General features: G+C 37.2%; 6 protein-coding genes and 1 pseudogene across 7 annotated transcripts; 4 read left to right on the top strand and 3 right to left on the bottom strand.

Moving 5' to 3' along the window:
• The first annotated feature begins 18,030 nt into the window (after nt 1-18,030).
• On the top strand, nt 18,031-81,607 carry LOC143594419 (delta(7)-sterol-C5(6)-desaturase-like; annotated as a pseudogene). The gene is made up of 4 exons (XR_013146331.1): nt 18,031-18,289; nt 21,152-21,453; nt 21,534-21,846; nt 81,134-81,607. The product of XR_013146331.1 is annotated as a delta(7)-sterol-C5(6)-desaturase-like (transcript).
• LOC143594416 (uncharacterized) lies at nt 65,012-65,615 on the bottom strand. Its single transcript, XM_077073737.1, has 4 exons — nt 65,514-65,615; nt 65,381-65,441; nt 65,142-65,298; nt 65,012-65,054 (listed from the first exon to the last, which is right to left on the bottom strand). The coding sequence occupies exons 1-4, from the start codon at nt 65,613-65,615 to the stop codon at nt 65,012-65,014; spliced, it is 363 nt and encodes a 120-aa protein (XP_076929852.1).
• Nucleotides 69,865-70,368, top strand: LOC143594415 (uncharacterized). The gene has a single exon (XM_077073736.1). It carries the CDS (start codon nt 69,865-69,867, stop codon nt 70,366-70,368), a length of 504 nt encoding a protein of 167 aa, XP_076929851.1.
• On the top strand, nt 79,418-81,206 carry LOC143594420 (delta(7)-sterol-C5(6)-desaturase-like). The gene is made up of 4 exons (XM_077073741.1): nt 79,418-79,642; nt 79,781; nt 80,420-80,725; nt 80,807-81,206. Exons 1-4 carry the CDS (start codon nt 79,418-79,420, stop codon nt 81,097-81,099), a joined length of 825 nt encoding a protein of 274 aa, XP_076929856.1. The 3' UTR covers nt 81,100-81,206.
• A 1,765-nt stretch (nt 81,608-83,372) lies between the features above and the next one.
• On the top strand, nt 83,373-86,649 carry LOC143594418 (chloroplastic group IIA intron splicing facilitator CRS1, chloroplastic-like). The gene is made up of 8 exons (XM_077073740.1): nt 83,373-84,118; nt 84,617-84,998; nt 85,064-85,194; nt 85,259-85,612; nt 85,699-85,855; nt 85,943-86,232; nt 86,322-86,381; nt 86,468-86,649. The coding sequence occupies exons 1-8, from the start codon at nt 83,399-83,401 to the stop codon at nt 86,495-86,497; spliced, it is 2,124 nt and encodes a 707-aa protein (XP_076929855.1). The 5' UTR covers nt 83,373-83,398; the 3' UTR covers nt 86,498-86,649.
• A 3,423-nt stretch (nt 86,650-90,072) lies between these two features.
• LOC143594413 (uncharacterized) lies at nt 90,073-90,537 on the bottom strand. Its single transcript, XM_077073735.1, has one exon. The coding sequence runs from the start codon at nt 90,535-90,537 to the stop codon at nt 90,073-90,075; it is 465 nt and encodes a 154-aa protein (XP_076929850.1).
• Nucleotides 90,538-95,367: 4,830 nt separating this feature from the next.
• LOC143594417 (putative glutamine amidotransferase GAT1_2.1) lies at nt 95,368-97,977 on the bottom strand. The gene is made up of 4 exons (XM_077073738.1): nt 97,887-97,977; nt 96,080-96,807; nt 95,787-95,993; nt 95,368-95,714 (listed from the first exon to the last, which is right to left on the bottom strand). Exons 1-4 carry the CDS (start codon nt 97,975-97,977, stop codon nt 95,463-95,465), a joined length of 1,278 nt encoding a protein of 425 aa, XP_076929853.1. The 3' UTR covers nt 95,368-95,462.
• Between the last annotated feature and the right edge of the window lie 3,760 nt (nt 97,978-101,737).

Below are 101,737 nucleotides of genomic sequence, written 5' to 3'. Positions count from 1 at the left end.
ATCCACCAGTCCAGGTTAATGATATGTAGCCCTCTGCCGACACCACCGAAATACACGTTGTTGAAGACATCACTGATTCAGATTCTGATTCATATGTGTCAACCGACAACGATGAAGATGTTCAAGTCGAACAAGAAGAGCCACCTCCTGCATAACCAAGTGTGGTGGAATCCGTCCCCACACCTCCCTCAGAAGAAGATAATCAGGGTCCTGCAGTAGAAGTAGATGCATCAAATGTGCAGGTTGATCCCAGTCCAAATGAAGCTTCTGATAACACCAACTCTACCTCTGTTCCAGCCGTCGTGGTGCCACTTTATGACAACCTATGGGAAGGTCCCATTGCTCCAGAACACTTGGTCAATCAAGAAGAAGGTGAAATTGATCCTCAACCAAGTGCTTCTGTCCCTGCGACCACCGTATTTCATCCCATAGAGAGCCTGACCATCCAGCTTGAGGCAACACCAGTCGAGCATGTCAAGCAAATTCCACAGTTACCGATCCATCGTCGACATCTGACTGAGAACATCATTGGAGATCCATCCGCTGGCATTCAAACACGCACCACCTCTGGTACAATTAACAGATGTCTTTTTGCCTGTTTTATTTCATAGATTGAGCCCAAGGACTAAAAGTTGCATTGAAAGAGAACTCTTGGGTGGAAGGGATGCAAGAAGAGTTGTTACAGTTTAAGAAGCTGAATGTTTGGAGGCTAGTGAAGAAACCAGATCATAAGAAGCCAATTGGAATGAAATGGGTGTTCTGAAATAAGAAAGATGACAAGGGGGTTATCATAAGAAACAAAGCCCGGCTTGTTGTGCAAGGCTTTTGGCAACGTGAAGGTTTTGATTACGATGAAGTCTATGCACCGGTAGCCAGATTAGAAACAATTTGTATCTTTCTGGCATACGCTTCGTACATGAACTTCAAAGTGTATCAAATGGACGTGAAGACTGCTTTCTTGTACAGGAAAGTAAAAGAAAAAATCTACGTCAGTCAACCTCCAGGTTTTGAAGATCCAAGTCATCCTGATTACGTTTACCGACTAGAAAAAGCACTTTATGGTCTTCACCAGGTACCTCGTGCATGGTACGCCACACCGGCCGATCATTTAGTAAAGAATGGATACAAGAGAGGAATCTTCGATCAAACTCTCTTCGTCAAGAAGGTCAAAGGTGATCTGATTCTTGTTCAAGTTTATGTTGATGACACTATCTTCGGGTCCACGAATGAGAATCTGTGCAAGGAGTTCTCTGAGGTTATGCAACAACGATTTGAAATGAGTTCCTTAGGGGAGGTGACTTTCTTCCTGGGCTTACAAGTTGAGCAAAAGAAGGACGGGACTTTAATACACCAAGAAAAGTACGTTCATGACATTGTTCAGAAATTTGGATTCAATGACTCAACAGCTTTCATGACACCAATCGCCACGCGACCTGTTCTCGCTCCTGATCCATCAGGAAAACCAGTCGATCAACACCTCTATAGGTCTATGATTGGTTCACTGATGTATCTCACTGCAAGCAGACCGGACATCATGTTCTCTGTTTGTCAATGTGCCAGATATCAGTCAGACCCGAGAGAATCCCACATGATGGCTGTCAAGCGTATTTTCAGATACTTGAAGGGGAGACCACGTTTGGGTCTTTGGTATCCAAAGGAATCTCCCTTGGAACTTCATGCTTACACCGAAAATGATATTGGGGGATGCAACTTCGACAGAAAATCAACATCAGGCGGATGTCAATTTCTGGAAGATCGGTTAATCTCATGGCAGTGCAAGAAACAAGTCACTGTGTCCACCTCCATAGCAGAAGCCGAGTACATTGCCACACCCAGCTGCTGCTCTCAAGTGATATGGATCCAGCATCAGCTGCTGGATTACGGTTTGAATTTCTTTAATACAACGATCAAATGTGATAATGAGGCGGCCGTTGCAATCGTTAAAAACCCGGTCCGGTACTCAAAGACTAAGCACATCGACATCTGAATACACTTTCTTCGTGATTGTTTTGATAGTAAGCTTGTGAACATAAAAAAGGTCCATACTGACTTTAACTTTGCAGATCTCTTTACCAAAGCTTTTTGTCGTGCCCGATTTTTGTTTCTCGTTGAGTCATTGGGCATGATTTCTTTTGAGTAAATTATAACTATGTTTTAAAATTGTAAATATTTTTCAAATATGTCACATTTTTAGAGGGAGAAAATGAGTTAACTTTAACTCACCAAAAAAATTTCAAATTTACTTTTAGTAAAACAAAAATCAAGTCACTTGACTTAACAAAAAGATTTTAATTTTTATATATAATATTAATTTCATCTTTACTCCTATTTAAGAAAATCTTAAGAAAACTCTAAAAGTGTTGTCCCGTTTAGAGGGAGCTCCTTCATAGAGGGAGTCGGTTATTTTAAAATTTTCAATTAAGAATTTGATCTAACCAATTGGAAAGTGATAGTACATTGGTATGTAATGATTCTAGCGCGTTAAAAGAGTAAAACAAAAGGCTACAAAGTCATTCATAGATGTGTAGGTAGGCTTGACAGACAAGTAGGTGTTGTGTGATATAAACTTAAACTATTGCCGTTGCTAGTGGCTATACGTTTAAGAAGCGGTTGCATGATTCGTGAAGTCATATCAATGAAGGATGAAATGTAACTACACATGTCATACCCAAGCCTCTCTTTATCTGATCACAGTTATCTTATGAAATAAGTGTCAGTTTTACTTTTCATTTGAGTCAAGAAAAGCCTCATAGAAAGGCAAGAAAAAGAAAAACAATAAAGTCAAGAAAAGAAAAAGAAAAACAATATGAAAAATCAAGAAAAAGACTCATTTAGGATTTTAATTCTGCTTTATTTCTTCATTTATTTTGATTCAAGCCTTGGACTTTCTTTGTTTGTAGTCATACAAGATCTGATTGTTAAGGCCCTGAATCTTCTGCTTTGTTTTAACTTTTCTAGATCGAGTCACGTGTGCAAAGCACAAAATGTCTTGTGTACAAAGCACAAAATGTCAAGTGTACAAAGTACAAAGTGTCAAGTATGTTAATAAGAGTATTGTGATCAACTAAGAAAGGTTTAAGTCAAGTTGAGGTGATATGTTAACACAAAGTAAGCCTGAGATATGATGGAATCAGTAACATGTCTAAATAAGTGGGGACCATATAAACTTTGTGCCTAATTGAACCTCAAATGTATTACGTTAACTCCAAAACACTTGTCAAGTTAAACAAATGGACAATATCTGCAGTCAAGAATGAATTTGGGTCACAATAATTTCAAAATGGAAGCGCAATTTAGGGCTTTGCAAATCAATATGATTCCATGTCGCGATCGTTCTTTGTAAATTAAATAAAGAAAATATCTATGTAAATTAATTCAATATTACTCTTAACTTTAAAATGTTTTAAAATTTTCTTTTATTTTAGTTGATTTTGTTTTTGTTTTCTAAAATATTAAGTACTTGTATAGTTTAATATTTTAAGTTTTGTTTTTAATTTTTAATTTATTTTATTTTATTTTTGTTATTATTTTTAACTTTACTTTTAAATTTAAATTTTATTTTTATTATTGTCTTCGTTTGTTTTGTTGCTTTGTTTTGTCAAAGAGATCGTCAGTGCGAACGTTAACAGTCACGGACTGATAAAAGAAAATTCCAATAAATAAACAAGTGCTTGGATTCGGTGGGTAAATGTTTTTCGGGTTTGAAAATGCAAATATTTTTAAAGATCGAGGACCGAGAGTGTATATTTAGGTGAATACTCGCGATGTTTTGACCTTATCGCGAGATAGGCTGACCCTATATATAAGGGAAAACCAAAAATATCTTTCACTATTCACCAAACACTTTTCATCCACTCTCTCTCTTCTCTCTCATCTTTCAACTCTTAAACCTTTTTCTTCTCTTCAAAGATCCGGCCTATCCTTATCAATTATACCATTGAATCCAGATCCAATACCCTCGGTATAGCTTCATAAACACCTCGTTTCCTCCGATTCATCTTTGTTTCTGGGTTCTTGTGGATCGAGACGCGAACTGTTTTGGACAAATAGACTGTCTGGACACTTGGACTGTTTTGGACTTAATCATTGTACATATTGGACTTAGTAACCTATAAATTGACTAAAATTAACTCATTAACTTATTAATTAAATTAAGTAATATGTAAATGCTTAAGGCTTATGTATATAACTTATTTTGTTTTGTTTTATTCAAGTGATGATTCTCATAATCTTATGGTCTAATTTCAGGGTCACAATCTGTTTTGTGCTCTCGGGTTACCAAAGGCTAAGGCAGATAAAGTGTTCACATCTATGTCAAGGGGCTCAAGCAATCACCCCTTACACATGCTATCACAGCCAACCCAACTATTTATTACAAGTGGGTTTTGGACTTCTGGGCTTTTGCCAAGATTGCTGATGATTCTCTGTCCTTTACCAAAAAGCTTGCTGGGAAGGAATTGACGACTACGGAAGAGGATATTAGAAGGGTGTTAAAGATTGTTGATGAGCCTGATTATACTTTTGAGAAGGGTGATAGGACGAAGTTGGAGGATTTTGTGAGAAGTATGGGATACGACATTGAATGGAGGAGTCTGGAGAAGAAACATCTCTCACCATATTGGAGATTTCTTTTCCACATCGTGACTCATTGCTTTGCGGATATTCGTGGAGGATACAATAGCATGAGGGTTGACTAGGTCCGTATCATGTTTGCACTGACAAACCAAGAAAAGTTCAACTATTCTCGAAGAATATTCTTGTGTATGCTGGGCAACATCAAGAGTGAAGCTACCTGGCTTATGTATTCGAGATTTGTTCAAATGCTCCTAGATGACTTGATTCCAAATGTTCCTAGGCCGGGGCCAAAGAAAGCCAAGGATAAGAAGTCAAATCCTGAGCCATATCATATCGGTGAGATCAAGTTGTCAGTCTTTGGTGTCTTCCTAAGTACCAAAGGGAAGGGACACCAGTATGTTGGACCAAGACCGGGTCCTACGTTTGGATTGTTTGAGGAAACTGAGGCTGCGGGTGACCTGTCTGTTGAGAGTGAAGAGGATGATGAGGTAGATGTTGAAGCTGAGCAAGAATCGACTGATGAGCCAGCTGAACAGCGAACAAAAGCTAAACATGATCAGAAGCGGAAGGCTAAGGAAGTTTCCGCAGATGAGGAGGAAAAGGAGGAGTAGCCGATCTTGAAGCGTATCAAGAGACTTGGAGACTCCCATAAGTCCTCCAAGCTCGTCGTCAAGATTTCCTCAAAAGGTAAACCCTTTTCCCCACCTGTAGTTACTAAGGAAACCTTAGCCCAAGTACTCAAAGACCTAGATGTAGCAAAAATCCAAGTTCCAACCTATAGGAAACCAAAATCCAAAAAGAAATCCAAAGTCATGAAAACCAAAACCTTACTCCACGACTCACCCGAATCCTCACCCGAACCCTCTCCAATAGACCAACATCGACCTTCCTGCCCCAAATACCACCCTCACCACCTCAAGACCAACCACGACCATCTACACCGACTGAACCCATTCAAACCGAATCGATAACCACACCACCTACACAACCTACCTCAATTTTCACATCCTCTATCTTCAGCTCACCAATCCAAAGAACCAGCTTATGGAGCCAAACCATTATAACTTCACCACCCCAATCCACAACACCACCTGCCAAACAACCAATACCACCCACCATTACAACTTCATCAATCCTTACCCAATCCATTTCCTTACCCCTGCAAACAGCTTCACCACCCACAGTGTCCATCACACCACCATCCACTGTTATTTCACCCAAACCCATTGCCCGAGGGAAGTCTTCAACACCTCCATAAATACGCCGATCCTATCCTCGATAGGATCGTCGCATTGGAGGAATCCAACGAAAAAAGGGCGGAACGAGAAATAATGCTCCTCAAGTTCATCAAAGATATGAAACAGAAGGCGATTGAGGATGAGAAAGAGAAGGCAGTTCTAAGAGAGAGGATAAGGGTATTCGAAGAGCAGAAGGAGGCAAGCGATGCACTTGCTGAAAATCAAAGATTGTTGACAAACACTTTCCATACCCGAATCCAGAATCTGCAAGTACTAATGAACCATGAAGCCTCTGAAAACGCAAATTTGAGAGCAGATCATTCAAGGCTTGCTGACAGAATGACCACACTAGAGAAAAACTTACCAAGTGCAAGCGCTCTTAGAACAAGTCTTAGCAAGAAGATTGAAGATGCGACGAGAAAGTGGGATGTTGAAAGTGAGGCTACAAACTCAAGAGTCACAAGTTTAGAGAATCAGCTAGTATCATCTGCCTCCCTCGATACACTCATTGCTGAGAATGCAACACTTAGAGCCGAGATGGAGGCAATTCAGGCAAAAGTTAAGGAGCATGAACGTCTCAATGAGCTTTAACTGAAAACAAATGAAGAGCTGGTGAGAAAGTATCAAGCGGCCTCAGACCTTATGGGTATTCATGAAGATGATTTTCATGGTCTGGAGGATCGACTTGATACAGTTTTAAGGAGTTGGAGAAGGTCTGGTGAGACTTCTCAGACTGGTGGATCACAGCCTACCGCAGGTCCATCTGTGGCAATGCGAGGAGTACAGGTTGTGGCGTCTGAAGGTGAGGTGACTGTTGGTCGGTTGGTACAACAAGGCAGCCAATTAAGTGGTATTGGTGATGAAGATGAAGGTGAAAAGGGAAATGACGGTGAGAATGAAGATGATGATGATGGTGAAGACGATGACGACGATAATGTGCATGACAGTTTTGATGACGACGATGATGATGATGGTGGTGGTGGAAATGGAGGAGACGGAGGGGACGGGGCAGCAGGAAGTGGAGGTGGAGTTAACACTGAATCACCTCCACCAACTCAACATGATTATGAAGACCCTGCTGCCCATGATTCAGCTGGCAAGGTCAGGGAACACGACACACAGATCAGTGACATGTACAAAGAGGTATTCCCTGAAGGTGATTTTGCAGGTATGCTGGAAGCATTCATTGACGCAGGAGAGGACTTGGAGCAGTACATTACAGCCAACACGGACAAGGCAGTAGAAGATGACTACATCAACTACTCGCCAAATCCCGATACTCCTCCAGCTCAATTTCAAGCTTCAGAGACTCCTGCCGCTGATCCCGTCTCCAATCCAACCGCCGACTTGGCACGGGAACCACCAAAGAAGAAAAGAAAGACACACATTGTGTCAAGTCGTTCGTGTGCCCGCGAGCTCAACTACCCTTACCATGACGATTCGCTGATCGTCTACGCGAAATATAATAAGGAGAACGATTGTTGGGCAATCAGACGATATAGCGGCGATCTGATTTATGTCAATCACCACGAGCTGAAGACGTTACCAGAGCTTGACATTAATTATATACGAAAAGCTCTAGGTCATGGTGTGGTTGGGAGTACGTTAGAAAGTTGGGTCCCAAATTATCTACATCGTCAATCAAAAGTGGACTACAAAGATTTCGAGCTGAATAAGGGTTGCAAATACAAGAACCCAAGGGAGATAGACACAGCCACCGGAGAGCCATGAACAATGTGGAGATACAGGGCACCAAAGGACTGTCATATCATCTACCATGGTGAGCCCTATATTCCTAACATCCTCCGAGACTTCATTGGTTGGGAATTCGATAACACGACAGGGGAGGCCGTCAAACGCTGCATAGATCTGACTGAGATCCGTATATTTGACGAGCACGAGCTAATGGGGCTGCATATAGAAGATGTCAAGAAGCTCTACAACTCACCCCTGGGAACCGTTGAGGACATCGGTCGTCAGAACACAGACCGGATAGTTGAAGCCTTCAACAAGTTTGTTAAAAGAGTTTTTGAACTTCCACTACCCGAGGACGGCTGGCTAGATTACGACACCGACGGTTTTCAATACTAAATACTAGAGGGAGATTGTTAGGCCTCATTTTGTTATATTAGTCTTTTGTATTGGTTTGTTATGTTTTGGGCTTTAGTAGTTCATTTTGTATGTAATAGGCCCAAGGGAAATAATGTATAGAAGCCCATTGGGCATGTGATGTGACATGTTTCTCATGCATGCTTCTCTATAAACAGAGAAGCATGCCATGAGAGAAGTGGTAGATTATCAATAGAAATCCTTATGCTAAAATACATACACTCTTATTCTCTCGTCTCTCTCTCTCACTCAACCCGAAAATAAACTCTCAAGATCCGAGACCACTTAGGTGACTTAGTGTGATTTCCGCTAGCACTAAGTTTGGTTGATCCAAAGATTGTTGTTAGATCCACCCACGTCCGGCTAGCACTAAGTTTGGTTGATCCAAAGATTGTTGGTAGATCCACCCATGTCGGGACCTACATTAGTGGGCTTGAACTCCCGAGATCGTAGCCACTGTTACCATCACCATATTTAGATATCTCGTTTAAACTTATCAATTGAAATCTATGCCAAACTCTGACTTGTAACAAAATTGAAACCGTAAATCCCAAGCTTATTATTTTTATACATTAAAACCCAAATATGTTACTTTCCCTAAACCACAAGTATCATATGTGTAACTAACCCATAATAATAATATTATATTTTTCTAATAAAAAATTTTTCTTTTTTGAACGACAAATTTCCTTTTATTTTCAATCGTTGCTGTCTGTGGGACTTAAATCCAAGACCCCTTCATATTAATCCAGATGTTTTATGATTCTACCTTTGCGAATGCTAATAAAAGATATTACTATAAAATATTGTCATTCCAAGCATTTCAAATTACTAATAAGTATAAAAGAAAAGTTGGGTGCCGCAAAGCTCCCTTTAGGTCACTTTGCGGCACCTTATTGGCCCGTGACATTTCTTTTTTGTTTTTCTTGTTTTGTTTTAGTTCTGGAACGTAAAGAAAGCCGACCGAGTGCCAATTTCGTTTTTTGTTTCTTTAGTTCGTGCACCAGAATGAATATGATAGAGACCGATCGAATTCAAGTAGACTCATAGGGTTTTGTTTTAGTTTCAATATCATAACGAGCGTAACGAACACTAACGGAATGCCAATTTTATTTTTATATATTTTTTTGTTTTAGTTACGGTACCGTAATAAACGTGATGAAAACCGACCAAATTCGTGTTGACTTACCACCTCAATTCCCAAGACCAACAATGCTTGGTTTTTTCATCACCTGGGTTTTACCAACCTGCCCTGGCGTAATACGCCGGGTAATACCACTAGTTTTATATAATTTAACTTTCTAAACCTAAATCTTCATATAATAGAAGGTTATTTACCTCTAGCATATAAACAAACATATTTAAGTTGTATTTTTATTAGATAAATATAACAAATATAGTTCTTATAGAAATTGTAACATCCCAAAAATTTCGGTTTAAATTTTAACAACTTAGTAAAGATGAGGGACCTAAAATTTCACCAAAATAGATAATGAAAAATATGAAATATGAAGTTGGAAGCATCCCATATTGAAGAAATAAGAAAGTGGATTTGTCCCGTATTGGTGTAGGAAGAAAAGTGAAGATAACCCACATGGGTATAAAAAGAAAAATGGAACTTGTCCCACAAGCTCTTTATAAGGAGACAAGTTCATATGGTAATATTTTTATGTGGCTAGACACACTCAGTGGTCTTAGTGAGGGTGCGAAGCACCGGATGCGCTCAGACACGGGCTTGGGCGATTGGCGCAATGTGGCGCTTTAATGGCGCACTTTGCAGTTCGCAAGCTTGAGAGCCGCCTTAGTATTTTTGGAAAGTTGAAGACTGAAAATGAAAATTTAAGTGTTGAAACCCATCGCTCTACGCGACAGACAAGACACAAGCCTATTGTAACATTCGTTAATATTTCAAACCCGAAAATTTGACCCGCTTAAATTTTCAGATCCTCTTTTAATTTCTGAACATAATCGTTAACCTTATTTTACATATTTTATACTTTAATCAAAGTCTAGGGTTTAAAATTTGAAATTTCTAAGCTTTCCGTGAAAACTTGTTCTTTGCGTAATCACATGATCAAATTTAATTAAGTTCTCGTTCATCATCTATATTATTATTATTATTATTATTATTATTATTATTATTATTATTATTATTACTGAATCATAAATTATTCATTTTAAGTTATTAACATTATTTTCATATGTGCAAATACTTGAATCTATATTCATTTCATTGTTTACATGTGTAATCGTTAATTTGACACGTTGAACCGAGTATGATTAGATAAATATTTAACATGTTACATAAATAATTATGACCATCTTAAATTAATTTTTATCCTAAGTATTTTGCTTGGCATCTTTTATTAATAGAAAAGTATCTTTCTAGCATATTCTAAACACAACTTTCTCTTCAAGACTTACCTCCTTAACTCCCTCTAATCACAACTATAAATACCCTTCAATTTCATCTTATTTCATTTGCTCATTCTTCTCTTCTTCTCTCCCTAAAACACGCTTCCAAGTAAGGTTTTAATTTATGTTCTTCATTTTCATCATATTTTCTTTGTTCTTTCTTATTTTTCTTTTTGTTTATAATGGTTCTAAAACCATCACATAATCATGTCAAGGATCCCACATTATCCGTACACCATGGTGTGTGTTTTGGAGGAGACAAAGAACTGAAGGTTGGAAGATGATCTTTAATTGTCACACCTTCACAAGTTCTTACATTCTTGAAATTTTTGTTTTGTTTAATTTGTTTAATTCATGAACCATTAGGATTTTAATGATACATGACCAAAAATATTTTATTTATCATATCACAATTAGTTCATAATTTTTTTCTTTATCAAAATCCTTTGCAAAGCATCAAGAACATTGTTATTCACAATGTTCCAAATTTGACAACTGAACTTTCCGACAAAGGTTAAGCAATAACTTGGTCATAACAAACTGGAACGATGCATAACCAAATCCTATCATTAACTTTATTGAGATAAGGTTCTAACAACTATTTATTTGTATTTTTGTTCTTCTGTATGGCTTCACCATCGTTATTTTAAAATCAGAGCGCAAATATGTACTCTTTTACAAGAATGCCTGTTTTAGCCAATCTCGGGTCCGAATCTGACCAAACTTTCTAATGAAAGTTGTTCCTAACACATTAATAAAGTTTACTAGAGTTTTTTTTTAAATTTTGGGAATTGCTTCATATTTTTTATAATTTATCTATTCTGTGACAATAAGTTGTCCAATTTTGTTTTCATTTTTCTTTTTCTTTTGCAAGTACAAGTTATAATATCATCATAACACTTTAATCCTTAGTTAATTATTCGTCAAACACAAACTAAAACTATCCTTATTGATGATCGGATATACATGTGTATATATGTGTTATTTTCATGTATTTTAATGATTTATATATAGCAAGCACAATTACTTTGAGTTCTTTTATGATCACAGGTGTTCGGAGCTTAAACGAGCTAATTCTGAGCCATCCAGATGAAGATTAAGCAAGCCTTGAGAAGACGAAAGCATAGGAAAACATATATGGATGGTTAAGAAGGATCCAGGAATGGCTTGGATGAGAAACCTGAAACCAAAGCAAGAACAGAACAAGACGGGTTACCAGGAAAGTATCTTTTAGTAAAACGGGCATATCTCAGCTTTATTATCACATCTATTTAAAACATAATTCAATTTATGTTTATGTGTGATTATTGCATGCTCTATGATTAACCTCTATGTGCTTAAGTGCTTATTTTATTTGTTTGGTATCTTATCCGCATCTATTCTCATCTAGTATGATCGTGCATCCAAGTACATTGATTTTGTATCAATAGGAACAGGTCCACATCTATTTAATTGTTTACATTTTCGCAAGAATTGTAATGCTCATCATTGACATATGTATTGTGATTTGTATCTATGTATATCTAAACTTAAACTTATGTATTCTCACCAACATTCGTGTTGACAAAAAAAATCTATTTTTATACATGTTACAGGTTCAAGTATTTGATGATATCAAGATCAAAGATAATTAGTTTGGCTTAAGGTATTTATTCAAAAACATAAACGTATGATGTAATTGATTAAGTTATTCTAGTTGTGTACTTGTTTTAATATTAATGAATTAAATAATTATTATCACTTTAATTAGTGTCTTTTGAGCTACTGTCCGGTCAATACTTTACACCCCGTCATGTTCCGCCACCATTGGTCAGGGTGTGACACCCATCACGATACGTGATGGAGCCTCACACAACACGATGTTTGGGCGGTGTCGCCCTACGCGACGACTAAGTTCCTTTGGCCATCGTGATACGCGATCACCTTGTTAAGTAACCGGAGACACGTGTCCCACCATGTGGCATGCGTGGTAGGCCACGTGCCAACACGTGGCAGTACGCGCAGATGCTGAGTCATCGCTGTACTCGAAGGCCACCTTAAAGGGCCATCACGATTCGCGATGAGTCTCATTATCAGCCTATAAAGGATGCTCACGGATCATTCCCATCTCACACCAAACACCTTCATTTACACGAACTTTACCTAGCTTTGCGTGCCTTAAGTTCTTAACCCCAAAGTTCCGACGGTTTAAGCTCCAGTTCGCGACATAGAGTAGAAGTGCGGCTCGTACAAGCTTAGGCATATAAACTCCAAATACCCGTGTAAGGTAGGAGTTCCAGTTATGTTATTGTTTTGTTATTTTATTATATGCTTAGACCCTAGTCCGAGGTTAGCCCAAAGCCTTGATCAAATAAGTTTTGCATATACAAAGGTAATAGTTAAAATATTGTTTATTCATGATTAAGAAACACAAGCTTTTACATACAAGGGGTATAGTCAAAATCATATTTCTTTAAGATTAAGAAACATAAGATTTTACATACAAAGGTTATAGTCAATTGACGTTTCTTCTTGAAGAAGAAACCTATCATAGATGTTTCTTCATGAAAAAGAAATATAACACATGATTGGTAAAAATACAGAAAGACTATAGGTCTAAATATTTTATTCAAACAAATGATCTATCAAGATTTAAAGCTATCAAGACTAGATTAAAGGTCTGTAGCCTGATCAAGAGACAATCTGGGTATTTATGTAAACTTATTTTATTGTAGGTTAAGAATCATTCATTCACAAAGGTTTTCAAATGAGATCACCACATCATTCAGGACAGACAATCACAGGTGATTGCATTAATCCTTTTGCAATTAGTCAATAAGATAAACGGGTTGTTTATCTTAAAAAGTTAGTCAAATGTTTATAAGAGATTACCTGATCTCTCATATATAAGATAGAAAATAAAAGCAACTCACATTGAGTACACAGACGTCCGGATCCAAACATAACTGAACAAGCAGCCATAACCAGTTCTCCAATGGGCATTAGTTCCTGGAGAACCTTTGAATTTTGTGTGCATGGCAAGTGGTACAAATCCCAAGAATAAAGACATTCCTGCTGAGTTTGTTCAAGAAAACTATCTTGTCAAATAAAGAATTGTTAAATGTTTTTAGAGTCAACGAGTCACCAGCATATCATTGACGTATTTTCACCCAACATTTCAGGAATCAAGTTAGTACATGTAGCAAGGAATTAGAGTCACTCATGGAGTTAGATGCTCGTTATATGAAGATGGATGATGTATAATAATTTATACATCTTTTTAGCACCAAAATATCTCCACTAAGCGTAATATCAGCAATTATATTAGTATAAATAGGCACTAATGTTTATAATTTCTATATATAGGTAAATATAGCCCTAAAGAATAAAACGAGCTGATATACGAAGAAAAACAAAGAAAAACAACGAAAAACTGTGAAAACAGACTCAACACGCCCCATGGTGGCATGGCCATGATATGAACATACGAAGAAAAGACAAAGATTAAGAAGACACAACATGGCCATGTTGATATCAACACACCCCATGTTAGATGTACAAAAAGAAAAGACAAAATAGAAGTTTTAGAAGCTCAACATGGCCATGGTGACACCCTAACACGCCCATGTTGATAGTACAAGAGAAAAGACAATTTGGACTCTTCTGGACTCACCACGACCATGTTCAGAGGTCAACACGGCTGTGTTCTCTCTCTAGTTGTACCATCTGACAATGAGCAATAAAGACAAAAAAAAAGTCAACACGGGCCCTGCCCATGTCAACACGACCGTGTTCAGACAAAATTCTCATGTTGTGCTTTCTGACAACACTATCAAACAAAACTAATCAACACGGTCGTGCCCAACTCAACACAGAAATGTTGAGTCCCCAGATAAACATATAAATTGAATGCACATCTTCCACATTCAATACACCTTGAATAACATTAAATCCACTCTACCCACCTCCTTTCACCACCATTAATAAGGGAATTATCCCATCCATCCAACATTTGAAGATCAAGGAGATTAAATTCTTGGAAGAAGTTATTAGCATCAAATATTAGTCATCCAAATGGGTTAGATTGCTCTAATTTGATCATGTGTGTATCTATTACTTTGATGTATAACATTATGCTTGCTATTTGCTAAACTTTCATAGTATCATGTTGGTTTATAATGAAACTTAATTGAAATTTAATAATATTATTTAAGCATGTGATCGGTTTATAAAAAGTAAAGGTTATGTTGTAATTATCACTTGATGAGGAATGTTAAAATACCCTTAACAGATGCCTCAAGTGCCAAGCTTTACGATAATTCGGGGAACTGCCATTCTTGTGAAGCCTTGGTTATAAACTTTAAAAGAGACACCAAGTACCGAGCTTCATGATAAGCCGGGGAACTACCATTTTTGTAAGGGCTTGGTTGAGAAAACAACATAAATCCTAATATGAACATGGACCAAATAAAGTCTTAGTAGTAATTGATCATCTTAAAATGGGAATGATTGACAATGTTGTGAAGACGGATTGTTGACATTCATCCACTAAAATCGGTTACTTACTTGTCAAGTGAGTGTATAACATAACCTATTTTAAACAACTCTTGGATGGTTATTACATGAGTTCTATAATTGCCCAAGAGTTGTGTGGATTAATACTTGGTAACTCAAGGTTGATCTTTTACAACTTAACTAATCTTAATTGGTATTTTAAGTATAATACAAAGGTTATTTTTACTAAAATATCAAGGACTATTCACTTAGTAATTTAAGGGGTTGTCTCATCTTAAAAGTAAGTTATGTTATAAATACTTCTAATAACCAATTTATGACATAAAATGATGTTTTAGTGAAGGTCATGAAGTTATGCATATATCTTTCTTTAATGATCATGGAATAATATGACTTAGGAATAAGGTGCTATTCCAACATTTAATCACTGTAGCAAGCTCATATCACATGTTTATCAAATAATTGTTAAACCAAGTTAAGAGGGGTTTTAACCAAGATGATATACTTTTATCCTTGATCATCTCTATAAAAATATAAAAACCCAAAAAATATTATTTTCAATTTATGCTTTTAAATTTCCTTTAAAACTTGTCAAACCAAAACTACTATGATGTTTACTTCTGGTTAAAACAAATACAACGATTTAGTAGTAAAAATCAATCAACTATGTCCATGGAACGATACTTGGTTCTTACCTATACTTACTACATATACGATGAGTACACTTGCCTATTTGTATGTGGTTTAGTTAAGATAATAATCATTTTATAAATTTAAAACTTGGCATTGTGTGAACAAACTTTGGAAAAACCAAACACTTTTTCACTGCCTATCCACATTGCATCAATGGCTCAGTTTATAAATAAATCCTTGTAAACAAATGAACAATGTTTGTAATTCAAATATTTGGGTATTTTATTCCCGAATAAATTTTCAATATAAAATAGTATTTTAATAAACTAAAGTCTTCCGCTAAAACAAAACCCGCAACTTTGATATATTTACAAAACATGTACGAACTATTGGTCACACTTCTAGAATCTAAGTTAAGGTGTGACAGAATTATAATAACAAAATAAAAATAAAAGAAATACAGACTGACTACAGAGACAATAAAACTACATATCATCCATGCGGCAAAAGAAAAAACAACTTTATATAGGCCTGGCCCCCACCTAAAAAAGAACAACTCAAAAAACATACCACCACCTGCGAAACCGGGTATAGCACATGCAGTTAACACCACAACCATCCAGCCAAAGCAAAGCTAATGTCTAAGTGCGAAACTGTTGACATATATATTAGAACTTAAAAATAGAACTCTGTGGAGCCAAACTTTCTAATTATACTAATTAGATAATTTGGTCTCATCATTCTTCATTTTGGTTTCTCTAGGTCCAAGCTTGAGGATACCGAACCCGAGATTGCTTATATATGAGGATCAAAGGCCAAATATAGTTAACATATCGGTCTTGGTTTCGGTTAATTTTCGATCCGGTTTTCGGGTAATTTCTGGTCAGACCGATTCTTGCTCACCCCTAGCTAGACCGCCCAATATATATACCGACTACAAAGTAGGATATGGACTTACGGTTGATGGTCCCATATCACATTGTTATTGTGCCAATCCCATGAAAGATGTCTTTTTTTCTTCTTGAGAAAATTACAATTTTTTGTCATTTTAAATATCATAAATTTGAAATGGGTCTTTTGTTAGAAAATTGGTTTCACTTTTATCCTTTATTGGGTTTTTGACTCGGTTTTTCATCAACAATCTCAGTTAAGTACTGACATGTGCCAGGAGCATGAGGGCATTTATGTCTTTTTACCTCGTAAAGGGTTATTTGTGTAATTATCTTAAAGATTTGGTAATCTAATAAAAATATAATAATACTTTAAATAAATTAATCCCTCTCTCTCTGAAACAACCACCATCTCCCTAACACCACAAATCTCACCGGCTTCTTCTCCACCAACAACATTGACTCCGGCAACCTTATTTTTCCAGTGATATTCAACCACCATCGAGGTGGAATATGATATTCCAACTCATGCCCTATCCTGTCTCTTCCATCTATTTTACTCTCTCCACCACCGCTAATCATCACCGCTGGAAACCTCCACATCCGTCACAACCATCCACCATTACCACCTATGGATATAGACAAACACAAAAGATATTAAAGATAGAGAAATTGACTAGTTTGTCGAGAGAGAGAAGACTTGAACATTTTGATTACAGACCTAAACCCTCCTTTTATTTCTGGAGGGCTATCATGTGGATGTGGTAGCTTCGATTGTAGATCTGGACACTTCATTTTCTAGAAGATGACCACTCGAGGGTTGGAATTGTTGGTGTTGGTGGTGGATTGTCGTGTTGAAGTGGTTGCTGCCACAATCGTTGAGGGTAGCGGTGCGACTCTAACGATCAAGTCATGGCGGTGGCGGTTGTAATGAGCAACTCATAACGAGGCGGATGAAGGTGAGATTGACGAGCAAAGAGAGTTTCACAAGACGAGACAGATGAAATTAAGGCTTTTAATAGAAGTGAATGTGTGAAGAAGTAGAGATCAGTAATGGGACCCACCGATTAATATACTTTCTTTATTTTGTTTACATTATTAACTTATTTCATATTATAAATGAATTACAGTACCAAATCTTTATTTTAGTCACACAAATAGTCTTTTAAGGGGTAAAAGGACAAAAATGTCCCCATTATTGTAAAGGACTAAAACTGTGACAAAAACTCATATAAAGGATAAAGAGTGAAACTTATTTTTAGAAAATAGCCATTCCATAATTTATGATATTTAAAAATTTCTTCCTAGGTCATGAGCTAAATGAATGAAATTATTTAACCAAACAGTCAACTCACTAATCTGTTTACGACCTTCTACCAAACATGATTAACGTGTTTATAATTTGATTATCACTGATCACCCATCAATACGAACCAATTTTCATCCCTATTTGAAAAAGGAAAACTTTAGAATAAAAGGAAATATCTTTCTTAAAAAGTAGGAATAAAAAAAAGGAAAACTTTAGAATATGCCAATGTATTTGAAAAGGAAGAGCCCAACTCACATTGCCCCTGTATGACTATGTAACACTGGTCAATGGTAATCGTGCGACGTTGTCTTATAAAGTCCGCAGATAAACCAACCGACTCACTTTCATTCCACTTCCACACTCTTTCTTTCAACCTCCCAAATCATCACCGGAATCTGACTCACAGATGGACGACCACTACTTGGGACTTTTCGTAAACGAGACGACGTTGTACAATCAGATAGTGCTTGGGAGTTTACTACCGGATAAACTGTGGGCCCCACTCCCACACTTCCTTCAAGGGTGGCTGCGTACCTGCATTGCGGCCACCCTTCTTTACTTCATCTCCGGCTTCCTTTGGTGCTTTTACGTCTACCACATTAAGCGTAATGTTTATCTTCCCAAAGGTCAGCCAGAGTTTTATCATTCAAGAATTAGCAGAACATCATCATCATCGTACTCAGTAAATCCCACTAATAGCAAAGCTATGGTAGGGTCTGAGTAGGGTAAGATGTAGACAGCCTTACCTCAACCCCATAGGAATAGAGAGGCTGCTTCCAGTGAGACCCTCGGCTCAATAGTGGTTTTGCATCAAGCTTTGGACGTAAGACACATAACACTCAACCATCGACACCCAAGCCGATTGGTGCATGCAGCCTTGTCTTTCGGCTATCAACGCCACCACATGATGCCTGATTAACCTTACGTCATTTTTAACGCTATTTTCACAAAATTAGTAAAATAACGTCAAAATTAGTGCAATTTCACTTTTGCCCACCCAAGGGCCCACGCATATATGCATTATATGTGCACACCGCAAGCAGGGCTTAATTAGTAGAACATGTGTTTGAGTATATAATAATCACCCTTAATTGTTTCTCGTTTTTACCTTTGTTATTATTCAGTCATAATATGATCTGAACCATATTAATATGATTCGTAATTATGAATTATGAGTTTTGCTTTGAGGGTATATATCTTTAGCATATCACAGTGATTTAGCATTCTAGATTTTTAGGATCTGATTTTATATATGACACAAGTTAAAAGTTTTTTATTACATTGAAACAGAAGTCAAGCGGGCAACAAGCTACGCCGCTACCCCCTTTTGAATTACAAGCCCAATCTTTTAAATACTACATTTGCTGATCTTTGAGTCATAACATTACTATGCATGACCCGTTGAACACGGGTAGGTAACTCCACAGCTTCAGACACGAAGAAACCAAAAGCGTTAAAAACAAAAGGAATAAATACATATTGGTTGTCAAGACATGCCTTCTCATTTTAGTCACCTTGCCTAAAGTGGCTTTTAAAGCAGCTTGACTGGCTGTGAAACCACTACTCCCTAAGCCCACCAGAGTGGAAATCTCTGTTAAATCCACACATGCATGTTTTCCTCCTATCCATCCAAACACCAAAATGTCAGCCGATCGAAGAGATGATCTTCCCTCCGACGAGTCAGTCAGGAAATTCACAGGTGCTTCTTTCTTAACAGAAATTCCGGCCCGCTTGAATATGTCAAAGAGCACATCCCTAAGAAGATCGTGTCAGTACTTGAACCTTGGGAGCTCTTTACAATGCACCGCGTGCTCCCCATATGAGTCTAAACACGCCTTACGACAAACATAACATATCTCATCAACTAGGAATAGAGGAATCATGAGGCGATACTTAAGAATAGTTCGATACTCCGTTGTAGACATATGTTGGCCTAACCCATCTATAGGGATAGCAAGAAGAAAATCTTGATCATGTGGTCCTCGTAGATACTCAAAAATGGCTTTTTGTCTACTTGTCATGTCAAAGTGTGACTCCATGTCGTGAACAGTTTACTAAAAAGAGCACTCGCCAATGCATGTTGGGCTTTAGAGGGGATGGCCTCTTTGTTACTGAAACTGCTAAATTAATCGACGCTTGGAATCATATCACGAAGACAAGCCAAAGCACAAGAATAATCAAAATCCATCTCATATATACCACTGTCTCGCAAAATGTGATCCTGAAGCACCCACGAATGGGGTCTCGAGGCTACAAACACATAGGAGGAGGCCTCTACTGCCGAATACAACCATAAACCTCCATTCTTAATGGGTAAGGACGCAAGTCACCATTGGAGGTCTCCAAAGAAAGGACCTCCACAAACTACAATGTCCTCAATCGCCTCACGCAATCCCTTGTCAAAGAACAACGTTGTCTCCATCATGTGTATAGGTTGGCATGTTCTCAAACCGATGAAAAGTTTAGCAATACCCATACATGATCGAAGCGAAAGTAACTCACTCTACGGGTCACCAAGTTTTGGAAGAAGACGCATCAAATCAGCAGCATTAGTAGCTCTCTTTTTTGCCAACCCCCTAATAAATCCGGCGTCTTTACTAACAACTCCCCCAAGAAGCTTCACCCCTAATAATGGTCTCCCGATGTCAGCATGGAATAAACCGTCACGAGACTTCGTTCCATCACAAGAGACTTCTCATTTGTTTAGGATGCGAGTGTTAGCAGGACTGTTTTGCATACTTGCTTTACATCCTACCTAGAAAAAGAGGTCACTTCTAGGCTATGATATGCTATACAAAAACCACCCCACACGGCCTGTGTGTCTGTCGCATCAATATGATGTCAAATCATGCAGGCACACCAGAGTCTGCCACTTCATATAGACCATATGATAGAGCGAAAAATGGTCATATAACATATTGCTTATATGACTTTGTTAATGGTCACATCAGTCACTTCTTTTTAAGTTTAGAGCATCATTCGGGCCATATGATTTGTCCCTCATACGACCCTTTTAACCATTTTTTGCATGTCATACAACCCTGTAGGACCATTTGCCCTTTTCATATGGCCCGTATGAAAGGACATTTTTTACTAAACCTTGCATAATATCATGCATGTATGTGTAAAAAAAGCAATAATGTCAAGCATAACCATTCAGAAGACTTAAATTTGTATAAAAAAAAGTAATAACGTCAAACATAATCTTTCAAAACACTTAAATATGTATTAAAAAAAAGTAATAATGTCAAACTTAACCATTCAAAGCATTTAAATATGTATAAAAAAATTTATAATGTCAAACCTAACCATTCAAAACACTTAAATATGTATAAAAATAGGTAATAATAATGTCAAACATAACCATTCAAGATATAAAAGAAGGTAATAATGTCAAACAGAACCATTCTGAACACTTAAAATTGTTAATGAGTCAATGAAGTTTGGTTACAATTACTAAAAAATATAAAATCTTTATTGGCCTGCAGATGCTATTCCTTCTAACAAGGCAATGTATCTGCAAATATATGTTGCAATGAAGGCCATGCCATGGTACTGTGCTCTTCCTACAATCTCTGAATACATGGTTGAAAATGGATGGACCAGATGCTTTTCAAGTATATCTAATATTGGATTGCTTTCATATACTTGCTATTTGATACTCTACTTAATATTTGTTGAGTTCGGCATCTACTGGACGCACAGAGAATTGCACGACATTAAACCTAGAAATACCTTCATGCAACTCATCATATCTACAATAAACAAAATGCCCTTTCTCCATTTGCTGGTGAGCATTATCCTTGTCACACTTTATTAATAACACAAAAAAACCATATTGGTTTATAATCTTTTCTTTAAAAAAATCAGGATTGGCGCTCCACCCTCTCGACGGGATACTGCAGGCGGTACCACATTTCGTTGCTCTATTTGTCGTGCCGAAGCATTTCACAACACATATTGTGTTATTATTTTTGGAAGCTATATGGACTGCTAATATTCATGACTGTATTCATGGGAAGTTATGGCCGGTAATGGGTGCAGGGTACCACACAATTCATCATACAACATACCGTCATAATTATGGGCATTATACAGTTTGGATGGACTGGATGTTTGGTACCCTTTGTGATCCGTTGGAAGACCAAAGTAAGGATATATAACGGTTCAAAACCTGTTTTTAGTGGCAGGCGCTAGGACTCTATGTTGTTTGTAAATGGCTGTTTGATAGTTAAATCAGGTCCTTTCTCTCATATAAGAAATTTAGATATAGGTGATCTTACAACTGCTTGGACCAGGTATGTGTATTTTCATTGAATGTATCGGTTTTACTTGTATTATTTTTTTATAAGAAAATAATGTATTTAGTTAGAACTTAGAACTACAACAACATTTACTAAATATTTTAAATTTTTAACCTCTCCAATCCGTCCTTAAATTTGTGTACTAAAAAAATTTGTGTTACAAAACCTAATGAGTTTTTTTTATCCCGCGTGCTGTGGTGCGTGCTTGCGTAGTAACCATCAATGATTTTAGATTATGTTTTATGGATCATCGAATCAAACTAACTCAAATTTAAGTCAGTATTTTTGAAAGTAAATCAAATTTTAATCCGACTTCTTAATATCAAATGACCTAACCAATTAACAATTAATGTAAAACGAAAAGAGAACATAAATCATAAACAACAATATTTGTGCTTACTATATTACAATAATAATGCATATTTACACAGACACAACCTTCTTATAATACATTAAATAGTTGATTAACCAAGTATTTATGGAACCACTCTTCTTCCTTGCAAGTTGCAATACTAATAGTCTAATAGATACCACTTATACCCCACAGACAGTTTGGATACCTACTGCCAAAATATTTTATGGCATAGACTAACAGTTCCTGCAAATCACACTGTAATTTGACGTGTCATCATTTATACATGATTTACTTGCATATATATCTTCATTTAAACACACTTTTTGGATCATTATTGTGGGAAAATACTACCTAAATCCTTTCCTACATAATAAACACAGACTTTTAATCCTCAAGAATGAAAAGAAATGATGAAAAACAAGGATAATTGATGAAACATTGAAGAACAGCGGATGTTCAGCACAGGCTTGCTTACCCAAGCACGGTTGTGCCTTACCTAGAAGTCAACATCTATCAACAAGGTCCTTCCCCAAACATCAAGCACGGCTTGCTTACCTAGGCACTAGCGTGCTCAAGTTAGGGTAAAACCCAGTGGATGCCAAACTAACAAGACTTTACGCGTGTACAAGATAGTACAAGTAAGAGTGTGCCAAGGTTGTCAAGGGCGTGCTTCCTAACCGCAAATGGACAAGAATTCGCACAAAGGACGAAACATGTATTGATGGGAGGACAAAAAGACAAGCACGGCCATACCAAAGAAGCCGACCTGGCCTATAAAAGGCAGCACTTCACTCATCTCATTCCACATTTCTACATCAAAATATCACCTAGTTAGGCTCTATGAACGGCGTTTGGACCTTAGGATTACTCCATAAACATACGTAATAGCTATAATAAAAAGAAAAAAAGAGAAAGAAATTACTCAAGTATTTTAAAATGGCCATTCTTGGCTTGTGTTGCTTAGGTGGAGATGAAACTTGATTGAATTAAGAGTTCATTTTTAGTAAAATGATGTGTTGATGTTCTTGATAATTCTTTCTACTACTTTTTCTTTCTGGATGAAACATTTATTTCACTAATTTAGTCTTTAGTCTTGTGAATGTTCTCGGTAGAAATTGACGTCAAGTATATTAGTATACCCATGGTGTGTAAAAATGCATGCACTAGTATGGAGATCCCATGTGTAAAGGTTGATCCATTTGTAGAGTTGGAAAGGCATACAATTTGTGATTGGCCCTCGTCTGCCAAGCTTCAAAAGTGGCATGTGTTGTCTATATCCTACTATACTACGCATCAGCGTTAAGCCAACACTTGGTTATTGACGTAGCGGTCTACTCAAACAATCAATTTTAAAAACTTAAATACCTATAATAAGTACGGGTAAGTAAGGTCGTCTCTTCAGGGACTCAAGGAAAGTGCTAATTTTAATACTACTAATTTAATTATTAAACTAAGTCGGACAGACGATGTCAAGCGGTTTTTAGAAAAAGATTAATTAAAACTAAATAATTACTTAAAAAGATTTGTAAACAATATTAATTAAAAGTATTCATTCTAGGTTCGGGTTATGTGTTTCATACGTCAATCACAGATTATTTAGTATTTGGTTTTGTAATAATTGCTAGTCCTATGGTTTGATTTATGATGACAAACGATACCCTAACCGAATTGTTGACACAAATGATCCCGGACTCCACAATTGTCAAATCTATGTCTAGGACAACTAACTCAACAATAAGATTTGATGATTCTAGTTTAATGACACAAGAGCTTAAACCCTAAATGTTGATGAACAACCAAACAAACATTACACAAATCAATAATCGCAAACACAAACTTTAATCAACCAAATAATCAACTAAGCAAGACAAATTCATATAAAATTAATCAAGCTATATTCATGAAGCACAAGAATCTGATCATAACAGTATATTACACAAAACCTTAGCATAGAATGAACACACACGACTAGCCGAACATCGACATAATCGTTAAAGCACTTATCTTGATGAACATACGATCGTAGGACAAACTGAAAGCTTCGGGATGGATGAAAGTCGCCCTAGAACACCTCTTCTGCCTCTGGAAGTCGTCTATATCCGAATGGGGAGGTTAAAGGGTTTATATAAGGGAAAACCTAATTTTTAGGCCGACTTAAACATCTTCGCGTATCGGGAAAATGTCCCAGCATGCTTCTTCGCGTATCGCGAAGGAAAAATAGTCGCGGCTGATATCCTACGCGAAGTTGCCCTTCTTTGCATCTTCGCGTATCGCGAAGATGTAAAACTTCATATTTTTATTTTTTTCTTTTCTTGAATGCCTCGTTATGCGTGCACATCCAATCTCTCACTTCTCGATCTTCGTTTCAAGCCCGTAAATATCCTCGTTAAGCTCCATAGCCTCCAATGTCCTGAAACACGTAAACAATGCTTGAAGTACCAATGTTCATTCGGTTATTTACCTAAATATAACTAATTAATATATAATACTAACTAACTTTTACCCAACCATCACATCCCCATACTTATCCTTTTTCGTCCCGTAAAAGACTTTGCAATGGAATCAGAATCAAAGATCATTCTCAAAATACTTCATAGATTATCTTAATTAAGCACAAGAACACAAAAACCACGAATGCGACCAACGCCTTAATACATACCGGGAAAAATAAGGTGTGACAGTTTTATTAGTTTATATGATTAAAATGGAACCCACACCTCAAAGCCCTGAAGTCACCTAACCATGCTTAATTATAGTTTTACCGAACCAGACCACCCAAATTTTTATTTAAACCTTGAGATTAGATGATCAAAATTTTGCACACTTTGTACAATTTTTCAAGCCCATATGTAATAGCTAAGACAATCTTGGATATTTTTATCGAACCAGAACCAAAACCCAAACTTAAGTATTAAAGTCTACCAAAATGGCCATTAGATATGATTAAGGTACAATTAGGTAACCAACTAGTAAATAGCCGCCACTACATGACATACCCCCGTTATCAAGCAATACCCTAAAGTCCATCACTATACATGAGTAGGCACGAATTCATCTGTAGGGCTTACATATGACGTGTCCCGTGTGGTCCGTTTCTTACTGGTAATGAGACGCGAGCACGGGGACCCCATATGACTAACAGCGTGGATGATCAAGTCACTAGTGAATTTGTACTTTTAAAGCACTTTTTGTGATCATGTTTATTGACTTATGAAGTGACAGATAAACTGCCATTTAGCATACTCTAATGTTAAGCCTATCCAACCATTGTACTATAAACTATTCATATTAAAATATATTTTTAGTGATCAAATCTAATAGTAAGGCTTGAGTAGGGCCTAATCTTTCATTCCAGTCCTTACACGGGCTTAGCTAAACAAACAAAACCCTGAAGGCGTTTTCCCACTAAAAATCAAGCATTTAAAGTTCAATTAAGTCTACAACCAAATTATCATTTCATTCTCAAGGCTGAGCCTACCAATACATCTCAAATTATGTGTAACGTCCGAATTATAGAAATTATAAAAGTAATATTTAAATAAAGTTTGTTATTTAATCGTCATATAATAATAAGTCATAAATTAAAATGAGAGATGGTAGGCTTAAATGGATATGGACTTAAAAATAAAACATGGACTTAGTGGATTAATGGGCCTAAGGTCCATGAGCTAAGGGTATAAATACCTCTTAAACCTTCCCTAAATCCCTAGATCTCATAATTCCATACCTTTCCATTTTTACCAACACACACTCTCCCTACCTTGAAACCCGAGAACGAGATCCAAGTTGTTTTAGTGATTTCCGCATCCAAACAACAAGAAGAATCAAGATCTAGCTCGTGTCAAGATTTAAGCTCTAAAACGAGTTTCGCTAGAGGTACGTTTGTAGTGTAAAGGTGGTTCATTTGGTGTCGGTTCTCCATGAAAATTGGTAGAGCCATAGATTGGGGCCTAAAGGTTAATAAAAATATAAAATTGACGTAAAAATGTGAACTTTGAGGGTCGGATTCATTTAACTCGTTCTTAAGTTCGGCTCGTTCATGACTTGTAGATCTAACGCGAGTTTGGCTCTTTGCAAGCCTAGAATATAATATTTGAAGCTTGAATCTAACCAAGTTTATATTTTAGTTGTTAATATTAATAGAAATAAATTAATAAAAGTATTAATAATAATACTAATAATATAATAATAATAATAATAATAATAATAATAATAATTCTCGTAAACAAAAAAGAAAGAAGAAGGAAAAAGAAAGGAAAAGAGAAAGAAAAGAAAAAAGGGAAAAGGAAAGGAAAAGGAGCTCATGATGAGCAGCCAATGTGTGTATAAAAGGTTGGAAAGATAAACATTAAACATAAGACCATGTTGGTGGAGTGGTTGAGACACAATATGGGAAGCGAGAGGTCACAGGATCGAATCCTGGATCTCGCGTGAATACTTTTTTTATGCGAAATGGGTCATGCGAAAAAGTTCATGCGAAGCGAACCAGCTCATGCGAAGCGAAAAAAAAAGTTCATGCGAAGCGAACCAGCTCATGCGAAGAGAAAAAGTTCATGCGAAGTGAACCAACTCATGCAAAGCGAAAAAGTTCAAGCGAAGCAAGTCCAAGCGAAGCGAACTGAATCCAAGCGAAGCGAACTGAGTCCAAGCGAAACGAGTCCAAGCGAAGCGAACTGAGGGGTTCATGCGATGTGAACTGGGCCATTCCTAGTTAATCAAAAATAATCCAACAAAATAAACCAAACCAACCAACTTCGTTATCTCCGTATAACCCGATATAATAATGGGAGGATATGAACGCAAAATAAAGACCGTCGTTAATAAAGTTATTTCGTTAGATTTGTTAGCCCAAACAAACGAGCCTAGCCTATCAAGTACGCTAGACTAATAAATACGAATCTAATTAATTATGTTAGTACGTGGTTAATTAATGAATATATGTGTTAAACAGTTAGCCGCGCACAATTCAGGAAGAGCATTACTATAAACGGTGAACGTAACAAGATCCATGTGAGTTATAGCCCCTTTTATGTGTTATGTTTTCGGGGTTGTGTGCATACTACGATGTGTTTAGATGTATACACTTAACTTAAATGGTAAGTGTATATTAGATATATGTTTGTGTATGAATGTGAAAGTGATGGATTGATTAATTAGTATGCACGTGATGTTATATTAGTTATTGTTAAAGGAATTAGAAGGAAATGAAATGAAGTTAGAATGGTATGGTATGTTAGAGTGCACCGGGCCCTAATAATAACCGAGATATGTAGGGCACTGGACCCTTATAATATCCAAGGTAAGTAGGGACTGCACTCTGAGGAGATCCAAGGTATGAAGGATACCGGATCCTATAATTCCGAGGTATGTTGGGCACTGGACCCTTATAATATCCAAGGTAAGTGAGGACCGGATCTTTATAGTATCCGAGGTATGTTGTTAGTATGAAAGTATGAATGTATGTATGTATGTATGATTGAATGATAGACGAATGAGTAAGTATCAATACGTATCTTCGAACGGTATTGGTAAGTAAGTGGATGTAATGTACGTTAATTAACTAGAACTCACTCAGCGTAGCTGACTTTTTGTATGCACGCAGGCAAGTAGAATGAGACAAGTTGCTTGATGAGGACACGTGGCAATGTGCGTTAATTGGCATCGCTATGAAGAAGACACCGTGTCTTTTAATGTTTTATCTTTTATGGATTTATGTTATGATATTTTAAGACAAGAAGGTTATGTTATGAATGAATGAATGACTTTTATTTTCGCGAAATGTTTTAATTAACTCTGATTTTACGAATTATCTGAATGAGTAAATTCAACCAGCGAGAAAGTAGGGCACCCGAGTAGGGGGGCCTTACATTACGTGTGTTCCCGTTCTCTTTATCTCATATTATATAATAATTTTGAAAAATAACCCCCGATTTTTCTATCATTTTCCGTTATTTTGCAAAAAAGCTTAACTCAAGGAACATTAAACATTTAAATTTTTCAATTTCTCCCTCATCCCCACACTTGAGGCAAACATTGTCCTCAATGTTTAAAATGCAACTAATAAAATAGGACGGGGTTAAAATTTACTGTGACAATTTTAAAAACCGGGCCTAATGTGATAGTGGTTATTACTAAATATACACAAATACAATTACACTTTTAACACAAATACTAATAAAACAAAGAAGGTTATGAAAGCGAAATCACCTGATAGAAAAGAAAACTCTCATGTGCAACTCTCGTGCCCTCGGTGATCTCTAGGTGAACTTAACTCCTCAACTCTCAAAATAAAATCTGCAAACTCTCAAACATATAGAAGCAAGCTTCTCACAAATGTTAAAAATATAGGTCTTTTAATCCGTTTGCAAAACCGTTAATTTTATATTACCAACCAATATTAATTAAATTCATAACCAAATTTGTTAAACGAGTAAAAACGTTAAAAGACCTAACTCACTTTCGTAGGAATCATGGTTGTATTTAACGTATGCAACAAGCACTACAAGAAAACTACGTATTAGCGGCGACATATGTCGCCGCTAATAGTAGTAAAAATCGCCGCGAATAGTATTAGCGGCGACATGTCGCCGCTGATAATTTGTCGCTAATAGTCACATGTCGCCGCTGATAAGTGCCCGTCGCCGCTAATAATATCTTTCGCCGCTAATATGTAAGGTTTTAGCGGCGACCACCGTCGCCGCTAATAGTCAAATGTCGCCGTTAATAGTAGCAAGCATGCAGTCCAGCGCTGCTCTATTTTCGGTTCCTTTCCTGACCAGTTTTCCTGCATTTCACGATAATTTCCAGATTTTCAAAACAACACAAATCCAAAAAATTTCATACGCATATATCAGAAGCATAAAACATCGTCTAAGTAGTTAAACATTACAATCGTATTAAACATTACAATCGTCTAGATAAAACATCGTCCAATATACTCTCACTCTTCCTCATCCATGTCGTCTTGGTTGAATAGATCATCATGATTCCTTGATACCTTGTTCGATGAGGCCGAGGCATTATGTTGTGACATACGAGCTAGAAACTCCGGGTCGCTAAAAATTCGATGTAGTTGAGCCTATAAGTAAAAAGAATAATTAATTACTAACATGTATGGGTCAAAATTACCTAAACCAAATTACCAAGATAAAAAATATATATATATTTTTACCGGTGTAAAGAATGGCTGTGGTGTCGGCTCCTTATCACATTGATCCGCGACACTCGAAGATGTGGCTATAGAAGGTTTAGGCCCCAATACCTCTCGTACACCCGCGTCGACGACCCAACACCTTTTCAAATATTCCGACCGCATTTGAAATCGGCCCATCAGTTTCTTCAAATTCGCCTTCGCTATTAGGCTCAGTTTGCTCCTCGATCTCGCTCTTTAATTCATTCTATATTTTACAACAACACAAAAGATGATTAATATATTTGAAAAATATACTTTAATAAATATATGTGAAAAATATACTTTAATAAATACATATATATTGACGCTCCGCCACCTCACTATCAAAAGTGCCATCACGTCGACAATGAGCTTTCGTAAAAACTTGGAGCTCGTTCAGGCGCTGTATAACATTAAATATTAATATGCAAACAATAAATATATATATATATATAATTTTTGTATGTGTGTGTAAAAATATAAGTCATTACATTTTTGTAGCCATAGCTACTATAGGATGCCGTCCCCCCGTCCCCCCCGGTTTGTGTATTGCTACTTTTACAACTATTATTTTAATCAACTATTACTTTAATCAAACTCTCCCTCGGATTCTTCAGTGTCTGCCTCCAATCCCTCCGTGTCGTACTCAAAATCATCCTCGTCATTATCACTCTCGTCATCAGACAATGTATTAGCGGTAACCGTTGGCGGATTAACTTCACTTGACTTCTCACCCACAGTGACATGAGAAGACGTGTTTAACAAGTATTGAGTAAAGTCAATGGAAAGTAAACAATTAGATGAAGAATTGTTATTAACAACATCAAGATCTTCTACTAAGTCATTGTCAACATTTTGAGCATTTTCAACGCGGTAGATCTCAAATTTTTCGATGATTAACATTCTCGACAACCCATCGGTGGTTATTATTTTGGTTTCCTCGACAAGGTTCTTGAATGTAAAACACTTGTTTGACTTGCGAAGCAAATATGAGTTGATCTTCTTTGTCCCATTCGTGCTCTGTGTTGATAATGGTGATATTATTATCATGTCTAACACCCCTTCGAGTATCAAACCACTTGCACCGAAATAGGACAGTTGAATACCCATTTCCATAACACAACTCAATGATCTCTTCTACTTGACCATAGTATTTCTCATGGTTCACTCCTTCTGCTAGAACCCCAGAGTTTTGCGTTGTTCGTTCTACGTCACGACCACGCACCATAAACCGAACACCGTTGACTATGCAAGCACTGTAAGTAAAGGCATTTATTTCCGCACCCATTGAAAGAGCATACAACTCTGGGTGGAATTCAGAAGAATTTTGTACTTTCATCGAATATAACTAAATATAGAATAATGTATTACTTCATCGGGTAAATGCATAACTAAATGAAAAGGGAAATACCTAACATATTATATGGATTACCTTCTCGAGAAACCACTTCGGAAATTTAGTTTTAACGTCATCTTGGGGATGTTCATATTTGAATTCACTAAGTCAACGACAAAAATATATACCCAATAAGGAAAGAGAAAATACTTAACAGATTATAAAAAGTTAAATAGATGAGCACTTACTTCATATAGTCCCTAACTTCTTGACAGCTATCGAGGACAAACCATTCGAAATTGAGCTTCTAGTTGATAGTAAGATATTTGATCTTCTTTGCGCTAGCCGGGCGACATTTAGACTCAAACACCCACAACTTAGTTTTTTCGACAACGGCATCTTTGTTTCTGTCGGGGCGATTGAACCGAGTTTGAACACCTCGAAGATACATCAAACAAAATGATAGAGCCTCTTCAGCAACATAACCTTCAGCTATAGAACCTTCTGGCCTTGCCTTGTTTCTGACATAATGTTTTAGTTTTTTCATATACCTTTCAAACGGATACATCCATCTCATACAGACTGGACCTCCACGAAGTGCTTCATTTGGTAAATGCAAAACTAAATGAACCATAATGTCAAAAAACGCTGGAGGATATATCAACTCTAACTTGCACAATATCAAAAGAATGGCTTTCTTTGCTTTCTTCATATCATCTACCAATAGTGTTCTTGAACAAAGCTGCTTAAAGAACATGCAAAGGTCTACTTAGGCGTATAAATATCTTTGGTCAAAAACCCTCGAACACCAATCGGTAACAAGCGTTGCATGAGAATATGACAATCATGAGATTTCAACCCAGTAATGTTAGAGTTGTTATCTGTGACTCTCTTGCTGATATTAGATCCAAACCCATCCGGCAGTTTAACATCCTTTATAAATTGACAGAAAAGCTTTTGATCACCGACCATTAATGAGTATTTTGGGTGGGGCCTATAAAACTTGTTACCCTTTCGTTCCAACCATTGTGTTCTTCGAATATTTAAATTTTTCAAGTCGACTCGTGCATTTGCCGTGTCTTTGGTTTTATCGTTTATTAGAAGATTACCCAGTAAACTATCGCACACATTTTTTTCGATATGCATTACATCTAAGTTGTGCTTCAGCTGGAGAGAGGACCAATACCCAAGTTCAAAAAAATATGCTTCGTTTGTTCCAGTTTAACTCGAAATCCTCTCACTTTCTTTTAACACCTCCAAAATCGGGATGCTTGCCTGGTACACGATAAAGTAGACGACTGAGTTGATCTTCTATGTCAGCAGCACTAAATTGTTTCGGAGGGGATCTTGTCTCAGGCTTGCCGTTAAAGTCCAAACTTTTTCTCCACGCATTGTTAGCATGTAAGAATCGGCGGTGACCGACATATATGACTTTATTTGTTACATGCATTGAAGGAGTGTCTTCATTACAAGTCGGGCATGCCTTGTAGCCCTGCCCGCTCCAACCAGATAGACTACTACGAGCTGGAAAGTCGTTTATGGTCCATAATAGCACCGCCTTCATTGTGAAGAATGTGTTTGTCGCCGCGTCTTTAGTACGTACGCATTCTTGCCACAAATGCTTAAGCTCACACACCAAGGGCTTAAGGAAAACGTCCATGTCCTTTCCGGGTGATTTAGGGCCAGGAATTAGCAAGGATAACATGAATGAGGACTCTTTCATGCATAGCCATGGAGGCAAATTGTATGTGGTGAGTACAACTGGCCACGTGCTATGAGCCAAAGACATGTTACCAAACGGATTGAAGCCGTCAGATGCAAGCCCTAGGCGAACATTTCGGGGTTCCCTTGAGAAATTAAGGTACTTTTTATCAAATTCTTTCCATGAAGATCCATCGACAGGATGACGCATCGTACCATCTTCTGATCGCCCGGTACTGTGCCATATCATTTCTTAGTCTGGGAGTCAAAGGAAAGTATCGTAACACCTTGTGAGGTACCTTTTTGCCCTTTGATTTTGTATCAACCCACCGACTCTCGTTACAAACAGGACAATTCTGCAACGATTGGTCTTCTGCCTAGAAGAGAGCATAGTCATTTTTGCACACATCTATCGACTCATACCCCAAGCCAATCTTCTTTAATGTCTTTTTCGCTTCATAATGCGAAGCGGGAATCTTGTTGCCTTCTGGATGTGAAGATTGCAACAGCTCGAATAGCTCATCAAGCGAACTATTAGTCCATTTTTTTTTCACCTTTATATGCATAAGCTTTGCTAAAAAGTCGAGGGAAGAAAACTTGGTACAACCAGGATATAATTCTAATTGGGCTTCCTTTAACAGCTCTTCAAAATCATCACGGACATCGCTACTGTCTAAACCCCGAGTCCCTATCATCAACATTGGTATCCTCTTCCCTACACTCATTCATAACGTCTTCGATAACGTCGGCTATATCGTTAGTCGGCGTAATCTCGTCTACAATCACAACTGGATGAATTAAACTTTCGCCATTAGATCCACTCAGTGTACGTCCGACAAAATCCATATGCACGCATATGACCTTTCATAGTTTTGTAAGGTATTACTAAAGAATTCTGACATTTTGAACACGCACATCTTACAAAGCCTCTGCTATCAACTTGGTTTTTGCACATCTCGATAAAAGACTGGAGTCCTTGCTGATACTCAGTTGATCTAATGCTTGGATTGGAAATCCAATTTTTATCGGCGGACATGATCATACAACTGAAACATAATTTAGGGTTTCTTGCTACGGGAAAATATTAGAAGATTGTTTGGATGGCCGATTAAGTATTTACAAGGGTAGGCTGCTAAACCCACCTTTTGAATACTTTATCTCATATATGAACATGTATTACACGATTGTTTGTTTAAGAAAAATTCGGCAGCATTTCCCCTTAGCTCCCAAGTACATATACATATACATATATATATATATATATATATATATATATATATATATATATATCAAAAGGAAAATGACAACCGAATCTTTCTTAAATCAACAATCATGTAATACACATTCACATCCTAAATGAGATAAAGTATTCAAAAGGCAGTCCCAAAAAGGGGAAAACCCAAAATTGATTTCTAAATCAATTTTGGGCGGGTATTCTAAGTTCGTGGTCACGATGATTAAAATGAGTGGAAAAGATGTAAACAAAGATAAAATGAATATCAATTTCGTAACAACGAAACTTGACTATAGAGTCGTAACCACATAAACTAGCTTGTCTGTATAATGAAATTTATATTCGAATTGTTAATATGTTATATCTATATACACTTCTTTGTATTAGATATAACAGATTTATATTTTATAGTAGTTTAGTGTATTTAGAACTAGGATTAACGCGTATTTGAGTTAGCTACCGTTATATATAAAGCAATTCAATGAGCTGGGTATGAGTTATCTTTGAGTTAACTAACGGGTTTTAAATACCATTCAGCAATTTTCAATATAATACCACCATTCAATACAATATAATAACACAAATTCAACCCCAATTATCAAAATTCAGCCTCAATAACGCCAATTTTCAATAATACCATTCAGCGATTCACACAAATTTAGCCCCAATTCGCACCACCATTCAGCAATCTTAAGCAATTTTCTAACAATTTTCAGGCAATTTCAACATATAGGCGTTATTTACATAAATATATAGCTAATATATACATAAATAAAACATATATATAATATATAAACGGTATACAAATACATATAATTTTATCTGCATATAGCAATTGATAAACTTAATAAATATATAGCTAATATACATAAATAAAGAATATATATCTTACGGTTGTTGAGACGAAGACGGTAGCGTCGGATCGAGTGGTGGCCGGTGTCGGAGGAGCAGCACAGACGGAGACGGTAGTGGTGGTCGATGTCGAAGGAGCAGCACAGACAGGTGGCCGGTGTCGGAGGAGCAGCACAGACGGGTGGCCGGTGTCGGAGGAGCAGCACAGATGGAGACGGTAGTGGTGGCCGGTGTCGGAGGAGAAGCACCTAACATATACAACCCATGGTGAAGATAAAAGTGAGTGGACTGATGCCGGAGATAAAAGTGCGAAAAGATGAAGACATACCACGGCGAAGCCCGCGACGGAAGCCCGACAACTGTTTGGGTGACGGAGAAGGAAGCAGACGACTGTTTGGGAGGCTAGATCGAGATGAATTGTGATGGAGAAAAGGGAGGGAAAGCAGATGTAATTCCCGGGTATTGCCAAACACTTATTAGCGGCGACGGCGCTGAAAGAAAACCCTAGCCGTAGGATCAAATCACCTATCAACGGCCCAGATTATTTCTTAAAATAAAAACGCGGATCACGGGAATGTCGCCGCTAAAGGCCCTGTTGCCGCTAATGCTTAATTTTTTTGTAGTGAAGCCCTTTAAACCCCCCGGTAGCCCGGGTGGACGAGTATGGTCTCGTGAGGGTTTATAGTGAACTACACCCACAAAGTTCAAATACAACAAAAATATACATGTACCTGAATACAAGGCCGGGTTGCCTCCCGGTTAGCGCTAAGTTTTTGTTAAGGTCTTCAGCCAGACCGTTACCTGATTTATTGGTTATGGTGGTCTAATGGAGTGCTTACCTTCCTCCACCTCGTTCTTGTTACTCCTCCAACATAATGGTAAATTGTCCATGACACTCCACCTCCAACATAGTGGCTTCCTCACTTTCTCCTTCTTTGGCGGTTTTTTCTTACTTGCTTTGTCCGTCTCATTATGGACCACCTTTTTTCTTGCATGTTTGAAATCATCACCTGACTTTGCCACCTCTGCAACACGTATCTCTACCGCATTTAGCTCCTTTTTTTCTCTTTCCCGCTTCGACCTATCAAACACAAAACTTTCTTCTTTGGTGTCATCCTCACTTACATGAGGAAGACACGTGTTAGTAGCACTTGACCTAGAAGATTTATTTTCACAAGAATAATCAAATGAATTTGAAAAAATATGCAAAACTAACTTACGATTACCAAAGGTCATGCATACTGTTCCGTCTCGGCAATTGATTTGAGCATTTGATGTTGCCAAAAACGGTCTCCCTAATATCACTCTCGGCTCTTCTTCATTCTCTACCGGTTCATAATCCAAAATAAGAAAATCTTCAGGATAGTAAAAATCACCAACCTTTAGTAGCACTTGAGGAAGACACGTGTTAGTAGCACTTGACCTAGAAGATTTATTTTCACAAGAATAATCAAATGAATTTGAAAAAATATGCAAAACTAACTTACGATTACCAAAGGTCATGCATACTGTTCCGTCTCGGCAATTGATTTGAGCATTTGATGTTGCCAAAAACGGTCTCCCTAATATCACTCTCGGCTCTTCTTCATTCTCTACCGGTTCATAATCCAAAATAAGAAAATCTTCAGGATAGTAAAAATCACCAACCTTTACTGCAACTCCAACCAACTTCCCTCGGGGCCGTCTTCGAGTGAAATCAGCTAACACTAATGTGGTGTCAACTTCTTGTAAAGGTCCAAACTCAAACCGGTCATAAACACTGCCCGGTAGAACACTTACACTCGCCCCATAATCAACTAACGCCATGGTGGTCTTGAACTCGCCAATTTGAATGGGGATAAGTGGTGCCCCTGTTTCTAATTCTTCAACTGTGTCGTTCACCCCATGATCTTCAATGGTGATTGCACTCACGTGTACGTTTTTACCATTTAATGAACTGCTACTCTGATGGCTCGGATTCTTCAATGTGTCACTCGATAGCTTCTTCGGATCTTTCTTTAATGTGGCCATCTCCTCAGCCAATTGACTCATTTGCTTATCTCTTGCGGTGTTTGCCTTTTTCTTGAATCTCCATTCTTCGGCACAAATATTTCAAAAGTGTCAGAATTTCCGAATCTTGCGAAGAACTTTGACCTTGATCCGCCCCTTGACTTTACTGACCCTGCTGATAACTTTTCTGATAACTCTTGTTATACCCCCCAGACTCCTTTTGATTATACCCGCCTTTACCGCTACCCCTCTCGTTCCCATATTTCCGCTGATTTGACTGATAATTTGCTTTTTGAGAATTACCTTGAAAATTCGGGTTTTGTTGCGTGTTCGGGTTTCCATAACTGAAGTTGGGATGGTTTCGGAGGCCCGGGTGATACGTGTTTGAATTCATATTATTGTTGTTGTACCTCTTCTCACCCTGGAAAAAAGTTCACCTCCTCTTCTTCCTTCTCTTCGTCCTCCATCACAACTCCACATGTCGCCACTACATGGCCTATTTCCACCACATCCCTCACAAACTGGATACGCCTTTCCTGACTTGCCTTTATCTTTCACTCCCACACCCATCAATTGATCCAATTTTCTCTCCAACCTAGCCATACGATCATCCGACTTACCACTATCCACTGCTTTCACAACCGCCCTTTTTACCATGCGATTCGACTGAGCTTGCCTTTTCGAGTTCATTGCATGTCGCTCTAGGTGTTGCCAATCTACATTCTTATCATTAGTCAAAAACGACCCATTCGTGGTCGACTGAAGATCACGCACATCGTCACTCGACAATCCGTCATGAAAAGCTTTAATCAACTCCCATAACGCAATCCCGTGATGCAGACAAGTTCTCAACAACCTCTTGAATCTAGTAAATGCCTCATGAAAAGTCTCACCCGACCCTTGCTGAAAGTTTCTAATGGAGGTTAGGGCCTCAGATGTTCTTTGTGGTGTGTAGTACTTGTCTAAGAATTGCTGAGCCAGGTCTTGCCACATATAGATACTTGCTAACGGTAAGGATAAGAACCACTGCTTTGCTAGATCTTTAAGGCTGAACTGGAATACAACTAGCTTGACTTCATCAGCAGTAAATCCTTGACTCGAGATGGTGGCACAAATCGCATTAAACTCGCTCAAGTGCAAGTACGGTTCTTCTGATGCTTTCCCATGAAAAGTAGGCATCCCGGTCAGGTTGCTTTGCCTCACTAAAAACGTTCTTCCTTCTCTAACCGGAATCACAATGGGAAGCGGGTTCGTGGCCACTTGTGGAATGAAGTGGCTTTGAACCCCCCGAACAGGCGGTGGAACGAATGCCCTCGGGACTCCATCGTTAAATTCATACTCGGGAAACTGTGGCTCGGGAATCTCTTGTCGTCTTCTTTCTCGACGGTTTCTTGGTTGTTGAACGGGAGGGGGTTGTTGTTGTGGTCTTCTATAATACGGACCCCCCCCCCCCCCGATCATCCTCCATCTCTTCTTCATCCTCAAACTCATCAAAATCGTCAAATCCCCTCCGCCGATCATACTCGAACTCGACTCTATTGTGCGGTGGTTCAGACCTGATTGAACGATCATCTCTCATTTGATATCTTCTTTGAACTCTCGGGTTTCGGTTTTGGTGAATGGGTGGGTTGAATGGTGGTAGGTCATGGATTGGTGGGTTTTGTGGAATGTTTTGTGGGATATTTTGTGGGATATTTTGTGGAATAGGTTGTTCTTGATTGTGCGGCGGGTTAAGGTCATCAGGTTGAAATAGGTGGAACCAGGTAGGTGTTATCTTCTTGATGATTCATGTCTTCTTCTTTCGGTCTTGAAGTTTCACCCCTTTTTTGGTTTGCTCGGTTTCTTCTCGCGGCTTTCTCAATCTCGGGATCAAACTGCAACACCTCCTTGTCTCGAGCAAACCTCGTATGCATCAATCCTGAAAGATTAACTACACACCACAAACAAGCACAACCAGCGTAAAATCAACGAAGAAAAGAAATTAAACTAAACTAAACTAGCACTAAGCGCGTTGAGTCCCCGGCAACGGCGCCATTTTGACGTAGGCTGTCGCGGTCTACTCAAACAATCAATTTTAAAGACTTAAATACCTATAATAAGTACGGGTAAGTAAGGTCGCCTCCTCAAGGACTCAAGGAAAGTGCTAATTTTAATACTACTAATTTAATTATTAAACTAAGTCAGACAGATGATGTCAAGCGGTTTTTAGAAAAAGATTAATTAAAACTAAATAATTACTTAAAAAGATTTGTAAACAACATTAATTAAAAGTATTCATTCTAGGTTTGGGTTATGTGTTCCATACGTCAATCACAGATTCTCTAGTCTTTGGTTTTGTAATAATTGCTAGTCCTATGGTTTGATTTATGATGACAAACGATACCCTAAACGAATTGTTGACACAAATGAACCCGGACTCCACAATTGTCAAATCTATGTCTAGGACAACTAACTCAATGATAAGGTTTGATAATTCTAGTTCAATGACACAAGAGCTTAAACCCTAAATGTTGATGAACAACCAAACAAACGTTACACAAATCAATAATCGCAAACACAAACTTTAATCACCCAAATAATCAACTAAGCAAGACAAATTCATATAAAATTAATCAAGGTATATTCATGAAGCACAAGAATCTGATCATAACAGTATATTACACAAAACCTTAGCCTAGAACGAACACACACGACTAGCCGGACATCGACATAATCGTTAAAGCACTTATCTTGATGAACATACGATCGTAGGATAAACCGGAAGCTTCGGGATGGATGAAAGTCGCCCTAGAACACCTCTTCTGCCTCTGGAAGTCGTCTATATCCGAATGGGGAGGTTAAAGGGTTTATATAAGGCAAAACCTAATTTTTAGGCCGACTTAAACATCTTCGCGTATCGCGAAGATGGACAGCATGCTTCTTCGCGTATCGCGAAGGACAAAATAGTCGCGGCCGACATCCTGCAACTTCGCGTATCGCAAAGTTGCCCTTCTTTGCATCTTCGCGTATCGCGAAGATGTAAAACTTCAGATTTTCATTTTTTTTCTTTTCTTGAATGCCTCGTTATGCGTGCACGTCCAATCTCTCACTTCTCGATCTTCGTTCCAAGCCCGTAAATATCCTCAGTAAGCTCCATAGCCTCCAATGTCCTGAAACACGTGAACAATGTTTGAAGTACCAATGTTCATTCGATTATTTACCTAAATATAACTAATTAATATATAATACTAACTAACTTTTACCCAATCATCAGTTATCCGACATCGCCTGCACGATCTATATGCTAGGCTTTAGCTCGAACCAAGAGTTGGTAAACTCACGTTAGGAAGTATATGGTCTATATGTATGTATCTCCTAATATTATAATACCGCACATTTTATTAAGATTAGTCATCATTTACAAATATTTCAAACAAGGGTTAAACGACCTCGTAAGTAGCGACAGCCAGTGTTTTATCAAGTTTACTATAAATAAAAAACAACCTTTTGGTGGTTTCTTCAATAAGCTTCCCAAAAAGTTGGGTGTGGATCGTTTCCTCGGAACAGAAGCACCTCCATAATAACCTCAAGAAGATAATTCGTTAACAAAGTTACTTGGAACACGTAATACGCTTTCCACATCACTAAACTAATCATGTCTTGGCATTCTCTACATATACTTTTCTATTAATATCTATTTTCCACGTTTTTATTTTATCTTGCAGATCTCACAAATCAACTAAGCAATTAATTTTCAACTAAAAGTTGAGTACTAAAACTCGGGTCTTTTGGGTTTGATACTTTGTTGTTACGTAAGCCATACTATATATGATAAGTCTACTTAAGTACCTATTGTATGCATTTAGCTAAACGTAATTATCATTTTTATAAATTTAAAATATTATTTAAACGTGCACTATAATAAAACACAACATACCTCAAGTCCCAGATCGATAATCAACACGAATAAAACGACTAACTCTCGTTTATACCAATCAGAAAATATAACTCAAAAAACTGATTACAAACCCTCAAACCCTAACTCGGTTTGACTCTTGATGAACCCTAACTCAGTTGCATCAACTTCATACTCTATAATGTCTAATCATAACTCGGCTTATATAGACTAACCAAACTTGCTAGTCAAGACATTACCGAATATAATAAACCCTAATAATTCTTGGGTTGGGCTTTACACTTAGGCCAAACAACAATTGTGCCAACAACACCAGGATTAAACAACTAGAATTTATTATTATTGCTTCCTATTAGTACCTTATGTTGACCCTTTTTTGAACACTGAAAACTGAAAATCAAATGCAAAATTGAACATGTGAGTGTCCTTATGTTAGAGAAGTGTCATTTCCATTATCTGTAGAAGAGTCCTATGCAAAATTGAAATACACTCCATGAGATGGGTCCTGCACCCCTGCTCATATCTATTACGGTCATAACCACTTCGAAGTTTTTTGTGTCGATATGAGATAGTGTCTAGCGTCTTAATCTTAACCACAACAGACAAACCAATTTTCCCAATTAATAATTTAAATCTAAGGTGGTAAACGAGCAACTGGCGAATCAAGACAAAGAAGATTTGGGTTAGGCCATGGCTGCAAATTGACGGTTGCATAGTCCTTCATTATGCCATCTGCATCTTGCCCAGCCAAGGTACAGGTGATGTCCCCTTAGATTATACCGATCACACAACGTTTATACCAAGAAGCTATTATCACCAAAATTAATGGAATTAAGACCCTTCAAAAAGAAAGAATTACGATAACTCAATAATGTAAGCAGTTGAGGATTCTTTACCTTGTCTCAAAGTTGTTTTAGTTTTACCACATGAAAATGAAAACAACAGCCAAAAGCTAATTCATATAAGCTAATTTTCATAGGTAAAAGATCATTTGGACCTTTTTATCAAGTTAGTTGGATCTTTATTTATTCTAATGTTGTTCAGCAGCAGCAGCAACAACAACAACTTGTAGCGGTGATGATAGCAGCTCTACGTTATGGTAGTATGGGCGGATGGTGTACTTTATGTTTTTATGCTTATTATGGGATGTTTGTTTAGACATTTTTATTTCCTACTTTGTTTGTTTGTGACTTGATGGTTTCATGGGCTATTTATTTACCCGAGCCATTTTCAGTATTATTATCTTGTTTTATTATTGGTTGTGTGCGGTTTTAATTATTTAGGAAGCACGACGGGAAAGCAGACGAAAAATAGGGGACGCCCTGTCAAAATTTCGTTTAGCCAGTAGGTAAGTTGCTTTCCTTATTACTATCCATCCATACCTCATTTTAATTCTTTATGAATCTTATCACATTGAGAGCAATGTGAGATTCAAGTACGGTGAGGGGAATTACTTGGCCATTGTCTTGTCTAACTAATTGGTGAAAAAGCTCTAAATTTTAAATTTTTGTAGCAAGCAATACCATTAGCTACATACAATTTTGACAAAACCAAATGCCAACTCCGAGACAAGCTTTTTGCAAAATAATCAACTAAAAATCAACCATAACTTAAATGTGAAAAAGTGAAAAGTAGTTTTGTAATATTAAGAAAAACTTTATGCAAAATATGACGTTTATATCCGATACTTCCGTTACTGTGAGTTAAGCCCCATGCTATACACAAATACTCATACTTTTGCGGATCATTGAGTGAGTCATATGTTTCATGTGATTTAGAACTTGTCTTGAGTATCCTTTTCGAGACCATACGAAACGTTGCATAAAAAGGTAATATATTCCCAAACCAAAACACCACATAAACCCAAAATCTTATCCTACCACTTTATCTCTTTTACCGGCAACAATCGGCACTGGTCTTTTACCGGCAAACCCTAAATAAATAGAACGCATTCTTTCGATTTCAACTTTCCTTGCTGCATACATTTTGCAAAACCTAGGTTGCATCCAGAACTTAGGGAGAAAATTTTTCTCTTTAGCAATGAGGTGACGTAAAAGTGCGTCAGTATAAGCGCCATTTTGTGGGATTTCCAAAAGTGCGGTGAAAACAAGAGCAAAAAGGTATGAACAATGTATGGGCTGATGAAACTGGTCCCACAAAGGAAGATGTGGAGTAAGTCAATTCCAATACGAATATACCGAACTAAGTAAGGTGGGGGGCAATTAGGCTCAAAGTCAAATGATCCATTAGAGTTGGAAGCTATGTTCAGAACAGGATTGAAGAAGAGCTGATCCACATCTTGGAGAAAACCGGTCTTGAAGATCTGACTTTAAAAGAGTCATTAGGCTTGTAGTTACTTCAAAAAAAAAAAGCTAGAATCACTGCACCAATTGGGTGATGAAGAAGGGGAAAGATTATTGAAGATACTTTAAAGCTCCCGAAGATGTTAGAAGCTTGTATATAATCCACTTTACCCTTTTAAACCACAAACCTTGAATCCCACAAAAACACCAAATCACCATCTCCCTACAAACACCAACTTATTACCTTCTAATTTATGCAACCCTTCACAAAGGTGGAGAATTGAACTCTCAACAAGCTTATTTATCACATGTTACGTTCTGACTAAGAGTGTTCATATTATGCATATAACATGACATTTATGATCAGATATAAAGCCGAGTGTGTGTGAACATTGTGAGAACATAATGTTTTGCATAAAAAGAAGCTCATAAAAACAAACCGTCTTTTCATATACAACTACATATATTCTCAAGATTTTAAGTTTGTTGTTTTGCTCCTGTTTTTCCCAGAACTCTTTGAGGATGTTTTTAGCTTTGGTCTTGCCTTGCTATTTTAGAGAATTTATATGTTTAGCTTGTTTGAGGACAAGCAAGGTTCAAGTGTAGGGATGCTTGATGTATATAAAAATATACATCTTTTACGCATCAAATAATCTTCAAAATACCATATTTTATTATATTATCAAGTTCAAATAGCTACTTATTATGTTATTTTCTATTTTTAGTTTATTCCAGCCTCAACATGAAGAAACGAGAGGATCCACAAAGAAAATTAAACTTTGGTACCGATTCGATACCGACGGTACCAAATCGGTACTGGTATCGAATTTGCTTATCCCTATTATAAACATTGATAACTCATATTTGTTTTGTCAATTTTCCAAATAAAGGTGATTGCGGTCTATGTAGTTCGAATTTATGGCATGGACTAATCATACCTTTTTGTACGACAATTCAAGCGAATAGGGAAAAAAAGAAAAAAGTCAATAAAATCTTTTTTTTAACTGAACAAATTTTATTAAAACTCTAGCAAGGATCTAGAAATCACCAAATACGACCATCAAAAACAAAAACAGCAATCACAAGATACTACATTACAAACGAAAAGCACACCAATCTTCCCATGAAAGCCCGATCATTTTCGACATATTTTTAATCCAAAGAAAACCGAGCACTTTTATCTCCTCTATCAAATTGTTTAATTTGATAGAAATCCCTTTATGAACCAAGGCATTTCGTTTCTTCCAAATACATCACAAAGTAACTAAACAAACCACATGGAATATTTTGGTTTTATCTTTAGGAAACGAAACAAATTTGAGTAAATCGACCAAATCCCGAACACAAAAGGCATAAATAGGGGGGGGGGGGGGCTTACACCATTTAGCAACCCAACTCCACACCATTTGAGCTAACCCCCAAGAAATAAAGACATGGTCTACCCAACCCTCAACACATCCACATATCGGGCAAGTAGTCGAGCTAACCAGCATATTCCTTCTAGCTAACGCATCAAGAGTTGGTAGTCTATTTAGCACCGCCCTCCAAACTACAAAGTTCACTTTTCTATGGATTCAATTGTTCCAAATAAAAGCATATTCGGAAGCCACCAAGGATTTCTCCACCAACATACTTTTTAGACACCCAACAAAAAATTCATTAAGGAATCTCCATATCAAGCTGCCTTGTCGTCCCAGGTTTGAGTATCACCTGTTGAAAAGTTGTTAGTAACCCCCGTAACCCCTTGAACTCCTCTAGAAGAACCGGCCCAACGGAGTCTCTGAACCAATCCCATCTCCCGCATATAATATCATCTAGCATAAAGAGTCGATCAGCCACCGAACACCACTTTGATTTTTCATTTGAAAAAGAAATGGAAATTGTTCACAAAGGGGTTGTCACCAATCCAACTGTCCAACCAAAACCATGTTTTCCCCTACTTTTTACCACTGTTCAAATTAGCCTACTCAACGCAATCCCGGACGATTCAAGTATTGGAGAATTATTTATTATTTGCCGCCATGGACCCACATTCGATAGTGATGCAATTTCGATTAGTAATCAAATGGCTCAAGAACACAATGATTTCTTACAAATGATTCGAACCGAATGATTCGGTCAACAAAGCTTAAAAGCTTACAAATTCTTTATTAAAAACAACCAACTGAATAAACAAAACACTAACAATCTTATTAATAAATAAGATAAACACTTGGGTCGGGCCGAGTTAATAGGCCGGATGCTCCTGCATCATACTCCCCGTCTTCGAAAAAAGCTCGTCCTCGAGTTTTGGCTTGAACAAAGCCACCTGGATCAAATGGAACATCAATCCGCTCCTTATTCAGGGGCTATTTGGGATTTCTTATTTTCACATCCTTATAACTTATAAGGAGAAGTCATAAGTTACAAAAGTGTAACTTATCAACATTTCCTCTCACATAATAAGGAAACCCAAACACTTTTTTTTAACTTATCATAAGTCATAAGTTATAAGGAGGTAAAAATAAGGAATCCCAAACAGCCCCTTATTATCATCCTGACTCGACTCAGCTCTTTATTTGTATTATCCGGATCGAAGGGAGCACAAGTTCGCATTGTATCCGCTGCCAATGTGACTTGCTCAAATGGTTCAGCTATCACTTTCAGTATTTTGTTTGAAATGAACCCGAATAGTATTTGTTGTGTTGCTCCAACATTTTCCTTAAACCCCTTAGGATCACACAGTTTAACTCTTTTTAGTCCATTCAATAATTCCCTAATAGAATTTGCATGTAATTCACAAATTATGTCCACACAAGCGTCTTTAATAGTAGGCCCAACCACATCTCGTACATTTTTAAAACAGAGTTATCCATCACCTTCTCCCCATCTTCAAAAAAGACTCGTCCTCGAGTCTTAATAACGTCAAAATAATCGGTGTTTGTTTTCTTTTTCCAGATTTTGCCTATTATATTGAACTTGAAATTTTGAAAAAACTTATCCATTATCTTCTTATTTTGAACTCCAAAATGATAAGATTTCATACGTTTAAAAAAAGGATTGGGATCTCCCATGATCCTCGGGGATACTTAAATTAAAAGGTGGTATTTATAATAGTAATACATATATTTGGTCACTTTCTCTATGATATCTCTATAAATATAGAGAAATATAGGGTAATGAAAATAATGATCATTGGTCAAACTTACTTTTTCATTTGACCAATTGCTATAACTCCAACCCTCAATTATCTCTTCCTTATGCAAATCTCTATATCTGTTAATATCCTTATTTTCTGCATCTGACCTTTTATTTAGAATTTTCAATATGAATGGTAACTCACAATTATTACGAAGATTATTCTCATCTTTCTTAACTGTATTTTCCTCCATCTAAATATTCATTCCATTATTAAAATTCGAATTCATAGGATTACTGAAGAGGTATGTACCCGCCTCAACACCGAGCGAGGCGGGTCAACCCACAAGATATGGACAAGAGGCTTGAAATCAAGACATTATGAAGGCACAAATCCAAAACCTATGCGCATGGCGCATATCACATATGCTCACGCATATCACACATGCTCACGCATCACATGCTCAGGCATCACATAAGCTCACGCATCACATATGCTCACGCATATCACATCTGCGCGTGGCGCATCCGCGCGTGGCGCATATCACATGCTTGTGCATATCACATCTGCGCACGAAACATCTGCGCGTGAGAATAAAGAGAAGACCTCGCGCATCCTCAAGATAGGCGCATATCACACATGCACATAATCAACCTCGTCCTTATCCAAATCAGGATTAGGGCAACCTTGATTGTGCACGTCAGACAACCTTCCAGAAGGTATCTTTTTAAGGAATAAGAATATGCTGATGTTGACAGCTGCCAATGAAGGGTGGACAACTCAGCAAAACCCATGTGCTATCACGTGATTATAACCAATGAAAAAGCACCAGGTGTCCCAAAGGACACGTGGCGCAAAGCAACTGGAAGAGGCCAACAAAACCCTAATTGGGTCTGAGCCCAATCATTGGAAACCCTAGCACTATAAATACCACATCAACTCCACAAGGAGAGATCATCCAATATCATCCAATTACAGAGTATTCAGCTACATTAAGCAATACACTCCAAATTCCTTACTCTCATATTATTATCTTCTCCTACAAACACTTATTCTCACACCGGAGGGTTACCCCAAAGAGGACCCCTCTGTCCCTTTCTGAGGGGTAAGTTTACGGTGTTGTTCATTTTGTAGGTGGAAGAATCCAGATCCAAGAGAACCATCGGTGAAATAGTGTAATCACACCCGAGGAAAGTAAATCGTCTACCAGTGAGTCGATCCACGTTTCTTCATTGGCGCCATCCACTGTTACAACGGCAACAAGATCTCATCAGATCTATAAAAAAAAAAAAAAAAAAACAATTTTCACCATGGTTTCTGGCGTTCGTAACGTTGATCAAGTTCTGGAGGATATTGAACGTGAGGATGTTAATGAGGGACAACAGTTTCTGAGGGTGCCGCGTGATTCTACGCGCACCCCCAGTAACCGTCCCTTCATCACAACTCCTCATGGCCAGACTGAAACTCCTCCAGACGATCTCACGTTACAAAATCTCGCCGGCGCGAAACAAAAAGGACCAATGGGTCCGGAAGATGAAACTAATGACCCCAAAGAATGGCTCATAAACGAGCAACGACGTCTAATGGACAAGTACAATGAGATGGTCAAACACAAAAAGACAGCCGACTTAACACAAAGGCTAGCGTTTGACAAGCAAAACGTTCATGGAACAAAAAGGGCGCGCGCGCCGGAAGATGGTCATTCCGTTCACACTGCACACACTGAGTTTAGTGATGAAGAAGTGCACAGCATGAGGAAGACGCGAGATACTCATGCAGGAGGCTCACAGCTCCGCGCGCACGTGAACATGGCGCCTGGAGCCAGAGCCGATCTGGATCTGCACACACCATACAGCCCACCAGTGAGAGGGCAAGTGGACGTAACCACACCATACAGGCCAGCCATCTTAGTGAAACATTCAAAATTCACTGAACGCATCGCGAAGGCCCCCATTCAGCACAAAACCAAGATGCCAAGTGGTTTGGGCAAATATGACGGCACAACAGATCCAGACGATTTCTTACAAGGTTTTTACAACACTGGAAACCTAGAAAGCTGGACGATGCCAACATGGTGTCACATGTTTGCTCGCTGCCTCACGGGCGCGGCGCGTGTCTGGTTCGAGAGCTTGCCGACCGGGCAGATCGATGGGTTCGAGGAACTATTGGAAAAGTTCCAAGCCCACTTCGTACAGCAGCGCAGACACACGCGCGACCCTGATGACATCATGCACTGCGTGCGCAAGAATGATGAAACGATTGAAGACTACATAACTCGTTTCAATCAGGAGTCTCTGGCAATCGGAGGTATCACTGAGCAACTATTGCGCGTGGCCTTTATACAAGGCGCGCGCAGTGATCAACTCCGCCGAGCTCTCGTAAGCAGAGATGGCATGCCAACCACTTGGGCCAAACTAATGGAAGCATCGCGAGTCTTCGCGAGAAATGAAAAACAAATTGCCCAAGATAGGGCAAGAGAAAGAGCGCATCAAGCTGAGACACCGCGCAGCAACGAAAGAAGGGGCAAACAGAACTCTGTATGGTCCAGGTTGCAACCAACCAGTTTTTCTTCCGCAGAAAAGCAGGCGCAACCAAGCTCACCACAGCCCCAAAAAGACGTTCGTAATCGCGGGGAGGGTGACAAGAGGGAAGGCGGCAGAGATCCTAACAGACCTCTGCCAAGAATATGGACTCCCCTCACTAAAACGCCTTCACAGGTGTTAAGCACTGAGAATGTCCAATTCAAAAGCCCCAAGCCACTACACTACAAGGGACCATCAGACAGTGGCAAGTACTGTGAGTTTCACAAGTCCACAGGACACAACACTGATGCATGCCACCACTTGAAGGATGCAATTGAAAAAGATGTGAAATCAGGCAAGCTGGCTCACCTGGTAAAAAACTCAAGACCAGAAAATGAACAATCAGGAGCCTCAGCCAGCAAAAAGTACAAAAGAATCTGTGTAGCCGAGGGAGGAAGGCAAGGGCAAATATCAAGAAAGAGAGGCGCGCAAATCCAAGGAGATTGGCGCGAGCAACAAGTCATCTTCCCAAGAATCAGGGGAGGCCCTTCCATCAGCAGCCCTCTTGTCATCACTACACACATTGCTCATTATGAAGTGTCAAAAGTCCTGGTGGACACTGGCAGCGAATCAGACATCATGTATGAGCAATGTTTCAGGAAACTGGATCCGGCAGACCAAGCGAGGCTTGAAATTGTGAATGCACCAATCTCTGGTGTTTCGAATGAAATCATTCATCCCCTAGGTCAAATACAATTTGAACTAACCATGGGGGATGAAAAACACAAGCGAGCCGAAGTTGTCAACTTCTTGGTCTTGCCCACCACTTCTTGCCACAATATGATCTTGGGTAGGGGAACGATTGCCCAATTCAACGCCATACCGTCGCCAGCGCACGGCGCGTTAGGGTTCCCAACACCAACAGGTGTAACTTTTGTTTACCAAGATCATTTGTGTGCAGTGACAAGTACTCCGCGGGAAGGGAGAATGAAACTTCCAATGGCAAACAACGCGCCAGAGGAATGGATTCTCAACCCAAAATTCCCGGAGCAAAAAATCACAATTGGCGCTACGATATCAGACGACACGAGGTTGAGAATGAAAAGATTGCTCACAACATATATGTCGGTCTTCGCGTGGCAACACTCTGATATGACTGGGGTTCCGCGAGACCTGGCGCAACATTCTCTCAACACCTTCAAGTCTGTAGAGCCAATTACTCAAAAGAAGAGAGTCATGGGGGATGAGAAGGCGAGAGCCATGAATGAGCAGGTTGAGGATCTATTGCGCGCAAACATCATCCGCCCGATACGATACCAGACATGGGTAGCCAATCCTGTGATGGTAAAGAAAAGTAACGGGTCGTATTGACATCAATATGACAACATTGTATTGACATCAAAACGAAATAAAACGAAGTAAAACATACATGCGCGAGCTTCAAGCTCAAACGCGTTAACGAGTCTTAACTCTAAAACGTCAGGGCCTTAGCCCAATAATGTGAGCCTTAGCTCAAATCACTCAACATCCATCCTACATACTGCGCAGCCTGACCATAAAAATACCTAAACACAACTAAGGCAAAACAAATGCCAAAACATAGTTGTTAAGGTCTCAGGTCGAGGTCGCGCATGCAATTGTAATGGATATCTGAGCAACACATTGATACGTAAAGGCTAAAAAACTCATAATTCCATATAATAAATGCGCGATAACGTCGCGCAAAAGAGGAATAATGAAAACGCCTAGGCACGTGTCAACGTAATCAAGATATGGCAAAATCACTTACAATATGACAAGGATTAAGTATAATAATTTCCTTACAACCTTGTTCTTATTCCAACGTGCAAGCATATCTTATATTCAACAAGCAAACATGCAATATAAAGAGATGAATGGGGAATGCGCAAGATGCGAAGAAAGGAAAAACAAAATTTCATTCCAAAGCATTGAAATTTACAAGTTTACAAGATGATGAGATACAGACTACAAATAAAAATAAAAAAATATGAAGGGCTTCTCAAGTCTCCACGTCGACGTCAACCTCTTCATAGTCATCATCACCGCCCTCAGCATCAGGCGCAGCCCGCTCCTCGTCATCTCCAAACTGACCATAGTCAAGTTGTTCGTCCTGAATGGAGTCTTCTATCACAACAGTGTCAGGAGCGGATCCTTTGGCCACGCCAGAGCTGCTAGCAGGGGCAGCATGCCCAGCGCCATCATCGCCGCCACCAGCCCCTTCGCACTCGTCGAGTAATTTTTTTAGCGCGCCGAGATCGGGCTGGTCAGCAAGCGCGGATATCTGCAAAGCATAAGGAAAAATATGAGTACAAAAAGACTTGGAAAATAAATCAAGGTTATCTCATTAAGGTTAAAATACATGCGCAAGGATGGGAATGGGAGTATTCAAATACTTCTCCCCCATCGCGGCCATGTCCGCGCAGGCAACGTCGCTCTGATAAGGGTACTCGGATGGGTTCTTCTTCAACATGCCATATTCATAGCCATCCGTAAACCCTTCAGCTCGACCCACCAAGCGCGCGGCAGCGTTGCAATCCATCACAAGGGCCTGAAACTCGTCTGAGTATTTCATCGCGTAAGCGCAACGAGTCATGCCCTGTGAGATTAGCCATTGGCGATCCTGCGCGAGGGAAGCAACAGACGTCTCGAGGGCAGGAATCTGAGAGTTTAACAACTCAACAGTTTCCTTAGTCTGTTTCAGCTCCTCTTTGTCGGACGCTGCTGCCGCCAAGGCTTCTTCCTTTTCCGCCCGCGCAGCATCGAGTGCTTCCTGGCTAGACGCTGCCGTCGCCAAGGCTTCGTCTATCTCGGCCTGCGCGGCCGCCAGCTCCTTCTTCAGGCGGGCAACCTCACTCTCCAGCGATGATTTGTCAGTTATAGACTGGACAAGAGCTTGGTCACGCGCCTCCGCGTCCAGCTCCAAGTCGCGCACTCTACGCGCGTACTTGGCCGCGTCCGCCTCGGCCGCCTGTAGCTTCTCCCGCGCAGCCTGTAGCTCATGACCGCGCTTCACGAAGGCGGTGTTGGCACTTGCCCTGTTCTCACTGAGCTCTGCTTGGAGCTTCTCAGCTCTCTCTCGAGCATCAGAAAGATGCCAAGCAGATACTTTAGCCTCTTGCTTGGCTTCCGCAAGAGCATCACGTACCTTTACGTAATCATAGCGAAGCTCATGGGAGGCAGCAAAGAAAGCCGACCCAGCAAACAGATGATCTTTGAGCAAGTCATCGCGAGCGCGGCCTTCCTGAAACCTCCTTTCAGCTGGAGGCACAGAATGAGCCCAGAAGTCGGCACACACACCCATGGACTGAAATGAGCTGTCCTCAGTAATATTCCATCTTTGGCGGTAAATGTGATCGGCTTCCTGCAAACACAAAGTAATGATCTAAGTCATCAAAACACTAATATGGAAGTACGCGCAGCGGAGCAAAAACGAATCTATACCTGCGGGGATGAAGCAGAAAAGTCAGCGCCAGCCCCACGAGAAGACTGCGCCGGAAAATCTCGTGGCGCTGCAGGGCTGGCGCGGCCGCCGTCGGAGTCTTCAACTTCAAACTCCTCATCCTCCTCTGAAACAGGCCTTTTCTCCTACGACCTTGAACCAAAATCAGTCTCGCGAGGAGGGCTGTGCGTAGGAGGAGGTGAGGGAGGTCTCGACGCCGCCAGGTCGGCGCGTAAAACGGCCTCCTGCTCCTTAGTAACCCCGATGAGGGGAGATTCAGCGCTTGCAGGAGCAGGAGCAGAGCCAACGGCGCTGGCACCGGCGCCAGGAGTGCCGCAAGCAGCTTGTACGCTAGCAATGACTCCTATGAAAAAATCAACAAAAAAAAAAGGTTCATGACTTGATCTAAAAGAAAAAAGTCAGAAAATAAAAGCACAATACGTACCTTGGCGCAACTCCGTTCGCGAGGCAAACATCGCCATGAAGTCCATTCTACCCTTTTTCGAGGGTAAAACAGGGGACTTCGAAGCGACCTCCGGCGCAGCCTCGGCATCTTGTTGCGCTTGAGGTTGATCCACCAAGGTCGCCGGCTCTACAAACATTTGAGTGAGAAAAGATTCATTAGTAATTCTATCAGAATCGCGCTCATAGAACCATAAAAGATAAGCAAAGTATACATGTCGAAGGCGCAACGCCGCTTCCCTTTTCCACCGCGCGAAGGGAGGAGGTAGTGGCACCATACCTCGTGTGGACAGGAGGTCTGCCCACTTTTTGAGGCAGGGAAGACAAGGGAAACTTGGAGGGAAACTCCTGGGTTTTCTCAAATCCCCTCGCTTGAGCAGGAGGATCCTGAGCAACAGGGGCAACATCTTTCTTCTGTTTCTTACTGGCCCCTACGCCAGTTTTCCCCTTAGCTTTACGCTTTAGTTGGGGCGCCTCCTCCTCCTCCTCCTCTTCCGCGAGCTCCAGCTCGTAGTTTTCAAGCGCATCTACAATACGTGCAACAGAAGTGTTAGACAAATTTGGTATTATAAAGGAAAATGCATAAGTACAAAGGCTTACCAGGCGCATCGCTGTCGAAGAGAAATCCCAGATCAACAGGGATGAACATGTCATCGAAGCGATCGGGGAAGCCAACCTCCCCAGCGCCCAGCGCGACGGAGCCACCCTCCATATGCTCATCATAGGCGGCGTGGACATACTCCTTGCTGACTGCACAAAAACAAGTCAAATGATATCAGCAAAACGAATTATGTTAGCGCAGAAGTAAGACAATGAGATTAACTTACACAAGCCGTCAACTTGGATAACGGGCTCAGTCGCGCTGTCAGCCCACCTCCTGCTCATACCAACCCCCACCAGCGCCTCCTCGCAAATTTTCTTGGCGGGGGATGGTTCGGCAGTCAACTTCTTTACCCAGGCGCCAGTTGGGTTCTTGAAGACACCCACATCCGCAGGCGCAGAAGAGATCTCGCGCATGGTCATGCGGATGGGGATCACACCAGCCCTGATGTAGAAAAATCTCTCGGACCAGTCATGAAGGCTTTTGAATGAAACAGTGCAGCACTTGACCTTCTGACTGCGAGGAATAAATGAGAACCAAGAATCTTGGATCTTGGGCTTATAAAAAAACTGAAAGCGCCGAGGGGTGGGCTCCTCGCGCTGAGATTTGCACATGAACTCAAAGTGAGTCATGCGCACGAGTCCAAACGGATGGACTTGGGATATATGAATCCCATAAAACTTGAGCAGCGCACCCACAAACCTTGTCATCGGGAGACGAAGGTTGCAGTGGGTGAAAAAATGGCAGTAAAGGGATATATAGCCGGTAGGCGGGTCCGCCGCCGTTTGCCCGGCAGCCGGCAACATGCAGCCATACTCAGGGAGAAAACCCTGAGTATCGATAAGGCTGTCCAGATCGGCCTGCCTCAGTTTGCAGGGGATCTCGTCCCACTTCTTCACTGCTTTGGTCCTCCCTACCTCCTCCGATAAGGCCTCAGCAGCCCTCTTCCCCTTGCCGGTCTTCTTCAATGTAGACATTACTAACGATTTAACACGGCGATGGATAGGGGAGATTGTGTTGTCTGAGCTATCAGACATACAACTGTAAAAACGGACAAAGGATGATCTGAAGAACAGAGATCTGGAAGCAGAAGACAGCTAATCGGAATAGAATGAAAGAAAGGAAAGCTTTGAATAAAACAGCAAAGAAGATGAAGAATAAAAACTCTAAGGCCTGGCTTTTATAGGCCCAGGAGAGAGAAAAATTGGTGCTGATCGGACTTCACGCGCCCCCACTCGCATGTGTAAGCCAACGCGAGCGCGACACGTGTCCCTGACACTGTGTGAGGGGACACGAAAAGAAATTATACAGCTGCTGCCAGAGTTCACGCGCCACCACTCGCACGAACGGACCAACGCGAGCGCGACACGTGTCCCTGACACTATGTGAGGGGACACGAAAGGCAATTGTAGCACCTCGAGCACACGAAAGGTCTGACACGTCTCCATCACTGACGCATGTCGGCAGCAACCAACCACGTACAGGGACGATTCGTTTTCAACCAAAGGGATAGAATTTCGCGCAACGATGAATAATAAGAAGAAAAAGACAAACCCCTACTAAAAGAGCAAACTACTAAGTCTAATATCTATCTTACCTCGCTCGCGCGAGACAAGACACACATTAGACTGGGGGGCTTGAAGAGGTATGTACCCGCCTCAACACCGAGCGAGGCGGGTCAACCCACAAGATATGGACAATAGGCTTGAAATCAAGACATTATGAAGGCACAAAGCCAAAACCTATGCGCATGGCGCATATCACATATGCTCACGCATATCACATATGCTCATGCATCACATGCTCAGGCATCACATGCTCAGGCATCACATATGCTCATGCATCACATATGCTCACGCATCACATATGCTCAAGCATATCACATGCTCACGCATATCACATCTGCGCGTGGCGCATCCGCGCGTGGCGCATATCACATGCTTGTGCATATCACATTTGCGCACGAAACATCTGCGCGTGAGAATAAAGAGAAGACCTCGCGCATCCTCAAGATAGGCGCATATCACACATGCACATAATCAACCTTGTCCTTATCCAAATCAGGATTAGGGCAACCTTGATTGTGCACGTCAGACAACCTTCCAGAAGGTATCTTTTTAAGGAATAAGAATATGCTGATGTTGACAGCTGCCAATGAAGGGTGGACAACTCAGCAAAACCCATGTGCTATCACGTGATTATAACCAATGAAAAAGCACCAGGTGTCCCAAAGGACACGTGGCGCAAAGCAACTGGAAGAGGCCAACAAAACCCTAATTGGGTCTGAGCCCAATCATTGGAAACCCTAGCACTATAAATACCACATCAACTCCACAAGGAGAGATCATCCAATATCATCCAATTACAGAGTATTCAGCTACATTAAGCAATACACTCCAAATTCCTTACTCTCATATTATTATCTTCTCCTACAAACACTTATTCTCACACCGGAGGGTTACCCCAAAGAGGACCCCTCTGTCCCTTTCTGAGGGGTAAGTTTACGGTGCTGTTCATTTTGTAGGTGGAAGAATCCAGATCCAAGAGAACCATCGGTGAAATAGCGTAATCACACCCGAGGAAAGTAGATCGTCTACCAGTGAGTCGATCCACGTTTCTTCAATTACCAAAATTTCACGAGTCAACATTCATGTCTCCCAAGATTGTCAGCATTATGATTGGAATCTCCGAAACGGACTCGTCACTTCCAACCAAATCATCGCCACCAGCAGCTACTGCATCGCCACCAGTATCCACCGCAACACAACCCGTGGTCTCTACTCTCTGTAGAAATTGTAGCACAACCATCTACCACGGTATCACCACCCATGGACACCGTCCCCATACATTCTTCATCATCCCCGTACTCGTCATATATGGGCGGAGATGCATTTAAAAATTCAGCAACGGAATGATACTCCTCAGAATACTCGTTTTCATGGAAATCAATTCCGTCTTCATCAAACTTCAAACTGTCTTCCAATACATACTCATGATAGTTTGGTTTGTAGAACCGAGGTGGGTGACATTAAAACGGATACTCCTCTCCGTCGTCACCTTCGTCCCCGACGACGGTGTTCGACTCGGTTTCCGTCTTGCACATCTCCCTTTTCAACTCAAGATCTCGGATCCTATGTCGGAGCCGCGTTATCTCTTGTTGTATTTCAAGATCTCGGACTCGTTTTCGGAGCCGTTTGATCACCTTACGATCCCGTGGGTATAAACTCCGTCGCTGCCTCGATCGGCGATTCTGCGAGTAGGGCGTCGATCTTCACCACGAGCACGTGAACCACCGATGTTCTTGTCGACGCCTCGATCGGCGACTCTTCGAACAAGAAAACACTCGCCTTCACGTAGAGCCATTTGAACAACCATGAGCTCTGATACCAACTGATGCAGTTTCGACTAGCAATCAAATGGCTCAAGAACACAATAATTTCTTTCAAATGATTCGAACCGAATGATTCAGTCAACAAAGCTTAAAAGCTTACAAATTCTTTATTAAAAGCAACCAACTAAATAAACAAAAGACTAACAATCTTATTTATAAATAAAATAAACATTTAATGATGCCGATTCCACCGGCTTTACTCAAATGGCTCAAGAACAATAGATCATAATCAAATAACCCGAACCGAAATACTCGGTAGACAAGCTTCACGCTTAAAAGTCTTTAATAAAATATCATAAATAACTGATTAAACAAGATACATGATAACCCTATTTATACTAAACAATAAAAAAAATAAATTTAGAATTTGACATTTAAACAAATAATAGAAGATAAATAAATATAAATATTAATTAAGATGCTCCCGCATCAGATAGTATCACTGGAATAAATGACCAAGACCGAGAGGAATGATGTATAGCCCATATTACTTTCCACCAAAGCTTTCCACTTTCGTTTTTAAATCGCCACCAACATTTGGCAAGTAACGATACATTTGCGTCTCGTAAGCAACCCAAGCCAATACCCCATACTCGATTGGAGCAGCCAATTTTTCCCAAGCTACCCAACTCATCTTGGCCTTTTCTTCCGAACCCCCCCCCCCCACCCCCAATAATCTCCGAAGCTGATCGAGCTTATCCATCACCCCCAAAGGGGCTTTAAATAACAAAAAATAATAAATAGGGAGCGAGTTTAAAACCGACTTTAGAATCGTAACACAACCACCGAACGACAAGTTCTAGCTTTCCACCGAGAGAGTCTTTTCCTAAATAGTTCAACAACCAGATCCCATGAGTCGATCAAGTTCATATTTGCACCTATTTGGAGCCCCAGGTGTTGAAATGGAACTGATCCAACCTTACAGTGAAGAATGGTAGCCATATTTTCCAATTCTAAAGGCTCCACTTTTATTAAATTAGTCGACAGTTAGCTAACTTTATTTTTAACCCCGAAACCAAATAAAAACATCGAGGAATCCGGCATAAATTCCGCGAGTTCCGGTAGCTCCATTCGCCAATAAAAATCACGTCATCTGCGTATAAGAAATGTGATAACATTGTGCCTTCCACTCCACATTTCAATCCAGAGTATACCCCTTTATCCACCGCACGCTTCATCATAGATAATGAATAAGAAAGGAGAAAACGGATCGCTTTGTCTTAGCCCCCGAAAGCACTGGAATTCCGGGGTAGGAGACCCATTTACTAAAACCGAAGCCCGGCTCGCCTTCAAGACAGCCGCTACCCACTTTCGCCGTCTTAAAGGGAACCTCATTTGTTCCATAATCGAATCAAATAACCCCAATTTAACGAGTCGTACGCCTTTTATAGATCTACTTTAAAGAACAAGCCTATCTTTTTTAACCATTTTACCATGCAAACATCTCGTTCGTAATGAGAGGACCATCCAAAATGCTCCGGTTGGCGAGAAAAGCCGATTGCTCCTCCGAAATTAAACTCCCAATTATCATCTTAATTCTTCTAAGTTCTAACCAACACTTTGGATATAACCTTGTTAATACACTCAATCAAACTAATCGATCGGAAGTCCCCCAACAAAACCGGGTCCTTACTTTTGGGAATTAGAGCGATGGGGACATGCACCCAAAGGTAAAAGAATCCGCGTTGAAAAACTCCAAAAAAATCTTAGAAAATCATCTTGAAAACAGTTCCAAAAACGTTTAAAAAAATTGAAGTTAAACCCATCCGGACTCGAAGAACGATCTCCCTCACACTCCCAAACAACGTCCTTAATTTCTGACAAAGAGAAAGGAGAGATCAGCCCAATCGCTTCAGAATCGCTCAAACTCTTTAAATTATTAATCTCCAGTATCAGCCTTTCTTCCATTGGTTCCTTGAACTTTTTTGCAAAAAATCAAACACTAAACTTAAATACGTTTTGTACGACTATGTTTCTTTCTATTTGTTTTTCATTTTAATTTTGTGTAACGGGATTTTTTTATCTTCATTTTTATAATTTCACTTTAAAAAAAATATATTTTCTACCTCTTATTTAATTTAATAATATTTTTTTATACTTTTACTAGCTTTTGAACTCGTGTATTAAACGGGATTTGTCAATAAGATCCGTTATTTCAATTGTGATTCTTAAAATACTTATGAATTAATTTAATGCATAGATTAAAACTTATGGATTTTTTTTTTCTTTTCAGTTCACGACTTATAAAATATTTTTTTTTCATGTTTCACCCTGTGTACTACAAAAAATGGAAAATATGAACTTAATATAATTTCTCGTGTAATTAAAAGATGGCGATTAACGCGTATATAAACAATAATCTAAAGCATAATGTCATTAAAAAATATAATGTAGACTAAATATATATTTTCTACAATGCTGAAAAACAACAACAAACCCAATAATTGATTCTAGTTATCATCAACTTTTTTTGAAATTGTTTATTTTTGTTAAAAAAATATGACTCGGCTCGTTTATTTTTGTTAAAAAAAAAATAGTTTGGTTCTTCTTCTTTTTTTTTTTGTTAAAAAAAGCGGTTCGTTTTCTAAAAAGATTGGCTAGGTTCATTTATTTTTGTTAAAAAAAGTAGGTCCGTTTGTTTTTTTTTTTTGCTTAAAGTAGTTCGGTTCGTGTATTTTTGTTAAAAAAATCTGGTTCGGTTTATTTGTTTTTGTTTAAAAAGTAGTTCAGTTCGTTTATTTTTGTTAAAAATCTGCTTCAGATCGTTTACTTTTGTTAAAAAAAAATAGTTCAGTTCGTTATTTTTGTTAAAAAGTAGTTCATTTAGTTTTGTTAAAAAAAAGTAGTTCGGCTCATTTATTTTTGACCATAGGGTTAAGTAAATGAGAAATAAAAAATTACTACTTTTATCCCTGACTTAACGGAAAAACAAACAAGGTTAACGAAAAGTACCAAAATAGCATGATTTTATAAACATTAGGTGTTAAGAGTTATAAGAAATCTATACTGTATAATAAATAAAGGATTCTTAATGTCACATGGCATCACACAGAACAACTTCTTACAAAATTTTCCCACCTCTCTCTTATTAAATACATTTCTCTTTCTTATTAATAATTTATATTTAACTTTTTTTCTTTTTTATCTATTATTTTTTTAATACTTATTTTTTGGTTTAAAAAAATTAATACTAACATAAATATATTATTTAGTTTTATATAAATATAATGTATTAATCATTAATATTAAGCTATTATAAGTAACGATTTTTCATGTTAATTTAGATAAAATAATTAATTTCAAATTTCAAAGAAAAAAATTTTCACTTTATGATTGTTTTACAATAAAGATGAATAAACACTAAGGCCAATTACTATAGACTATAGATGGTTGATTTGTTTTTAAGACAACCTGTTTTAACGCAATATGGAGGTTAAAATTACAAATATTGTATACACAATAATATTTAAAGACTTATGAATTTTCAACAACTTTTTACCTCTATATTGTGTAATGTGTAATTTATTCTACCATATATTATATCTTTTGAACATATTTTTTTATTTCACATTGTGTTATATTTAAATAAATTTATTTATTATAACTCGTGTTCTACACGGGTCTTAATGGCATATGTTACTACACATGAGTGATCCTTACAAAATTTTCTCACCTCTCTCTCATTTGTACTATATTATAAATAAAGGTTTCTTCATGCCACATAAAATCATACAAGATAACTTCTTATAAAATTTTTCCACCTCTCTCTTAATAAATACATTTCTTTTTTTTATTAATAGCTTATATTTAACTTTATTTCTTTTTCTATTATTTTTTGTTTATAATAATTATTTTTTGATTTAAAAATTTTAATACTAACATAAATATATTATTTAGTTTTATATAAATATAGTATATTAGTTATTAATATTAAGCCATTATAAGTAATGATTTTTCACATTGATTTAGATAAAATAATTAAATTCAAATTTTAAAGAAAAAATTTTCACTTTATGTTTATTTTGCAATAAAGATAAATAAAAACAAAGCTAATCATTATAGATTGTTGATTTGTTTTTTAGACAAACTGTTTTAACACATGGTAAGTTATGTTTTGTTATCTAACGTTGAAAGTAAAAACAAAATAAAACTACTAATTTTGATATAGAGGTTAAAATTACAAATATCGTATACGAAAAAATATTTAAAGATTTATAAATTTTTAACAACTTTTTATTTTCATATTGTGTAATGTGTAATTTATTCTACCATATATTATGCCCATATATCTTTTAAACATATTTTTTGTATTTGATAATGTGTTATTACTTAAATAAATTTATTTATTATATCTCGTGTTCTACACGAGTTTTAATGTCATATGTTATTACACATGAGTGATTCTTACAAATTTTTTTCACATATTTCTCATATTAAATATATATTTTTTTTCTTATTAATAGTTTCATATTTTTTTTCTATTTGATCTATTATTTTCTCTTTTAATAATTCTTCCCTGGTTTAAAAATTTAAAACCTACATAAATATATTGTTTAGTCTTATATAATTATATTGTATTAGTTATTATTATTAAGCTTTTGTAAGTAATGAATTTTCACGTAAATTTACATAAAAATAATTTATTTCAAATTTCAAATGAAGAAATTTTCACTTCATGTTTGCTTTGTAATAAAGATTAATAAAACTAAGGCCAATCGTTTAAGATAGTTTGTTTTTTTTTTTTTGAGACAACATGTTTTAACACATGGTCAGTTATGTGTCCCATTATCTAGAGTTGAAACCAAAAACAAACTGAAAATACTAGTTTTAATATGAATTATAAAATTACAAATTAAATTACAAATTTTAACAAAGTGTAATCATTACCTTGCTCATTACAATTAAAGTTATATAATATTAATATTAATTGCAAATATTGTATAAAAAGAAATATTTAGAGATTTATGTTCAACTTTTTATTGCATATTATGTATTGTATCATTTATTATACCATATATTATATTTTTTATATGTTGAAAATATTTTTTATATTTCACATTGTGTTATTTTTAAATAAATTATTTATTTTAACCCGTGTTTTACACGGATACCTAACCTAGTTTAACATATGTACTAAAGTTTCGTAGTTGGTCAAACCCTAGGTATGAAACTGACACCTGGCTCAGTAATAAATAAAATCCACACTATGTTATAACCCAATTGATAAATGGTCTTGACCCATAACCCATGAATTACTAGAATGAATGAGATGAGAAATTAGGAATTCAGAGAAATGTAGACTTTACATTTAAACTTCAACATTTTCTTTTATTAATATAGTAAGATAGTAAGATAAGATAGTATACGATAAGATTATTAGTTTTCCTCTTTTCTCTACTCATAACCAATTTCAAAAACATTAAAAATTTATAAAGAATGAGCAGTGTTTATTCAAATTTACTCATGATCAAAAGTTTCTCTACATCCTTTATTGATAACCACTTATAACTATCTCTATATAATATAGAGAACTAACTCAGAATAATATGAATGATATGTTAAGAATGCTCTAAATACTATTAATATTGAAATGCCATCTCAATCCTTATTTTTTCTCACTATCATGAAGTACCCTATATGGCTAAACCTTTAGTGGCGTTCAAATGCCATAAATTAATTCCTTTTTTTAATAAAAAAATAAATTTATAATTTTAAAAAGAAGTTAAAAAAAAACTTTTATTAGAAATTAAAAATTACATAATTCAACTTAAAACTAAAATTATGTGAATTTTGATAAGCTAGAATATATGTTGTAACGAAATTTGCAATTCAGATGTGTCCAATTAAGCTAGGGCCTTGTGTGATACTTACCATCACGTATCACATATTATGGTTGCAAGATTGATTAATCGAAACACGAAAAAGAAAAAAATCATTAAGACCAAAGATTTCATACACAAACTTTCATCGGCATCTAGTAACCGGATTGAACACGATGAGCGGCTGCCCACATCGTCGATGAGGTTGTACACGATAGACTCAACCCGAGTGAGGGTGGCCGAGTATGCCCTTAACCCCATATATGTTTTTGTACAAGCATAACATAATTTTATTAGTTGAGTTTATAACATTTTCCATCTCATTTATTTTTTTTCTTTCAAGTAATTAGCATGTATGGCTGTATCGCCCCACACACGTTCGACAATCTGGTACAAATCTACAATGAATTGCATTCCTAAAACTACTAAAAAATACAGTTTCAGTCTATAAACTCATGTTTTCACCATTTTCAAACAAAAAATTACAAGTATTATTGTACCTATTTGTAAGATATTAGGTTCATACTTTCTAGCCGGGTCAGATGCAAACAACAGAACAGGTGAAAACATTAAATTAACCAGAAGCAAATGAAGACACCAAATAGAAGCAGAAATCAGAAACCAAACAGTAGAAAATAGCAATGCAACAAATTGGAACACAAAAAAGAAATAAGTATACATGGGTATTAATCAGGTCAACGTTTCCGGTTTCGGGCTAATAAGGTCAGGTTAGTCGAGTTTTAAAATGAAAACTTGCCCGCAACCCGACCCTGTTTAAGGTTCGGGTTGATCAGGTTAAAAAATTCACGATTCAAATTTCATCATCAAAGAATTATTTTACTTTTTGTGATTGCAATATCGATAGTTTGCTTGCACAATTCTTTTCTATAATAAGTAATTTTATACCTTTTGTAATTAGCTTTATACTTATTTTAAGATTTAGCATGCAACATATTCCGAGTAGTTATCCGAATATTTGAAATTCTTTTAAGTTATATAGAAAAAACAAATAAAGACTACAAAGATGACTCCCAGTTATTTGCAGTACATTTCTATATAAATGAAGTTGTTATTTTATTTTATACTTTAAATTTTAAGTATAAACAAATACACAAAATGATTAGTTAATTACATTACCGTATCCTTTTAACGTATTTCGGGTTACCCAAAACCATTCTTTTGTTAAAATATATACCCGAAACCCGACCCTAATTATAACTTAGGTTTGTTGGGTTAACCCGACTTTTTGACGCTTTTAACCCGACCCTAATTAGCTTATTTGGGTTCGGGTTGGGTTGGGTCAAGTTAATCGAGTTCAGGTATTTAAATCTAAAAGAAAACTGAACAGTATATGACATATGTTATGCGAATATTTGATTTAAGATTTCAAACAGAAATCAAATATCTGTGAACAGTTACTATTTACTAATCAAACAAAAGTCTAAACACAAAACATAAATCAAATACCAATCACATATCCCATTGTCATTTGACCATTTGGCATTTGTACAGTTATATACTAATAAAAACCATGACAATAGCATTAGATAATACTTAATAAAATATCATTTTTATTTAATACAGCATTAATGTCTTTATGCATACCAAAACCTAACAAAGTGCAGCAAATCAACAAGCTGGTAATGAGAAGTCCATTTTAAACTAGAATTATGCTTAAGGGCATATGAGGTCATCTTATTATACAAGTAGTTTGTTTCACCTGTGTATTTGAGAATGATCTTCCTCTCCGTGTTTTTGCAGGATTAGAAAGATGTTGGATGATGGAACGAAACAACTGAAGTTGAAGAATACAAAAGAAGCTCTGGTTTGAGACAAGTATCTATACGCTGAATTGCTGACCATATCCTCAAGAAGTTTCCGATAATATGGACTATTTGCAGGGTGTTGTGACTGTTATACCGCGTTATGCAGTTATGATATAAACACGAAGTCAAGGATCTTAGCAAATGACTAGTACATATAGTTCTATTAATACAAACAAACACCTAATTCACAGTATCTCTCCACTTAAACTGGATTTCTTACATACTCCTTCAATCGTGATTTAACTTTGCTACATTTAAACAAGAATGCTCAGTCTATGTCTACATGCTTGGTTTCTATAGCTCTGTGAATCTTCGTAAATCAAGACAGAGATTCTACTCTTTGTGATCATTATACTAAACTAGTATAATAGTATTTGAAGTTTAGCTCCTCATATGGCACATTTATTTAACTACAAGGCACTAATAGTATGCCAGACGATAAGAATTCAGAACGTTTTAGTCACATGAGAAGAGCTTTGAGATCTTTGAGACTATGATATGGGGACATCATCCTGTAGGGTGAAATTGGAAAGAACTGTGCAGATCGCTTTGGTGCCAGAAAAGCGTTTGATTATTTAAACAGAAGTATAAAAACCAATATCCTTAGATATTGGTTTCAACTGCAGGCTTTATATGGGTGCATCTTTTGGATTCTGTTTATGATTGATTACCCATGATTTGGCATAACACAGCAGTCAATGGGTAAGTTTTGCCTTAGGCTGATGCTGGGCCCCACCAATACTCTGCTAACCAACCGGTAAGACCAAACAAAAGATAACCTAGATGGTTTAATTTTGCCTTATGTCTAGTTTGGGTGCTATATTATTCGGATATTATTATTGGTCCACTGTTTTATATTATTAGTATCAAAGAACACAAGAAGCTAAACATGAGTCTACAGTTTTGTAACATACTGCACAAAAAGATTCAGCACGAGAGCATCCTTAACAAATGTTTTAATCTATGTTGATTACCATCTTGATTGATAAATGTTGAACTGTTGGACAATTTACATGTTGGATTTCCTTTCCCATCTCTCCTTTGTGTCAAGCCTGCAAATGAAGATATTAATACCCCCCAAATGAGTAAAAACACTTGTAGCTATAAAAAAATACATATAATTTATAAAAAAAAATGACCCCCAGTGTAGCTTCTTCTTCTGTGGTTTGTTTGAAGCCATTTTTGCCACTGCTTCCACATTTTCCTGATGACCACCGTCTAACGTGATTGGATTTCCGTAATCCTCAGTCGTTTTGTGCAGTATTTTGGTTTCACCATCCTCTTGTAATTTGCTCCCTGCACAAGGACTAGATAACCATTACAAATTTACAATAAATTGAAACAAAGAGCAAGTTTTTGATTAGGCTGCTGAACGAACCTTTTGTTTTCTTTTTAATCTTGGGTTTTGATTTAATTTGTAAACGCCTCTTGTGCAGTTCCTATCATCATCATCACATAGATACTAGGTCTGAATACTCATATTAACATGAAAACTGAAATAGAATAGTAACCTGGAATTTGGAAAGACGGGCTTGGGAAGCAGCAGATGGAGAGGTGAATTTGGATGCAAGTGATGCGATTGCTGCTTCTCTCCTCGACTCCTCTTCTTCCATTATTCTTTCTTTCTTTCTTTCTTTCTTTAACCTAACTAATAATTAACTGTTCTCCTACGTAGGATAGGAAAGGGATGGGCAAATTCGGTCCGGTACCGAGTCGGTAACAAATCGGTACCAAAGTTTTAAGTTTCGATACCGGTACCGGTATTTCTTGATTTTTTTACCCTTGGTATCGGTACCAAAAATTTATGATTTTCAGGACCGGGACCAGTCAGTACCGGTACGGTCCCGATCTCATCCCTACTCCTACCTATTCTTTTCATCTCCTAATTTACAGAAACAGTCCTTCCACTCCTCTCACAATTCAACTTTAGATCATTCAAACATAAATCTTCTGATTTTTTTATTTACTCTAAAATTCTAAACAAACATATAAAAAGTTTATAAAACTAATAGAGTCAAGTGGGTTTTGTTTTTCTAAAAAAGGTTTGCGCAGGATCATTTGTCTGTGCCGCACAGACAACACACTGATATTTTCATCTGCAGATTGTTTGTTGATGTTTCATTAAAAAACGTATGCGCGAGCTCTTCTTTGTGCAGGCTTGGTCCATCCACTTCTAAGATCCTCTAAGGTTTTTAAAGGGTTAAACACCGCCACCTGCCAGGCTACCAACACACACTGTCCACCACCACCATCCACCATCCACCATCCACTATCACCACTGACAGGTAGACCGCAGAGCCACCCTTAAGTGTAGTAATTCTAATACAAATGTATGCTTTAATGTGCAATTTAATGGATTTAGATTACTGCATTATGTTTGTGACATTGCAAGTACAAGTGAGGAGAAAAGGGTGCTCGAGTATGTTATGATGAAAGAAGCAAAGGACCCAAGCCTTGAAGACAAACAACCAAGAAGTCAAGGAAGAAAAATGGGAGTTGGAACTGGAGTTACCGTAGCTTAAGGTAGCCACCGTAAGCTACGGTAGGGACCTTCATCGTAACTCTCTACCATAGACAGAGAGTTCTTTGTCGTAATCCATATACGGCCACCGTAGCTTACGGTAGGCTTCAGCGCCTGATGATGGTTACAACTCGAAAAACTTGTTTTAAAAGACTTTTGACATCCATTCTTCATTAGGCCGTTTTAGACAATTGTGCGGGTGACTTTTGGTGCCTTAGAACACTATTTTGGGTGATTCTAATTGAAGTTTAAAGCTGTAATCTCTTGTTGGTTTTGATTAAACATTGAATTGAATATGCAAGCTATGAGTGGCTAATCTCTTGGTGTTTTTCTTGGGGATGTAAAGTTATTTCCAAGACATCTATGTTAATTGTTCTTGAATGTAGATTGATTGTCTAATCGTTTATGTTTAGTATGATCATGATGCTTATGTGATTGTTTCTAAGTTGTTCATATCGTTTAAACCTAGTTTTATTCCGTACGTTCATGGTGCCATTGGTAATTGAGATTTAGTGGAAGGAATTAGGGTTAGCCATATTGATTGATTATTAAGTAACAACATCGCGTTCTATGAATCCGAGAGGGTTAGCCATATTGATTGATTATTAAGTAACAACCTCGCATTCTATGAATCCGAGTACTTAGTTCATGTTAATCACAACGTTTACATTTACACAAAACCAAGATATTATGGTTTATCCATTGAACTTTAACAATTGTGTCGAGTGATAACCTGAACCCCGAGAGGAATACTTGTTTAAAAAGTAATTGTTTACAACTTTCGTGTTAGTTTATTTTAGTTATTAAAATCAAATCAAAAACAAACTTAAAGATTACTTTTTGTTCTTTACTTTTATATTAGTTTAATTTACAAGTTGCTTCGTTAACACGCATTCCACAAAATCCCCATGTTCGATACCCATTTACCACTATCTAATTAATTTATTACGCTGGTTGTGTTAGTATGCAGGTACTTACAGGTATATGCATACGCGAAGCTCTCGGTCTTCATCTCCGTTAGCTTTTGATCCTGAAATCGAACGAACAATCAGTCGAAATCGAGTTCTTCAACGGGAGAATAAGATTGTTGGATCTCCTAGCACACAAAGTCGAGCAACTGATACAACAAACATGGCTTCGGGTCAATATTTACCACCCTATGCCACCACCCATCGATCCAGAAAGTCCTCCATCCAATGAACCTAAACCCGTTACCACTACAAGTCCCATGAGTGTACCCACCTCAAGTGTGTTTAGCTTCCAACCTCCATCAAGCCTTCCACCCTTAAGCAATTTCATACCTACTCAAGGACAATCATCATCCTCACAACAACAGCCGCCATACCTGTCTCAACAAAATCCAGTTTATAATCAACCATACGCATTACCTCAAGGCCCACCCATAACCCATACCTCACCGGGTCTTAGATTGGGACCACATCCATTTGGAGGGCCACGTTATGGTCCTATAATTATGCATATGAAGAGTATGAAGAAAGATTTTCAAGTGGGGGTGATAGGAATCAATTGAGGGTTCAAGGTCAGTTTGCATATGCACCGGAACAACAATCGAAACAAGTTCAACAACAATGTGGGGACCACAAGTTAATCAACAACAACCGCAATACCAACAACCATTACAACAACCTCAATATTAACAACCTCAACAACAAATATCACAACAAATTCCCCAAAAAAAACAAGTGCAACAACAAATAGCTCGAAGGCAAGTACCAAGGCAAGAAGGCTTACCACCAAGAGTACCATTGGGTGTTCCAAGAAAATATAGTCGTGAAGTGGTGAGGGGGGTTGAAGCTCATTTCAGACCAATTATCAATAATAACCCCTCTCCAGTGGTAATTCCAATGAATCATGAAGGGAGAACGTTTGAAGTAAGGACCAACGCACTTCAAAGCTTGCGTAAGTTTAAGGGGTTGGCCACGGAAGAACCATAGTTCCATTTAGAGGTGTATGATTCTATGTGCAATACCCTTAGAGGTCAAGGTTTTTCTTCCGATGATGTTAAATTGGTACTTTTTCAGCTTTTGTTAGAGGATAAAGGAAAGTGGTGGTTTTACACACTACCATCGGCATCTATTTACACTTAGGCTGAAATGCAGCAAAGGTTCTTAGAAGAATTCTTCACTGCTCAAAAGACAAGTGATGCAAGAAGGAATTTAAGAAGTTTTCAACAACAGTTGGGTGAGATGTTTCATGAAGCTTTTGAGAGGTTTAACATGATGCTTAAAAATTGTTCTCATCATGGTATTGATTTGTGGGAGTTGTTGAATGCATTCCATGAGGGGTTGACACCAAAGAATGCCCGGGATTTGTCATCAATTACTAATGGTACATTTGGTACCAATTATGAGCAAGATGATTGGGCGTTTCTGGAACAAATGTCGGTAATATCAAAGAGAAAAGCACAATCTTCAAGACGGGCAAGGCATGGCATGCTGTTAACAATGAGGCACCTCAAATTTCTAATCAAGTGTATGATGTGTGTACTAGTTATAATGGGTTGGAACATGCAAGTGATATGTGTCCGGGTGTGGAAGAGCAATTTGAAGAGGTGAATGCCATTCAAGGTCAAGGAGGGGGTAACCAGAATTACAACATGAATTCGAATAATTACCATCCCGGTTTAAGGAATCATCCAAACTTTAGATATGGAAATCCATCAACTCAACTCAATCTGAATTTCTAAGGGACCTCTCAAACTCATTTTGTTCCTCGCCAACAATATCTGAATCAAGGAAATGCACATGGAGGGAACAATCAAGGTTATCAAAGGCAATACCAACAACAACCCAACTGGGATCAAGCCGGAGGGTCCGCGTCATCTGAGTCTAGTGGGAATAAGGTTATGGATATGTTTGAAATGATGCAGCAAGAGATGCAGAAGAGGAATCAATTGGATGAAGCTTATGTTCAAAAGGATGAAATTCGTGGCAAGGTCATTCAATCATTGACAACTCAAATTGGCCAACTTGCAACCGAAGTGTCCAATCTGAAGAAGAACAAAAGTCAATTACCGAACGACACTAAGGTGAACCCTTCCCATACTACTTCTCGCAATGTGTCGATTAATCATGTTAGTTTTTTAAGAAGTGGCAAGGAATTTAAAATCAGTACCACACCGGAGTTGGTTGAGGGTGTGGTAGAGGATGTGACGGGGTAGATAGTGAAAATGAACAATCTTCACCCATTCAACCCCCTAACAATCCACTTTTTCAAACAAAAACTCGGTTCAAAACGAACTTTTAAATGATAAAAGCAAGGAAGTGGAAGAGAGACCAATTCCATTTCCTTCGGCTTAGGTCGACCTTGGTAAGAAAAACATGATTTTAAAACGGGGTCCTCAAAAAGAGGAAATGTGGGAGGTGTTCAAACAGGTTAAAGATAATCTTCCTCTACTTGAGGCAATAAAACAAGTTCCCACATATGCAAAGTTTTTAAAAGAATTGTGTACTTCTATAAAAAGACAACAAAAAGTTCCAAAACGAGTTGATTTAACTGAACGGGTAAGTGCAATTATTAAAGGTGACCTCCCTCCTAAACTTCAAGACCCGGGAGCGCCCTTGATTAACATTCAAGTTGGTGACTTTCAAATGTCACGGGCGCTATTAGATCTTGGAGCGGGAGTGAGTATCCTTCCGGGAGGTTTGTATGACCAATACGATTTTGGTCCATTAAAACGAGTTGAGACCATAGTCGTATTGGCCGATTTATCTCATAAACTTCCCCGGTGGATTGTGCATGACGTTATTGTGAAAGTAGAGGAATTTTACTATCATGTTGGATTTTTAGACCTGGATTACTCTTCGGTTGACCCAATACAATAGCAAAATGTCATATTGGGTCAGAAATTTTTAAACATTGCTCATGCTATTATCGATTGCCGGTACGGTACAGTTGATATGGCCTTTAGAAATAGAAAGATGCGTTTAAATGTGTTTACTAATGTTTCTATACATTCAAATTACAAAAAAGATTAGCTAAAACACAACGATCTAAATAACCGATCATGTCTTCAATGTTCTCCGGCGATGAAATAACACCTTTCTTTGGATTTCTTGGAGCCGTCTTCGTTCGTCTTGCTACTCTATATAGCAACATTCATGAAAAAAAACACATAACACTAATTCGGAACCCTAACCATAGCCTCCGGCTTCCGGCACCACCACCACACACAAACACGATTTATCTTCCTCTTTGCAACCACCAGTCACCACACCACGGCCTCCTGTCCTGCCATCACCACCACCGTCGGTAAAACACCCCCTTGTAAAAATCGATACACCACTGCAGACATGAGATCTTGCTAGAAAAACAAATCAGCTTGGAGCCGAGGCAAGAACCCTATACCCCTCACCTGTTTTCTATTATGATCTATCAGTTCGGACGATTGTTGTCCGGGAAGGTGAAGATGAGACGGGGGTTACGCTACTGGTAATATATTTATACTGATCAATCTTCAGATTTGGTAATCGATGTGTATGAATCGATTTTCAGATCCAAGTGTGAACGTGGTATTCAGAGAGAGATTGAATCTTTCCAGCGGCAGAGATAGTCAGAGCTGTGAAAGGATGTGTGATGGTTGGGTAAAAGTTAGTTAATTTTATATATTAAGTAGTTTATTTTAGTTAAATAAATGAACGAACATTGGTACTTCAAGCATTGTTATGTGTTTTCAGGGACTTGAAAGTTATGGAGCTTATCGAGGATATTTACGGGCTTGGAATGAAGGCTTAGAAGTGAGAGATTGGAAGTGCACGCATAACGAGGCATTCAAAAAGATAAAATAATAATTCTGGTGAAAATTGCATCTTCGCGATACGCAAAGATGCAGGAGGGCAACTTCGCAATACACGAAGTTAAAGAAATCAGACGCGACTATTTTGTCCTTCGCGATACGTGAAGAAGCAAGCCAGAACATCTTCGCGATACGTGAAGATGCTTAAAGTCGGCAAAAATTAGGGTTTACACTATATAAACTATTTTTCGACCCTATTCGGATGATTACGACTTCTAGAGGCAGAAGAGGTGTTTTAGGGCGACTTTCATCCATCCTGAAGCTTTCGGTTCCATCATTGATCATATGTTCATCAAGATAAGTGTTTTAATCGATATGTCGATGCTCAGCTAAGTTCCCGTGTTTGTTCTAGGCTAAGGTTTTGTGTGAAATGTGACATTTGTCAATTTCGGGTTATTTTATACTTGTATTCTTAATGTAAACCCGACCCGTTTTGTATCCCGAACCTTTCGATATTATCAAAATGATGAATTGTATGTTAAATATTTGTTTTATAGTTGTTGGATAAAAAAAACACCATTTTCGGTTCTTAAAATTCCCCGAAAACGCTCAAAACGAACTCCAAGGACTAAAACGACCAAAATGGAGACTTGAAGGACCCATTTGTAGTTTGTGCTTTCTTGGGTCTATAACCAACCCATTTTCATGAAACACCCTTTATGAAAGACCCATTCAACTTACCCTATATATACACACCCATCTTTTTCATTTGTGCTTGCTCATTTCTTCATTTCTCTCTCAAATTCTTGAATTCTAAGGTTGTTCTTCATAAGCTAATCTTTCATTTTAACTAACTTCTCAATACTTAAAGCTTGATGTTACAACATATATATAATATACACTCCTTTTTTACCTTCGGTCTTTCATTTCTCCGGTCTCGGCCGGTTGAAATGTCGGACTAGTAAGGCAAGGTTACATGGAGGACTTTGTAGTCCTTGTTTATATATTTAACAAATCTAACCATATAACTTGTTATACTTGCTTAAATTCTACATATTTTAGTTTATTTTTCGTATTTGTCAAGTTCCATGGTATTGGGCATGTGGTGACTAGCCTCGGTTTCATCCCGAGTTGAGAACCGAACCAAAAACAGAACTTTTGTTTAAAAGCATTATTGTTAACTTTTTGAATGTAAAACTTGAGTATGATTATTTATAAGTTATTTTACAAGTTCCATGGTAATTGGGTATGTGGTAACCATCCTCGGTCTTATTCCGAGTCAAGGACCGAACCAAAAAACCGAACTTTTGTTTAAAAGCTTTATTGTTAACTTTTTGAATGTAAAAATTGAGTATTATTATTTATAAGTTATTTTACAAGTTCCATGGTAATTGGGTATGTGGTAACCATCCTCGGTCTTATTCCGAGTCAAAGACCGAACCAAAAACCGAACTAAACCGAGTTCACTCGCTTAAGACACACAAGTGTGTTTTTAGCCACCAAAACTCATATTTTTCTTCAAGGTTATATTTTAAATCAATTTTAGTTAATTTCTAAACATACTTGGCATGTCGGTAACCAACTTGATCTTATAACAAGTTCGAACCGATAAGGTCGTATACTCGCTTAACGAACGTTAAGGTTCTTCACAATAGAACTACATACTTGGTTAAGTCTATTTTGATTTTATTGAGTTATCTAATAACCTTTATTATTTTGGGAAGTTAACTGTGAGCTTGGTCAATTATCAAGTCTTGAACCGACAAACCCGAACACTTGTTTAAACCTCGTTTTGGTATTCTTATAACCAAAGGTTTTGCAATATCGCATTTTAACCCACATTATTACTTAACATAGGTTGAGTAAAAAAAAAGAAAAAAACTAATGAATAGAATACCGAAACCCGGTTTCGAGTAAACTTATTTTACAAAACTCGTTTTTTTTAATTTCTCAAATATTTTCATTTTAAATCCTAAACTTTATTTATTTACTTTATTTGTCATGTATTTTATTTTAAACCCTTCCAAGACTACCTACTAACACAAGACCCGTTTAATATAGGTCTTGCTCGGTAAACCGATCTCTCTGATTATTCACGACACTATCTTTCAAGTTACTTGTTAATATGAGTACTTTTTCATCCCCCGTTTTCCATCTTTCGTTTTGGGGGTGGCATTGCATACTTATTCAAATTCAAATGATTTAAACTTGAGTCTTAAACCACAACACGTATTGTATATGTTTACTTAAATAAATGCTCGATTTGGTGTTATATGCTTTACATGATAATGTGCAAATTCTTGAATGCTAAGGCGAGTAGCCTCTTGAATGTTAAGGCGGGTAGCCTCATCAAAGTATGATCATAGGTTAATTCCGAGTATATATGGTATCCCCATATAGAAAGGTGTCGTCAATGTATTCTTATTGACGATTTCATTATTGTCGTCAATGTATTCTTATTGACGGTTCGTCAATGTATTCTTTTTGACGGTCTCATTTATCTAAATTGTTGCTATTATTTATTGTTTTCATATACTAGTTGTGGATTTCATACTATATACTTATTGTCCAAAACTATGAAAATTGCTCACCAACCTTCGTGCTGACAAACTCTATTTTATGCAATGTTACAGGTTTGATGTTAGCTTGATTGGATTACTTGAAGAAACTTATTATCTTGGCTTTAGGATATTAGAAAATAAAAGAACAAGTTATTTGTTTATCTATCTATTTGGCATTTTGTATGAACAATTGTTGTGTTATTTATGATGATATGGATTTAAATGAGTTGTTTAAATATTCTAACTTTATAGTGTCATTGTGCAATGAGCAATCATGTCGCGCCTCGACGTTTCCGCCTTCATTGGTCGGGGGCGACTTTCATCCATCCTGAAGCTTTCGGTTCCATCATTGATCATATGTTCATCAAGATAAGTGTTTTAATCGATATGTCGATGCTCAGCTAAGTTCCCGTGTTTGTTCTAGGCTAAGGTTTTGTGTGAAATACTGTTGAGAACAGATTCTTATGCTTAATGAATAGAGCTTGATTGATTTTATATGAATTTGTCTTGCTTAATTAGTTATTTGGTTGATTAAAGGTTGTGTTTGCGATTATTAATTTGTGTAAAGTTTATTTGGTTGTGCATCAACATTTAGGGTTTAAGCTCTTATGTCATTGAACTATAATCATCAAACCTTATCATTGAGTTAGTTATCCTAGACATAGAATTGGCAATTGTGGTGTCCGGTTTCATTTGTGTCAACAATTCGGTTTAGTTATTGTTTGTCATCATAAATCAAACCATAGGATTAGCAATTATTGTAAAACCAAAGACGAGAGAATCTGTGATTAACGTATGGAACACATAACCCAAACCTAGAATGAATACTTTTTAATTAATATTGTTTACAAATCTTTTTAAGTAATTGTTAGTTTTAATTAATCTTTTTCTAAAAACCGCTTGACATCGTCTGTCCGACTTAGTTTAATAATTAAATTAGTTTTATGTTTATACAATGTTTCCTCATCAATATATATATATAGATATAGATATTATATAATGCTTACTTATTATATTTATCAAACATAAATGCAAATTAATAATAATAATAATAAACCACAATAATTATGATAATTAAACTACTAATATTTTGATTTCACTTTTACTGAAACTCTATCGAATCCCAAATCCGTCATAAGTCTTGTATTTGTAATCATTTCATTTATAATTAATTATCACCGTCGTTATCAATAGGGCCTTTTGTTGGCGTATCCCAAGGAGCGTGACAATTTCTATCTTAACACTTTACCGTTGTCTCATCAGTTATTCCACCAGTTAAGGTGATTAATTCACCCCCCCCCCCCGCTTTGTTATCGTTTTACATTTTGGGGGCGTTGTGCGTTCGCAGTTATATAGCTTTATAGTTTTCACTATGATTCCACTATTTGCGTAGATATGCAATTGCTCAACTAGTTGATACGTGAAACATGTGACTATGTGTTTATTTTAAGTTATGGTTGTTGGTATCTCATCATCATCCTCATCTCCATCCTCATCCTCATCCTCATTAGTATAATCATACGCCGCCGGAGTAACTCGACCCATTGGGACGAGAGAAATGGCCCTTTTTATATTATTGTTATGCTAGTTGTAGTAATTCATGTTTATTGCAAGGAATTGTCATTTTCAATATTATGCATATACAAAAAAACCGTGATTACTTGCTCAACTTTATGTTGACAAACTATATAATTTCACGCATGACGTAAGTAGCTTTATGGGATGAAACAAGTGTTGAAGCTTAGATTATACCTTAGGTTGTTTTGATGAATAAAGAATAATTTGTTTCGATCTTTGATTGTATTTTTTATTGCTTTTGAGAACGATGCCATGTTTTTGTGTACTTGATTGATATATGAAATGAAATAATTTATATATTGACACGTGCAATTACTTTAGTGTCTATTGAGATATAATACAAATTATGTCGCGTCCCGGCATATTCCGCTGTAGGTTGGGGTGTGACATAACCCACCATCCGCCACCACATCGTCTACCGCTATTGTACATCACCACCACCACCAACCGTCCACGACCACCACCGTCTACCACCATCAGCCACCACCACTATCCACCACGATCCACTACCACTACCACCGTCCACCACCACCACCACTACCCCCATCCATCATCGACATCACCATCGTCTGCCGCCATTGTTTATCACCACCACCACCCACCTTCCACGACCACCACCATCTACCATCATCGGCCACCACCACTGTCCACCACCACCGTCCACTACCACCACCATCGTCCACTACTACCATAGTTCGTACATCACCACCAATTTATTTTAGTAGTCTACAGATGTTAAAAAACAAACAGTCTTCCTCTTGCAGCCTACAGAGGTTTGGTCCACATATTCTTCTACAAATGTTTGCAGATGTGGTCCGCATATTGCAAACATTTTACCTTTGAAAAATCAAACGACACCTTAATTATACAGGTGATTAAGGGTTAACATTTATAAGTAACAAGTTTATAGTTTCAACTTTGTAACAAGTTTGAGGTTCAAGACTGAATTCTGTTAAATGTAATTATAAAGCCATGCATATAAAAAGGTGAAGAATTCACATAAGATGAATTCTGAGTGTAATTTACTCATAGTTGATTTCCCTCTTGGACCACCACTTCCGACATCATCGTAGTGGGCTTGAGCTCGCCTAAGCTCACTGTCACAATCATTGTCGTCGTCGTCATCATCATCATCAAATATCTTGGCTAGTCCCATCAACTGAATTTAAATCAAACCTCAACTCTTTACAAAATTAAAACTATAAACCCAAAACTTATTACTTTTATACCTTAGATTCAAAGATGTTACACTTTTTAAACCACAAGAAACATATGTGTGACTAACTCGTAATAATATTTTATTTCCATAATAAAAGATTAAAGATGTTCATATAAAAATGGCATTTCAAGCATTTCAAATTTTATATATGAAACTTTCTAAACCTAAATCTTCATATAATAGAATATAATAGAAGGGTATTTATCTCTAACATCTATGCAAACATATTTAGGTTGTATTTTATTTGATAAATATAATAAATTTAGGTATTTTTGAAATACAAGAAGTTCATGTAATGTGGCCCTGCAACCAAGTACATGTAGTTCTCATACAAGTTGAGAATATTGGACCGCCCACTACATCGACCCCTACAAAGCAAGGAATGCAATTATGCACTCACGGTCGATGGTCCCATGTCACACTTTCATTGTACCAAAGGTCCAAACCTATGAAAGATATTTTTTTTTTCCTTCCTAAATCTTTCATGAGCATATTTGACAAAACATATTTAATAAAAGGCTCTCTTTTCATTGATCGTGTAAGTAAACATATCAACCCGTCCGGTGGCGGAGCCAGGAACCTTTTTCTATGGGTTTGGGATTTTTTGGTGCTTGATATTTTTCTAGCAAGTTTTCGGGCCCAACTGGGTCGAGTCCGGGTTGCCCATTCAGTAAGATAAATAAAATGCAATATCATTATTGTAACAAAAGTACATCGTTAACATTTCAATAAAATTCAGTCATATTAAACAAAAAAGAAAGAGTCGGCTGACCGACCATTGTCTGGTTGAAGTCCAACAGGTGAGAGTTGAGGCTGTGAGGCGTTTGTTGAAGCCAATAGGTGAACTAGCAAAAGCGATGAGATGAGGCAAGGGTTGTACTCGTCTGTTCAATAGAAACATAAACTGATCTATCGTTTTTGTATTTTCTGTTTAAATTTTAGTCATGTATAATCTTTAAGAATTTTAATTGGGTTGGGCTTATTGACTCGTTCTATGAATAAGTTTGGGCTTTTTTTTAATAATATATATGTGTTATTGGCCCGTTTATAATGATAGTAATTTTTATAGGTTTTTTAAAAGCTTTTTATATTTATAAAAGAAATATTCATTACTATAATCTTTTTTAACTAAATTTATAACAATTAATGGGTTCGAATATATATTTTTGAAAAGATATTGGGTCCGCTCGCTGAAAAAGAATGAGTTTGCTTGTTAATTCGATACTATAAGTTATATATAAAACCGAAAAAAGACCGGGTTCGGCCGAACCCAGTTGGCTATATGTGGCTTTGCCACTGAACCGATCAACATGTCTAACCCAACTTGTCAACTCAATAACCCCTTTATGATCCGCTTAACTCATCTTTTTACAATCCACCAAACCTAATTAATATGTTTACAAATTGATTATTACTCGTCACCTCAACTAGTATGATACATTTGAACAGTTATACTCATCAATACGACACAATTTACACACCCGATTTATTGATAACATATAATGATTTCATTTAGAGTTAAGTGCCAATTTAGTACATGTAGTTTGTTCAATTACACAACTTTAGTACCGTCTTTGAATTTATTGCAAATGGCTACCTCATTTTTCTAAAACTTGCAATTTTAGTACTTATTTCTGAACCTGTTTATTTTGTCCGTTAAGTCAGGGGCAAATTAGTAATTTTGATTATTTTATTTATTTTCTCTTTTAGCTAAATGTCATTTTCATACATGTGATTTGTTCAATTACACAACTTTAGTACCTTTTTTTTTGAATTTATTGCAACTAGATACTTTGATTAGTTTTGGATAGACATGCAAACCAAGAGAGACATTACATATTACAATTAAAAGATCATCTTTATCCCTAAATGAACAAATCAACTCCCCTCCTCGCGCTCATTGATCCTTCAAACCCTAACCATTTTTCATCTTCAAGTTAAATGAATTACGATAAATTGTTTTGTCCATGTGATTCGTCAACCACCATTCATCTACAAGTTCAATTGATGTTATACTAAGAGGTGCGAAGTTTGTGATTATTATCTGGCTTGATCCTCCGATGTGTTAAAGAGCTACTGTTATCATACTCGAACTTTTGAAAAAAAAAATCAATGCACATAAAGAAAATGCAAGAAAAATAGTTAAGATGAACTCGAATCTTGAGCTACTATAAGTAAATTGGCAATCAAGAACAAAAGGCTAAGAAATATGTTATACATTTCATGTTTCTTTTTCATCTTATCATGTATTTAGTTATCTTTTAATTGTAATATGTAATACGTAACGTCTCTCTTTGTTTGTCTGTCTATCCAAAACTAATCAAAGTACCTAGTTTCAATAAATTCAAAAAAAGATACTAAAGTTGCGTAATTAAACAAACAACATGTATGAAAATGGCATTTAGCTAAAAGAGAAAATAAATAAAATAATTAAAATTACTAATTTGCCCCTGACCTTAACGGAGAAAATAAACAGGGTTAAAAAAAATACTAAAATTGAAAATTTTAGGAAAGTAAGGTAATCATTTACAATAAATTGAAAGACGATACTAAAATTACGTACTTAAACAAAGTCAACAAACCATAAATACTAAAATTACAATTAACTCATTCATTTATATCAATAAATCACCAGCCCAACTAAGATGGGCCCCTGTCTATCACACTTTGTCAATGCTAAAGAATCGTGTGACGATGTCTTATTAAGTCCGTAGACAGACAGACAGAGGGACAACCCACTCACTTTCTTTCTTTCAACCTCCCAAATCATCGCCGGAATCATGGACGAGGACGACCACTTGGGACTACTTTTCGTAAAGGAGACAACGTTGTACAATCAGATGGTGCTGGGGAGTTTACTGCCGGATAAACTGTGGACCCCACTCCCACACTTCCTTCAAGGGTGGCTGCGTACCTACATTGCGGCCACCCTTCTTTACTTCATCTCCGGCTTCCTTTGGTGCTTTTACATCTACCGCATTAAGCGTAATGTTTATCTTCCCGAAGTTCAGTCAGAGTTTTATTATTCAAGAATTAGCAGCTACCATTGTTTCTCGTTTTTACCTTTGCTATTATTCAGTCATAATATGATCTGAACCATATTAATATTATTCGTAACTATGAATTATGAGTTTTGCTTTGAGGGTATATATCACAGTGATTTAGCATCTAGATTTTTAGGATCTGATTTTCTCATAATTTGTTTAGGATGCGAGTGTTAGCAAGACTGTTTTGCTTACTTGCTATACATCCTACCTACAAAAAGACCTCACTCCTAGGCTATGATATGCTATACAAGCACCACCCCATACGACGCGTCAATATGATGCCAAATCATGCAGGCACACCAGAGTCTACCACATCATACAGACCATATGATAGAGCGGAAAATGGCCATATTGCTTATACGACTCTGTCAATGGTCACATCAGTCACTTCTTTTTAAGTCTATAGCATCATTTGGGTCATATGATTTGCCCCTCATACGACCATTATGACCATTTTCTGCATGTCATACAACCCTGAAGGACCATTTCCCCTTTTGTGTAAATAAAAAGTAATAATGTCAAACATAACCATTCAAAAGACTTAAATAGGCATAAAAAAAAGTAATAATGTCAAACATAAATTGTCAAACCTAATAATGTCAAACCTAACCATTCAAAACACTTAAATATGTATAAAAAAAAGGTACTGATGTCAAACATAACCATTCCAAAAACTTAAAATTGCGAATGTATCTAACAATTATTAAAAAATATAAAATCTTTATTGGCCTGCAGATGCTATTCCTTCTAACAAGGCAATGTGTTTGCAAATACATGTTGCAGTGAAGGCCATGCCATGGTACTGTGCTCTTCCTACAATCTCTGAATACATGGTTGAAAGTGGATGGACCAGATGTTTTTCAAGTGTATCTGATATTGGATTGCTTTCATATACTTGCTATTTGATACTCTACTTAATATTTGTTGAGTTCGGCATCTACTGGATGCACAGAGAATTGCATGACATTAAACCTCTATACAAATACCTTCATGCAACTCATCATATCTACAATAAACAAAATACCCTTTCTCCATTTGCTGGTGAGCATTATCCTTGTCACACTTTATTAATAACACAAAAAAAACCGTATTGGTTTATAATTTTTTCTTTAAAAAAATCAGGATTGGCGTTCCACCCTCTAGACGGGATACTGCAGGCGGTACCACATGTCATTGCTCTATTTGTTGTGCCGACGCATTTCACAACACATATTGTGTTATTATTTTTGGAAGCTATATGGACTGCTAATATTCATGACTGTATTCATGGGAAGTTATGGCCGGTAATGGGTGCAGGGTACCACACAATTCATCATACAACATACCGTCGTAATTATGGGCATTATACAGTTTGGATGGATTGGATGTTTGGTACCCTTCGTGATCCGTTGGAAGACCTAAGTAAGGATATATAACGGTTCAAAACCTGTTTTTAGTGGCAGGCGCTAGGACTCTATGTTGTTTGTAAATGGCTGTTTGATAGTTAAATCAGGTCCTTCCTCTCATATAAGAAATTTAGATTTAGGTGATCTTATCGATATGTTTTTTAAGTGACTGTTTGGACCAGGTATGTGTATTTTCATTGAAAGTATCAGTTTTACTTGTATTATTTGGTCAATGAATGCTCAAGAAATAAGATCATGCAATGTGACACATTTGGTATTGGTGAAATCATGTTAAGATCCAAGGTTCCAAAATTAAGATGTGCTCAAGTGATGACCTACTTGATAGCCACAGCCAACAGTGTCATTAATTGTTTCTACCTTGTGTAGACAGAGTTGTACCCTGGTCTTGATTTGATCATGTTTGTTCACTTGAGAAATGCGTAGTAAAAACTATATTGGTTTTACATGGGGACTTTTTTACTTGTTCATATTCTTAACGTTCATTTTCCTTTATATAAATGCAAAACAAAGACAATTAAAAAAATCAAAATATAATTAAGAGTAGTGTTGTGTACGGGTCGGTTTTGTTCTGTTATGGGCTCAACCATACCAAAACCAATTTTGGTTTTTAGATTTTAGAAAACTGTTCGGTTATAAGTTGGTTTTCAGTTTTAAAATTGGGCTTGAGATGTTTGGCCTCAAAAAAGTTCACTCGATATAATTTTAATTTGGAGCCTAAATTTGTGTAAGCCACCTACTAATCATTGGGCATGAAACTTTTGACCCAAAAATAATGAATTTTAAACCAATAAAAACGTCCAAACAAGTTCGGTGTGGTTCGCTTTTGGAGTTCAATTTGGTTCGGTTTTGTTTTGGAGTTTGATTCAATTTGGTGCAGTTCGGTTTTGGAGTGAGACATTACCAACCCAAACCCTGATGTTTAGTTTTAAAGAAACCCAAACCAAACTGTTGCTTATTAATTTGGATCAATTAACTCTGTTTAATTTAATTGATTATTTCGACTTTTGATTTGGTTATTCACTTATTTTTTTCACCTTACCTGAGGTTCATCACCATCATCATAAAAATTTCGTTTTTCAAAAACCGTATTTTATGATAATTAAATGATGTGTTATGGAGGTGTTAGAGACGCTACCCACTTGTCAGCCCAGCACATTTCAAACTATTCTTGTCAACGGTCTAACACCCAAGAGAGCTTATTTTGTGGGGTCCACCCTCATTCAATCAATTAGTTTTTTTTTCAATCTTGATTAGCTATAATCCTTTAAATTAGTTAAAATTCAGTGTTTACGTGGCAATGGTAAGATGACGCTTACGTTACGCTTTTAATACCATCTCCAACAGTTTCTAGTTCAAACCATCCACATCACTGCTACATCAGCTTTCTTAAAAACCACATTTTTACTCCAACAATACACCTTCTCAAACCATCTTTACATTTCCACATCATCACTTACTTTTACAATTATTTTAAATAAGAATTTCACATCACAATAAAATATTTAATTTTTATTTAAATAAATAGCAATACAATAAAAATTTAGTAAAAAATAGATTAACAAAAATATAACAAATAAATAAACAAAAAAAATTACATAACTTAAAATGTCAATTACTCTAACGAAATGAAAGAAAGATAATTTGAAGCTCTTGCCTAATAATAAAACCTATGAATTATTATTATTATTAACCGCCCACAAATGTTCCATTAAATCATTTCGAAGTGCATGAGTTTCATTGTTACGTAAATTCCTGAACCGTTCCATGTACGCTTGGAAATTATATGTCGGTTCATGAAATGGCGGTTCGGGTGGTTCATCTTCATCATTCGACCAATCTGTTATAGCGGCCCCTTCATCTTCCACAATCATATTGTGTAGTATAATGCATGCATACATTTAATCATTAAATTTGTCGTTACGTAAAAAATAGACAAACAAAAAAATACATAATTTTTTAAATAAATATAAAAAAATATGTATATATATATATATATATATATATATAATATTTTAATGTATATGGGGCAAAAGCGATGTTGGAGTCCACAATTGATTGGTTTTTGTTGGCTTGGAAATCCAAACTTGACTTCTTGGTTTTTGGTATAAATCACATCTTAAGTTGGTTTGAACCAACCAAAAACATGGAGGTGCTCTAACTAACGAAAAAAATACACATAGGCTTAGCATCGACCATTCATGCCACGTAGATGATGACATGTCAAGATATTTATAACACTTCCTTTCTATCACTTGGATAGAATTCTGCACACACTGCAACTCAACCTGAGAATTTAGCTTCCATCACAATGTCAGCCACCATGTTTCTTTCACACACGATACTCTCAAAAGCTTCAAACTTCCCTAAAATAATCAACTCCTCAAACCCCACACCTGAAACCCATGATAAAAATCTTGACTTTAACCCAAATCCTACAAATTCAGCCACCAAAACCGCCCCATGGATGAAAACCCCTCTTGTTCTCCAACCCAATCAAGTAATAGACTTCTCAAAACCCAAAATTAACAAGAAATCACCCGAAAAGACCCGAAAAGCATTAACCCAGAAAGTCAGCGGCGGAAGAGGCAAACACGCCATGAAGAAAATCCTCTACAGTATAGACAATCTTGAACAAGAAAATCAAGAATTACAGGATACCCACAAACATATTGAGTTTAAGTTGCAATTAGTTGAACTGGGCGATGATAATAATATTAATAATGATGGAAGAGATAAGAAACGGTTTCGTCGAAAGCTTCCGTGGGAGCGAGACGAAAGAATGGTGTTTAGGAGGATGAAGAAGGAGAAATTGGTGACTGCTGCTGATTTGAGTTTGGATGAGGGGTTAATTGAGAGATTAACAAGTGAAGCTAAGAAGATGAGGAAATGGGTCAAGGTTAAGAAAGCAGGTGTAAATGAAGGTGTTGTGGAACAAATTAGGTTGATTTGGAAGACTGATGAGCTTGCCATGATCAAGTTTGATACGCCCTTGTGTCGGAATATGGATCGCGCACGCGAAATTGTCGAGGTTAGTGCTTAATCATTAAGGGTGCAAATGAGCCGGGCTTTTTTGAGCTCTAGCTGAGCCCAAGCCGAAAATAAAGCTTGTTTAGTTATCGTGTCTGAGCTCAAGCCTTGTATTGGAAGCTCGTTTAGGCTCGTTGAGCCTGTGATTTACAAGGTTGGCCTCTTTTGGACTTGTATGAATTAACTTCACAGTATACACTACACAGTTGAGCTCGAGCAGTGCTGTGGCTCGTTTAAGGTCTCGCACGAGCTCGAGCCCAGGTTACGCTAGTTTAAGGTTTTTCTCAAAACATATAAAAATAATTAAAAACGTATATAAGTTGACTAAGAAATAATAAACGAACCGAGCCCGAGCTTGGAAGAACCACTCACGAGCCGGGCTCGAGCTTTAGAAAAAGAGCTTGACGTCTCGTAGATCATGAAACGATGAACTTTCTCAAAGTTGGTCATGAAATGATGAATTTTCTCATAATTTAGGTCATGAAATATTTGCTGGCAGTTTAAAACAGGAGGATTTGTGATATGGAGTAAGAAGGATGTTCTGGTTGTTTATAGAGGATGCAATTACAGAGATAAATACGCCACTGGGACATTAGATCAAACACTTGCCGGGCGTGATGACAAAGAGGAAACCATGCCTGTACAAGGGTCACTATTTGAGAGGGAAGCTGATAGATTATTAGACGGGTTGGGACCGCGGTTTATTGATTGGTGGATGCCCAAGCCATTACCCGTAGACGCAGACTTACTTTCTGAAGTGGTTTCGGGGTACAAGCCACCGTCACGGCTTTACCCGTTAACCGGTAGAGCTAAACTCACAGACGCCGAGTTAACTCACTTGAGGAAGCTTGCTTACCATTTACCTACTCATTTTGTCCTTGGTATGCACATTAATCTTTCAAATAACTTTTATTATTGATTCGGAATCAAATAATTATTTGTACAGGAAGAAACCGAAACCTTCAAGGATTGGCTGCAGCCATTTTAAAACTATGGGAAAAATGTCATATAGCAAAGATTGCAGTAAAATGGGGAATACCTAACACAAGCAATGAGCAGATGGCCTCTGAGCTTAAGGTAAGATTATTAATATTAACGGTTTGACCAAAAAGTCAATGCTATAATTTGTTTGCATGTGCAGGTTCTCACTGGCGGAGTGTTATTACTGCGTAATAAATTCTATATAATACTTTACCGAGGCAAAGATTTCCTTCCTCCCGATGTTGCAGATCTTGTTACCGACCGAGAATTGGAGATTAAAAGCTTCCAACTTGAAGAAGAAGCCGCACGCGCTAATACAGTTGAAACGTTTGCCTATCTTGACCAACCGTCATCATCAGATGTTAGCACTGTGGGTACATTAAAAGAGTTTCAAATTATTCAATCGGAACATGAGGGATTCAACAGTGGAATTGGTGAGAATGAAATTCAAGTAGAAGCCGAGAAGCTAAAGTTGGAAAAAGAAATACGGATTCAAGAGCGCAAGCTTTTCATCGTATGCTTATTTTTCAGTTATTTTATTTCCAGTTGTTATTTTTGTTGGGAGAAATGAAGATGGGCTAAAATAATATTATTTTGCAGCTTAAAATGAAGATAAATAAGGCGTCAAAACAGTTAGCAAAGCTAAATTCTGCATGGGAGCCAGTTGAGCCAAATGACGACCGAGAGGTTATAACAAGTGAAGAGCGAGAGTGTTTAAGAAAGATGGGATTAAAGATGGATAGTACATTAGTACTTGGTAAGTAAAACTCTCGTACTAAATTTTTTGAAAAAAAAAAAAAAGAATTTTGATAATGCTAATAAGAATAATAATGCTGGATTTTAGGGCGACGGGGCGTTTTTGATGGTGTAATAGAAGGTTTGCATCAACATTGGAAGCATAGGGAAGTAGTGAAAGTGGTGACAATGCAAAGAGTGTTTTCAAGGATATTGTACACCGCACAATGTCTAGAAGCCGAAAGTGGCGGGGTACTAGTTTCAATAGACAAGTTGAAACTCGGGTATGCTATTATTATATATCGCGGGAAGAATTATAAACGTCCGTTAAAGTTTTCAAGAAACCTTCTTAGTAAAAGAGAAGCATTACAAAGATCTTTGGAGATGCAAAGAATTGGGGTAAAATAATGTTATCCTTTTCGTGCTGCTTCATGTGCATATTGATACCATTGAGTTGCGGTAAATAATGTTGTCTTTTGTCGTTTCAGTCATTGAAGTTTTTTGCAAATACGAGACAGCAGGCTATCTATGAACTTAAGTGCAAATTGGTGAGCCTCTGCACTAGTCATATACACCTAACATACCCCTAGTTTTCATATTACCAAGGTGATTTATCGGTTGCCATCTAATTCAGGATGCTCTTTCAATACATAGACATGGATGAAAAAAAGGTTATCTTGAAGAAAGAAAGACACTTAAGAAACTAGATTTATGAGGTATGCATTGTTATCTATCGTAAACCGTAACGTTGCTTCATTGATACGGGCAGGAGAGCTTTTTGATATGTACAGCGCCCGCGTAGAGGGTACATCATAATCTTGTCGCACAAAGTATCACATTTTCTTTCATACCATTAAAACAAAGTATCATCTAGATTTGAAAAGGTATGTTTTACGAGATGGTCTAAATTTTGCTGAGTGGTCAAACTACTAAAGTGTAAAAGTCATTGTCTTGCACAAAACATGTCGGCAATTTAAAGATATTTTCATTTTTAACACAAAATTCATCAAATTAGGTTATACTAGCAATACACTAATGTGTGTGAACTTTTTGTTGCATTTTGTGTTTGTATTGTTTTTTTCTATATGTATGAACTTTTTATTTATTGCGTATTTAACTTCAAAATGCCTTTCTAAAAATAATATAAAGAAGAATTTAACTTCATTATATATATTTTTTAATTAGTTATTCATTATCTAACGTATCATATTTGAAGTTATATCTATCATTCAACGGGCTCAATTTTTTGTCATCATATTTTACGTGAATAAAATTTTACATGTATAAGGCACTATTTCAAGTGTACCATCACATTTTGTGAATTGGTTTTGGATATTAGATATATCAATCATCTTACATTTTTAGACCAGGTGCAGTGGGTTGTCCCAAGCCATCTGACCCTTTAAACGTTCATGAAACCATTGATCACCATAGGCGCTAAGCCGGGGCTTGAGCAACTTTGAGCGCTAAGGGGGTAGGGTGAGAGGGCTCCGTGTGTGAGGCCATAATTTTTTCCAAACAATCAAACTATCTCACTCACATTTTATGAAGAAAAAAAAAAGATAAAATAATATGTGGCATTAATAAAACCATTATGTGATTTTGAGAGAAAAAGGCTCTGTTATACTTTTTCCAACCAATCAAACTATCTCATTCACGTTTTTTATATTTCTTTTGAACGATCAACAAATATAGAATACATAGAGACTCCGTACTGGGTGACCCATGGCTAAAGACCACCGCCAGCTGGCCCAACCCAGCTGTACGGAGCCCTTAAGCGCCTCCAAGTTATCTCCAGTTCCGGGGAAAACCGACCCGTCCGAAGGCCCACTGGTGGTAAAACTCGGATGCCCTCAGGATCGAACTGGAGATCACAAAGATCCCAGTCTTCCTTCATTGAGCCACTCGTGTCCCCCCAAAGTATTGCAAGTGAAAATTGAACTTGGGTCTTCTTTAAAAAACTCAAACTTCCTACCACCACACCACATTTGAGAGAACACTCACACTTTTATATATAAAAAAAGAGCATTGAATAATATGCGTTTTTAATAAAACCATTGCTTGGTTTTGAGAGAAAAGTTAACGAGAGTCCCAAGCCTATATGATGGTGACGTGATAGTCATGTTTTAACTTTTTAGTTAAACTACTACTCACAGTTTTAGCAAATAAGTTGTGTGATGCAAAATGTGAAGTCGGATATTAAAAAAATACAAAAATAAACATTACTATTTTGGCATAGATCAATACACCTGTTAGATGAGCACTTGTCTTTCTCTCTTCCAATACGTATGATCGGCACTCTGTGTAAATGTTATACCATAGTTAATGTGCTTGCTTACTACTTTATTGAAAGCTCAGTGTACATAAATATCAGTAAATATTGCTACTCCTCCATACGATGATGTTGAAAAAGGAAATGAATAAATGTAAAGTGAAAGTGATGCGTAGAAGAATGAGGAAAAGAAGATGGCTGATGAGTTGGAAATCAGCACTCCACTCCACTTTCAGCCATTCCCATAAAGATCCCCATCCCATACATTCTTAAAAACAGTAATATCATTTTCTATATGTTCCATTTTATTATTTAGAAGGATAATTACTAATTAGATATATGAATTAAGAAAAATGGCACATCTTTATCAAACAAACATAATATCTCTCTGATTTTATATTTTATCTTTTAGGGAGACAACTTAGAAACCTGATGTAATTAGAAAGCAAACAAAGAAAATATAGCTTTCCAGTCAATGAGTCAAGGCTTTATATTAGGAAATGAGTATGTATGGTATGGGTTTATGCTTTTAAAACTAGGTAATCGTACAATTGCTTGCATTTTCTTTTTTGGGAAGAGACTTAGAAAATCCTTTAGGCTAAGGGTATTGGGGCTTGATCCAAGCCTAAGTGATCGAATATATTTACGACACGTAGGCGGTGACATGGCACATGATCAAGCCCCAGAGGGTGTAGTGGTCCAGGTGATCCGGGGCTTTATTGAATTTTTTTTAAATAATTTAAAACATTACATTAATAATAATATAAAACATTACATTAATAATAATTTAAAATTAAAATATTACTAGTCTAATACAAGATCATCGGGTCTTCTATCCCACAAATGCTCGACCAACTCATGCCGAAGGTTGTCGTGTATCTCACGGCTCTTGATGATATTTAAGTTGTCGAGTCGTTGTTCACTGGTGATCGTCGATTCTTGTCTTGGAATATCACCTTGGTAGTTTTGACAAATAGCGTAACCCTCGTCTTCTAGTGTCATGTTATGTAGGATTACACACGTGTACACGACTTCCGTTTTTCGGTTCTTTAATCACCCTTTTGGCTTTAAATCACAATCCTGTCTTTTTTTTTTAAAACGCAAATTTCTCTAAACCTTGTCGTTTGTTGGATTTAAACCCAAGACCCCCCCCCCCCCCCAAAAAAAAATCTCTTAAGCCTACGTGTTTAAAGCCTTTGCCTTTGTCAAATGGCAATCATGTCTGGTTAAGATTGATTAAACGAGGAACGATTTCTGTCAAATATATTAATTCCATCTCATACACGCTTTAAGTATAGAGTATGTACCCTGGCTCACCCGTGCAACCGTTCATCAAACCAGAGTTGGCGAGTTTTGAATAGATCGCTAACGAGTTGTAAACGAATTTGCGTGCTATAGACTTGCAGCTATATATATTTTCAGGTTTTGTGATCTAACTTTGATCAATTACACATGTTTAAATTTTACACAATCTAAACACTATCTAACTTTGATCAAATACACATGTTTAAATTTAACACAATCTAAACACAACCTGTTTATTGAGTGTATTCGTCAACACTACCGTCTTAAACCGCACATTACGCACAATACATCCTAAACAAGAGCATATAGCAAGTATAACAGGGCTACCTAAGTATTTATGAAATCTATCTATAAACAAACTTCATATGTCGATCTGCAATTAATTAATTAATTTGTATAAAATGTAGCAGCCTATCTTCATAATGAACTCAGCTGGAATTCAATCCAATCAGAATCACATTGAATAAAAAAAAAACACTCAATTACCTTACCAGCTAGCTGCTGGAACCACACCACCACTCTCACTCTCTTATTATTATAATTACTTACAACAATCACTCGGTCATCCACAGTAATGTTATGATTCCAACGGCCAGCAGCAGGGCAGCCTGTTGCCCGTTTGCCTTCTGTTTCGATAAAAACACTTACCTTTTCATAAAAATTTACTCCGGAATCGCCACGAGTACCGGCCGCCACGCTCGCCTCATTAACCGCTGCCGTAACGTCCCCGGAAAATGCCTAAATCCTCTTCCACCGCCTCGCCGGACAACCAGATCGCAATCGTAACCGCTCCACCGGTTCGCCTCTTCTCCGATCTCTTCAACCGGCGGTGAAGATGAATTTGAACTCGATGACGTCACGAACAAGTCCTTTAACTTCCGTCGTGCACCGGTATTATTACTATTATCCTTCTCGTCCTCCGACGAATCGGCATCGTTTCCTCTGCGATCTAAAAACTCGTCACTCGACGGCAACCGGCGGTTACCGTCGCCGCCGCGATTTAACAACATCCGGAGTGTTTTGCGGCGGCGGAGGTGAATGACGGGGCTGGTGGAAGGACTCCGAGTAGGACTTCCGGCGATGGCGCATTGTGTGGCTAGCATTTTGAACTTGTGCATTGTGGCCATTGATGATCTAATTAGAAGAGGTGAAAGGAAAGGTATCTATAGATCTGAGATGAGATTGATGCTAATCGTGTGATGCCATAATAATAATAATAATAATAATAGGCATAGAAAGTATAGATTCTTTGTTTTTTGTACAGGCTACAGTTTGCTTTGGAATTGAGGGGTTAAAGAAATGAAGGAAGGAAAGCAATGGCCAGATTAAAGTGACAGTGACGGATTTGTACTCTACGTGACACGTGGATCACCACGCGTATACCCAACCGATAGAGGATGCTGGTTAAAACTTGTTGAAAATAATTTGAAGTTCAGAACCATTTGGATCCTTAATTCCTTATTATACTAATTGTGGTATCTCATCAGACTATATACGAGTCGTATAAGATTATACGAGCTAACATCCAGCCGTATGGTGATCATGTGCGGAGGTTTATTTGGGTCCTTTCCTATTTTAGGCTTAGAAGTGTAAGTTTGCTCGTTATATTTAAATAATGTTCTTTATTTGGTTGGACCCCTCTTAATTCAAAATCCTCAACTAGACAAGCTCTTTGAATATTTTAGGGCGCCTTAGTTTAATTGTTTAAGTTTGGCCACTATGATGATACCGGATGACCACATGTAGCCAAAATCGGTGGGGATTGTCAATGTTGTTTATAAATTTATGATTAATGGATTCTGGTATGAAATAAATTTTCGTGTTCAGATTAAGTGTTAAAAGTTTTATTCAGATGAAATAAATGTTGTCCAAAGTCCGATTCATGAGTAAATGTTAAAAATCCAAAATTCAATTTATGAGTAAGTGTTAAAAAGTCTAGTCTAGTAAAAATCAGATACAATTTGGTTACTTGTGTGGTGGAGGTTCAAGGCCAGAATATAAAACTTTTATTGTCAAAACTATTTTACTTGCAGTATACTGGTGTGTATACAAACTTTTCAACAACAAAAGTTTTATTACTCCAAGACTAATAGAAGAAATCAAGACCAAATGCGTATTTACGGGTGAAGAATAAATCATTTGGCGGTGTATTTTCAATGTAAATTTATTGTAGGCTGTATTTTTTGGGTTGTAAGTTTTCGTTTTCTTGCGTCTTGCTAGTTGCTTATTCGAAACTCCTCTGCTTTCCACGACAAGAAAAATATTAAAAGTCCAAAGTCGTTTATGAGTAGATGGGAAGAGTTCAAAGTCCAATATACGAGTAGATGTTAAAAGTCCAATATATGAGAACATGATGTACACTTACGACTAAATGTGTTGAATTTGAGTACATGGGGCACATTTCCAAAGTCCAATATGATTAAATTTTAAAATCCAAAGTCCACCGTTGAAGTCCAAAGCCCAATCCAAAGCTTAATTTCAAAACAAAATTTCTAAGATATAATTTAATAAGCCTATACACATATATAAAATTCAATTTCTTCAAAATTTCTAAAATAAAATCGCATAAGCCACTTTTTAAATACATTGTGTTAAATTTCAAAACTTTAATCAAAAGCTCGATTACTAATCTTCAAAATGGGGATATGACGAAATCAAAATAATATCCCATGGTCAATCTTTCAAATGAGGACATCAAAATTAATTACATCTGACAATTGAATTGGTTGGAGACATTAGTAGAAGATAGATGTTCATTGGTTTGGATTTTGGAGATGACAAATAAATCAACAAACATGTTGGAGAGGATGATATTAGGTGGAGGTTGATATTTAATTTTTGGCAAATATTAAAAAGACTTTTGAAGGAATTAAAGTTTGGAAGGATTTTTAATAAAACTATTTAGTTTTGAAGGGTTTCATATCTAATCTTACATGACTAACAGCCTCATATTCACTTTCCTCTTTGTATATACGTATACACATGTGAATGGAAAAATGGTGTTTGTTTGTTCAATGGAATGGAATCATTCATTACACATAGAATTTCATTACATCAAAACCATTTCTTCCCTCCCTCTTCTTTTTTCATTTCATTCCTCATTCGCCATACTTTTTCAACAACACCACCACCTAACAATGACCACCACCAGCTGACCGCCACCGTCGTTGTTGCCACCACCTCCGTCACCACTGCCGCCACCACCACCGCTTGACCACCACCACCCCCACCACAACCACCACCACCGTCTCCACCGACACCCCCATTTTCGTCGCCGGATCTACCCCCACCATCGCCATTGTGTGGATTTTTTGTTTTTTTGTAAAAAATATTTTTAGATATGAGTGTTTTTATTATTTCTATTTCATTCCTACAATTTTTTTTATACCAAACTACATAAAGTAATAATTCAATTCATTCTCATAGGCTAACTAAACAAGACAAAAGAATGACAATGATCCATTTCATTCCCTTATCCATTCCATTCCTTCTCCTATTCTATTTCCCCTTCATTCCATTACCTCCAACCAAACATACCCTAAAATAACATTTTATAAGTCATTTGTGTATACGTATACACATCTATCCAGTTCAATTGCTTTAGACTTTAGAGCATGTTTGAAGGAACGAGACTTGATACACAAACTTTCTAAAAGAAACTGAAATTTAAGTGGTTCGTGATTTCATTTATTTTGGCTGATTTCTTTCAAATTTTTAATAACTGCTCACACTTCAAAAGGATCTCATTTACTTAGGTTGATTTCTTTCATATTTTAAATAACTATTCACACTTTAAAAAGATCTTTAAATTTCTTTAGGCTGTGCGTTTGGTGGCTTCAGCCACGCCGCGAGTGGCCGGCACGAGCCATGTCGGTGGTGAACACCACAACGTGCCGGCGAGAGTGGTGCCGCAAGCGAGCGCCCGCGACTAGGCTCGCGGCTGGTGAAGGATCTGTTGGGCTTTGATTTGTGTGAAGGTGACCGTGGGGCTCTGGGTGAAAACAATTTTTTTATTATTTTTATTTTTTACCTATATAAACCACACCACTAACTTTAAAAAATTACTAACACTCTCAATTCTCTCTACACTACTTCATAAAAAATATATTCCATATTACTCATTTATCTTTTTTTAAAAATATGGATCAATGGGGTGGTTGTTACTGACCGGAAATGCGTTTCGGTAAAGACGACAACGTGTTTGGCGCCACTGAGATGGAACAAAAGTTGAGTCAAATGCCACCACCGTCTCCCGACTTTTTTGTTCTGGAGGCACAAGAAGTTCGTAAAGAGCCCGCCAAGGGCAAATGAGCCTAAAAAAGAAACCAAGGAGGAGCGGGAGGCTTGAGCCGAGCGGCCGAGGAAGTCATTCCAAAAAGAAAAACAACTCCTTGGGCAAAAAAGAAGAAAAGGGCCTTGTGTCGTGCTTGGGTTGAAATATCCGAAGATCGACAAGTCGGTATTTTTTTTTTATTTTTTTTGTTTCGTATATAGTTTTAAAAATACTTTTGAGACTTATCCTTATTTAATTTTAGCGCACTATCAAAAGCACCGTATATTTTGGGGGAAAATGCGAGAGTTGTTCTACAGGATGGTGGGAAGTACGGACCGTACCGACAATATGATATCAGAAAGATGGTTCGAAACTCGCAAATTTATCGGACTTTTCACAAATTTACATAACAGAAATAGTCGTCGAATGAGACCTAGCGGGTGCGATGATCTTCAAGTCTACAAATTCACATGCGACGAATGGAAAACCAAAGTGTTCGACAAGTACGGAACGACAAAAACGTGGGACGAGGACGACTTGTGGCAAATATTCAAGTCGTGCTCGAAATGGGTCGAGTTACTTACACCGGACATTGATGGTGGCTCAATGCCAAAGCGTACGAAAACTACTTCGTCCGGTGCATATGTCTCATTCTAGTAGCTCGATGCTCATGTAGGGATCGACATAAACATGTCCGGGCAAGAAGATTAACCGCAAGTCCTACGTCGACCACGTGGAAGGGACTGGGGGAAAATGTCAATCATAAGTACCGAGGTCGATCAGGAATTTGTTGAAAAAGTAAATAAAATATCGACTAGTATCGAGGCGGCGACCGGGCTGAAACTTTCAAAAGACAAATTTAGGAAGTTAGACTTTTTTACCAAAGACTTTAGCAACCTCAACCCAATGCATCGAGTGGTATTCTAACAAGAACAAACACTTGTTCTTGAGGAAATCAAAGCAGATAAAAAACGAACGCGAAGAGCAGGAGGCGGCGGAGATCGGGAATAAATTTGTATTTTTATTCTTAAATTTGTAATTTTTTTATATATTTTTAGGATGTTTTTTTAATTTGTATTTTTTTATGTTATTAGGATGTTTAATGTTTTTATTATATAAATTAGTTTTTTTACTTATATTATAATGTTATATTAAAAAAATTAAAAAGTTAGACAATTCGCTGAAGCCACTGTTCGCATGGACCACAACAGGCTTAGGCTGCTGAAATGCATGGACCACAACAGGCTCAAGCGGGCTTCAGCGAGTGTCTAGTCAGCAATGCATGACACAATATTATTTGATGAATTTGAAACCTGGCTTCATCGACAACCAGTCTTAGATGACAATACTTGATGGAATTAATTTCATTTCTAATTTATTTGCCAATCGAACACGATAAAATAAAATTTCGAATTCCATAAATTCCTCAACTAATATTTCATTAACCAAGAACGTATTTAGACAGCTACTAGCACTAGCCCATTAAAAGCTAAGAGCACCACAGGACCCCAAGAAGATTCCAACCACAAGCCCATTTGCAACAATAAAAGCAATTAGGTACAACATAGACACATGGATGATGGATGTAAGAGATTATGAAGATGTGATGCATCACTACATAATCACCAGGGATAGTCACAAGTTATTTAAAAAAAAGGCAAAAGATGGGCCTTTTTATCAATTTCATTAACATTTCATGTGATCCTTTATAAAGAAAAAGAAAAGATCATCACATTATCAAACACTTTTAGACCTACAATTAACTGCAACATAAGCTAATCATAACAGATCAACATTAACATCTTGAAGCCTCTTCTTTTCCAATGTATCAGCACATATTTGGCTCATCATGTGATAGAACATGTTTAGTTCAGACAACTGTTCAGTTGTCATCTTCCCCATCACAACTCTTGCCAACTTCTCTCTTTTGGCATTCAACTTCAATCTCTCCATGTATGAAGATGCATTCCTCACCGTTGCTCCCATCTGCATCAACCTGTTCTCTTGCTGCAAACTTAATGCTATATTTGACTGTAACCAATTCAAAAATTGCATCACTACTTGAATAAAATGTTAAAAAACAATCTATTATCGTTCGGTTACCTCAAGAAACTCTGCTCCTGGTTTGAGATCAGAATCTTTAAGTTGATGAATATTATGACCGCCTGAATACAGGTTTCTTGCTAGCGAGAAGCTGCGAACGATAACATTTCTCTTTTGCTCCAATTCTTTATCAAGTTTCAAAGATTTTGGTACCTTTGTAGCACAATTGAGCTTCTTTTGATATGCCACAACCGCCTTCACGAATTCCTGCGACCACAATATGAATAATTAACAATTTAATACACACTAACGTTATAAAAAGAATTCATGAAACAATGGTGATTAGTGATTACCCTATAAGCAGCAGTGCATCCAGGATAATCAAAATCATCAGAATTCGGTTTCCTCATTCGCTCAGGATGAAACTGCAAGCCCATGATAAACTTACCCTCTTCTGGATTATAAGCATCCGGGTCATAAAACCCTTCAACCAACCCATCTGGTGCAAAAGCCATGGGCTTGAACCGGTGTGCCAGCCTCTTGACTCCTTGATGATGATAGCTATTAACCTGAATCTGCATATCAGCTTCCAAAGAATCCTTAAACCACTGATGCAAAGGGGTTTCCTCTACAATCTTAACCGGATGTCGGTGCCCATCGTAATTATCATAATCCATATGAACCACTTTCTTAATTTCGGGGCAAAATCTAGTTGACTCTTTTCCAATGTCTTGGTACAGTGTACCACCACATGCAACATTCAAGACTTGTAACCCCCTGCATATTCCCAAATAAGGTATATTTCTTTCGAGACAAATTCGAGCTAGCGAAAGCTCTACCGTGTCTTTTTCTTTATCGATGGCGGTATCGCTGACATGCAACCTCCGGATTTCCTCTAACTCTTCATTAGACAAATCGGTTTCTTCGGCCTCATAGAGTGATGGGTCAATATCCTCCCCTTCGCATAACAGGACTCCGTGGATCGGCTCGAAACTGTGCAACAACGTATGAACACCGGACACCCGCGATACAATCACCGGCACAGCTCCATATCCCACAATAAGATCGAGATGATATTCACCTGTTAATTGACCAAATTACCTAATTATTTATTATTACCCTTAACTATTATTAGCCCATTAATCAAAACAAATCTCTCTCAGGCATTTTAACTCATTGGCGGAGGGCCATAGTGGCCACCGGGTTCGAACAAACCCGGTCTCTTTTCGATTTATAGTTTAGATTTATATATAAACTATAGTATTGAATTAACGAGAGAACCCTCTTTTTCTGCGAGCAAACCTTTCTGCGAGCAAACCGAGTATCATTTGAAAATATTCAAACCCATTTATTATAAAAATTTTACTTAAAATCCTTTTAGTAATGAAATTTTTTTATAAAACATAAAAAGTTTTAAAAAAACTATCAAAGTTATTAACAAATATTATAAATAGGCCAATAAAATAATAACCCATATGTAATGTATAAAAGACCCAAAATTATTTAAAATGACTTTGTAGTATGTAATATCTTTTTATTAATCCAAAATAACTATTGTTTTATTGAATATTGACCATGCACGCTTGTTATAATAGTGATATTGCGTTTTATTTATCTGGTCAATTAACCGATCGATTCATCCGTGCCCAAAAACTTTGACGCAGGAAAAAATATCTTACGCTCTTAGCACCCAAAAATCCCGACCACAAAGAAAAAAATTCCTAGATCAGACGTTATAATTTCACAAACACATTACGTGCAATAACGAATTAACTATTAAACCCATTAATCAATCAAGATTATCAAGAAAAGCTGAAAAAGATTCACCAGTTAATTGACGGAATTACCCTTATTATTAATTAATATTAACCCATTAATCAAAACATCTCTCTGAGGCATTTTCACAAACACATTACGTGCAATAACGAATTAACGATTCAACACACAACCCATCAATCTGGGTAAAATTTATTCGGTAAAAATGGCTAATTTATCAAAAAAAATCCATGCAAAAAAACGATTATAAAGAAAAAGATTCAAAACCCTTGTGATTAAACACACAATCCATCGTGAAAGGTGACTTATCAACATTAATCATGCAAAATGAGGATTATAAAGAAAAAGATTCAAAACCCTTGTGAGATTAATCAAAAAACATACCGACAAAATCGACGAACTTGTTCTTGCGAAGACTCCGGCGAGATACGATGATGACACGTGGCAAGATGAAGGCGAGATCGGAGGTTGACATGGCGGTGTATGAGGTGCGATCAATGGGTGACAATGCGAGGTTTATATAGGGAGTCTTACACGTGAGTGAGAGCTGGGCGGTTGAAAACTGAGGCATGCTGACGTGGCTAGGGTCTTAATTTAGATGTTATTATTATTATTATTATTATTATTATTATTATGGCTAAATATACCACTGGTGGAGGCTTTATCCTTTGCTATTTTTTTACCATCGTGTTATTATGTCACGTTTATTTTTAGAAACTAGTTTAGAGAAAGATGATATCTGTATATTAAATGCGTTTGATGCGTTTTGGAAATAGATGTTATTACGTTTTGATCATTTTTCACAGATATTTTGAGTGAGGTGAAAATAATAAAGTTAGTTATGGATAAAGATTAATATGTTTATCCATAACTAATTCTAATTTTATTTTTAATTATTCAAAATATTCTATCAAAAATAGAATTACAAATTAGTAGCATCTATTTTCAAAGCGTATCTATGAAATTTTAAAAGACGTGTCAAAATATATAACTAATAATTACTAACATCCACAACCAAAAGCAATGCCAATTTTCCCATGTAACTCCTCGTTTCTTCGTCCTATTTTTGATCCCCTATGGTTAAAAGAAAAAAAAAAGGGAAAACTTGATTGCCATCAATCAGATTATATTAATTGTGTTTTTAGGGTTTTACAAATGGAGAGAATATATACAAAGTATAGTTACATCTTACAAGAATCATCAACTTAAAACTAACAAGTTTTAAAATATCACTGCCATTTGAATGATTGTAGCAATGACACGTTTTTTCTCAAGACCAAAGTGTTACATTTTGAAATGATTTTCTATTCTCTTTTAGCAATAATGTCTAACGATGTTAATGGCTCGGTTTTAAATTGAGAAACCGTTTAAACAAGCCATGTTTGTTTTTGTTTTATTCCTATTTATTTCTTACTTGATAAACATAATTTTATTTTGCACTTTACTTTTATGGTTCTTGATGAACTTTTGGTATATAAGTTCCAACTTATATTATACATGTGTTGTGAATTGTGATAAGATGATGTTTCTCTCAAGTTCATGGTAACAAAAGCGATGTAAGCTATGAATATGTCTAAGGAGTGTGAGTTTGCCGTTAAAATTATATATATATGTATATAAAAGAAAACATTGAAAATATGTAAAACGAATTATTTGGCAAACGTTTAAAAATTAATTAATAGATGACAAAAGAAACAACAAAACGTTTATCCATAAATTTTGACTTTAGTTCAGTTGCTACGATTAAATGTTTTTACACCGAAAGTGATATTTTTGGTGAACTTGCATTTGCTTATTGGACACATTGTTCCAATCACTTTTATCATACATCAACCAATGTGAATTCAAACGGTTAAGACGCATTTTTATAATTCATTTCATATTTTAATATTTAAGTTAACTGTTTTATTTAATGAACCACTGACCTACTCTATTGTCTTCATCATCGGAAGAAAATCTCCTATAGGTGAGAAACTATGGCTCAACTTCGCATAATTTCAATAGCAATTGTTTGATGCCATCCTTTCACATGTACATGCCCATATTATGAACATAATTTTTGGTGTTTGGATTTATTGTGAAAAATAAACTAGTCTTATAGTCAATTATATGCACAATGCACATATTGTTTTAACATCCATAAAAACTACAACTTAACTGTAACATCCCAACCTAAGGCGAAAATGCCGGGACGTGATCCGATTGCTCACAGCTCGAAAATATCATCATAAATAAAATGTGATAATATCTATTTAATTATTTTAATTCAAATTTACACACAATAATCAAATACAACAAAACAATTCAAACAAATAAATACAATCAATTAAATTTAAGTTTGTCTTCAATATAACATATGGTCTTGACTACATATCCATACTTCAATCTAAGCAACCTACATATGCGTAGAAAATGGAGGTTTTGTCAACAAATATGTTGAGTGAGATGATCACACGATTTTTGACACAACAAATAGTTATATAATAAATAAATAATAAATGATAAGTGTTAAATGCGCAAACCAATCTATGTGGTAATAATCAATCAACCTTAACAAACCAAAATCAAGTATATTTGTGTGCCAATGAATCGTTGCTATGCGAGTCGGGCATTGATTACAATGACTAAATTGGTCGGTTTATCTTTGCTAAGCGAATCGGGCTCCGGTTACTAAGACGGTCGTATGATCATACTAATGAGAACCCTATAAAAAAGGGAATATGTTGGACCACTCCGAAACGTTATCAAATAAACAATTAAACATGTAGCAATTAGCAAATACATTCAACTGATATTCACACAATAATTATGTTTGCGATTTTTGAGTATATATATATGAGTAAGTATGCATATGTCCCAAAAACGTTAGAAAACAGTGTATAAAAAAGGGGAATGATCAAACTCACCTAGATGGAAGGCAAGTGATTTAATAAATTCGAAAAATGAACTAATGATTTAAGCGAGTCGTCCAATACGCGTCCAACGAGATTAATGATCAGAATCTGAAACTTTTTGATATGAAACTATAAATAAAAAATGAACTTAATGCCGCTGGAATCATCCAAACGGATGAGTAGAACTCTAGTTTTGTTGATTTTAATGTTTAAACGAGTCGAGTCTGACCAGAATCCGAACTTCGAGTCGGGGAGTTGGGTTTTGGGCAGAACCCTTAAAATTTAATTACGAGAAGAAAAGCTTCTGGGACCGAACGTTGGAATCTGACCAGAAGCATGAGAAAACGCAAAGTCAAACTTGTTGACTATTTTACCCTTCATCGGGTTTTAAAGCAATGACCAGTCAACACCCTTCAACCACCGAAATTGCTTGAAGGTTATTGACTAGGGAATATGTTATGAACGATTTTACAGTTTACAACTTACCCGGAAGGTGAAAGAATTGATGAGACACGGAAATCAAAGGTCCTTGAGTTTGCAAAGTCAACGAACAAGTTTTGAATCTTTAACGTAATGCAAAAACCGAAGGGTTGGAGGAGTGAAAGAGGTAAGGGACGGCTTGAGGAGGTTCTTTAGGGTTGTGCAAAGTTTACAGCAGATGTTTAATGGTTGTTTATATAGAAAAATATAAAACGAACTAATTATAGGCTTTTTGGCCCGTTTAAGCAAGTATATGCGTTTTAAGGAAAGAATCAACAATTTATACATAAAGATCTGATCTTGGGCAGTAAGAAACGAATTGGGAATGGTATTTTAGTTGTATGGATGTTTTCTTGGACCTTAATTCACTCAAACATACCTAATATAATTGATTTTATACCTTAATGAACTAACGAACGAAAACGAACTCAGATTCTGTGCAGATCAGCCACCGCGCTGCAGCGGCCGAGGAAAAGTGGCCCAATGTGTGGCGCTCTGGTCCAGGGTGAGGGCAAGTTCACAAGTTGTCACTTTTAGTCCTTTATGTTTGATATTTGAGCAATTTTTGAGCTTGTTGTGTATAACTAATGAATAAACAATATATAAAAACTTTAAGGGCTTAAAGTGAATTATTAGAAACTTAAATATTCATAATTACTTGATTTTTAATAATAATAAAGATCTAAAAATGTTTCGTTCATAAACGAATACGGGTTTAGAAAATCCGAAATTTTACATTAAGAATTGTTTGTCTGAAAAATGACTTGAATGAAAATTGCGATGTATGTCTTTTACAAATATATCAGATGTATGTCTTTTACAAATTAATATCAAGTAAACTTTGTAATAAGCATTTGAATG

This window comes from Bidens hawaiensis, unplaced genomic scaffold (assembly GCF_021521415.1).
Source record: "Bidens hawaiensis isolate Kalapana, Puna unplaced genomic scaffold, B.hawaiensis_p1.1 tig00043605_1, whole genome shotgun sequence".
NCBI classification, from domain to species: domain Eukaryota; kingdom Viridiplantae; phylum Streptophyta; class Magnoliopsida; order Asterales; family Asteraceae; genus Bidens; species Bidens hawaiensis.
This window is presented reverse-complemented; position numbering and strand designations above follow the sequence as displayed.

Excerpts from the sequence above, each read along its gene's own strand:
- LOC143594416 (XM_077073737.1), bottom strand. The coding sequence starts at position 65,615 with ATGGAAGAAGAGGAGTCGAGGAGAGAAGCAGCAATCGCATCACTTGCA. Across the intron at positions 65,442-65,513 it reads CCCGTCTTTCCAAATTCCAG|GAACTGCACAAGAGGCGTTT; the intron begins GTTACTATTCTA and ends TGATGATGATAG. Across the intron at positions 65,299-65,380 it reads GATTAAAAAGAAAACAAAAG|GGAGCAAATTACAAGAGGAT; the intron begins GTTCGTTCAGCA and ends GTCCTTGTGCAG.
- LOC143594415 (XM_077073736.1), top strand. The coding sequence starts at position 69,865 with ATGATTTTAAAACGGGGTCCTCAAAAAGAGGAAATGTGGGAGGTGTTC.
- LOC143594420 (XM_077073741.1), top strand. The coding sequence starts at position 79,418 with ATGGACGAGGACGACCACTTGGGACTACTTTTCGTAAAGGAGACAACG. Across the intron at positions 80,726-80,806 it reads TACCCTTTCTCCATTTGCTG|GATTGGCGTTCCACCCTCTA; the intron begins GTGAGCATTATC and ends TAAAAAAATCAG.
- LOC143594418 (XM_077073740.1), top strand. The coding sequence starts at position 83,399 with ATGTCAGCCACCATGTTTCTTTCACACACGATACTCTCAAAAGCTTCA. Across the intron at positions 85,195-85,258 it reads AGATGGCCTCTGAGCTTAAG|GTTCTCACTGGCGGAGTGTT; the intron begins GTAAGATTATTA and ends TTGCATGTGCAG. Across the intron at positions 86,382-86,467 it reads ATGAACTTAAGTGCAAATTG|GATGCTCTTTCAATACATAG; the intron begins GTGAGCCTCTGC and ends CATCTAATTCAG.
- LOC143594413 (XM_077073735.1), bottom strand. The coding sequence starts at position 90,537 with ATGGCCACAATGCACAAGTTCAAAATGCTAGCCACACAATGCGCCATC.
- LOC143594417 (XM_077073738.1), bottom strand. The coding sequence starts at position 97,977 with ATGTCAACCTCCGATCTCGCCTTCATCTTGCCACGTGTCATCATCGTA. Across the intron at positions 96,808-97,886 it reads CAAGTTCGTCGATTTTGTCG|GTGAATATCATCTCGATCTT; the intron begins GTATGTTTTTTG and ends GTCAATTAACAG. Across the intron at positions 95,994-96,079 it reads GATGCACTGCTGCTTATAGG|GAATTCGTGAAGGCGGTTGT; the intron begins GTAATCACTAAT and ends TTGTGGTCGCAG.